At 33.0% G+C, this 144,179-nt stretch overlaps 7 protein-coding genes across 18 annotated transcripts in view; 3 read left to right on the forward strand and 4 right to left on the reverse strand.

Moving 5' to 3' along the window:
* Window positions 1-1,233: 1,233 nt before the first annotated feature.
* LOC143253548 (PI-PLC X domain-containing protein 3-like) lies at window positions 1,234-17,582 on the forward strand. The gene is made up of 2 exons (XM_076507606.1): window positions 1,234-1,848; window positions 8,892-17,582. Exons 1-2 carry the CDS (start codon window positions 1,689-1,691, stop codon window positions 9,785-9,787), a joined length of 1,056 nt encoding a protein of 351 aa, XP_076363721.1. The 5' UTR covers window positions 1,234-1,688; the 3' UTR covers window positions 9,788-17,582.
* Window positions 17,583-19,894: 2,312 nt separating this feature from the next.
* Window positions 19,895-27,033, forward strand: LOC143253544 (programmed cell death 6-interacting protein-like). The gene is made up of 2 exons (XM_076507595.1): window positions 19,895-20,173; window positions 20,400-27,033. The coding sequence occupies exon 2, from the start codon at window positions 20,570-20,572 to the stop codon at window positions 23,093-23,095; it is 2,526 nt and encodes an 841-aa protein (XP_076363710.1). The 5' UTR covers window positions 19,895-20,173; window positions 20,400-20,569; the 3' UTR covers window positions 23,096-27,033.
* Window positions 27,034-32,846: 5,813 nt separating this feature from the next.
* LOC143253542 (uncharacterized) lies at window positions 32,847-54,688 on the reverse strand. The gene is made up of 22 exons (XM_076507593.1): window positions 54,211-54,688; window positions 53,598-53,812; window positions 51,903-52,089; window positions 51,599-51,700; window positions 50,937-51,047; window positions 50,235-50,711; window positions 49,666-49,880; window positions 48,787-48,973; window positions 46,023-46,124; window positions 45,216-45,326; window positions 44,158-45,009; window positions 41,146-41,360; window positions 40,359-40,545; window positions 40,061-40,162; window positions 37,466-37,576; window positions 37,053-37,190; window positions 35,622-35,741; window positions 35,122-35,339; window positions 34,620-34,803; window positions 33,926-34,027; window positions 33,398-33,508; window positions 32,847-33,134 (listed from the first exon to the last, which is right to left on the reverse strand). The coding sequence occupies exons 1-22, from the start codon at window positions 54,302-54,304 to the stop codon at window positions 33,046-33,048; spliced, it is 4,230 nt and encodes a 1,409-aa protein (XP_076363708.1). The 5' UTR covers window positions 54,305-54,688; the 3' UTR covers window positions 32,847-33,045.
* LOC143251711 (periostin-like) lies at window positions 54,318-58,335 on the reverse strand. The gene is made up of 6 exons (XM_076502956.1): window positions 58,242-58,335; window positions 57,628-57,842; window positions 55,787-55,973; window positions 55,483-55,584; window positions 54,914-55,024; window positions 54,318-54,688 (listed from the first exon to the last, which is right to left on the reverse strand). Exons 1-6 carry the CDS (start codon window positions 58,333-58,335, stop codon window positions 54,318-54,320), a joined length of 1,080 nt encoding a protein of 359 aa, XP_076359071.1.
* Window positions 58,332-80,289, reverse strand: LOC143253543 (uncharacterized). The gene is made up of 18 exons (XM_076507594.1): window positions 80,001-80,289; window positions 78,195-78,292; window positions 76,248-76,413; window positions 74,658-74,866; window positions 71,304-71,487; window positions 70,099-70,200; window positions 66,741-66,851; window positions 66,076-66,450; window positions 65,462-65,676; window positions 63,967-64,153; window positions 63,663-63,764; window positions 63,001-63,111; window positions 62,299-62,775; window positions 61,685-61,899; window positions 59,906-60,092; window positions 59,602-59,703; window positions 58,941-59,050; window positions 58,332-58,715 (listed from the first exon to the last, which is right to left on the reverse strand). Exons 1-18 carry the CDS (start codon window positions 80,272-80,274, stop codon window positions 58,665-58,667), a joined length of 3,276 nt encoding a protein of 1,091 aa, XP_076363709.1. The 5' UTR covers window positions 80,275-80,289; the 3' UTR covers window positions 58,332-58,664.
* An 18,692-nt stretch (window positions 80,290-98,981) lies between these two features.
* On the reverse strand, window positions 98,982-118,401 carry LOC143253546 (uncharacterized). 6 transcript variants are annotated; one of them, XM_076507599.1, is made up of 8 exons: window positions 118,330-118,401; window positions 117,901-118,051; window positions 109,363-109,556; window positions 106,459-107,396; window positions 103,155-103,317; window positions 100,324-100,406; window positions 100,069-100,151; window positions 98,982-99,244 (listed from the first exon to the last, which is right to left on the reverse strand). In XM_076507599.1, the coding sequence occupies exons 3-8, from the start codon at window positions 109,513-109,515 to the stop codon at window positions 99,132-99,134; spliced, it is 1,533 nt and encodes a 510-aa protein (XP_076363714.1). In that variant the 5' UTR covers window positions 109,516-109,556; window positions 117,901-118,051; window positions 118,330-118,401; the 3' UTR covers window positions 98,982-99,131. The 6 variants fall into 6 exon arrangements, with proteins under 6 accessions (XP_076363714.1, XP_076363713.1, XP_076363719.1 ...); XM_076507598.1 differs by lacking the exons at window positions 117,901-118,051; window positions 118,330-118,401 and adding an exon at window positions 110,026-110,083; XM_076507604.1 differs by lacking the exons at window positions 117,901-118,051; window positions 118,330-118,401 and adding an exon at window positions 110,026-110,083 and having other exon boundaries at window positions 100,001-100,151.
* A 14,000-nt stretch (window positions 118,402-132,401) lies between these two features.
* LOC143253550 (zinc finger CCCH domain-containing protein 15 homolog) overlaps window positions 132,402-144,179 on the forward strand; it is a 19,452-nt gene continuing 7,674 nt past the window's right edge. Inside the window, exons 1-3 of one of the 7 annotated variants that reach the window (XM_076507615.1) lie at window positions 132,402-132,587; window positions 135,743-135,820; window positions 138,036-138,135. In XM_076507615.1, the coding sequence (XP_076363730.1) occupies window positions 138,130-138,135 (6 nt within the window). In that variant the 5' untranslated portion in view covers window positions 132,402-132,587; window positions 135,743-135,820; window positions 138,036-138,129. Of the gene's footprint in view, window positions 132,730-132,770; window positions 132,825-135,742; window positions 135,821-137,996; window positions 138,136-144,179 lie in introns of those variants that run through there. The other 6 variants (XM_076507613.1, XM_076507609.1, XM_076507612.1 and 3 more) reach the window with 6 other exon arrangements.

Consider the following 144,179-nt stretch of genomic DNA (forward strand, 5'->3'; position numbering starts at 1 on the left):
GCAAAATTACAATGGGTTTATGTATATCAGTTTGAGCTTTATCAAGTATAATGTATGTTGTTGATATTTACTAAGATAAAATTATAATGATTATATATCAGTTTGGGCTATATAAAGGAAAATGTATCCAGTTTATGTATACCATAACAGTAAGAATATAATTATCATATGTAATTTTGGGCTACATAAAGGATAATGTGTTCAGCTCATGTTGACCATAATAGTAAGAATATAATGATCATATATCAGTTTGGGCTATATCAAGGATAATGTAATTGGGTCATATAAACTTTATTAATAAAAATATAATAATAAAGTATCAGTTTGGTGTTCATCAGGTTAATGTACCTAGTTAATATTGACCTTAATACTAAAACTATAATCATAAAGTATCAGTTTGGTGTTCATCAGGACAGTGTACCTAGTTAATATTGACTTTAATGCTAAAAATATAATCATTAAATGTCAGTTGGTATTCATCAGGATAGTTTACCCAGTTAATACTGACCTTAATACTAAAAATATAATTATGAGTTAATAGTTTGGTGTTCATCAGGATAATGTACTCAGTTAATACTGACCTTAATACTAAAAATATAATTATGAGTTAATAGTTTGTTGTTCATCAGGATAATGTACCCAGTTAATGATATCGGTAACTTAATAGGATAGTGCAGTCTACTTTAGTTCAAACAAATTAAAGCGTATGGCTCCATTTAACCCCAATTATTGAATTTATAAACACTCCCTTCCCACGTTATTACGGGGCCATAATTTCAGTATCATTTTTGAAATCCGTTTTGTTACGTTATCTGTTAAAACAACATAACGTACAGGCCAGGTAATAACATTAATAGTAAAATCATTAGTTATATAATATCACTTAATATTTATACAGTTAAACTGCCTTGTACATAGCCGTAAGCACGTTATAAGTGTTGTTAAGTAACGTAAAATGAATTAACTTCCATTCTTGGTAATTCTTAAATGGTAGGTCGAAACGTTGTTCTCTCTTTATTAGTAAAAGCCTTTCCAGCCGTTCTGATGTATTTTCAACTTCTAGTCCAAAAAGTAACAGTGATAGGGTTATCAACTCTTGTAAATTTAAATTACGGTTTTATTGTAAGGGCTGTCAATGAAAGTTCACATGATTTCGGCCACTTTCTGAGTATCTGTTACATTTGACCGCATAGACGGCACCTAATGGAAGTAAATTAAGACTTTGACAAAGGTTGATAATAAAACAAATATATTTTGTTTTCCAAGTATGACAGTTTCAACAGACCCTTGATAACACTTATTCAGTTACTGGCTCATTCTGTCTTGAAAATAATCCCACCTATTGATCATATTTTAACTCGTTGTCTAACTAACCTAATGACGCTTTACTAAGTAGTAGTATATCGACGTTCGAATAAACTAGAAAACTTTCACGTCAATTCTTCAGATCTTTCGAGAAGGTCTTCCAGGTTTGTTGATCCTAGCATTAGTATTAAAACCGCAGCTCCCTCTAGCTAGCGTATAACATACAGCATAAAAAATCTAGTACACAAACGGTATATAAGGTTATATTCTTGTTTGCCTACAGCCAATGAAATTTAGTTGAATTCTTCGGTATCTTCTCGCATTCGATTGTGTGGTAAATATATAGAAGCGCCACCATTTAGATAGTTAGTATAAACAACAAAATGGCAGAAGGAAGTGTGTCTAATTTGGAAAGTTATGTAAAGCATGAACACCTAGAAGTAGAAAGAGCAAATCTGGAACACAAGATAAAACTTGACCATTGGATGGAAAATCTACCCGAAAATCTCCATCATGTTCCTCTGTACTGCTTGGCTATTCCCGGTAAGTTGATATGTAATTTAAAACTAAGACTGCGTAGTGTACAGGGCGGGTCTTCTTTATTGTATTTCCATCTAGTCTAGTACTCCAGTTGTACGAACCCAGAAATATTTAGTTTTACATAACAATTTATAATATTGTTAAATGTATCAAAGCGCTAGTCAAGTAGTGTCGGTAATACTACATATATGTGGTAAAGTAATATTATATACACTGCCATATCCACACCATTGTGATAAAATATATTAAAACCTCACTACAGAAACCAAAGTATAACACTGGTGATGCAATAATTTGTTTTGTTTTCAGTAGGGAGGAGAGCGCAGATCAATGTTTCTCACAAATGAGAAATGTTATTAAATAAAACATAAATATGCTGTTAAAACTTGTCACCATCACGGGAATACATCACAGTAATACTAAGTACCTGAAAAAAGGTTGTTACAGTATGTAACAATCATGGGAATACATTACAGTGTTAGTAAGTAGCTGTAGTAGGTTGTTACAGAATATAACCATCAAGAGAATAAAGTACAGTATTAATAAGTAGCTGAAATAGGCTGTTATAGTATGTAACCATCATGATAATATATTACAGTTTGTAACCATGATTTGTTACTGTATGTAACCATCATGGGAATACATTACAGTATTACTAAGTAGTTGAAATAGGCTGTTACAGTATGTAATGATCATGGGAATACATTGCAGCATTATGAAGCTGAAATAGGCTTTTATAGTATGTAACAATCATAGAAGTACATTACAGTATTACTAAGTAGCTGACATATGTTGTTATAGTATGTAACCATGATGAAAATGCATTACAGTATTACTAAGTAGCAGAAATAGCCTGTTATAGTATGTAACTATCATCAAAATACATTACAGTATTACTAAGTAGTTGATAGAGGCTCTTACAGTATGTAACCATCATGGGAATGCATTACCATATTATTATGTAGCTGAAATAGGTTGTTGTAGTATGTAACCACAATTGTATTCCATTACAGTGTTACTAAGTAGCAGAAATAGGTTGTTACACTATGTATTCATCGATGGGATTCATTTCACTATTACTAAGTAGCTGAAATTGGTTTTTTCAGTATGTACCCATTATAGGAATACTTTACTTTATTACTAACTAGCAGAAATAGGCTGTTACAGTATGTCATCATCATAGGAGTACATTGGAGTATTGTTACTAAGTAGCTGTAATAGGCTGTTATAATATGTAAACATCATGGAAATACATTACAGTATTACTAAATACCTGAAATAGGTTGTAACAGTATATACCATCATCAGAATACATTAGAGTATTACTAAGTAGCTGAAATAGGTTGTTACAGTATACAACCATCATGGGAATACATTAGAGTATTACTAATTAGTTGAAATAGGTTGTTACAGTATGTCAGCATCATGGGAATATGTTACAGTATTACCAAGTGGGAGAAATGGTCTTGTATAGTATGTAACCATCATAGAAATATGTTACAGTATAACTATATAACTTAAATAGTTTTTTACAGTATGTTACTATCATGGTAATACATTACAGTATTATTAATACATCTCGATATATTCTTAACAAACAATGTTTGATTAAGATATGTCTAAATATTTAGTATTTGGTTAAATAATAGGATTTTAAAGGTACAAGATTTGCAAGTGTTTACTTATATAGTTATATTCCAGTAGATAGTAGATATTTTCATTGGTGAGCTTGTTATTATTGTAGTTAGTTATTTTCCAGTTGTTCATTGATTTGTTTATTTTAAGGTTTTTAAATACACTTTCAACAAGTCAACTTCAATGAAATAAATATATCTTGTTATATTAATATATATATATATATATATATATTATGTTAACATATATTTAAATATAATATTGGCTTCTGAGTTGCCTTCCAATTGTCCTATAACAAACATACTCTGATATTGGGTTCTGCTATTGGGTAGCTTTGTATGAATTATTTGATAAAAATAATTATGCTTACAGTTCAGATAATATAATTAACCTGTTTATTTCTTTACTGTTTCATACAGGTAGTGTTCACTTTTATATTTTACTTATTAAGCAATGATTCAATAGAAAAGCTAACACTAAGGGATTCCTAACTTATCTATAATCTTAGTTGCAGAATTTTTTGTTTATCATTGAGTAAAAGATATGCAGTCTAACGCACTAATTAAACTGTGGATAAATATACGTCATGATTCTCACTACATAACTCACTGGCTAATTAAACTGTGGATAAATATACGTCATGATTCTCACTACATAACTTGCTGGCTAATTAAACTGTGGAAAAATATACGTCATGATTCTCACTACATAACTCGCTGGCTAATTAAACTGTGGATATATAGATGTAGTGATTCTTACTGATACAATTGAATAAATCAGTGATTTATTTATTAATACAGTGAATGCCCCTACTGATAATTTTACAAGAATTACCAAGTTCTGACGAAATGTATAAAAATTACAGGGTAAACCTTTAATTAATCTGTGCTTGATTTTTGTCATCATTTCTAATCAGTTTGACCATCTTTCCTCAGGTCCCTTGACCTTAAGCTCTTTACAGAACAGGGTGTGGCTAAGTTGTGATTAAGATCTTTGTTTTTAATTTTTTCCATAATTATTTGTTCTCATCCAAAAGGTTAACTCTAGAATAAGGCATTAATATCCATAATTACAGTACAGCCCTTTTTGTTCCTTTGATTACAACAATAATCTGACAAATTTCTGTTTTTGTTGACCCTCCTTAATAATGGAGTAAGAAACATAGAGATCTAACCCTTAAAGAAAAAGTTTCCATTGTAGAATGCCATGATAAGTTACTAAACATTGGGCAAGGTAATGCAGCAGTGTGTTTGACAATTGTTGTGTAAAATGTTAAGAGATTGAACTGATACTGAGAGGAGAGCTAAACAGAAAGGAAATCTAAACTGTAAGAGAAAATGCAGTAGAAAAGATGACCAGATACAGTCAGCATTAAAACTTTGGTTTACTAATGTTTTTGAACAAGATGTTCATGTAAATTGACCAATGATGTAGTAGAAAACAGGATAGCCAGTTATGAAAATGGGAAAAGACAATTTTGCTGTAATTTATGGGTAGTTTAATTGTTTGGAAAATGTATAAAAACTTAATTGTGATGAGCAAAAGAACTTGGATTTTTCACCAGAAGAAACTTGTATTGGAGAAGAATGGACTAAAATGATTGCTGAATATTAGCCTGATAATGTTTACAGATGAAACTGGACTTTATTACTGTTCCTTGCCCGAACATACTTATTTGTTCAAAATTAGAGTGTGAAAAGCTTTAAAACTTCTAAAGAATGTGTGACATCCTATGCTATGTTAGTATGTATGGTAACAAAAGACAGCTTTTGGTGATCAGAAACACAAGAATCAGTGGTATTCTAAATGTGTTGACTACTGCTTAAACTCAACTGGTTGGATAACAGTTCTGACCTTTAATGACTGGTTAATGAAATGAGTTGAAACAGAACATTGTCCTGCTTGTTGACAACTGTACTGTACACTTTGCTAATGTGTCATTCAAACACATTAAGGTTTTACCTTATCTGCAGATATGAGTCATTGATCCAACTATACGATCAAAGAATTATCTAAGCATTAAAAGCTCATTACCATTGAGAAATATGCACTAGAACCTTAGAAAATATAGAAGACATGCAACAACTGAGTGCAAATGATTAAAAAAAAACCCAACAAACTAATCTCCTCAAAGCCCTGCACATTTAACTATGTCATAGAATCAAGTGTTTGAAAAGATAATTCAGAATTGTTTTAATAATTGGAGATTCTGAAAAGAAAACAAAGAAATTGTAAATAGACCACTTGACATGACTACAAATGGTCTTAATGCTTGGATAACAGTTGATCAAATTATTCATGTACATGCTAAGCTGAAATAGTCAGATGTTTGTCAGACAGTTACTCAGACAGAACCAGAATTGACAGAAGTACGTAAAATACAAGAAGTGCTGAAATGCATAAGGCACTTTGAGTTTTACAGCTTGGTGTACAAACACATCAGGTTTTATTAATGAATTGCTTTTATAATATATTAGACAATCAACTTTAAATGAATTTTTCTAATTCTTGTTGAGTTTTTCTTTTCTTTAATTATTTATAAATATAAAAACCCAGCTTTCAAACTTTAACGTAATGTGTTCACTAGCCTATATCAGTTAATGTTACTGTAACTACTGAATTTGTATTTTATTAGTCAACAATATCATTTGGTTGTTGTTATCAGTGCAACTGTGTTCTGAACTGATCACAATAATCAACATACAGTGTATTTGAATGGCTACTGATTCACTGTTGCTGGCATTTATATGATTTTCATCTATTACTTACTACATACTTGTTTAGATTATTGTTATAATCAAGATTACTTTCATTTAGAAAACAAGGATTTAGATTAAAACAATAAAAATATAGCTTAGTACATTTTCTCTTTGTGAATTTGGAAGCCCTTGAACAGTCCTAATGCACAAATAGATCAGCAAACTGATCTGTATACACCTAGTCTTTTTTTGTAGTTTTTTTTTTTTTAAGTTATGGTATACAACTGGGATGACTTATTGTCATCCAGTGTCCTGCTATCAAGGGACTATTCTTTAAGTAGGTGGTTGAGGAAGTCCACTAGCAGCTCTATTTTGGTGATCCTTTAAAAGTTGTCTCAACAGAAGCTATAGGAGATTGACTTTCACCAGAGTGAATTCTTCTCTCAAGTTTACCTTGTTGGCTGCTTTCTTGCCAACAAACTTTCAAAGATGATCACAGTGAATGGCCTTTGACTTGTACTGCATGCCCATCTAGATTCTATAAACTGCATTATTGATTTTTTTCAGGACAACATGCTCCAACGCCTGCTTCATTTTGGAGTCTGTTCTCTGTTGCAGTTGTGATTAAATAACTATACCATGTTACCTGTGATGGAAACCAGTTTTATTAGTATTGAATTCATAATGACTGTTCATTTCACCATTAACTTATTTCAGTCATTCTTGGGTAAGTTGTGCATGACATTTGTGGTGTTTCTTAACCTTTTTGTATGTTTGTTGTAAGACTGCTTGGTGACTGTCTAGTGGATGGGATTACAGGATTTCCAGTGACACTTTATTTACTTTCTCAAACATTAGTGATGATGGTGTGTTGCTTTTAGCTTCATGTACTGGTGTTTTGTAACTCAAGTTGAAATGAAACATTTTGATCACATATTTTGTCAACTACATTAATTTCTAGTCATATGGTTGAATCTTGACCATGTTGATGAAGGGTTGGTTTTGGCCTAGTCTTTTTTTTTTTAATTACTAGAATCTGGCGTATTTCTATAAAGAAGGTTAATTCAGATGAATGTCTCTGATGTTAATGATGTTCCATACCTCAGATCTTGAAACAAGTTCAGTTATGAGCTTTATTGCTAGAGCTTTTGGCTCATCAGTGTTAACATCATATATGTTTCTGATAATTTCATGAAATATTCCATCAAAACCATGATGTATTTATTCCCACTGTTAAGAAGCAGAAGACAACAGCTACTCTCTCTGGTGGTACTTCATGCTATTTATACTGTGTTGTACTTCAGGTTGGTAGTTATTTTTACTATCATGTGCTTGTCTATTTTTAAAGTTTTTATATTCCTGTTAAACTTGTCTTTGGGTGCTGTTCCATCATAGTGTATTGGTTTATCAATTGAATAATGCTATTGAACTAGCCATCTTTATTTTGGCACTTGGTGTGGTCGTGTCCTGGTTGGATTAGGCCAGAAAGGTTTTACATTCTCAGATGGTGAAGTAGTTTTGGTAATAGGTGTAGACCAAGTAAGTTCTGTTTCATATTTAGTAGTAAATGGTGTAAGTTTTCTGTACAATGAAGATGTGTTTTTACACTTGTTTGATTTTGTCATTTCAGCCTTTCTGTATTACAATTGTTCTATTTAATCTCTCTACATCTCCAGTAGTTTCAAGAATCTTGTTTTTAGTCAGATTTAGTCTTTTTTTTAAAATTTGTCTTTAAATATTACATCTCTATCTTTCAACTTCTTTTCATGACCTTTTTCTAACTGTTTCATCATATCCAGTAAATAATTTATTTCTCTTTATGCTTTTGTCATTCAGAACTATAAATAATTTTATTTTATTTTCACCAAAACAATCCTACTTTTGTTATAACATCTATCATTGTGTAATGTCTGTTTTGCTCAAGAGGATATTACATTAATACATAACATTTGGATTGGAAAGATTAGCATTGAATATTCTTCTTGATCGAGTTTGTTCTAATAAAGAAAAGAAAAAAGGTCATGAGGTGACTTATAAATGGATAAAAGAAGCTAATTTATCTATTGAAATCAGGTGTAAGCACTCAGAGCAGTTCTATTAAGAAACCATTAAGTGAAGACTTAGGTTTTAAGTATTTAGTTTGATGGTAGCATATTCCAAGAGAAATAAAGATGCAGCAGTAAGCATCTTCAAACAGAAGCAGTCGTTTGAGCAAGTACTTGCATTGTGTTTTCTGTTCGTTCTCTTATATATATTTGTTACATTTAAAGAAACTAGTCAAATTATCAAATACATAACACCCCCTCGTTTCATGATTGAATCTGTTTTTATTTGTGGGTTTACTTGTATTTCTCAAGAACATTTATGTTACTTCAAAATACTTTCAAACTCACCTGCACACTTTCCTCAGTTACACACTACTTAAATTACTAATTGAATTGCAAACAGACACAATACCTTATTAACTGAATAACTCGGTGATTAGTGCAGTAAAACAGTGAATGTTTGAATGATTACTGATTCACTCACTCTATCATTCTCATCTTCTAAGTAGTGCATGAAACTTGTATATTATTACAGCATTTTTGTATCGAGTTTCCTTTACCAAACAAATGTCTAAATCAGAATATTAGAAATATAGCTTATGCTTATGTTATGGTTACAGTATGGTTTTGTGAGCTTCTTTATAACATAAATAATTTTTCTCTCTAGGTTCCCATGAATCTGGAAGTTATTCTATTGACCCACATTCTGAGTTTAGCCCAGAAGAACATGACCGAGGAAAGTCTAAAATGCTGCATCTGGTAGGAAATATGACCAGGAAAGTTATTTATAATTGGAGAAGAACACAAGACATAACTTGTCAGAAACAGCTTCTTCGTGGGATTCGCTATTTCAGTTTCTCAGTTGCACCAAAAGAAGGTTCTTCAGAAATCTTTATTGTCTGTGGGTTGTATGGAATCCCTGTTTCTTTTATCTTGGCAGACATTAAAGAATTTATGGACTCCCACCCAAAGGAAATTATTCTGATTGATTTTGAACATTTTTTTGAAATGACCAATGAACATCATGAAAAACTGATGAAACAGGTAACTGAAGCATTTGGTTCCAAGGTGTGTCCATACCCTGAAGATCTAGAACAGGCAACCTTAGCTTGGATGTGGCAACAGGAATACCAGGTTATTACCTTCTATCGCCATGAAGTAGCCAAGGATCACCCTTTCCTCTGGGTGGATTGTATTGAAGGGGCTTCTCCTGATGCTCTACATATTTCTGATCTCATCTTTTTTCTTTCTCAGAATTACTTGAGAGAAAGAAATGACAGAACCTTCTATGTTTCCAAGGGTCATTTGACTCCAACGGTGGCCTTCATCCTGAGACATCCTCGGAGCTGTCTAAAAGATATGCTTGTCAGTACAACCCATGCAGCTCTCTATCAATGGCTGAAGGAAAAAACTGCAGGAAAATACGGTTTGAATATTGTCACGTGTGATTTCGTAGAATCTCACAAGTTTCACTTCTGTTTCATGGTTGTTGAAGTGAATTATTATGAACTGATGATTGCAGAACATGATAAGAAAAAAAAAATACATGGCCGTAAAATATAAACTCTCATTGTTCCAGTTTCTTTGTTTGTTTTATACTTCTGTGATGGTTTTCTTGTTTTTACTACTGTGTGCTGAATGTGCTTACACATTAAACAAATAATGCAGTAAAAGAATCAGAAGTAAGATAAAATATAAGTTATTTATAAACAGTCAGAGTTTAGATATGTAAATTTTGTGAAACATTATAATCAATGGTCTAAAGTTTTTTGTCTAAGATAAAATATAAGTTATTTATAAACAGTCAGAGTTTAGATATGTAAATTTTGTGAAACATTATAATCAATGGTCTAAAGTTTGTGGCAAAGTGCAAGTGTATGTTGAATCATGTATACAGGTGTATGTGAACTGGATGGAATGTGTATACAGGTGTATGTGAACAGGATGGAATGTGTATACAGGTGTATGTGAACAGGATGGAATTGTGTATACAGGTGTGTGTTAACAGGATGGAATTGTGTATACAGGTGTGTGTTAATATGATTAAATATTTCTACATTTATAAGCTACAGATATTCATGAGTGGTAAAAATATTTCTGTTAATGTGATTTTTATCACAAATTTTCTTTTCTTTTAAATAACCAGTTATGTTATTATGTGATAACACTACAAAATAAAGAAATATATATGGTTTAAAATATTTTCTAATGTTATCTAAGAGCTGTCTATGTTTATTTAATTTTGTTTTATCATTAATAGCTTGTTCCTATAGTTACTGAGAAAATACAAAGCTTGCCTGTCAGAGCACAAAATGATTATGTTGAAGTATGTTTCTTGGGTATATGTTAACTATGTTATTTTGTTATTGAACACTATTTTATTTTGTAACCAGTGTTCTGAAACACATAATTTTCACAAATTAAAATTTATATATATTAATGCTTTCTTCAGTGAATGGAATATGTTAGTATTACATTTTAGTTTTTAGGATGTAAAGGTAACAGAATTTTTTACCTATGGCTACAAGATTCATATAGGGTATATTTTTAGGATATAAAAGTAATGTGTACTTGTTTTCCCAAAAGTTCTAGAAATAGACAAAACTTTATAATGAGTTTGTTGGTAATTAACAAACACTTCTACCTAATCGTGTAGACAATTCTACCAAAACTACGCACATGTTGATCTCTACCAAGATATGTTAAAATTAACTGAGCCAATAATGTGTTTTTTGTACTAGCTTTGTGTGTGTGTGTTTTCACTGAGATAGTAAAACTAGTTATCTTTTTATATTTGTGAACATAAAGTTTATTTTAAACTTAACATTTCATAAAAATAGAAGCTTTTCTCAAACTTGTAATTGTGTTTTAACTTTTTATTTATATATATTAAAGTTGATTTTTTTAAAACTATTTACTTATTTTTTATGTTTTTTAAAAATTTAGTATTTTGACAAAGTGTACTTTTAAATCATTCGAGTATTGCATAAATAATGCACTAATTGTCTTACCACCTCCACTGGTGGAACAATGGTTAACTTATACAAACTTCCTGTGATACATCTTTTTATATTTATTTATTTATTTGTTGTTAATATTATTAATTTAACTTAATACTAACTCAGGTTTACTTTCTATACTTATTATAAGTAGTAATGATAGTATTAATCTAGTGTATGCCAACCTTATTAATAGCTGTAATAGGGTTGATCTATTGTTTGTAAGAAAACTTCATTTGATGAACTCATTTTATTAGTTAACTTTCAGTATAAAGTTGTGGTTGGAGAAACACTGTAGATTCATATAAAGAAAAGTATAGAAAGAGGAAACAAATCAAATATTTATCTAAAACATTGACATCAGAAGATTTAGTCTTTGTCAGTTTTCTTCAACTATGATTAGTGCTAATTCAGGTTGTTGTATAAGAAATAGTGAAATCAACAGATTTCTTATTCTTCAACGATGATTAATGTTAATTCTGGTTGTTGTCAGTTTTTGATTGTTTATATCCATTATATATAGCTGTAAGCACTGAGTTTTGTAGTATCCATGTGGTCCAGCATGCTGGCACCCTAAATCCAGAAATGAAAGTTAGGACTTTGAAATAACTTCTTTAATCCAATATTGACATCACACATCAAAGAAAATCTCAAACAGCTCTGATGCTGTAACACTCAGTACTACACCATTAATCAAAGCTATGAAACTTAATAATAATACTACCTTTGTTGTTAGAAAATGCATTTAAAATTAGGCTTAAGTAGCAGTGAACTGTGTTATGTAGTGCTACACATACATATGTCTAAGTTCATTGTATTTTGCTATCAATCAGGATATTGGACATTTTGAAAGTTGTTTCTCATACAACATTTTTTACTATTTTGTCTAAGAAGTAGAAAAATAAAAATCATTCACCATGAGTTTTTGTATTTGTACAAAATAATGATTTAGAAATTGTCTTACGATACTTCCCATATTCTGTAATATTTCCCAGATATATTGATGTTATATCTTTTTGATGTGGTATTTCAAACTTCTCTGATTCAAGATGTAAAGTTTACTTAATTTATTACATTATTGATGCTATGCACTATTTGTGTAGTGAATTGAAATACTTTCTATTTTTTATTTATGCTTCATTTTTAATGAACTCATGGATATTCAATATAAATAAATCCCTTGGGATTTAACTTTAGCTAATATATTAAACAAAATGCTTCAATATTGAACTTCTCTTGTTAGATGTGCTTTCATTTTGTTGCATTTATTCATGTATATTGAAGTATTGTTATAAAAATAGAGATAATAAATAGCTCACTACTTGTCTCAAATACTCTGAATATGAGATTACTACATCCCAAGATATAATAACATACTGTGTGATTTAACCGTACTTATAAAAACATAATAATGTATTGTGTGATTTAACCATACTCATCAAATCATAATAATGTATTGTGTGATTTAACCATACTCATCAAATCATCATAATGTATTGTGTGAATTTAACCATACTCATCAAATCATCATAATGTACTGTGTGATTTAACCATACTCATCAAATCATAATAATGTACTGTGTGATTTAACCATACTCATCAAATCATAATAATGTACTGTGTGATTTAACCATACTCATCAAATCATAACAATGTACTGTGTGATTTAACCATACTCATCAAATCATAATAATGTACTGTGTGATTTAACCATACTCATCAAATCATAATAATGTACTGTGTGATTTAACCATACTCATCAAATCATAATAATGTACTGTGTGATTTAACCATACTCATCAAATCATAATAATGTACTGTGTGATTTAACCATACTCATCAAATCATAATAATGTACTGTGTGATTTAACCATACTCATCAAATCATAATAATGTACTGTGTGATTTAACCATACTCATCAAATCATCATAATGTACTGCGTGATTTAACCATGCTTATCAAACTATAAAAAAGTTCTGTGATTTAACCATACTTATCAAACCATTATAAGGTAGTGTAATGTATTTTACTCTCACTGCACAATACAAGACATTACCTTACCGTACCTTTCAAATACAAGACATTACCTTACCGTACCTTTCAAACACAAGACATTACCTTACCGTACCTTTCAAACACAAGACATTACCCTTACCTTACCTTTCAAACACAAGGCATTACCCTGCCATACTTGTCAAATACAAGATATTACCCTTCCATACTTGTAAAATACAAGACATTACCTTACCATACTAGTCAAATATGAGATATTACCTTTCCATACTTTTCAAACACATTACCTTGCCATAGTTGTCAGGTGCAGAATATTACCTTACCATACTACTCAGGGTGTAGTATTTTAGAGTTAGTGTGTCATTCTCTTCATAATGCAGGATTTTTTTGTGATTTCACTGTATTTTCAAAGATTATAATTAACACTTTGTTATATCTTGATTTAAATATTACAATTATCACTGGGATATATCATAAATAGTTGTCAATAAAACACCAGTACTAACTTAATGCTTTTACAAATGTTCAAAGATGTGCAATAAGTATGTGAATTAAATAGTTTACATCTCTCACACTGAATAATCACCACAGAAGTTATATAGTCACTCTGTATTCATGATACACTGAATAATCACCAAATAAGTTAAACAGTCGCCTTGTATTCGTGATATACTTAATAACAACAACAGAAGTTATAAAGTCACCCTGTATTCGTGATATATTTAATAACCTATGCAGAAGATAAATTGTTGAGTTGTGGTTAGAATATACCAACTAACTAACACAAAAGTTAAAAGAGTCGCCCTGTATTCGTGATATACTGAATAACCACCATTGAAGTTATACAGTTACACTGTATTTGAGACAAACTGATTAACAATCACAGAAGTTAAACAGTCAGCTTGTATTCCTGATACACTCAATAACAATAACAGCAGTTACAAATTAATTCTGTATTCATGATATATTTAAAACCACCACAGAAGATAAACAGTTACCCTGTATTCATGATGTACTGACTAACCACTACAGAAATTAAAAATTCACCCTTATTCATGATGTACTGAATAACCACCACATAAATTAAAAATCACCCTGTATTCATGTTATACTGAATAACAATCACTGAAGTTATACAGTCACCCTGTATTCAATATGTTCAGAATAACCACCACAAAAGTGAAACAGACACCCTTTATTCATAATATGCTGAATAACCACCATAGAAGTCATACATTTGCCTTGTTTGTATGATATACTGAATAATCACAACAGTAGTTAAAAAGTCACCATCTATTTGTGATATACTAAATAACCACCACAGAAGTTAAACAGCACCCTGTATTTGTGATATACTTAATAACCACCACATAATTGAAATAGACACATTGTATTCGTGATATACTGAAAACCATCACAAAAGTTAAACACTTACCCTGTATTTATGATATACTGGATAACCACCACTGCAGTCCCTTTTATTCACGATACACTTAATAACCACAACAGAAGTTAAACAGACACCATGTATTCGTGATATACTGAAAACCACCACAGAAGTAAACCATCACCCTGTGATAGTGATATATTAAATAACAACCACAGAAGTTAAACAGTCACAGTGTATTCATGATATACTAAATAACCATCAGAGAAGTTAAGCAGTCACCCTGTATTCAATATATACTGAATAACCACCACAGAAATGGAATAGTCACCCTCTATTTGTGATATACTATCTCAAGAGATGTTAAACAGTCACTCGCCTTTCATGATATACTAAATAATAACCATCACAAAAGTTAAACAGTCACCCTGTGATCATGAAATACTAGATAACAAACACAGAAGTTAATTAGTCACAGTGTATTCGTTATATACTAAATAACCATCAGAGAAGTTAGAGTCACCCCATATTCATGATATATAGAATAACCATCACAGAAGTCAAACAGTCACCCTGTAATCATGATATACTGATTAACAACCACAGAAGTTACACTGTCTCCCTGTGTTCAGTATAAACTGAATAACCACCAAGGAAGTGAAACAGTCACCCTGTATTTGTGATATAATAAATAACTACTACAGAAGTTATAGAGTCACCCTGTATTTGTGATATACTAAATAACCACCACAGAAGTTAAACAGCCACTTTGTGTTTAAGACATACCCAATAATCACCGAAGAAATTAAATGTTCACCCTGCATTTGTGATATTCTAAATAACCACCCTAAATAGTCACCCTGTATTCATGATGTGCTGAATAACTACCACAGAAGTTAAATAGTTACTCTGTATGCATGGTATACTGTATACCCACCACAGAATTTATACAGTCACCTTTTATTCATGGTATGCTGAACAACCACCACAGGAGTTAAACAGTTACCCTGTATTCATGATATACAGAATAACTACCACAGAAGTTAAACAGTCATCCTATATTTGTGATATACTAAATAACCACCTAGAAGTTAAATAATCACCCTGTATTCATGATATGCTGATTAACAACCACAGAAGTTAAACAGTAATTTTGTATTCATGATATACTAAATAACCACCACAGAAATTAAAAAGTCACCTTGTATTTACCATATAGTGAGTACTCACAACAGAAGGTAAACAGTTATCCTATATTGAATATATATTGAATAACCACCACAGAAGTTAAACAGTCACCCTCTCTTTATGATGTACTAAATAACCATCACAGAAATTATACAGTCCCCATTTTTTTTATATATATAGTGGATAACCACTGCAGAAGTTAAACATTCACTCTGTATCCATGATATATTGAATAAGCATGACAGAAGTTAAAGAGTTACTCTGTATTTGTGATATACCAAATAACCCTCATAGGAGTTATACAGTCACCCTGTATTCGTGATATACTGAATAACCAACATAGAAATTAAATAGTTGCCCTGTATTCGTGATATGCTGAATAACCACCTCAGAAGTTAAACGTCACCCTGTACTGGTGATACACTAAATAAATAGATGAAATATAACAAAATGGAAAGATATATACCAGCATCAACTGTGGTATATTTATTTACCAAATGTAATTAATTACACTAGCACCAACTGTGGTATATGTATTTACCAAATGTAATTAATTACACTAGCATCAACTGTGGTATATTTATTTACCAAAGTAATGAGTTATACCAGCACCAACTTTAGTATTTCTTTTCAAAATTCACTTAGACATCTAGTAGAAATTTAGAATTAAATACTCTGCTGTTAAATATATTGTAAAAATTGCATTCTGATAACTAAGAAGCTGACTGTAACAGATATATAGATAACAGTTTTTTCCTACGTTGTGTTTTTACATAAATATAACTCAAAGAAAATTCTTACTTCAAAAATTGTTAAGAGTGTTTGTTGGTTTTTTGTAGATTTTTGGTAGGTCTTGCAGAAGGATTGACTTTGTAGATCAGCAGAGAGATTCCATATCTTTTAAACTTTTAAATTTATCGTCTAAAATATCTTATTTACAAAGTTTCTGAGTGTACTTATCCAGCTTTAGAGAAATTTGAAAATCATATTAGAAATGTGATTATAAACTAAAACTATGTTCACTACTTTGTTTAGTTATTGAGTAAAAACTGATATGTTATAGGTCAAACCACCGAACTAAGCAGTGTGTGATATCCACAATGGTATATGTATATATATATGTGTGTGTGTGTGTGTAGTTTATATCTTATTGTCTTCAGTGGTTTGATCTACAACATAAGTCTTTCAACAACCAGTACGCATAATTTTCCACAGTTTTATATTAAAAAAGTGGTAAAGGGAAAGATAGAACGTAAGATATAAGATATTTCAGATACACTTCAAAACAGAAATTTTTCAGTGTGAAAATTTAGAACAACTTGAGATCTGAATTCCTTCGTGAGATGTATAGAGACCTGAGCTATGAGCAGACTTTCCTAAGATCCTGTGTTGATGAGAGACAAAATACTAAATCAAATACTGTGAACTGTAGTTTCAGAATGTGAACAGATTGATATGTTTATGTAGTGGAAGGTTGTTTCTGTTAGATTCTTCTAAATCTTCATAGACTCTAGTTTTTAATTGGTGTTTTATTTTACCAAAGATTAAAATGTTATTGTTTTCTCTTCTATCCACAGTCATTACTGTTGATGACTTCTAACAGCTGTGATTTATTTAACAAATACTTCAAATACTATAGATAAATGTTCAACCTGATTAAACGTATGTAGTAATTAAAGCATGTTTACAGTGTTCAACGTGATTAAGCGTATGCAGTAATTACAGCATGTTTATAGTGTTCAACTTGAATAAACGTATGTAGTAATTATGGCATGTTTATTGTGTTCAATCTGATTAAACATATGTAGTAATTAAAGCATGTTTATAGTGTTCAACACGATTAAGCGTATGTAGTAATTCGGGCATGTTTATCAACCTGAGTAAATGTATGTAGTAATTAAAGCGTGTTTATAGTGTTCAACCTGATTAAACGTACGTAGTAATTAAAACATGTTTATAGTGTTCAATCTGATTAAACATATGTAGTAATTAGGGTATGTTTATCTTTGTTTTTGAATGAAACTTTAACCATAATGACGTGAAACCTGTAACAGTTATTTCAAAATTCTACTCACGAAAACACGGAAATTGAAGAATCTCGCTTGTCTCTTTTGAGATTATCGGAATGACCACTGATAATACAAGTCTTTAGGTAATACACTTGAGATTATCGGAGTGACCACTGGCACTGCATGTCTTTAGGTGGGCCTGGCATGGCGTAGCGCGTTAAGGCGTACGCTTCGTAATCTGAGGGTCGCAGGTTCGCGCCCGAGTCGCGCCAAACATGCTCGCCCTCCCAGCCGTGGGGGCGTTATAATGTGACGGTCAATCCCACTTTTCGTTGGTAAAAGAGTAGCCCAAGAGTTAGCGGTGGGTGGTGATGACTAGCTGCCTTCCCTCTAGTCTTACACTGCTAAATTAGGGACGGTTAGCACAGATAGCCCTCGAGTAGCTTTGTGCGAAATTCCAAAACAAACAAACAAAACAATCTTTAGGTCATCCACTTTGAGATTAACGGAGTGACCACTGATAATACACATCTTTAGGTTATCTACTTGAGATTAATGGAATGACCACTGGTAATAAACACCCTCAGGTCATCTACAATAGTCACCTTTTTATCTCAATATTTTATATATTTATATTACACAATTACGTGGCCCTCGGTGATTCAGTGATAAGTGTCACGCTTACAATTCTGAAATTAGGGTTTTGATACCTGCGTTGGACAGAACACAAATAGTCCATTGTGCAGCTTTGTGCTGAATGAAAAACAAAGACATGGACTATATAAGGTCAAATATCAGACGAAGATCAACAATAAATCAGGATATAGATTCGACGTATGAGAAAGTCAAACAGACAAACAAAAATCAGATACAAAAAAACAAACGATATTATTGTTGTGAATTAACAAACTACATTGAAAGCTATTGATGAGATGTTTCTTTGAACTTAACTACAAACCTATACAATGGGCTATCTGCCCATTTGCTTACCAATTTTTATCGAAACCCGGTTTCTAGCGTTACAAGCCCGTAGACATATCGCTGTGCCAGTGGGAGGTAGGTCAACAGTGCTGGTAGAAAAGTGAGCACTTATAAAATACCTTTTTAATTAAATTCCCAACAGTGTGTACTAATATGCTTCGAAATAATGATAACGATAGTGATAAATCAGTTGATTTTAAAAGCCATCACCTTCAGGAATAACCAACTCTGAAAGTAACTTAGAATTAAAAAGAGCCAGGATTCTTCAGTGATTTTTTACCGCATCGTTTTGTTTAACTTAGTTTTAAATTGTCGTATTTGTATATATTGTTTTTTTCACACTTCATGGTAGAACAGAAACTTCTAACAAGTTAATAAACAAATCAACTAGAACCGTTTCTTGATGTTTTGTTATTAAGTTAGAGAATGAGATCTCTATTCTCTGTCCAGTTTTGACCATTATCAATCGTTATACGTAACATCGAAGGGCGTGAAATTAATAATGTTTTCTTAGTGGACAATTGTCCATCTGCACTCTGTACACCTTGGAAAGTAAAATCTCAAACTTTATGTTGTAAGCCCGTGGATGTGGCGCTAAGCCTCATGGGAACTTTAAATTTTAATCCTTTTTTAAATTGACATTTACGTATGAAAAGAAATATCATATATCCGTTTTAAGTTGGGTTTCTTAAAGTACAGTTTTTCTAGTGTCGTTATACCTGACACTTTTTGCCACACATATTTCACAACGGGAAGTAAGTAACAATTCAATCTCATCAAAACACTTGCATGACCATGACGTCACCTCACCTTTTGTCATACATATCTTAGTCATAGCCAGTTTTCATTTCTTATTTTTGTATCTCAGAAAAAGCATTACACCAAATATTTATCTTTCCACAAATCATAATTATGTTTTAAGCTTATACTGCTAACAAATCTTCAATAGGAATTTATTTCAAAATTAATGTATAACCTCATTCAACTTATAACTTTTTTTTTTTTTACAAATATCTAATTACGTATGCGTTTAAGCTTTTTATAGAGGGAAGCGAAGTGAAAAAAATAACATACCTTTAATCAGTTTGTTTGTTTAAATTTTGCGCAAAGCTTCTCAAGGGCTATCTGTGCTAGCCGTCCCTAATTAAGTAGTGTAAAACTAGAGGGGATGTAGTAGTAAAAAAACAGCAATAATGTGCCAACATTATTACACACCAAAGATTACAAGATTAACAAAATATAAAAGACGGTACTAGTTTCGACAGGCCAAACGTTTTATTCTCAGCGAGAAATAACTCAGATTTATGAAGAAGAAAGATCCATCTTTCGAAAGCGCTTCGGATATGGTGTTTTTGCTTCAACTCTTAATCAGTAAGTAAACTCAAAACAAAACTATTAAATTAATTAATTAATTGTTTTGATATTATAATACACATATGCTAAAAATAACACTTTTTGTTAACGTTTAAAACGATTAATTTGTGTTGATATTTAATGAGTAATTTTTGTTCTTGCGTACGATATTATTACTTTGTAAAAAAAAAAAAAAAAAGAAATAATATTATTAAAATACTTTATTTATTATAAACTCGTCTAGGTGGCCACGATATTGTTAAAGTTGACGTCACCTGACTCTCTCAAAGGAAGTATCACGGGCATTCTAATTAGATGAGTGTGTTAGACTAGTTGAGTGGGGTGTAGCTTAACAAAACAATAAAGTTCAGTTGTTTAATATAACTTAGGAAATATTATTTTCTGAGGTTTAAAATGGCAAATTTTATTGCTGTACCATTCAAGAAGACGTCAGAAGTTGACATAATCAAGCCTTTGAAAAATTTAATATCGTCCTATTGTACAGCTGATGAGCCAGTCGACTTCAAGGAATCTTTGAAAGAACTGAACAAGCTTCGAATAAACTCTACGTGGAGAACTCTCGACAAAAATGAAAATTCACTGCAAGTAATGTGTAGATATTATGATCAGATTACAGTACTTGAAGGAAAATGTCCACCTTCAGATGTCCAGATCCCTTTTCGATGGAAAGATGCCTTTGACAAGGGATCTTTTTTCAGTGGATCGACCAGTCTCACTCTTTCAAATTTATCATACGAAAGAATTTGTATCCTATTTAACATAGCAGCAATGGAAAGTCAGATCGCTGCAAGTCAGGGAAATGATTTGTCTAATGATGCTGCTCTCAAATTTGCAGCCAAGTATTTTCAACAAGCTTGTGGACTTTTCCAGTATCTGAAAATAACAGTTCTTTCAATTGTTCAGCAGGAGCCTACACCAGATATTCAGCCTGATACTCTTGGGGCTCTTCAAGCTTTGATGTTAGCCCAAGCACAAGAAAGTTTTTTTCATAAAGCAGCAGCTGATAATATGAAAGATGCCATAGTTGCCAAGGTGGCATCACAGTGTGAAGAGCTGTATGCTGACACCCTTAAACAGCTCCAGAAGGAATCTTTGAAACAACTTTGGGATAAAGAGTGGATTCCAAATGTTGCAGGAAAACAAGCAGCTTTCCATGCTGTATCAGAATACCATCAAGCCCTCGTGTGCAGAAGCAAGAAAGAAGTTGGTGAAGAATTGGCACGACTCCAACATGCTAATGAGCTGATGAAAGCGGCTGAGACACGAGGATCTACAACTTATAATTTCAGTGATTATGTGGGGAAGATCAATAGAGCTTACCAAGAAGCAAAAAAAGATAATGATTTCATTTACCATGCTCGCATCCCTGATGTTAAGTCATTGCCTCCTGTTGGTAAAGCTGCACTTGCAAAACCAACACCCATACCTGAGAAATTAAGCTTGAAATTCCAAGACTTGTTTAGTACATTAATGCCTGTCCCAATCACTCAAGCTATTCAAGCTTTTGATGTTCGAAAAACTGAGGTTGTGAATCAAGAAATTGGAAAAATGAGAGAACAAACACAGATGATGAATGGCATTCTTGCCTCTCTGAACCTTCCAGCTGCTATTGAAGATTCAACTGGAAGTGCATTGCCACAGTCACTCAAAGACAAAGCTAAGGCTGTTAGTGAAGCTGGTGGAATCCAGACAATTCAGAATCTAATAACTGAGCTTCCAGCCTTGTTACAGAGAAACCGGGAAATATTAGATGAAGCTGAACGAATGCTTAATGAGGAAGAAGCATCAGATAACCAGTTTCGAAACCAATTTAAAGAAAAGTGGACCAGAACCCCATCCGAAAAGCTAAATCAGCCATTAAAGGTTCAGACAACAAAGTATAGGGAGATAATTGAAAATGCTGTTAAAGCAGACAGTGTTGTTAAAGATAAGTTTAATATGCACAAGAATAGCATTGAGCTCTTGAGTCTTCCTGAAAGTGAAATTTGTGATAGACTTCCTTCTGCCAGTCCAGTTTCTTCACTAGGGAATAGCCCTAGTGTTCAGAAATTGAAAAAACTTATGCAGGAAGTAGAACAGATAAAGTCTGAGAGAGAGAATCTTGAAAACGAATTCCAAAATGCCACCATAGACATGAAAACTAAATTCATGGATGCTCTGGCTCAAGATGGTTCTATAAGTGAACAAGCAATTTCTGCTGAAACTTTGGGAGAAGTGTTTGGGCCATTACAAAAGAGAGTTCGGGAAAATCTTGAACACCAGGAGAAAACCATGGCAGAAATACAGCAAGTCAACACTGCATTCTGTCAGGAAAAACAAGACAATCAGAGTTCAGTAACTCGAGACACAATGATGAAAGATTTGGCTGCTGCCCATGATGCATACATGGAATTGAAGAACAACCTAAAAGAAGGCATCAAATTCTACAATGACTTAACACAATTATTGGTGAATTTTCAGAACAAGATTAATGACTTTTGTTTTGCACGTAAGACAGAGAGAGACGAGTTGTGTAAAGAACTGCAACAGAGTATTGCCAACCAACCAACAGGACCAACTCCATCTTTGCCATCTCATCATTCTGGTATGCCCAATAACAAACCTAAAGAAACCGAATCACCACAGACAGCACCCCAGAATGCATCAGCACCTGCTTCAGTCCCATACCCTATCCAGAATAACATGCCACAGCCACAAGGTGCATCTTTTGTGCCCTACTCACAGTTTCCAACTTACCCAACTTATGCAACAATTCCTCTGCCGAGGGGTTACAATCCTTATGGTTATACCCAACAACCTGGTATGCCTACTGTCTATCCACCAGCTCCCACTACTTATCTACCATATGGTCAGTATCCAAACTATCCTCCCAGTACTGGGGGTTACCCATATCCAAATCAGCCATGGAATCCACAGTGAATCAAGACACATCTTGACTGGAGGTTGAACATCTAACCTTCTGTTACTGTAGCAAGAATACTATTATTGTGGCCTTCAACATATGTAAATGTTTGGTGCTGAGCAATAGTAGTTGACCAATATGAGTCTGTTCTGTCATATTTAGTATAAGTTACTTCTTCCTAGCCCATGTAGATGAAACTGTTATCTTCAATTCAGTCTCTTTTGGTAACCAGTGAACCTGATAAATTAATTGGATTACTGGGAAATTTTCTTACATCAAAACTCAACCTTCTAATAATGGGCTGTTTTCATAAAAGTGATGTATTCTTGGTTGTGGTGCCAAATACACATTTCTTAGGAATTACATCCTGTCTGTTTTTGTTTAAGATAAAGTTTGTATTGGTAATGATTTCACTAAGTAAGGATGTTTGAATTCTTGTGATTTGATTTTGATTTCACTTGTTAAGGATGTACTAAACTGTAATGGTTTCTATCCCTAGTTATAGCATTAGATACTCTAGTCTCCAAATGTTTTAAAAACACATCTTGCTTTCTACCGAAACTGGTTTGGTTTTGGTTTTCATAGAAACCAAGAGTTCATAACAAGTGATTTTCTTAAAGAACATGGGAAAGATATTTTGACATGTTTTATTGATATGAATGTTTCATTAAGATAATCACTTGTGAATTGACTTTGAAATGGAAATTACTTTGTTTTCACATTTATTTACAGATGTTATGTCTAATGATTCAACATGAAATACACTTTGAGTTTTCACAATTATATTACTAACCTTCATTTATATATAAGACCTTTCTTAATTATCATAAATTATTCTTTAAAATAAAAAAAAAAATCCATATTTTTTCTTAGAGATATCTAGAAACTCAGAAGCCACAAAAACATTTTAGAAATTGTGTGGTCTTGTATTTGAAATGCAAACAGGTAATGTTAATGAATTACCAGCCACAGTTACATTAAGGAAATAAATATAAGAATATATTAAGTTAAAGTAGAGACTGTTTTAATTTTAAGGCAGAATTTAGGAACATTAGGGCTGCTAAACTTCATAAAAACCTGTGGAAGCAGAAAAGTTTTGGTTATATTCTAATGTTTACTTATGACAGATATTCACAGCTTGTTCTAATTAATAACTGCACATTATTATAAAACAACTGCTGACTGGATATCTAGGGATAGTTGTATGAATGCCTTTAATATAAAACAACTGTTGACTGGATGTCTAGGGTTAGTTATATGAATGTCATTAATTTAAAACAACTGTTGACTGAATATCTAGGGTTATATAAATGTTATTAATATAAAACTGTTGACTGGATATCTAGGGTTAGTTATATGAATGTCATTAATATAAAGCAACTGTTGACTATTTCTAGGGTTAGGATAGGAATGTAATTATATGTTCTACCTTAATAGATGAATGAAATATTTTAATGTTTATCAGTGAAATTGGTTTCATATTCTCTTATTTCTGATGTCAGTAAACCTTTTACTTTGTCTTCCACTTAAACAGCTGTTTATATATTATAAGTATAAACATTTAGATACATAGGTAAATTTGATATTTTTGTGTAGAATTATTACAAAAATGAGTTTTATTTTCTGTTCACAACTAAAATGAATAATTACTAGTAGTAGCAAATAGTGTGGAATTAAACTTTATACTGCTAAAGGTTTAGAACAAAACTTGCTATATTTGAAGAAGATGGGGGAAAGTAACTTATAAACAAAGTTTTTCAGTTCAAAATGTTCCATCTTTAGAGAAAAGGTAAATTTTGATACAAATGTTGATTGATGTGTAGTCATCAGTTTGGAAATTGTTGTTGTTAAATACTTTATTTACTTTAAATTGTTGATTTTAAATCAGGATAAATCTAATTAGTATGAAAATTGTATTTCTTAACAAGCTAAGACAGTAAATGTCTGTATACTGTAAGGTTAATGTGTAAATTGTGAAGTATTTACTTTTTGATAAATGTCAATCATAGCTCACTGTAGATAAGGTTAGTGGTTTATTATATGTTCATAATGCACTGTTTCATTACCAACATTGATGTTATGTATATTAGAAATTTCATTATTTGAATCAGTAATTGTAGAGTTATCTTTATAGATTGAATTAGATTCAAAAAGTCAGTAGCTATCAAGTCATAAACTAAGACATGTAACTTGAGAGATAATAAAGTATGTTAAAGAGATAATTGTAATGATTTAGTTTGTTGACATTATAAAATATCTTTGTCTCAGTTGCTTTCCTTTACAGATGTTTTCTACTATTTGGAATTCTTAATATCAGAATGTTACATGCATTTATTATATTATATGCCCAAACCTTTAAAATATTTGTTATGTACAACATCTACATTGTGAGGCATGGTGGTCTGTTGTACCTTGATCAGTTTACACTCCATCTGTAGCATGGTGTTACTTGTAGCATCACTTACAGACTGAATATATTTGTTAAGCTGTTTACATTTAATTGGTGGTATGGTCATATTTGTAGTATGAGCTGTGTCATGGGTTTACATCAAACAGATTACACTTGGTGTGTTGTTACTCGTAACACAAGGTATATAGTGAGCTTACGTCAAACAGCTTACACTTGGTGTGTTGGTACTCGTAACACAAGGTATATAGTGAGCTTACATCAAACAGCTTACACTTGGTGTGTTGTAGTATGAGCTGTGTCATGGGTTTACATCAAACAGATTACACTTGGTGTGTTGTTACTCGTAACACAAGGTATATAGTGAGCTTACATCAAACAGCTTACACTTGGTGTGTTGTTACTCGTAACACAAGGTATATAGTGAGCTTACATCAAACAGCTTACACTTGGTGTGTTGTTACTCGTAACACAAGGTATATAGTGAGCTTACATCAAACAGCTTACACTTGGTGTGTTGTTACTTGTAACACAAGGTATATAGTGAGCTTACATCAAACAGCTTACACTTGGTGTGTTGTTACCGTAACACAAGGTATATAGTGAGCTTACATCAAACAGCTTACACTTGGTGTGTTGTTACTCGTAACACAAGGTATATAGTGAGCTTACATCAAACAGCTTACACTTGGTGTGTTGTTACTCGTAACACAAGGTATATAGTGAGCTTACATCAAACAGCTTACACTTGGTGTGTTGTTACTCGTAACACAAGGTATATAGTGAGCTTACATCAAACAGCTTACACTTGGTGTGTTGTTACTCGTAACACAAGGTATATAGTGAGCTTACATCAAACAGATTACACACTTGTTCAGAGTAGTTACTTGTAACACAAGGTATGTTGTGGGTTTACACAACCTTAATTAATATTTGACTTTTGTACTTTACTAAACATGTCTGATTATAGATATTTAATTTTTCCTTATATACTGATATTATTTGTTTTGTGACAACTGATTAACTTTCATGGCTATATAGAAACTTTAAAATTCGCTTAATGTGATGAGTGTTAGAAACTGGTAGTTGGGAGTTGAAGATAACAGGTCCATATGTTGGTATAATGCACTTTATTTGCCACTTTACAGTTGAATATTTTAGGTGCTGCTGTGTAATAGAACACTGAGAATGACATTATGGTGGTAACGTGTACAGAGATCTTATTCCTGTACACTTGTTGCTTGTTTACTTTGTATGGCTGTTTGATAAGATGCTTCGACTAATAAAAATTTTCCATTCTTAGTTCTAACTACTAGATTAGGTCTCAGCAAATTTCTTTAATAAACATATTGAGGACCAAGTAAAATACGAGAATGTTTGAATGTTATGATTGTAAGAATTTATGGAGTTTTACCCAAACTCATACATTAAGGCCTGTTTAAGTAGTAATATTAAATACAATACAATTCTGTGTTGCTGTTTTTTAATGTATATTAAATTTTTTTATGTATATCCTGGCTCTGTTAAATAAAAAATTGAATAAAGTGTTATATTTGAAATGTGTTATATTTATGGGATATAAAGGTATATAAAATCAAGAGAGAGTGAGACAAGGAATTGTTAATGTTCTTGGAAAAATAAATGTTTAAACTTATTGTTTTTCAACATTACAGTTTCTTGAATTTATTTATATACATATTTCAGGCTAAAATCATTGAGAACACTAACAGGCTAAGCTGAAACTTTCTAATATTATGCATGATTTTTTTTAAAGATGAAAGTTAGTACTTTTTTAGATTGTTATGGTTTTGTTTTGGAAGGATGAAACTTTAAGCCTAACAGTGGAAAAATGAAATATATATATATATATATCAACAAGTTATGATTGGTTGTTTTTGGAGAAGGCTGTATTGACATTTAAGGTTTTTGTAAAGAAAATCTTTTGTATAAATTTCAAACAGGATAACATAGATATATCTATATATCTCAGAACGGCTGGTATGGGTATTAACTTTTATGTGAAGATGACCTAGGAAGGTCAAAACGCTGTTATCTCCTTATCAGTAAAAGTATTAATACCTATACCAGCTGTTCTGAGATGTATTTTATTTCAAGTGGGTTTCTCGTCATCAAGAATAGATATATCTCATTGACCAATATGTCTCAGCATGAATTTAAGCAGTGATTTTCAGGTGAGGTTCATTTTCTGTGATCATAGGTTTGTAAATGGACTTTAAGCAACATGATAGATATTTCTACATTTGTACTATAATTCATTATTTCATTCTTCAACTAAAATGTTTTCTGCTAGAGTTACAAGAACCTAGTGATATTGTACTTACATTGTTGCTCAGTTCTAAAGCCTTATTTTAGAATTGATAAATGAACATATATCTTAGGAAACATTTCTTGTAGTCTACAAAATGTTGAGGGAAATTCTTTTTGTATTTTCCTTAGAAAAAATACACAATGTTTACGTATATATATTTGATGCTATGCGTGATACTTGTAGAGATAGATACACACGGCACACTTGTATTACAATAGCACCATTTTGGATCTTGTTAAAAGAACTTAAAACAAACCAATTCTTCATTTAACGAACACTGTTCCAAACAGGTTAACGGTCATGGTATGTTTATTGTGAAGATGTTGATTAGTAAACATAACAATAAACAGTTCAATTAGAGAAAATAGATCTTCAACTCTGACAAGTTCAAAGAGAATGTTATCAAATTTATAAGAAACATGCATCTTGCAAGAATGTACCATAGATCATTTTTACAACAATAAAATTATGAATATTAGTGTAAACTGTGTTTCACATTTAATCTAACATCATAAATTGTTTATTTCTAGTACACTTGGTATTCAGTACCTTGTATTAAAAGAATGGAGCGATTAAAGTTACTCCCTCTCCTCCATGTTCCATTATAACTGTCTTTTCAAATGTATGGAAGGAGAATCTACATACAATATTTTAGTTGTGTATGTTGTTCTAGGCATTATACAACAAAAGGTAGAATGTTTTATCCCAGTGATATCTATTGATGTGACTAACATTATCAACTGGTTTCTTTGGATGAGAGAAAAATTTCAGACCACTTGTTTTCACCTAATGAACTTTCATATAATCAAAAATGTCTTAAAGCTACCAAACAAACCTTTGAAAAGAGCCCTAAGTAACATATTTTCTTACCTGATAAAAAGTTCATTTTATTAGTAGTTTTTAAAATTCCCTGAATAATTGTTAAAATGTTTCACCTTTTGTTCATTTCTTTCCTTGCAGGTTGAGATAAAATTTCGGAAGGTTTATTTTTTGTTTTTCTGAGTTCTTAGAATTCAAGATAACTATGAGAATAGATTTCTTAGCATCTGATTTGTTACAATCTGGTAAAATTCTGTATTGGAATTGGGTTGATATCTTGAGAAATAACATAATACAGAAAAAAAAATTTTCAGTAACTTTACATATAGTAATTATTTTATATCAACCTGCTTCAGGATTTAAAAGTATGAATATGAGGAGAAACATGAACCTTGATTTTAACATTAGAAGCATATTGGGTCTTTTAAAATATCTTAAATCGCATACATTTACAAAAATTACTTGTACCATATCACACGCCAAGCAGCTTACTAGTTACTAGTGAAAGGTGTGCATTTCTTGTTTCCAACCACTTGGGATATGTATAAATAATTGGTAAAACAGTAATTTACTTTAAGAAACATAACTTTCAGTGACTAAACTACCATGAACACAGATTTTGACAAACATGACATTAAGTAATTAAAGTACGTTAAACACAAACTTTGACAAACATAACATTCACTGATTAAAGTATGCTAATCATGAACAAAGACTTTGGTAACTGAATGTGTTTATGTTGAGCATACTTTAATCACTGAATGTTATGTTTGTTAAAGTATATGTTTATGTTTAACATACTTTAATCAATGAATTTTATATTTAAGTCTGTTTATTTTGAGCATACTTCAAACACTGAATGTTATGTTTGTTAAACTATGTGTTTATATTCAACATACTTTAATCACTGAATTTTTTGTTTGTTAAAGTATGTGTTTATGTTGAGCATACATTAATCAATGAATGTTACGTTCTTAAAGTTTATGCTGAGCATATTTAATCATTCAATGTTATGTTAAAGTTTGTGTTTATGTTGAACATTAATCACGGAATGTTATGTTTGTTAAAGTGTGTTTATATTCAACATACTTTAATCACTGAATGTTTTGTTTCTTAAAGTATGTGTTTATGTTTAGCATACATTAGTCAATGAATGTTACGTTTCTTAAGGTTTGCGTTTATGTTGGGCATACTTTAATCACTCAATGTGGCAGAGTAGCTTATATTGCATAGATACTGGTAAACCATGTGGCAGGGTAGTTTATATTGTAGAGAGACTGATAAACAGTGTGGCAGAATAGGATATATTGTACAGAGAATGCTAAAATGTGTGCAAGAGTAGTACATATTGCAAAGAGACTAGTAAACAGTGTGGCAATGAAGTTTATATTGTAGAGAGATTAGTAAACAGTGTGGCAGGGAAGTGTATATTGTATAGAGACTCATAAACAGTGTGTAAGAGTAGTTTATATTGTAGAGAGACTAGTAACTAGTGTGGAAGAGTAGTTTATATACAGAGAGATTAGAAAACAGTGTGGGAGTGTAGTTTATATTATAGAGAGAGACTAGTAAACAGTGTGGCAGGATAGTTTATATTGTATAGACACTGGTAAACAATGTGTCAGCATAGTTTATATTGTAGAGAGATTAGTAAACAGTATTTAAGAGTAGGTTATATTGTAGAAAGATTAGTAAACAGTATTTAAGAGTAGGTTATATTGTAGAAAGATTAGTAAACAGTGTGACAAAGTGGTTTATACTGTATAGAGAAGTAAACTGTGGAAGGGTAGATTATATTGCAAAGACACTAGTAAACAGTGTGGAAGAGTTGTGTATATATGTTGTAGAGAGATAGTAAACAGTGTGAAAGTGTAGTTTGTATTGTAGATAGACTAGTAGACAGGGTAGTTTATATTAATGAGAGACTAGTAAACAGTGAGGAAGGGTAGGTTAAAATGTAGAGAGATTAGAAAACAGTGGGTAATGGTAGTTTATACTGCAGAGAGACTAGTAAACAGTGTGACAGAAGAGTTTATACTGTAGAGAGATTAATAAAGAGTGTGTAATAATAGTTTATATTGCAGAGAGATTAGTGAACAGTGTGGCAGTATAGTTTATATTGTATACACTGATAAACAGTGTGGCAGTATAGTTTATATTGTATAGACACTGATAAACCATGTATGTAGTAGTTTATATTCTAGAGAGACTAGTAAACAGTGTGGTAGTTTAGTTTATATTGTATAGACAGTGGTAAACAGTGTAGCATTATAGTTTATTTTGTATAGACACTTGTATACCATGTGAAAGGGTAGTTTATATTGTGGAGACACTGGTAAACAGTGTGACAGTATAATTTATATTATAGAGAGACTAGTAAACAGTGTGTAAGAGTAGTGAACAGTGTGACAGAGTAGTTTATATTATAGGGAGACTAGTAAAGTGTGTAAGTGTAGTTTATATTGTAGAGAGACTATTAAACTAAACAGTGTGGAAGAATAGTTTATATTGTGGAGAGACTAGTAAACAGTGTGGCAGGATAGTATATATTGTAGAGAGATTAGTAAACTGTGTGACAGAGTGGTTTATACTGTATAGAGAAGTAAACAGTGTGGAAGAGTTGTGTATATATGTTGTAGAGAGATAGTAAACAGTGTGGAAGAGTTGCATATATATGTTGTAGAGAGATAGTAAACAGTGTGGAAGAGTTGCGTATATATGTTGTAGAGAGATAGTAAACAGTGTGGAAGAGTTCGCGTATATATAGAGATAGTAAACAGTGTGGAAGAGTGCATATATATGTTGTAGAGATAGTAAACAGTGTGGAAGAGTTGCGTATATATGTTGTAGAGAGATAGTAAACAGTGTGGAAGAGTTGCATATATATGTTGTAGAGAGATAGTAAACAGTGTGGAAGAGTTGCGTATATATGTTGTAGAGAGATAGTAAACAGTGTGGAAGAGTTGTGTATATATGTTGTAGAGAGATAGTAAACAGTGTGGAAGAGTTGTGTATATATGTTGTAGAGAGATAGTAATCAGTGTGAAAGAGTATATTGCAGAGAGACTAGTAAACAGTGTGGAACATTAGGTTATATTGTATAGACACTGGTAAATCATGTGTCAGGGTTTTTTGTGTTGTGGAGAGACTGGTAACCGGTGTTACAGTACAGTTTAAATTGTATAGACACTAATAAAAAGTGTACTAGTTTAGTTTACATTGTACAGACAGTGGTATACAGTATGGCAGTATAGTCTACTTTGTAATAGACACTGGTACACCATGTGGATGGGTAGTTTATATTGCAGACTAGTGAACAGTGTGGAAGAGTCGTTTATTTTGTAGAGAGACCAGTAAACAGTGTGACAGAATGGAATTATATTGTAGAGAGACTATTAAACAGTGTGGAAGAATAGTTTGTATTGTAGAGAAATTAGTAAAGAATGTGACAGGGTAGTTTATATTGTTGAGAGATTAGTAAATTGTGTGTAAGAGTAGTTTATGTTGCAGAGACTAGTAAAGAGTGTGGCAGTGTAGTTTTTATGTAGAGAGATTCGTAAAAAGTGGCAGAGTACTGTATATTGTAGAGAGACTAGTAAACAGTGTGATAGAGTGGCTTATATCGTAGAGAGGTAGTACACCATGTGGCAGTATAGTTTGTGTGTAGAGAGAGACTCTGGTTAACAGCGTTGAAGGGTAGCTTATGCTATAATAATATAGTTAACATTATAGGTGTTGCTATGGCAATGAACTGTACCGTTAGTTATACACACGTTTTGATATATACATTGTTTTTTTTTCATATTTTTGGTACAATAATCGAACACGTTGTTGTTAGTAAACTAGGTATGCTGGCGTAAGTAATTGAAACCACAGTAAACATAAACAGTTTGTTGTTAAAATTAAACATGTTGAAAGTACAAGTCAGTTTCGTGTTAAGTCCGTCAACTCAATAAATATTGGATACATTAGATATTTGTTTGCACATTGAGTTTCTACTTGTGAAACACAGTTGTTAAACTGTGATTGTATTTCTTGAATTAAACAGTCCATTATTGTTCATCCCAGTGTATTTTTATTTTTGAATTTATCATATCTCGAACTAAACCAGATATTTATACCAACAATTATATTTAACTTACGATTCAAAATTTACCAAGAAGTAGCTAAGCGGTAAGACGTGAAAATGGAAGATTCGATACCCACGTCGCTGAGATATATAGTTTATTAAGAGACTGGTGAATACAGTTGGTTCTTGGTACGAAGATTTATTGAGTTTTGGTTTAAAGGTTACAGGATGAAAAAAATCAGTTAACAAGATAATAACAAGGACGTCTTGACCGACTGGTTATCGTATAACAAAGCGAGTACAACCAAATGTAAAGTACACAGCCTCAATAGATCTGATGACGTCACAAGAAATGATCGATCACGTGAACAACACCATTGGATGCAGTGATATCTGAGTACTCGATATTAATGCCATCTACAGCAATACAGTCTGGAAAAAGAAATAAAGTAAATATAATATAAGTATGACCAAATTATTGATGAACGTTGTTAAAAGAAAAAACAGACGAGAATGTTAATTCTTCTGTCTGTATATACTCGTCTAACACACGCATGACACTTTTCTATAGCAACTATAACAGTCACACGTAAACCTCTGTCATCTTTAAAGCTATACAGTGATAAGGTAAACAAAATCCTTTGATATATATGTTTAAATGGGAAGGTTAAGGTAATGTTGCTACTGTCACTCACCTGGTTTAAACTTGATTGTTAGGTCATCACCGCTCTCTGCTGTTAAATGGAATCCGTGAGTTAATCCGCTGGTAAAAAAACTCCCTTTAACAAGATGACGGAGCAGCAGGGCTGTGAAATAAAACAACAAAACCATTCAGGTCGTTCAAGACAAAGACCTTCCTGAAGATATGTCTATCGTAAATGAACGGTTTATAAAATTAATTTTATACCATAAGCTTTAATGGTTTCTTTAGAATACACTGAACAAATGAATTAAGAAAAATCCTAGAAATTAAACATTTTCAAATATTATCGATTCTAAGAAAGTTAACTGTTATTTGAAAATACAGGCTATTCTATACAAATAAACCTGGTGATAGGGAGCAATACTTTAATTAGAATAACAATAACATCGTAGATTTTTAAATAAGAGTTCGTTGAATAAAGCGACATGAACATCAGCAAAGGAAAATAATTTTATATTTGGCCATATGGGTATTACAAATAACTATTAGCTTTCAATTAACTTCGTATAGCTAAACTTACATCTCAGTTTACGTGGATCATTCAGTAGCTGCTGGTATTCTTGTTCTGATAAATTAGCGATGGCTTCATTACTAGGAGCGAACAAAGTGTATGGTCCAGGCCCTAGAAACAACAAATTAGAATCATGCAGTTAGAATATAAACAGATATTTATAAAGAAATATAAGAACGGTGGCACTTATTATATTTATAAAGGAATTTCCATCCAGTACCCCTAAGAAGATAAGAACGGTAGCACTTATCTTATTTATATAAGGAGTTCCACCCAGTACCCCTAAGAATATAATAACGGTGACACTTATTATATATTATATTTATAGAGTTCCTGCCAGTACAACTAAGAATATAAGAAAAATGACACTTATTATATTTATGAAGGGAGTTCCACCCAGTACCCCTCAAAAGATAAGAACGGTGACACTTATTTTACATATTTATAAAGAGATTTCCACTCAGTACCACTAAGAATGTAAAAACCGTGACACGTATTTTATTTATATAGGGAATTCCACTCAGTACCACTAAGAATGTAAAAACCGTGACACTTATCATATTTATATAAGGAGTTCCACCCAGTACCTCTAAAAGAGATAAGAACGGTGATAGTTATTTTATTATAAAGAGAGTTCCACCCAGTACCACTAAGATTTACTGTAAACTCAATGGATCAGTAACTCTTCACGAGTGTGACTTACCTTTCAATAAGTCTTCAATCTCGCTCAGTTTAATAAAGCGGGTAAGATCTTTGAGGATGGGAGAGTTGGAGACAGTGGTGTACAAATCACCTTGTGGGCTGTATAGGACACGGTTCACCACGAACACAACAACATTTCCTGATTGGCGGAGGTTGCCAGTGGAAGCACCAGACACAGTCAGTAACTTTAAGAAGTTACAAAAAGTTACTTTGAACAACATTTGACAGATAATATGTTTTTGTACGACTAGACATATAAATAAATGCCAAGTATCAGACAAGAGTTACAGACTGGTCAACCTAAAATAGGTTTCGAATTTTAACATAAATATCTCTAGTTTCACTGTGTTGTATAAAAAATTACAACATTTACGTATCTTTTATTTTTCAGTTAAAGTTTTTGAAGTAAAATTTAAAATGTATGTTCGGTTTTCTATAGTACCAGTAGATGACATCATTAGCAGTAAATGTGAAAAATGATTTTGCAAATGTGATAAGCTTACACTTCCATTCTGATAATAATTGAATCGGATATTTTTGCCTTGAGCCAGTGATGGCACTGTTTGCTCGTTCTGGATATCTTGTGGCTGTAGCCGAACTGTGGATATGTGATATTTCACAAGCGGACGAAGTCGGTCAGGGTTATCCCGAATGGACGATTGTACAGTCTCAGGAAGCGAGGATATAGCTTCGTCAGTAGGCGCAAACACTGTGTATTGTCCTGTAAAGAAATCACAGAAACTAATTACTGTGTTCATGTAAAAACACAGTTGAAAATGGCTCTTTTCACTTAATTATTCAAAACAATTTAACTTCAGACAGGATACGATGAACATGCACGTCACTGGTTAAAACAGTTTTCAACTATTCACCACCAGGGTATTACAAAATATTTCATCTTAGCTATTACGATAAATAAGAAATGAATTATTTCTTTGCACGTTCCAGGGCTTCTCATAGTTAGCCATAAAAATGTATATTCATTTTTAAAGGGCAAACCCACCTCCATCTTGAATAACATTATCCAATCCAGTTTCTGTCAGCCAGCTGAAGAAAGTGTCCACTCCCATTCCTCGCGCCAGTTCTGCAATGTTTGGTTTAAGTTGTTGACCACTGGTAGGTCCTATGTAGCGAGATGTAAACCATTAGAACTTGAAGACGTTAAATATATATTGACGTATATAAATCTGATGTTCCAAACGATTTGTGTTTAAAGTTGATTTGATTTTCTAATCCTTTATTTTGTGTGAATGAGATTGAACTATGGTTACCCATCATTGAAAAATAAAATGAATAAAGTTTGAATTTAGAAATATGATTAAATACACCTTCAATTTACAGGCAGAGTTCTAACAGTTCTAGCAGATATAAACAATATGGATTGATCTTACACGGTTCTTGTTCTCTAATACGAACAATATGGACTGATCGCACATGGTTCTTTTTCTCTAATACGAACAATGTGGACTGATCGCACATGGTTCTTTTTCTCTAATACGAACAATGTGGACTGATCGCACATGGTTCTTTTTCTCTAATACGAACAATGTGGACTGATTCCACATTATTCTTGTTATCAAATACAATGTAGACTGATTCCACATTTTTCTTATTTTCCAATACAAACAATGTGGACTGATTCCACGTAGTTTTTGCTCTCCAATAAAAACAATATGGACTGTGAAGTGCTAACAGAAAGTTCAACAACAGTAACTTAATAACCACTTGCCTTGCGAAGTTTTAACGACAGTAACCATGTGGCTTGCGAAGTTTTATCAAGAGTAACTTAAAAACCACTTGCCTTGCGAAGTTTTAACGACAGTAACTTAGTAACCACGTGGATTGCGAAGTTCTACGCATTCTTTTGACATAAAAAATATGCTAAATTCAACAAATGTTCCAAAAAATTTGTAGGAAATTGTTGTAGTCTGAAATATTTGTCACATCATCGACACAGTGGTTGAAGATGGTGTAGCTGACCTAATGGCCTGGCATGGCCAGGTTGGTAAAGGCGTTTAACTCGTAATCTGAGGGTCGCAGGTTCGAATCCCCGTTGCACCAAACATACTCGCCCTTTCAGCCGTGTGGGCGTTATAATGTGACGGTCAATCCCACTATTAGTTATTAGAAGAGTAGCCCAAGAGTTGGCGGTGGGTAGTGATGACTAGCTGCCTTCCCTCTAGTCTTACTCTGCTAGAGCAGGTAGCCCTCGTGTAGCTCTGCGCGAAATTAAAAACAAACAAACAAGCTGACCTAACACCTCTTTGAAATTCAGAGTTTTATTTTAATTGTGAATGAAAACGTCACACATTAACGTGATATAACTTTATCGAATAATTGATTTCTCATTATTATAATTAAAAATCTTATATTGTTGAAAAGTTATGAATTTAATTCATAAATCAACAATATTGTCAGTTCTGGGATATTCTACCTCTTCCTGGAAACTGGTTTTTAAACACATCTACTTCTGATGACGTCACCAGAACACGATCAATCACGTGTATGACACCATTTCCTGTCAAAATATCCGATTCGATGACTCTAGCGTTATTAACGGTGATAGTCCCGTCTGGAAAAATAAAAGCAAAAAAGGCAGGATATGATAAACAGAAAAAAAAACAAACAAACAATAGTATGTAACAAAAATGTTTTATTATAAAATAATTAATTATCTCTAAAAAACGAATAGTGTCGAAAAGTTGTAACATAAATTTTAGTATACTAGTTGCGTTTTTTTGTATGAAAAAAGATGTTGAAGCTATAATAAGGCGTTAAGTCGTGCGAAATCTCAATTTATATATATATATATAATGTTAGTACTTATTCAAACTCGCAAGCACTAACCTGAAGCCACAACAAAACGAAGGTTCTGCCCCCTTGGCGTAGGAAGTACAAATCCACTGCTGAATTCTTTTTTGTAATGAACGCCCTCTACCACATGGTTTAGTATCACCTCTGGAACAAATTATTAAGTTGTATAGTGACAAATAAAACTATTATTTATGATATTAAAATAATTAAAAGAAAACAGTGATTTTGTTTTAATTCAATGAATACACAACATATGTTAACACTTACTGTATTTACACCGTGGTGAAATTTTTTTATTGCTTGTTTGCAAAATAGAGGGCGACAATATCAATGAAACGTTTCTACAACACAAAGTTAAAAGAAAGCGACAGAAAGTGACTAATTCCAACATTTATTGTAAATATATTAAAACTTACTTTGTGTAATTATTTAACATTTAAATGCATCGTCGTAACTTATTATTAACTGGAAGATAAACTATTGAAGGTCAGGCAATAAAAAATAATTGAAAAATGAAAACACGGTCTAGCCAACTAATGAATGGATATATGTTGTAAAATTATCATCATTGTTGCAAGTGTAGCTAACAGTTTAATTTCATTCCTTTAAGTTACATATTCGATATTTTTGACGCATCGTTTTTTCACACATAAGGTGTTATTGATTATACGAGTATTTGTACTCACTTTTTGCCAAAATCTGTAATGTTTCAAGCAAACACTTGATTATTTCCTCCAAATAAAATTACTGCAAATAATCTTATCATTTCTAAACAGGTAATGATCATTATAAAACCTCTAAAGGTTTATTAAAGTATGAAGGTATAAGTATTATTGAAGATTACAAAAAAAAAACACGTCGCTTCTTTAAAACATTGAGAAGCATTCAAGTTTCTACCTGAATATGTCTGCCTGCATCGTATACGGAAGATACTAAGCAGTTAAAATATTTTGAAAGTTACCTATTTCTAAATGAAAATGCATTTATAATAACACCTCCTCTGACACTTACAGCTATTCATTGACCTTCACTTTGTCTATGTAAGCATTGGTCTCACTTGTCTCAGCCTATAAAATCCCACTTAAATGCTTTTGACCATTTCTGATCTTGTGACACTATCCATCTGTGTGAAAGCACCCTCTACTGGAACTCTATATAAGTACCCAATACCAGTTCTTAGTGAGGAGGAAGGGTAAGAGAGTGTCAGAGTGTTCACATTTTCTCTATTAAATGCTAAAAAGGTTTTTTATTTTTATTTTCCGTTTTCTTATTTAAATCTTTGGAAGCTCTACTCAAATAAGTGGTTGAGTCTAACAAAGCAAAATGCATATTTTTTCTTTATGTTCATTGGCCTTAAGATTTTGGCCAGCAGTGTATAAACAACATTTTTAAAATTTAAGGCCACTAAACTTATCGCTGTTACTGCAGTAACCGAACAATTAAACACATAAAATGAGGAAATAGGACATTTTATACACCTAATAATCTCAAAGGGAACTTTTAAAACATCGCAAAATACTTAAAAAATATATAATGGTAATGTAGTAGGCATACCTTAGAAGGTATTGAGAGTGATAGTACAGTAAGATTAAAGTGCAGATGTGGTGTGGAATCATCTGGCCTAGGAACAAGTGCATAACATTGATCATGAAAGTAAAAATATAGATTCAATTTTAAACTTAAAACGTTTTAAATTAATCTATTTTCTGTTATATCACCAACATTAAAAAACAACTCTTTAATCATTGGATACTGAAAAGTATTTTTCCTGTTTATAGATTTAACTTTATACTTTCACTACATAGGCTGACAACTATATTAGGTGATACGTTTTTTGCTAAGTGCTGTGACTTACTGAACGTTGTGTTACAAACTGGCTTCCTGCATATTGGAAGTTGTTAATCTAACTGACTTACCAAAAATTATTATACGATTACACCACGAATTCCTTTCACGAGTTATCTTAATTTTGATTGGCTCACAAAGAAATTCGACGTTTGATTGCCTCAACTACACCTTTGAGCTTCTTTGTTGCTCGAGCTTGATTTAACAAAATTGATTTATTTCAGCTAGCTATGAACCGTAAGGATAGAGTATGGTATTGGATGGGGGTGGTACTACTTGTCCCGTTATTTTTCACGGGCTATGTACTACTTGACAGTAAAAACATGGTTCTTCAAACTGTCAAGTCAGTAAATCTATCGTGGTTGTTAACTTATAATAAAAAAGAAAGATATTTGTTATAACAGTAAACTTATCATGGGTATTATCTTATAAATAAGGTTCTTGAGATTGCTAGGCCAGCAAACCTTTGCAGTTAGTGCTAGGTAACAACCTAAACTGTTAAAGTAATTTATACGGACTATTACGCTGGCAAGAGAGAAATAATTTTAATGTGTTAAACTTCGAAAGCTAATGAAGAAATCAAACTTAAGACTTAACAGATAGGCCTTTATGACAAAAAAACTTATACTGACGACAGATTAAGCCAATACGTGCTTCAAATTGTATTATCAAAATAGTATTTTTCTACGTCTATATAAAAGTAACTTACGAGCCTTCTTGTTATATACTAACAACATTGTAACAAAATTAAGAAGTACTGAGTAACTATTATTCAACATTTACCTTTCAAGGCTTCGGGGTTTCTAAGTAACTGTCTAAGATCATTTTCTGGAAGAGCAGCGAATGCTTTGTCAGTTGGAGCGAAAACTGTGTACGGACCTTCTTCTAAAAACAAACAAAAACAAACTAATCAGATTTATAAATATTACACATCGAAAATTCTAGCGAATATGTTGTTTTATTTTCATACCTAATTGTAACCTTTCTCCCGATATATTTCTTTATACAAATGCAGCATCTTTGCCCATAAATACCCAAACTCAGACGCATTTGAAGTACTAACAAACAAATTAGGTCTTACCGCGTAAAGTTTGTTCCAGTCCTGCTGTAACCACTAAGGACGCTAGCTTAGCAAGGTTTTCATGGTTCTTAAGATCTGTAACTATGTCAACTGCTGGTAGACGATCGAGGAAACGGTTGATGATGTACACGTAACCATTTTTTGTTAATGTTGACGCAACTAGTTTTGGCCCTCCAATCAAAACTTTCTAAATCGAAAATCGATAACAAAGTTTTAAATTCCTATGTCATAAAAATGCATCATATGTTACAATTATTAAAATGATTGTAACACATAATATTACGATTTACATAAATTGTTATGAATATTATGGAGTTATAAGACCAGTTATGATCTAACACACACACACACATACATAAATTTCGTTTTATTATAATATAGTCCTCTCAGTGATACAGCGGTATATCTGGGCTCACACCACTAGAAACTGGATTTCGATATCCATGGTGGGCAGAGCACAGATAGCTCATTGGATAGTTTTGTGCTTAATTCCAAACAAACATAAGGCAAAAAATGTAGCTCAGAGGTTAGCGTGTTGACCTATTGTTCACAAGGTTATGATATGGCTTAGAGGTAACGTGATGACCTGTTGTTCATAAGGTTCATGGTTAACTTATTGCTGCAAGAAAGCATTCATTAGTGCTAGAGTGAAATCCCAACATTTGTTTAGAGTAGGCAAAGATTTGATGGTAGGTGTTTTTAACTAGTTCTCATTCTAAAATTCGGAATGACTAATGCAGATAACTCACGTGGAATATTCGAAAAAGAAAAATGAGTTGCTCCTTACCTGTCCACCATTTAGAACACTAACAAACAGTTTCAAACCACTGTTTGTTTCTATCACCATGTTATTCTGTAAATCTTGTGGGTTGAGAGAAATGCTGATAATATGGTTTAGAAGTACACGTTTTAGTAACTGAGGGTTATTCCTGAGTTCACTTAGAACTCTAGGTGGAAGATTGTAAAAGGCATCATCAGTAGGGACAAGGACTGTGAAGGGACCTGTTAGAAAATACAGTAATTAAAGTCTCTATTAACAATGTGAAAGGACCTGTTAGAAAATACAGTAATTAAAGTCTCTATTAACAATGTGAAAGGACCTGTTAGAAAATACAGTAATTAAAGTCTCTATTAACAATGTGAAAGGACCTGTTAGAAAATACAGTAATTAAAGACTCTATTAACAATGTGAAAGGACCTGTTAGAAAATACAGTAATTAAAGTCTCTATTAACAATGTGAAAGGACCTGTTAGAAAATACAGTAATTAAAGTCTCTATTAACAATGTGAAAGGACCTGTTAGAAAATACAGTAATTAAAGACTCTATTAACAATGTGAAAGGACCTGTTAGAAAATACAGTAATTAAAGTCTCTATTAACAATGTGAAAGGACCTGTTAGAAAATACAGTAATTAAAGTCTCTATTAACAATGTGAAAGGACCTGTTAGAAAATACAGTAATTAAAGACTCTATTAACAATGTGAAAGGACCTGTTAGAAAATACAGTAATTAAAGACTCTATTAACAACGTGAAAGGACCTGTTAGAAAATACAGTAATTAAAGTCTCTATTAACAATGTGAAAGGACCTGTTAGAAAATACAGTAATTAAAGTCTTTATTAACAATGTGAAAAAACCTGTTAGACAATACAGTAATTAAAGTCTCTATTAACAATGTGAAAGGACCTGTTAGACAATACAGTAATTAAAGACTCTATTAACAATGTGAAAGGACCTGTTAGACAATACAGTAATTAAAGACTCTATTAACAATGTGAAAGGACCTGTTAGAAAATACAGTAATTAAAGTCTCTATTAACAATGTGAAAGGACCTGTTAGAAAATACAGTAATTAAAGTCTCTATTAACAATGTGAAAGGACCTGTTAGAAAATACAGTAATTAAAGTCTCTATTAACTGTGAAAGGACCTGTTAGAAAATTAATTAAAGACAAACAATGTGAAAGGACCTGTTAGAAAATACAGTAATTAAAGTCTCTATTAACAATGTGAAAGGACCTGTTAGAAAATACAGTAATTAAAGTCTCTATTAACAATGTGAAAGGACCTGTTAGAAAATACAGTAATTAAAGACTCTATTAACAATGTGAAAGGACCTGTTAGAAAATACAGTAATTAAAGACTCTATTAACAATGTGAAAGGACCTGTTAGAAAATACAGTAATTAAAGACTCTATTAACAATGTGAAAGGACCTGTTAGAAAATACAGTAATTAAAGTCTCTATTAACAATGTGAAAGGACCTGTTAGAAAATACAGTAATTAAAGTCTCTATTAACAATGTGAAAGGACCTGTTAGAAAATACAGTAATTAAAGACTCTATTAACAATGTGAAAGGACCTGTTAGAAAATACAGTAATTAAAGTCTCTATTAACAATGTGAAAGGACCTGTTAGAAAATACAGTAATTAAAGTCTCTATTAACAATGTGAAAGGACCTGTTAGAAAATACAGTAATTAAAGTCTCTATTAACAATGTGAAAGGACCTGTTAGAAAATACAGTAATTAAAGACTCTATTAACTGTTGTTAGAAAATACAGTAATTAAAGTCTCTATTAACAATGTGAAAGGACCTGTTAGAAAATACAGTAATTAAAGAATTAACAATGTGAAAGGACCTGTTAGACAATACAGTAATTAAAGTCTCTATTAACAATGTGAAAGGACCTGTTAGACAATACAGTAATTAAAGACTCTATTAACAATGTGAAAGGACCTGTTAGAAAATACAGTAATTAAAGACTCTATTAACAATGTGAAAGGACCTGTTAGAAAATACAGTAATTAAAGTCTCTATTAACAATGTGAAAGGACCTGTTAGAAAATACAGTAATTAAAGTCTCTATTAACAATGTGAAAGGACCTGTTAGAAAATACAGTAATTAAAGTCTCTATTAACAATGTGAAAGGACCTGTTAGAAAATACAGTAATTAAAGTCTCTATTAACAATGTGAAAGGACCTGTTAGAAAATACAGTAATTAAAGTCTATTAACAATGTGATTAACAATGTGAAAGGACCTGTTAGAAAATACAGTAATTAAAGACTCTATTAACAATGTGAAAGGACCTGTTAGAAAATACAGTAATTAAAGTCTCTATTAACAATGTGAAAGGACCTGTTAGAAAATACAGTAATTAAAGACTCTATTAACAATGTGAAAGGACCTGTTAGAAAATACAGTAATTAAAGACTCTATTAACAATGTGAAAGGACCTGTAAAAATACAATTAAAGTGAAAGGACCTGTTAGAAAATACAGTAATTAAAGTCTCTATTAACAATGTGAAAGGACCTGTTAGAAAATACAGTAATTAAAGACTCTATTAACAATGTGAAAGGACCTGTTAGAAAATACAGTAATTAAAGTCTCTATTAACAATGTGAAAGGACCTGTTAGAAAATCAATGTAAAATAATCAGTTATTTTAACATAATATATTGTTTCAACATTTTTTGTTTTAACAATGTGAAAGGACCTGTTAGAAAATACAGTAATTAAAGTCTCTATTAACAATGTGAAAGGACCTGTTAGAAAATACAGTAATTAAAGTACATAACTTTAATGATGAAGTATTAGTAATATAATTCAATGGAAGAGATTAAATCACTTACATTTGGTCTAAAATCTTTTTTATATAATGGACCAATTCCCTATGTAATTAATCAAAAATATAATTAATATGATGTGTCCCAACTGCAAATTTATTTTTTCTTGTAGACATTTTTTTCAATTTTATATTTATTGAATATGTTTTTGAAAATTTAAGCATTTACCTTGTTTGGTCAGTGTATCTGTCAAGTCTGAAGTTTTAAGCAAGTCATAAAAGACGGTGAGACCAACTGGTTGCCCTTGGATATTGAGACCAGGCATTTCGATAATCTGAAGAATATTATTTCCTGTTGGAGGAGGAGCACCATCGCCAGCCACCAGCCCTGGTGGAGGAGATAAAATTGGCTCCTGGCCATCAGGTTGTGGAGTTGTAATTGGGGGTGGATGATAGGGAGGTCTGATAGAACCATTTCCTCTTGAGATACTCGTAGGTTGGCCAGGACGAGTGGAGATTGATGGACGTTGTGGTTGACCACCAGTAAATGGGCCTCGACCACCATGCGTAAACGGACGTTGTGGTTGACCACCAGTAGATGGACCTGGACCACCATGCGTAAACGGACGTTGTGGTTGACCACCAGTAGATGGACCTGGACCACCATGAGTAAACGGACGTTGTGGTTGACCACCAGTAGATGGACCTGGACCACCATGCGTAAACGGACGTTGTGGTTGACCACCAGTAGATGGACCTGGACCACCATGCGTAAACGGACGTTGTGGTTGACCACCAGTAGATGGACCTGGACCACCATGAGTAAACGGACGTTGTGGTTGACCACCAGTAGATGGACCTCGACCACCATGCGTAAACGGACGTTGTGGTTGACCACCAGTAGATGGACCTGGACCACCATGAGTAAACGGACGTTGTGGTTGACTTGAAGTGGGTGTTTGACCGCTAGGTTGATTTGATTCTGGTGTAAATATAACGCGGTCAATTATATGTACGATGCCATTTTCGGTTAAGATGTCGTACTCCACGATATTGGCATCATTTACTTTAACAGATCCATCTAGAAAAACGAAGCATGCGAAATAATTACAGACATTTAGTAAGTAACTCTGCAACGGGTTATATTTTCTATTAACTGGAAATATAAGACATGATAACGATACATTTGTAAAATACATATCTGCTTATATACTAAGAAATACCTATATATACAAATAATCGTGTGTCGCCTCAACAATTTTATTTCAAATTTCATATCGCACTGACCTGGTGCTAGAGAGAACTGCAGCTGTTGTCCTTTAGGGGTTGAAAGGGTTAAGCCATTGGTGAACTCTCTCACGAAGTGTACACCCTCAAGCACGTGGTTCAGTATAAACTCTTCAAATAAAGAAAATACATTCAAGTTCTGAGACTGTAAATAGATACAATGTAAGTAGAATTACACATACAGAGTTATAGTACATGCAGAGATACAATATACTAAGACTGACAGTACATATAGAACTATACATATAGAGTTGCAATACATCTAGAACTATACACATAGTTACAGTACATATAGGATTATACATGTAGAGTTACAGTACATGTAGAACCATATATATGGAGTTACAGTTCATGCAGAACTAACATTTCTAGTTGATGTTGGAAGTTCTACATGTAGAACTAATATGTAGAGTTACAATACATGTAGAGCTATACATGTAGAGTTACAGTACATGTAGAACTACACATGTAGAGTTACAGTACATGTAGAGTCACAGTAATTATAGAAGTATACTTGTAGTGTTACAGTACATTTAGGACTATACATGTAGATTTACAGTACATATAGGATTATACATGTAGAGTTACAGTACATGTAGAACTATACATGTAGAGTTACAGTACATTAAAGTTTTAATACTCATACCAGACGTCTTGAGAATGCATTTTTACTTCAACACGAGATAGGTGACTTCTGTCCCATGTGTGGTACTCCAAACAACTTTAAACGACATAGAGAAACTTGAAATCACATATTAAATGTCACACAAGCTACTAGCTTGTGATAATGATAAGAGAAAAAGTTACCTTGTAAAAGAGTTGGATTGGATATCAACTGTTGTAACACGTTTTCTGGAATTGCACTAAAAGCTTTGTCTGTTGGTGCAAAGAGTGAGTAAGGTTCTTTTCCTAGATGTATGTAAAAAACAACTGAAGATCAGAGGTATATCAAATCTATATAAATAGTTATGACTGATATGTTATAACTAACGTTGAACGTGACTAGTCATATGACATCAATAAAATCAGTTTAAAACAGAGAATGATGAATGGAAGTTTGTCACTTTTTCAGTAATACTGGAAGTGACAGTTCTTTGTTTTGTCAGTAATATTAAAATTGGAAGTGTTAGTCTTTTTTTTTTGTTAGCAATTTTCAAATTGGAAGTGTCAGTACTTTGTTTTGTCACTAATATTCAAGTTGGAAGTGACAGTTCTATGTTTTGTCACTAATATTCAAGTTGGAAGTGACAGTACTTTGTTTTGTCACTAATATTCAACTTGGAAGTGACAGTACTTTGTTTTGTCACTAATATTCAACTTGGAAGTGACAGTACTTTGTTTTGTCACTAATATTCAAGTTGGAAGTGACAGTACTTTGTTTTGTCACTAATATTCAACTTGGAAGTGACAGTTCTATGTTTTGTCACTAATATTCAAGTTGGAAGTGACAGTACTTTGTTTTGTCACTAATATTCAAGTTGGAAGTGACAGTACTTTGTTTTGTCACTAATATTCAAGTTGGAAGTGTCAGTACTTTGTTTTGTCACTAATATTCAAGTTGGAAGTGACAGTTCTATGTTTTGTCACTAATATTCAAGTTGGAAGTGACAGTACTTTGTTTTGTCACTAATATTCAAGTTGGAAGTGACAGTTCTATGTTTTGTCACTAATATTCAAGTTGGAAGTGACAGTACTTTGTTTTGTCACTAATATTCAAGTTGGAAGTGACAGTTCTATGTTTTGTCACTAATATTCAAGTTGGAAGTGACAGTACTTTGTTTTGTCACTAATATTCAAGTTGGAAGTGACAGTTCTATGTTTTGTCACTAATATTCAAGTTGGAAGTGACAGTACTTTGTTTTGTCACTAATATTCAAGTTGGAAGTGACAGTTCTATGTTTTGTCACTAATATTCAAGTTGGAAGTGACAGTACTTTGTTTTGTCACTAATATTCAAGTTGGAAGTGACAGTTCTATGTTTTGTCACTAATATTCAAGTTGGAAGTGACAGTACTTTGTTTTGTCACTAATATTCAAGTTGGAAGTGACAGTTCTATGTTTTGTCACTAATATTCAAGTTGGAAGTGACAGTACTTTGTTTTGTCACTAATATTCAAGTTGGAAGTGACAGTTCTATGTTTTGTCACTAATATTCAAGTTGGAAGTGACAGTACTTTGTTTTGTCACTAATATTCAAGTTGGAAGTGACAGTTCTATGTTTTGTCTAATATTCAAGTTGGAAGTGACAGTTCTATGTTTTGTCTAATATTCAAGTTGGAAGTGACAGTTCTATGTTTTGTCACTAATATTCAAAGTTGAAGTGTAGAACATTAGTGTGTCGAAATCTTTAATTATTTATATTTATTTAGTGTCAGGTTTTATGTATGGATGAGTTGGATTATTTACGGTTGATGATTGTGAGTTGTTGGCGATATATTTTTTTGTCATTAATATTCAAATTGGAAGTGTTAGTCTTTTATTTTGTCAGTAATATTCAAAGTTGAAGTGTCAGTCCTTTGTTTTGTCAGTAATTATCAAAGTTAAAGTTTCAGTCCTTTGTTTTGTCAGTAATTATCAAAGTTGAAGTTTCAGTCCTTTGTTTTGTCACTAGATTTCAAATTGGAAGTGTCAGTCCTTTGTTTTGTCAATAATATTTAAAATGGTACTAAAGGGATAAAGCAAGTGCCAATACTAACAACATACAGATCCAGGAAGTGTGTAAAGAATTAATGTGGCATCACTGAATGTTTCTACTGAAACTAAAAATATTTTATCTTCCCATTGAATGTTTGTGAGTTTTTCTTATATTAAAGTCACATCAGCCTATCTGTTGTATCCACTGAGTGGAATCTAACACCTGATTTTAGCATCTTAAATCCAAAGACTTTCTTCTGTCACACTGAATAGAGATTTAAGTGGTTTGTTTTGAATTTCGTGCACAGTTACACGAGGGTTGTCTGCATTAGCCGTCCCTAATTTAGCAATGAAAGACGAGAGCGAAGGCAGGTAGTCATCACTATTCACCGACAACTCTTGGGTTACTCTTTTACAAACGAGTAGTGAGAAAGTCCCTGCCATTATAACGTCCCCACGGCTGAAAGAATAAGCATATTTGATGGGACAAAAATTTGAACTCGTGATCTTCAGATTACGAGTTAATCGCCCTGACCTCCTGGCCATGCCAGACCCATTTTAAAGTTATGTCGGAAAGAAATCTTAAATGAGTATGAAGGAAATTGATTACACTATTTTTAATCTTCAGTTTACATAACTGTTCTTATCATAACATTTTGTTCTGGCAAGCAAGAAACAAGAAGCAGGAGTATTAGTGTCAAACCCGTAAATTTAACAGTTCTAACTGGATCGCTTTTCTTGGAATCGAAGTGTGTACACAAGTGTGTTTATCTGTGCTTCCAGTTGGAGGAAGTAGAACTTATTTCGCCATTCTCCCAGTATTTTATTGAAGATATTGAGTTTTATTACCTTGACACTAGAGTGAGATTTGTTTTATACTGACACGGAATATTGATTTATTTCTAACCAGAAGTGGTTCTCAACGTAACACGAGTACCTTGAAGAGTGGATTCCAGGCCAGACTCCTCGATTAAAGACACCAACTGTTTCAGGTTAGGACGACTTCTTACAACAGCAACGACACTTTTCACTGGCAGGGGATATATAACTTGATTGATGACGTATACATATCCATTTTGAGCTGTTGTTGAGGCCAGCACCTTGGAGCCTCCAAATAGGATTTTCTGAAATTATACAGGGGCGCTATGTTTTGTAGCATTGCAGCACTTCAAGCGAAAATATATTAATATTTAAACAAAAGTAATTGGTAAACAAATGGAAGAAAAATACCTGTCATATACATTTATATTAAATTGTGTAATTGGTTCATAGGCTATATATATTTTTTGTTATAGAAAAACTGAACACAATTTACAAGTAAAAACACCCAACTTTCTGATTTTTCCTCAAACATCCTTTTATCATGTGGAACGAAACATGAAAGGGAAGAACTTTCTAAACACCAAAAAGTTCAACTACTCAGTAGAGAAGTCAACTGTGTGTTTCAAAATACCAAAAAGTCCATGTACGAATGGAGGGGTTCATCTATGAGTTTCAATAAAACAAAGAGTTCAAGTACTTAGAGGAGGGGTAATCTATATGTTTCAATATGACGAAAAGCTTAACTACACAGTGGCAGGGATCGTCTGTGTGTTTCAAAAAAAGAGTTCGATTTCAGTCAGTCACTACTTGTTGTAACAAGTCTAACTAAAAGGTCGCAAAATATGACACAGCATGTGAGACTCACCGATCTAAACACGATATGAAAGTTGATGATAAAATATGTAAAAATTAACTAATGCAAACAAATATTAAATTAGACAAAACAAAATAGAGACGAATATTCTCGAATTGCTAGAGTTCTAAATCTCCTCACCTGTCCACCATTTAGAACACTAACAAACAGTTTCAGACCACTGTTTGTTTCTATCACCATGTTATTCTGTAAATCCTGTGGGTTGAGAGAAATGCTGATAATATGGTTTAGAAGTACACGTTTTAGTAACTGAGGGTTGTTCCTGAGTTCATTTAGAACTCCAGACGGAAGATTGGAAAAGGCATCATCAGTAGGGACTAGGACTGTGAATGGACCTGTTAGAAAATACAGTAATTAAAGATACCTACTAATAACTTGAAGGGACCTGTTAGAAAACAGAGTAATTAAAGATATCTATTAATACCGAACAACTGTTAATTATTATTAAATTATAAAAATGAATATAGTAGATTAAACCACTAAAACCATTGTTTAACCATATTATTGGTTACTACGTTGAACAGCTAAAACCATTGTTTAACAGTATTGTTAGTTACCACGTTAAACCACTAAAAATTATAAATATCGTTTTAACGTATTGTTTATTTCAGAAAAAACACGTTTATGTTTCAAGTTTACAATGTTTTTAGTTGTTTATACCAACACTTTAAATAAAATTATTATTGTACCTCGTTGTTTGAGGATATCTACACCAGATTGTTGAAGTAAATCTTGAAAGATGGTAAGACCCACTGGCTGTCCTTGGACATTGAGACCAGGCATTTTAATAATCTGATTAATCGTATTTCCTGTAGGAGGAGGAGAACCACCTCCAGTCACCAGACGTGGTGGAGAAGAACTTGCTCCACCGTGCTGGTTTACAGGGAATGTTGATATTGGCGGTTGACCGAGAATAGGTGTGCCTGGACGAGTATGAGAGGACGGACGTTGAGGCTGACCTCGGGGGGGTGTTCCTGGACGAAAATGAGTGGATGGATGTTGTGGCTGACCTATAGGAGGTGTTCCTGGACGAAATGAAGTTGTACCAGCACCTAGCTGAGATGATGGTTGTGTAAAAAGAACTCGATCAATCGAATGTATGACTCCATTTTCTGTTAAGATATCGAACTCGACGATGTTGGCATTGTTGACTTTAACAGATCCATCTGGTGATTCAAACAAGAAACAAATAAAGTTTTAGATACACGAATTTAAACAGATCTGCATTATTATTACACTGTTATTTATGTTAAATAATCATGTTGAATCGTACAAATGTTAAAAAATTTGGTTGGATCATACAGTTGTTATACAGTCTATTTCAATCGGAGGTTTCTTTTCTTATGGAGCGGTTAGTGACGACAGAACAGTATAACTACCACTACACTTACCTGACGTAACAAAAAACCGGAGCTGCTGCCCTCTAGAGGTTGGAAGAATCAAACCACTTGTGAATTCTTTCTTATAATGAACGCTGTCTACAACGTGGTTCAGTATCAACTCTGTATAGAAGAAAATAATGCACAGCTCAATTACAAAGAACCCAAAACACGCATCACTACATTTATAATATCTTGGCGTATGGTTATCAGTGACACGGAACAACATATATAACTACATTAGTAATAACTTGGATGTTAATAAGAGTTTGGTGTTTCAATGAAAGATACGTACACCTCTCATAAGGAACAAGATTTATTACTGCTTTAAAATAACTTATCATAAAAAGAAAGGTTTTCATTAAACCTTGCTGTTAATAAACCACACTACATGTGATTTTTAGTTTCTTCACATTGTATAAAACGAAAACATCACTCTCTAACTTGCTACTATTTAGACAATTAAGTGAATCACGAAAAACTTGTATCTTTTAGTGCACCTGAATTAGACAACAACTTCTATAAAACATTGTCTGAAACTGTTTAGTTAGACAGTAAAATGATCCATGAATAACTTGTACCTTTTAGTGCACCTGGATTAGACAACAATTTCTATAAAACATTGTCTGAAACTGTTTAGTTAGACAGTAAAATGAACCATGAATAACTTGTACCTTTTAGTGCACCTGGATTAGACAACAATTTCTCTAAAACGTTCTCTGGAAGTGCTGCAAATGCTTCATCTGTTGGAGCAAACACTGTATAAGGACCGGCACCTGAAAAATATATTACAGGATATGGATATTTACACCCTACAATATAGTAAATTAGAAGTTTCTGCCTACCGAGTTACTATAAATATTTGTTAAATTATACTTATAAAGTAAAGTTTTAGATATGTTAAATAAACTGTATAATTGATATCATTTTAAAGATAGGGTAGTTTATCTACAGCTATGGTGATAAAGAGTTTATTACCTCGAAGAGTGTTCTCTAACCCAGATTTTATAACTAAAGACAACAGCTGGCTGAGGTTAGGGCGATCTTTTAGTGCCACAGATATGTCTCGTTTTGGCAAAGGATATAGCACTCGATTAATGACGAAGACATATCCATTTTGAGCCAAAGTTGAAGCAATTACACTCGGTCCCCCTATCAATATTTTCTGAAATAATATTAAAAGAAATTCCACTTAGACGCTGATTCTATGTATTATCAACTTATTATTGTAAACCTGAAAACCAGTACGTTAAAATAGTCTTTTTTGTGGCTACGTCAGAAAGAAATGTCATGTCATAAGAATGTGTATATGTTTGGAAGAATGTACACATGTTTAAGAGAGATAGGAGAAAAGTGGTAATGGTATGGAAAGGGATGGCTGAATGATTTTGGATATATGCGGATTAATGGGGAAGAAAGTGGATGTTTGGGGAGGAAAGGAAGTAGAATAAATAGAAGTTTGTGAACAATTGACAAAAAAGTTGAATATGTCTTAGAGTGATAGTAAAAAACGGGATATACTTTATAGGGTTAACAGAAAAATTGATATGTTGGTGAGGAATGACAGAACAATATGAATATGTTGTAGGAGAATGACTAATTGGATATGTTGAAGAAGGATGGCTCAGTGGATGTGATGTAGAAGGATAACTGATTGGATATGCTTGACTGATTGGATATGTTATAGAAGGATGACTGATTGGATATGCTTCAGAAGGATGACTGATTGGATATGTTATAGAAGAATGACTGATTGGATATGTTATAGAAGGATGACTGATTGGATATGCTTTAGAAGGATGACTGGTTGGACATGTTGTAGAAGGATTACTGAAGAATGTGAGTATGTCATTGAAAATTGTTTGAAAACTACATATGTTTTAAGTCACGAATGTTCAGTAATACCTATTTATCACCATAACATCCAATGGTGAGTGTGTTTTTACCAGAACATCTAGATATGGGTGTATTTATTTCCCAAACATACATTTATGTGTATATTTATTCCCATAACCTCCAGTGGTAGGTGTATTTATTTCTAGAACATCAATTAGTGGGTATATTTTGCACAATAACATCAAGTAGTCGGTGTATTTAATTCTAGTTTGTGTATTTATTTCCAGAACGCCCAATAACGTGATTGATAGGGAGAGCGAAGTAAAGATGTTGAAATATTTTCATTTAGTCGTTTGGAGAAATGTGAAATATTTTCTAAATCACTATGGTAACAAAAGAGTAAAATATCATGTTTTCTGCATTAGACAGTAAGTTTTATGTCTTGTGTATTATATTTTGATTGTCTTGAGTCAGGTACCAGACAGTGAGTGTCATGTTGTAATTATGGTTCTGCAATCTTGTCTGAAACTGTAAATACATTAATTGTTTTTAATTAGTCCAGAAAAGTTCCCATTATTAAATTTATAAAGGTATCAATGATCCAAAAGTAAGTGTTAGTAAGTTGAACATAAATTTCGTGGTTACAAAACTGTTGAATAAAAATACAAACTGGATCAAATACAAAAAGAAAGACTCAGAAACAGAGTTTTATATTTGGTTGAATATAAAAGAAAGACTCAGACACAGAGTTTTATATTTGGTTGAATATAAAACAAACTGTCAAGATCAAAATAGAGACGAATATTCTCGTAATGCTATAGCTCTAAATTTCCTTACCTGTCCACCATTTAGAACACTAACAAACAGTTTGAGACCACTATTTGTTTCTACCACCATGTTGTTCTGTAGATCTTGTGGGTTGAGAGAAAGGCTGATAATATGGTTTAGAAGTACATGTCTTAGTAACTGAGGGTTATTCCTGAGCTCATTTAGAACTCCAGACGGAAGATTGTAAAAGGCATCGTCAGTAGGGACGAGGACTGTGAATGGACCTGTTAGAAAATACAGTAATTAAAGATATCTATTAATAACTTGAAGAGACCTGTTAGAAAACAGAGTAATAAAGATATCTATTAATATCGAACAACTGTTAATTATTATTAAATTAGAAAAATGAATATAGTAGATTAAACCACTACAATATTTGTTTGATCATATTATTGGTTACAACGTTAAACTACTAAAACAATTGTTTAACCATATTGTTGGTTACTACGTTGAACAACTAAAACCATTGTTTAACAGTATTGTTAGTTACCACGTTAAACCACTAAAAATTATAAATATCGTTTTAACGTATTGTTTATTTCAGAAAAAACACGTTTATGTTTCAAGTTTACAATGTTTTTAGTTGTTTATACCAACACTTTAAATAAAATTATTATTTTACCTCGTTGTTTGAGGATATCTACACCAGATTGTTGAAGTAAATCTTGAAAGATGGTAAGACCCACTGGCTGTCCTTGGACATTGAGACCAGGCATTTTAATAATCTGATTAATCGTATTTCCTGTAGGAGGAGGAGAACCACCTCCAGTCACCAGACGTGGTGGAGAAGAACTTGCTCCACCGTGCTGGTTTACAGGGAATGTTGATATTGGCGGTTGACCGAGAATAGGTGTGCCTGGACGAGTATGAGAGGACGGACGTTGAGGCTGACCTCGGGGGGGGTGTTCCTGGACGAAAATGAGTGGATGGATGTTGTGGCTGACCTATAGGAGGTGTTCCTGGACGAAATGAAGTTGTACCAGCACCTAGCTGAGATGATGGTTGTGTAAAAAGAACTCGATCAATCGAATGTATGACTCCATTTTCTGTTAAGATATCGAACTCGACGATGTTGGCATTGTTGACTTTAACAGATCCATCTGGTGATTCAAACAAGAAACAAATAAAGTTTTAGATACACGAATTTAAACAGATCTGCATTATTATTACACTGTTATTCATGTTAAATAATCATGTTGAATCGTACAAATGTTAAAAAATTTGGTTGGATCATACAGTTGTTATACAGTCTATTTCAATCGGAGGTTTCTTTTCTTATGGAGCGGTTAGTGACGACAGAACAGTATAACTACCACTACACTTACCTGACGTAACAAAAAACCGGAGCTGCTGCCCTCTAGAGGTTGGAAGAATCAAACCACTTGTGAATTCTTTCTTATAATGAACGCTGTCTACAACGTGGTTCAGTATCAACTCTGTATAGAAGAAAATAATGCACAGCTCAATTACAAAGAACCCAAAACACGCATCACTACATTTATAATATCTTGGCGTATGGTTATCAGTGACACGGAACAACATATATAACTACATTAGTAATAACTTGGATGTTAATAAGAGTTTGGTGTTTCAATGAAAGATACGTACACCTCTCATAAGGAACAAGATTTATTACTGCTTTAAAATAACTTATCATAAAAAGAAAGGTTTTCATTAAACCTTGCTGTTAATAAACTACACTACATGTGATTTTTAGTTTCTTCACATTGTATAGAACTAAAACATCACTCTCTAAGTTGCAACTACTTAGACAATTAAGTGAATCACGAAAACCTTGTATCTTTTAGTGCACCTGAATTAGACAACAACTTCTATAAAACATTGTCTGAAACTGTTTAGTTAGACAGTAAAATGATCCATGAATAACTTGTACCTTTTAGTGCACCTGGATTAGACAACAATTTCTCTAAAACGTTCTCTGGAAGTGCTGCAAATGCTTCATCTGTTGGAGCAAACACTGTATAAGGACCGGCACCTGAAAAATATATTACAGGATATGGATATTTACACCCTACAATATAGTAAATTAGAAGTTTCTGCCTACCGAGTTACTATAAATATTTGTTAAATTATACTTATAAAGTAAAGTTTTAGATATGTTAAATAAACTGTATAATTGATATCATTTTAAAGATAGGGTAGTTTATCTACAGCTATGGTGATAAAGAGTTTATTACCTCGAAGAGTGTTCTCTAACCCAGATTTTATAACTAAAGACAACAGCTGGCTGAGGTTAGGGCGATCTTTTAGTGCCACAGATATGTCTCGTTTTGGCAAAGGATATAGCACTCGATTAATGACGAAGACATATCCATTTTGAGCCAAAGTTGAAGCAATTACACTCGGTCCCCCTATCAATATTTTCTGAAATAATATTAAAAGAAATTCCACTTAGACGCTGATTCTATGTATTATCAACTTATTATTGTAAACCTGAAAACCAGTACGTTAAAATAGTCTTTTTTGTGGCTACGTCAGAAAGAAATGTCATGTCATAAGAATGTGTATATGTTTGGAAGAATGTACACATGTTTAAGAGAGATAGGAGAAAAGTGGTAATGGTATGGAAAGGGATGGCTGAATGATTTTGGATATATGCGGATTAATGGGGAAGAAAGTGGATGTTTGGGGAGGAAAGGAAGTAGAATAAATAGAAGTTTGTGAACAATTGACAAAAAAGTTGAATATGTCTTAGAGTGATAGTAAAAAACGGGATATACTTTATAGGGTTAACAGAAAAATTGATATGTTGGTGAGGAATGACAGAACAATATGAATATGTTGTAGGAGAATGACTAATTGGATATGTTGAAGAAGGATGGCTCAGTGGATGTGATGTAGAAGGATAACTGATTGGATATGCTTCAGAAGGATGACTGATTGGATATGTTATAGAAGGATGACTGATTGGATATGCTTTAGAAGGATGACTGATTGGACATGTTGTAGAAGGATGACTGATTGGATGTGTTGTAGAAGGATGACTGATTGGATATGTTATAGAAGGATTACTGATTGGATATGCTTTAGAAGGATGACTGGTTGGACATGTTGTAGAAGGATTACTGAAGAATGTGAGTATGTCATTGAAAACTGTTTGAAAACTACATATGTTTTAAGTCACGAATGTTCAGTAATACCTATTTATCACCATAACATCCAATGGTGAGTGTGTTTTTACCAGAAAATCTAGATGTGGGTGTATTTATTTCCCAAACATACATTTATGTGTATATTTATTCCCATAACCTCCAGTGGTAGGTGTATTTATTTCTAGAACATCAATTAGTGGGTATATTTATCACCATAACATCCAATGGTGAGTGTGTTTTTACCAGAACATCTAGATGTGGGTGAATTTATTTCCAAAACATACATTTATGTGTATATTTATTCCCATAACCTCCAGTGGTAGGTGTATTTATTTCTAGAACATCAATTAGTGGGTATATTTTGCACAATAACATCAAGTAGTCGGTGTATTTAATTCTAGTTTGTGTATTTATTTCCAGAACGCCCAATAACGTGATTGATAGGGAGAGCGAAGTAAAGATGTTGAAATATTTTCATTTAGTCGTTTGGAGAAATGTGAAATATTTTCTAAATCACTATGGTAACAAAAGAGTAAAATATCATGTTTTCTGTATTAGACAGTAAGTTTTATGTTTTGTGTATTATATTTTGACTGTCTTGAGTCAGGTACCAGACAGTGAGTTCATGTTGTAATTATGGTTCTGCAATCTTGTCTGAAACTGTAAATACATTAATTGTTTTTAATTAGTCCAGAAAAGTTCCCATTATTAAATTTATAAAGGTATCAATGATCCAAAAGTAAGTGTTAGTAAGTTGAACATAAATCTCTTGGTTACAAAACTGTTGAATAAAAATACAAACTGGATCAAATACAAAAAGAAAGACTCAGTAACAGAGTTTTATATTTGGTTGAATATAAAACAAACTGTCAAGATCAAAATAGAGACGAATATTCTCGTAATGCTATAGTTCTAAATTTCCTTACCTGTCCACCATTTAGAACACTAACAAACAGTTTGAGACCACTATTTGTTTCTACCACCATGTTGTTCTGTAGATCTTGTGGGTTGAGAGAAAGGCTGATAATATGGTTTAGAAGTACATGTCTTAGTAACTGAGGGTTATTCCTGAGCTCATTTAGAACTCCAGACGGAAGATTGGAAAAGGCATCGTCAGTAGGGACGAGGACTGTGAATGGACCTGTTAGAAAATACAGTAATTAAAGATATCTATTAATAACTTGAAGAGACCTGTTAGAAAACAGAGTAATTAAAAATATCTATTAATATCGAACAACTGTTAATTATTATCAAATTAGAAAAATGAATATAGTAGATTAAACCACTACAATATTTGTTTAATCATATTATTGGTTACAACGTTAAACTACTAAAACAATTGTTTAACCATATTGTTGGTTACTACGTTGAACAACTAAAACCATTGTTTAACAGTATTGTTAGTTACCACGTTAAACCACTAAAAATTATAAATATCGTTTTAACGTATTGTTTATTTCAGAAAAAACACGTTTATGTTTCAAGTTTACAATGTTTTTAGTTGTTTATACCAACACTTTAAATAAAATTATTATTTTACCTCGTTGTTTGAGGATATCTACACCAGATTGTTGAAGTAAATCTTGAAAGATGGTAAGACCCACTGGCTGTCCTTGGACATTGAGACCAGGCATTTTAATAATCTGATTAATCGTATTTCCTGTAGGAGGAGGAGAACCACCTCCAGTCACCAGACGTGGTGGAGAAGAACTTGCTCCACCGTGCTGGTTTACAGGGAATGTTGATATTGGCGGTTGACCGAGAATAGGTGTGCCTGGACGAGTATGAGAGGACGGACGTTGAGGCTGACCTCGGGGGTGTTCCTGGACGAAAATGAGTGGATGGATGTTGTGGCTGACCTATAGGAGGTGTTCCTGGACGAAATGAAGTTGTACCAGCACCTAGCTGAGATGATGGTTGTGTAAAAGAACTCGATCAATCGAATGTATGACTCCATTTTCTGTTAAGATATCGAACTCGACGATGTTGGCATTGTTGACTTTAACAGATCCATCTGGTGATTCAAACAAGAAACAAATAAAGTTTTAGATACACGAATTTAAACAGATCTGCATTATTATTACACTGTTATTTATGTTAAATAATCATGTTGAATCGTACAAATGTTAAAAAATTTGGTTGGATCATACAGTTGTTATACAGTCTATTTCAATCGGAGGTTTCTTTTCTTATGGAGCGGTTAGTGACGACAGAACAGTATAACTACCACTACACTTACCTGACGTAACAAAAACCGGAGCTGCTGCCCTCTAGAGGTTGGAAGAATCAAACCACTTGTGAATTCTTTCTTATAATGAACGCTGTCTACAACGTGGTTCAGTATCAACTCTGTATAGAAGAAAATAATGCACAGCTCAATTACAAAGAACCCAAAACACGCATCACTACATTTATAATATCTTGGCGTATGGTTATCAGTGACACGGAACAACATATATAACTACATTAGTAATAACTTGGATGTTAATAAGAGTTTGGTGTTTCAATGAAAGATACGTACACCTCTCATAAGGAACAAGATTTATTACTGCTTTAAAATAACTTATCATAAAAAGAAAGGTTTTCATTAAACCTTGCTGTTAATAAACTACACTACATGTGATTTTTAGTTTCTTCACATTGTATAGAACTAAAACATCACTCTCTAAGTTGCAACTACTTAGACAATTAAGTGAATCACGAAAACCTTGTATCTTTTAGTGCACCTGAATTAGACAACAACTTCTATAAAACATTGTCTGAAACTGTTTAGTTAGACAGTAAAATGATCCATGAATAACTTGTACCTTTTAGTGCACCTGGATTAGACAACAATTTCTATAAAACATTGTCTGAAACTGTTTAGTTAGACAGTAAAATGAACCATGAATAACTTGTACCTTTTAGTGCACCTGGATTAGACAACAATTTCTCTAAAACGTTCTCTGGAAGTGCTGCAAATGCTTCATCTGTTGGAGCAAACACTGTATAAGGACCGGCACCTGAAAAATATATTACAGGATATGGATATTTACACCCTACAATATAGTAAATTAGAAGTTTCTGCCTACCGAGTTACTATAAATATTTGTTAAATTATACTTATAAAGTAAAGTTTTAGATATGTTAAATAAACTGTATAATTGATATCATTTTAAAGATAGGGTAGTTTATCTACAGCTATGGTGATAAAGAGTTTATTACCTCGAAGAGTGTTCTCTAACCCAGATTTTATAACTAAAGACAACAGCTGGCTGAGGTTAGGGCGATCTTTTAGTGCCACAGATATGTCTCGTTTTGGCAAAGGATATAGCACTCGATTAATGACGAAGACATATCCATTTTGAGCCAAAGTTGAAGCAATTACACTCGGTCCCCCTATCAATATTTTCTGAAATAATATTAAAAGAAATTCCACTTAGACGCTGATTCTATGTATTATCAACTTATTATTGTAAACCTGAAAACCAGTACGTTAAAATAGTCTTTTTTGTGGCTACGTCAGAAAGAAATGTCATGTCATAAGAATGTGTATATGTTTGGAAGAATGTACACATGTTTAAGAGAGATAGGAGAAAAGTGGTAATGGTATGGAAAGGGATGGCTGAATGATTTTGGATATATGCGGATTAATGGGGAAGAAAGTGGATGTTTGGGGAGGAAAGGAAGTAGAATAAATAGAAGTTTGTGAACAATTGACAAAAAAGTTGAATATGTCTTAGAGTGATAGTAAAAAACGGGATATACTTTATAGGGTTAACAGAAAAATTGATATGTTGGTGAGGAATGACAGAACAATATGAATATGTTGTAGGAGAATGACTAATTGGATATGTTGAAGAAGGATGGCTCAGTGGATGTGATGTAGAAGGATAACTGATTGGATATGCTTCAGAAGGATGACTGATTGGATATGTTATAGAAGGATGACTGATTGGATATGCTTTAGAAGGATGACTGATTGGACATGTTGTAGAAGGATGACTGATTGGATGTGTTGTAGAAGGATGACTGATTGGATATGTTATAGAAGGATTACTGATTGGATATGCTTTAGAAGGATGACTGGTTGGACATGTTGTAGAAGGATTACTGAAGAATGTGAGTATGTCATTGAAAACTGTTTGAAAACTACATATGTTTTAAGTCACGAATGTTCAGTAATATCTATTTATCACCATAACATCCAATGGTGAGTGTGTTTTTACCAGAAAATCTAGATGTGGGTGTATTTATTTCTAGAACATCAATTAGTGGGTATATTTATCACCATAACATCCAATGGTGAGTGTGTTTTTACCAGAACATCTAGATGTGGGTGAATTTATTTCCAAAACATACATTTATGTGTATATTTATTCCCATAACCTCCAGTGGTAGGTGTATTTATTTCTAGAACATCAATTAGTGGGTATATTTTGCACAATAACATCAAGTAGTCGGTGTATTTAATTCTAGTTTGTGTATTTATTTCCAGAACGCCCAATAACGTGATTGATAGGGAGAGCGAAGTAAAGATGTTGAAATATTTTCATTTAGTCGTTTGGAGAAATGTGAAATATTTTCTAAATCACTATGGTAACAAAAGAGTAAAATATCATGTTTTCTGTATTAGACGGTAAGTTTTATGTTTTGTGTATTATATTTTGACTGTCTTGAGTCAGGTACCAGACAGTGAGTTCATGTTGTAATTATGGTTCTGCAATCTTGTCTGAAACTGTAAATACATTAATTGTTTTTAATTAGTCCAGAAAAGTTCCCATTATTAAATTTATAAAGGTATCAATGATCCAAAAGTAAGTGTTAGTAAGTTGAACATAAATCTCTTGGTTACAAAACTGTTGAATAAAAATACAAACTGGATCAAATACAAAAAGAAAGACTCAGTAACAGAGTTTTATATTTGGTTGAATATAAAACAAACTGTCAAGATCAAAATTGAGACGAATATTCTCGTAATGCTATAGTTCTAAATTTCCTTACCTGTCCACCATTTAGAACACTAACAAACAGTTTGAGACCACTATTTGTTTCTACCACCATGTTGTTCTGTAGATCTTGTGGGTTGAGAGAAAGGCTGATAATATGGTTTAGAAGTACATGTCTTAGTAACTGAGGGTTATTCCTGAGCTCATTTAGAACTCCAGACGGAAGATTGGAAAAGGCATCGTCAGTAGGGACGAGGACTGTGAATGGACCTGTTAGAAAATACAGTAATTAAAGATATCTATTAATAACTTGAAGAGACCTGTTAGAAAACAGAGTAATTAAAAATATCTATTAATATCGAACAACTGTTAATAATTATCAAATTAGAAAAATGAATATAGTAGATTAAACCACTACAATATTTGTTTAATCATATTATTGGTTACAACGTTAAACTACTAAAACAATTGTTTAACCATATTGTTGGTTACTACGTTGAACAACTAAAACCATTGTTTAACAGTATTGTTAGTTACCACGTTAAACCACTAAAAATTATAAATATCGTTTTAACGTATTGTTTATTTCAGAAAAAACACGTTTATGTTTCAAGTTTACAATGTTTTTAGTTGTTTATACCAACACTTTAAATAAAATTATTATTTTACCTCGTTGTTTGAGGATATCTACACCAGATTGTTGAAGTAAATCTTGAAAGATGGTAAGACCCACTGGCTGTCCTTGGACATTGAGACCAGGCATTTTAATAATCTGATTAATCGTATTTCCTGTAGGAGGAGGAGAACCACCTCCAGTCACCAGACGTGGTGGAGAAGAACTTGCTCCACCGTGCTGGTTTACAGGGAATGTTGATATTGGCGGTTGACCGAGAATAGGTGTGCCTGGACGAGTATGAGAGGACGGACGTTGAGGCTGACCTCGGGGGGGTGTTCCTGGACGAAAATGAGTGGATGGATGTTGTGGCTGACCTATAGGAGGTGTTCCTGGACGAAATGAAGTTGTACCAGCACCTAGCTGAGATGATGGTTGTGTAAAAAGAACTCGATCAATCGAATGTATGACTCCATTTTCTGTTAAGATATCGAACTCGACGATGTTGGCATTGTTGACTTTAACAGATCTATCTGGTGATTCAAACAAGAAACAAATAAAGTTTTAGATACACGAATTTAAACAGATCTGCATTATTATTACACTGTTATTTATGTTAAATAATCATGTTGAATCGTACAAATGTTAAAAAATTTGGTTGGATCATACAGTTGTTATACAGTCTATTTCAATCGGAGGTTTCTTTTCTTATGGAGCGGTTAGTGACGACAGAACAGTATAACTACCACTACACTTACCTGACGTAACAAAAAACCGGAGCTGCTGCCCTCTAGAGGTTGGAAGAATCAAACCACTTGTGAATTCTTTCTTATAATGAACGCTGTCTACAACGTGGTTCAGTATCAACTCTGTATAGAAGAAAATAATGCACAGCTCAATTACAAAGAACCCAAAACACGCATCACTACATTTATAATATCTTGGCGTATGGTTATCAGTGACACGGAACAACATATATAACTACATTAGTAATAACTTGGATGTTAATAAGAGTTTGGTGTTTCAATGAAAGATACGTACACCTCTCATAAGGAACAAGATTTATTACTGCTTTAAAATAACTTATCATAAAAAGAAAGGTTTTCATTAAACCTTGCTGTTAATAAACTACACTACATGTGATTTTTAGTTTCTTCACATTGTATAGAACTAAAACATCACTCTCTAAGTTGCAACTACTTAGACAATTAAGTGAATCACGAAAACCTTGTATCTTTTAGTGCACCTGAATTAGACAACAACTTCTATAAAACATTGTCTGAAACTGTTTAGTTAGACAGTAAAATGATCCATGAATAACTTGTACCTTTTAGTGCACCTGGATTAGACAACAATTTCTATAAAACATTGTCTGAAACTGTTTAGTTAGACAGTAAAATGAACCATGAATAACTTGTACCTTTTAGTGCACCTGGATTAGACAACAATTTCTCTAAAACGTTCTCTGGAAGTGCTGCAAATGCTTCATCTGTTGGAGCAAACACTGTATAAGGACCGGCACCTGAAAAATATATTACAGGATATGGATATTTACACCCTACAATATAGTAAATTAGAAGTTTCTGCCTACCGAGTTACTATAAATATTTGTTAAATTATACTTATAAAGTAAAGTTTTAGATATGTTAAATAAACTGTATAATTGATATCATTTTAAAGATAGGGTAGTTTATCTACAGCTATGGTGATAAAGAGTTTATTACCTCGAAGAGTGTTCTCTAACCCAGATTTTATAACTAAAGACAACAGCTGGCTGAGGTTAGGGCGATCTTTTAGTGCCACAGATATGTCTCGTTTTGGCAAAGGATATAGCACTCGATTAATGACGAAGACATATCCATTTTGAGCCAAAGTTGAAGCAATTACACTCGGTCCCCCTATCAATATTTTCTGAAATAATATTAAAAGAAATTCCACTTAGACGCTGATTCTATGTATTATCAACTTATTATTGTAAACCTGAAAACCAGTACGTTAAAATAGTCTTTTTTGTGGCTACGTCAGAAAGAAATGTCATGTCATAAGAATGTGTATATGTTTGGAAGAATGTACACATGTTTAAGAGAGATAGGAGAAAAGTGGTAATGGTATGGAAAGGGATGGCTGAATGATTTTGGATATATGCGGATTAATGGGGAAGAAAGTGGATGTTTAGGGAGGAAAGGAAGTAGAATAAATAGAAGTTTGTGAACAATTGACAAAAAAGTTGAATATGTCTTAGAGTGATAGTAAAAAACGGGATATACTTTATAGGGTTAACAGGAAAATTGATATGTTGGTGAGGAATGACAGAACAATATGAATATGTTGTAGGAGGATGACTGATTCCATATGTTGTAGAAGATGACAGATTAAACATGTTAAAGAAAGACGACTAATTGGATATGTTGAAGCAGAATGACTGAGTGGATATGTTGAAGCAGAATGACTGAGTGGATGTGTTGTAGAAGGATTATTGAAAAATGTGAATGTGTCATTGTCAATTGTCTGAAAACTACATATATTTTAAGCCAAAAATGTTCAGTAATATGTATTTATCATATAGCATCGAGGTTTGTGTGTATTTTTACCAGACACATTGGTTTGGTGTATTTATTTCTAGAACATCAATTAGTAAATATATTCTTCACCATAACATCCAGTGCATTTAATTCTAGAAGACTCACCAGTTTGTGTATTTATCTCCAGAACGCCCAATAACGCGATTGGTAGGGAGAGCGAAGTAAAGATGTTGAATTATTTTCATTTAGTCGTTTGGAGAAATGTGAAATATTTTCTAAATCACTATGGTAACAAAAGAGTAAAATATCATGTTTTCTGTATTAGACACTAAGTTTTATGTCTTGTGTATTATATTTTGACTGTCTTGAGTCAGGTACCAGACAGTGAGTGTCATGTTGTAATTATGGTGCTGCAATTTTGTCTGAAACTGTAAATGCATTAATTGTTTTTAATTAGTTCAGAAAAGTTCTCATTATTAAAGTTATAAAGGTATCAATGATCCGAAAGTATGTGTTAGTAAGTTGAACATAACAAATCTTGTGGTTACAAAACTGTTGAATAAAAATACAAACTGGATCAAATACAAAAATAAAGACTCAGAAACAGAGTTTTAGGTTTGGGTGAATATAAAACAAAAAGTCAAGAACAAAAGAGAAACGAATGTTGTTATAATACTAAAGTTATAAAACTTTGTACCTGTCCACCAGTTGGAACACTAACAAATAGTTTCAGACCACTGTTTGTTTCTATCACCATGTTGTTCTGTAGATGTTGTGGGTTGAGAGAAAGGCTGATAATATGGTTTAGAAGTACACGTCTTAGTAACTGAGGGTTGTTCCTGAGTTCATTTAGAACTTCAGACGGAAGATTAGAAAAGGCATCATCAGTAGGGACGAGGACTGTGAAGGGACCTGTTAGACAATACAGTAATTAAAGACTCTATTAACAATGTGAAAGGACCTGTTAGAAAATACAGTCGTTAAGGGATCAATGTAAAATAATCAGTTACTTTAACATAATACATTGTTTCAACATTTTTGTTTTATGTTTTTATAAATTTAGGTATAAAATACATAACTTGAACTTGGATTCTTTAATGATGAAGTATTAGTAATATAATTCAATGGAAGAGATTAAATCACTTACATTTGGTCTAAGATCTTTTTTGTGTAATGGACCAATGTCCTATGTAATTAATCAAAAATATAATTAATATGATGTGTCCCAACTGAAAATTTGTTTTTTCTTGTAGACATTTTTTTTTCAATTTTATATTTATTGAATATGTTTTTGAAAATTTAAGCATTTACCTTGTTTGGTCAGTGTATCTGTCAAGTCTGAAGTTTTAAGCAAGTCATAAAAGATGGTGAGACCAACTGGTTGCCCTTGGATATTGAGACCAGGCATTTCAATAATCTGAAGAATATTATTTCCTGTTGGAGGAGGAGCACCACCTCCAGTCACCAGCCCTGGTGGAGAGGTACCTTGTGGAGGAAAGCTGGGTTGTCTGATTCCTCCTACTAAACTTGATGGAGGTTTTCCTAATTGTTGAGTTACTTCTGGAAGGCATTGGCAATCCTTTAGGACTTGCTCGGGTAATAAAACACGATTAATGACATGAATGACACCATTCAAAACCATAAAATTTGGCTCAACCACTGGTATTCCATTGACCAACAAGAGTCCTGGTAAATAAATAAACAATATATTAATAGTCTTGAACTCTTAAGATATTTACTATAAATCCATGTTGAGCTTACTTACTGAAATATCCTGTTGAAAGTTAACTTTAAAGTATTTCTTATTTTCCTTCATGATTTTAGCAATAGATCATGGGAATAATTGACTGTAAGATTATACATTTGCTTGATTTAAAGAGAAGCCACCTGAGGATTGTAAGTCCAAAAATATATTTATATATACACATATAAATAACTTTCACAACTTTTAAAATAAATGTTGTCAAGATTATTACCTCTACGATCACTGAAGGTCAAAGGAGCGCCACCTACTGATGTCAGTGTTAGTCCATTCTTCAATGCTGCACTATAATATGTTCCTTTAAGAACATGATTCAAAAGAACCTCTGAAATAAAGAGAATTAAAACATTTGTCACTCACAAGCTTAAAGGTTGACTAACTCAGAAGCTTATTAAGAAACAATAGTATAAGAAGTACCTTTGATTTGAATCTGACAAAACAATGTGCCTGTTATTCTTGATGGCGAGAAAACCACTTGAAATAAAAATGAATCTCAGAACGGCTGATATGGGTATTAACACTTTATTAATAAGGGGAGAACAACGTTTCGACCTTCCCAGGTCATCTTCAGGTTGACAAAGACAGTTTGCAACCGACCGTTGCCGAACACATGTCTTAGGGATGAGAGTATAAACGGATACGGGATTGTAGGGGGCGTTGCAGTTAGATGTTAGGTTATTGATTAGTATAGATATGAAGGTGTTCGCATACATTCGTTTAAATTTGGTTATAGTTGCTGTATAAGTATGGTTTCTTTGATTTTGCTTTTGTTTATATTTGTTTCCCTTCTTAGTATCTCGGTGTTTTCTATGGTTGTGTTGTGTTTATTTGATTTGCTGTGTTTAAAAACGTGTGAAGGTGTTATTTGCGTTTTTTGAATCTAGTTTCCATTTTTCTGCTTGTTTCTCTAATATAGAAATCGTGGCAATTGATGCATTGTATTTTATAAATTATGTTGGTGTTGTGTTTGTTAGTGTAGTTTTTACATAGTATTGACTTTAGTTTTGTATCTGGTTTTTTGAAAAAAAATTGGTGTTTACTGGAATGTTGTGTTTTGTTATAAGTTTTTTTTTCCAAATGATGGTTATTTTTTCGTTGATGTCGGGAATATATGATATGTACCAGAGTAAGGTTTTGCAGTTTGTTGTTGATTGTGTTGTTAGTCTAGGTGAGTGCGTATAATATTTTTCGCGGCTATTTTTTGAGAAAATTTGTCAATGTTGATGAAGTGTGTGTTTTTATTGTTGATTTCATCGTTAATTTAAACACAGCCACAAAACTATGTTCATCCGATAAAATTAACAATGAAATCAACCAAATAAAACAACACTTCATCAACATCGACAAATTTTCTCAAAAAAAAAACCGCGGAAAATATTACACGCACTCACCTAGAGTAACAACACAATCAACAACAAACTACAAAACCTTACTCTGGTACATATAATTTATTCTCGATATCAGCGAAAAAATAACCATCATTTGGAAAAAAACTTATAACAAAACACAACATTCCAGTAAACACCAAATTTATTCAAAAAACCAGGTACAAAACTGAAGTCAATACTATGTAAAAACTACATTGACAAACACAACACCAACATAATTTATAAAATACAATGCGTCAATTACCACGACTTCTATATTAGAGAAACAAGCAGGAAAATGGAAACTAGATTCAAAGAACAAAAAAAACAACAAAAAACATCTTTACATGTTTTTGAACACTGCAAATCAAATAAACACAACATAACCATAGAAAACACCCAGATACTAAGTAGGGAAACAAAACAAACGCAAAATCAAAGAAGCACAACTTATACAGCAACTAAAACCAAAATTAAACCAATGTAAACGAACACCTTTATACCTATACTAATTAATAACCTATCATCTAACTGCATCGCCCCCTACAATCCCGTACCCGTTTATACTCAATCTGAAGATGACCTAGGAAGGTCAAAACGTTGTTCTCTGGTTATCAATAAAAGTGGTAATACCCATACCAGCGGTTCTGAGTTACAATGCTCCTGTTATTTAGTGAGTGTTGTATCCAATACCACATGATGTAGACCAGGCATGGCCATGTGGGTTCAGGCGTGCGACTCGTAATCTGAGGGTCGCGGGTTCGCATCGCCGTCGCACCAAGCATGCTCGCCTTTTCAGCTGTTGGAACGTTATAATGTGACGGTCAATCCCAATATTCATTGGTAAAAGAATAGCCCAAGAGTTCGCGGTGAGTGGTGATGACTAGCTGCCTTCCCTCTAGTTTTACACTGCTAAATTAGGGACGGCTAGCGCAGTGAGCCCTCGAGTAGCTTTGGGCGAAATTCAAAAAAACAAACAAACCACGTGACATATATAAAACCTATAACCAAACTACAGCAGAAGGCCATGTAGTTATTGTTACCTCGTGACTACTGTATCCAACATGACAAAACCGCTAACTAGTCTACAACAGAAGGACATGTAGTTATTGTTACCTATTCTGTATTGTATCCAATACCACATGTTATATATAAAACCTATAACCAGCTACAACATAAGGACATGTAGGTATTCTTACGTAGCATCATATTCAACACTGCATGATATATGTAGAATCTAAAATCATAAGGTAACAAAAGGACAACAATAAAACACTGCTTGATTACACTGGGTTTCAAACAATTGTCGTGGAGAGCAATAAAACAATTATTGATTACATTAGGTTTTACACAATTGTCGTATAGTACAATAAAACAATTTTTGATTACATTAGGTTTTACACAACTGTCGTATTGCACAATAAAACAATTTTTGATTACACTAGGTTATAAACAACTGTCGTATAGAGCAATATAACAATTACTGACTACACTGGATATTAAACAACTGTCGTACTACAGAACAATAAAACAATAGCTGATTACACTCGGTTTTAAACAATTGTCGTATAGAGCAATAAAACAATTATTGACTACACTAGGTTTTAAACACTATCGTATAGAACAATAAAATATCTATTGATTACACTAGGTTTTCAATAACTAACAATTGATTTGCTCTAGAAGTATGCACATGATATCCATTTGAATTTTTCTAACAATTATTGTTCTAGGTGGATTTGAAAAGGATTGAAAGTTGAAATATCTTTTCCACACTTACTATTACGATGATTATTTAGTTCATGCATTATGACAAATCAAATCATTCTCTTCGATAAAGTTTCATTATAACATTTACTGCTTGAAAATAACATCCTACTAAAAACCCTAAAAATCAAACAATTGTCTTCACTCAGAATAACACTTTCCTGAGAAAGCTCAGATCGAACAACTCGCTGTTTAGAATAATTCCACAGTCTTGAATTCAATTACTTCAATAACACGTTTACAGTTATCGTCAAATCAGAAAAGTCGAAATAACATCCTCTAACAGAGTTGTTACGACTATTCAGAAAAAGACAGTTCTAACTTTATTGTTTCTACGAAACAACTATCCCTTCATTAGTGACAGGATATCTTACTATTGTCTAAGAAATACTACTAACGTTTCTATTAGTGGGATGGGCAATGATTTTCAACACTTACGTCTTAATAAAGTAACGTTTGACTTCAAGATGTCACTCACTACTGGAGGAAGATTCTGAAAAGCCTCATCTGCAGGGGCAAATATGGTGTAACTGTTTCCATCTGGCGAATGAACACAAAATACCTTAACACGAGGAAATATGAAGTAAAAAATGATACATGAATTAACAATGGCTTAGATAAGAATAGAATTAAACAAGAGAAGACAGTACATTATCGGATTAGAAGAGAGGGAGAAGACATAAAACAAGACAATACATTAATGGGATAGATGAGACAAGACAGACATAAAACAAGACAATACATTATTGGATTGGATGAGATAAGACGGACATAAAACAAGACAATACATTATTAGGTTGGATGAGATAAAACAGACATAAAACAAGATAATACATTATTGGATTGGATGAGACAAGACAGACATAAAACTAGACAATACATTATTGGGTTGGATGAGATAAGACAGACATAAAACAAGACAATACATTATTGGATTGGATGAGATAAGACGGACATAAAACAAGACAATACATTATTAGGTTGAATGAGATAAGACAGACATAAAACAAGATAATACATTAATGGGATAGATGAGACAAGACAGACATAAAACAAGACAATACATTATTGGATTGGATGAGATAAGACGGACATAAAACAAGACAATACATTATTGGGTTGGATGAGATAAGACAGACATAAAACAAGACAATACATTATTGGGTTGGATGAGACAAGACAGACATAAAACTAGACAATACATTATTGGGTTGGATGAGATAAGACAGACATAAAACAAGACAATACATTATTGGGTTGGATGAGATAAGACAGACATAAAACAAGACAATACATTATTGGATTGGATGAGATAAGACAGACATAAAACAAGACAATACATTATTGGGTTGGATGAGATAAGACAGACATAAAACAAGACAATACATTATTGGATTGGATGAGATAAGACAGACATAAAACAAGACAATACATTATTAGGTTGGATGAGATAAGACGGACATAAAACAAGACAATACATTATTAGGTTGGATGAGATAAGACAGACATAAAACAAGATAATACATTAATGGGATAGATGAGATAAGACAGACATAAAACAAGACAATACATTATTGGGTTGGATGAGATAAGACAGATGTGATTTTGTTTAAGATTATTTGGTTGATGTCGTGTTTTCTTACCTGAAAGTCGTTTGTCAAGGCCAGCCAACACCAGCAGGCCGTATAATTCCACTTGTGTCCACTTTGTCTGTCCAACAAGATCCATGGAAGGAACTGGATAAAGTACTCGATCAATAACATGAACAGTGTCCCTGTTGTAATGTCCATTCGGATCCGCTATTTGTGCGCCGTTAACAGTTATCTCCTAGAACGAGTCATATCATCAAACTTCAACATATGTATATATATCATTCAACTTCAACAGATGTATATATATCATTCAACTTCAACACATGTCTATATCATTCAACTTCAACACGTGTCTATATCATATAACTTCAACACGTATATGTATCATTTAACTTCAACACATGTATACATCATTCAACTTCAACACGTATATATCATTCAACTTCAACACGTGTCTATATCATTCAACTTCAACACATGTATATATCATTCAACTTCAACATGTGTCTATATCATATAACTTCAACACGTATATATCATTTAACTTCAACACGTGTCTATATCATTCAACTTCAACACGTATATATCATTCAACTTCAACACATGTATATATCATACAACTTCTGAATACCATTACGTATACAGAAAAGACATCGATTCGGTTTAGTCCTTAGAACACTATTGACGTGTTTCACGAGTTCATCACATGTGTGTAGTGTGTCTCATTAAGTTTCGTCAGACTGTAGTCCAGAAATCTTGTCACGTCTCTAATTCTGAGTCAATCATTAATATGAAACAATTTTATTTACTTTATGTATGTTTATTATCATATATCATGTTCTATTGTTCATCACTACGTAATTTTAACTCCAATTAAATAAAACCATTTTAAATGTTTCTACTGTTATACTTTATTTTCTCTCAAGTAGTAGTTCCCAGTTCAGTTTGATTTAAGTAGCACCAGTCGAACTTATTATATGATCTTTAATGAGATACTACAGTGACAACCCGTTAAGGACAGCATTTTCAACAATATTTATATTATTTATAATAACAGTTATACTTTTTATATTATTTTGATAAGGTAACACAATTCTCAACAAAAAGTGTTTCTCTAAACACGTATTACAGCAATTTAACATAGACTGTAACAACTAATGTTTTTTCTAAACACCTGCTCCATCAAAGAAGCAGAGCTCTTGAGAACTAGTGTGTTGTCGTCCTCAAACACGTGTTCCAACAAGTTAGTACAGCCCTTAACAACTAGTGTCATTTTCCAAGAAGTTAACACAATCCACCACAACTGGTGTGTTACATAAACACACGTATCAACAAACTGATACAGTCCACCACAACTATTGCATGTTTTAAGAACATAGTCCAATAAGTTAACAGAGATCTTAACATTTAACGTATCTTTAAAAAACGAGTTCCAACAATGTAAGAGCCCATAAAAACTGATACATTTCTAAAACTTGTTATAACAAGCTAACACAGTTCTCAACACCTAGTGTTGTTACTAAATACTCAAACGCAAACTAACGTGGCAGGGGTTAGTTTAGAGAGAGAGAAATCAGAAGAATTCTCTCTCCAACTGGGATGTTCAGGAACGTTGTGGTTCCTCTTCGTCCCCTTTCGTGGAAGGTTATTAGGTTTAGTTTTATTATTTATTTATTAAATAATTTTTGACTCTTTTTTGGGTGAATGAGGTCATTCTTAATGTTATCCTAGACCGAGGCAAAGGCAGCACCGGAGAGAACGGCCAGGTCCCGTCCCGAAAGGCAGATGTCAAAGTAAATATGAACATGAAATCAAACGACCCGACTCAGGGTCTGGCAAAAAAGTTGCCTGGGCTGGGATCTAAAAACCCAATGCCTAAGTTTTTGCTGTGAGGGGAAACGGGAGTGCCCCGAGAAAACCCACTTTCACAGGACAGGCGCCGAAAGTTTTGCCTGTCCTGTGCCCGATATCTGAAAAAGAGAATACATATTATTAACATGAGTTTAATTCTTTAGATACTTTGTTGTGTAATTTGTGATTCTTGAAATATGTTGTAAGGTGAAATGTATTTTGTTGGTGCACTAGTTAATTTGTATAGTGATGCCGTTAGTTTGTTTATGTTTTCTGCTTTTAGATAATAGTTGTGTGATATTTCCGTTAGTCTATTTCTTAATGTTGGTAAGTTACTGATTTGATGTATATAATTTACTGGCGTGAATGACGGTAGACTGAATGCAGATCTTAGTATTCTGTTCTGTTGAACTTGGATTTTCTGGAGTGTGTTATTTGACATATTGTATGTTACTTGACATCCATACTCTATTAGTGGACGGATGTAAGCCTTGTATATTTAGATAATGGTGTTTGGTGAACATTTCGATTGTCTACTGGTTAGAGTCATTAGGTGTGAAATCCGTTTTCTAATTGATGAGTGTATATTGTTAACATGTTTTTTCCATGTTAGTTTTGTGTCGAAAGTGATGCCAAGGAATGTGATGTTTTTGCTCATGTTAATGGGCGTATTTCCGAGTGATAATTTTATTTTTCTAGATTTTTTCTTTGTTTTTTAATTTCCTGTAGAAGGTGATTGCTTGTGTTTTAGTTGGATTTAACACTACTCTCCACTTGTTACTCCATGTTGAGACGTTGTTCAGTGATTCTTGTACGCGAGACATGATTATCACTGGGTTTCTGGAGATGCTCCAGATAGCGATGTCGTCTGCGTATTGTGAATTATGCGTGTATGTTAGATTTGGGAAAGGTATGTCACTGACGAAAATAATGTATAAAAGTGGTGAGAGGACTGATCCTTGGGGCACTCCTGCGGTTATATTAAATGATTTAGATATAGTTTTATTGACTTTTACTTGTGCTGTTCTATCTGTTAAGAAATTTGAAATCCATTTAACTATAGTGGGATTTATTTTCAGGTGTTTTAGTTTGTATTTGATGGCATTGTGCCATACGCTGTCGAATGCTTTTTTGACATCTAGGAATACCCCAATGGTTACTTGGTTGTTGTTGAAAGCTTTATAGATTGATTCGGTTAGTCGCGTGAGGTGATCTGTTGTTTGCCTGTTTTTCCTGGAGGCATTTTGGGATTCTGGAAGGATGTTATTTGATTCACAAAAATGGAGAAGACGGTTGGAGATAACTCTCTCCATCAGTTTGCCAAGGCAGCTTAACAGATTGATGGGACGGAAATTATCTGGATTAGTTCTGTTGGTTTGTTTCTTTAGGATCGTGGTTATAATGGCTTTTTTCCAAGTGTCAGGGTAATATCCAGTTGCTAGTGAAATGTTCATGATGTTTGTGAGGTGTTGTAATATTACTAAATACTTGTTCCAACAAATCAACACAGTTCTATTTTTATAATTAGTGCTACCCTTTTTTTTTTTTTTTTACCTGTCCGTAAACGTTGAATCTGATTGGTGTTCCTTGCACTGTGTTTTGGGTGACGTCATTACGTATCGACGACGAACTGACCGACCCTGGTACAATATGGTAGAGAATAAATTCTCTGAGTTTCTTGTGGTCATTTGCTATCTGTTCAAGTGTTCCACCGGGTATCAAGGTAAAGGCTTTATCATTTGGTGCGAAAACCGTGAACGTTCCTAAATAAATTAATTACAAAGTTAGAGAGTCACATATCTGTGGAAAACCAAACTTCCTGCATTTAGTTGAAACTTTCTGAAACAAAGAACCTGATTTTCTCTTCAAGCTACAAGTTTTAAATTAACCAGTCTGGTGTATGATATAAAAGCAGTCACACTAAATACAAGTAACATTCGGTGTTTTAATGCATTTTTTAAAACCAATTATTATCTTACTTGTATTAGTTTACGATCTATAAAATAATGTATTTACCATATCACATAGGAAGTTAATTAAAAGATGTCTAACTATCTTGGACAGATAAATCATGTCCTTTGTTGTACAAATATGGAATGTATCATATAACTTACTTTTACTTTGCTGTACAAACAGAATATTTCACATAACTTACTTTAGCTTTGTTCTGTAAACGTAAAATATTCCAGATACCAAACTCTCATCTAGTTTACTGTACAAACATATGATATGCCAAACACAGAACTCATTTTAACTTTTCTGTACAAACATAGAATATTCCAGATAACCATATCATGCTCACTTTACTACCGTGTTTCTCCGATAATAAGACCTACCCATAAAATAAGACCTAGTGTGATTTTTGGGGATAGTTTTAATATAAGCCCTACCCTTAAAATAAGTCCTAGTTAAGAGTGGCAGGAAGAGGAAAGAAATAAAAAAAAATAATTTATTAATTAGTTTAATAGTTAGTTAATTAGTTTGTTTAAGTATTAATCAGTTAGTTTAATAGTTTAATAATAGTTTATTTTAAATGGTTAGTTTAATAGTTTTACTTTGTAACTTCATTTTTTTAATATATCAAAATAAGACATCCCCCGAAAATAAGCCCTGGTGTCATATTTTGGAGTGAAAATTAATATAAGCCCTGTCTTATTTTCGGAGAAACACGGTATACGAGTAATAGAATATTAATTATAAGAATATTTTAAGAGGATTAATTTTATATTTAATTAATCGTTGATTAATTTCTTGTTTAGTGATAGATTAGTTTTTTGTTTCTAAGTGGATTAATTTTTTGTTTAACCATGAATTAGTTTCTTATTTCTAAGTAGATTAATTTCTGTTTTGAATAGATTAATTTCTTTGTAAGTGGACAAGTTTTCTGTCTTTAAGTAAACTGATTTTCCGTTTTTAAGTAAGACCATTTCCTGTTAATTCGTACATTAGTTCCCAGTTTCTAAGTGACTTAATACCCTATTTAATATCGGATAAATTCTTTGTTTTAAAATGAATAAACTTCTTGTTCAATCTCGGAATAACCCTTGTTTCTAAATGGATTAATTTACCGTTTTTTATTAGATTAATTTCTTGTTTAATCGTGGATTAGGTCCCTATTTTTAATCAATAACATCTTGTTTTCACCTGTGGATGATAAGATATCCTCTGGCCTGACGAGTCGAAGGTATTTACAAAATTTATTTAGGCCCTTTCCTATTAGAAATTCATAAAATTTCTCATATTGTCCTGGTGCGTTTCTTGCTTGTCGGGATAAAATTGGTGACCATAAACGGTAGTCCTTCTCAAGACTCTAAAAAAAGAAAAAGATACATTAAGAAAAATCCGTTAACTATAATATGTCGTGATTATTGAAAGTTTAAAATGTAGCCAATTTGCTTATTAGGTTTAGAAAACATTAAGAACAAACATCATCTACAACATATCGTGATTATTGGAAGTTGAAAATGTAACTAATTCGCTAATTAGGTTTAGAAAACATTAAAACAAACTTTATCTACAATATATCATGATTATTGGAAGTTTAAAATTACATTAATTTGTTAATTAGTTTTAGAAAACAGTTTTCTTGAGCCCACAACACGATGTACTTTACATAACGGGTTGCCACTTACACCACATGACGTATGCGACAAAACACGATATACGTTTCTTTGTAGTTATGAAGCCTGTATGACGTAATAACATTTTTCACGATACCATTACATTAAGTCACTTGGTCTAGCTTACAGGATATCGGTACATAAAATCATAGGATATAGAGCACAAGATACTGCTATGTCAAGTCACGTAGTCTGAAGTACACATTGTAAAGAGCAATAGATATATTTACATCATGTTACATGGTTTAGGACACAGGATTTAGTTACATTATGTTACATGGTTTATTACACAGGATTTAGTTACATTATGTTACATGGTTTATTACACAGGATTTAGTTACATCATGTTACATGGTTTAGGACGCAGGATTTAGTTACATTATGTTACATGGTTTATTACACAGGATTTAGTTACATTATGTTACATGGTTTAGGACGCAGGATTTAGTTACATCATGTTACATGGTTTATTACACAGGATTTAGTTACATCATGTTACATGGTTTAGGACACAGGATTTAGTTACATTATGTTACATGGTTTATTACACAGGATTTAGTTACATCATGTTACATGGTTTAGGACGCAGGATTTAGTTACATCATGTTACATGGTTTATTACACAGGATTTAGTTACATCATGTTACATGGTTTAGGACACAGGATTTAGTTACATTATGTTACATGGTTTAGGCCACAGGATTTAGTTACATTATGTTACATGGTGTCAACATTTTATATAAAGTTATTTTAATTTTGATACTCCTAAAGTAAAGATTCCTTGTCCTATTGATGTTCTTACAGTAATGAATCTTTGTTCTACTGATGTTCCTAAAGTATAGAACCTTTGTCTTACTGATATTACTAAAGTATAGAACCTTTGTCTTACTGATATTAATAAAGTATAGAATCTTTGTCCTACTGATATTACTAAAGTAAAGAATCTTTGTCCTACTGATTTTCTTAAAGAAAGAATTTTTGTTCTACTAATATTCTGGGGATAAAGAACCTTCGTTCTGCAGATACTCTAAAGGTAAAGAACCTTTATCTAGTTGGTACTTTAGAGGTTAAGATTATTTCTTTCATTGTTATTCTGCAGGTAAAGAACTTTTATCCCTCTGATGTTCCAAATAGTAAAGAATCTTTGTCTCTCTGGTACTTTTAATGTAAGAATGTTTGTGTAACTGATGAAATGAGTTTTTCATTCTTTAATAAAACTGATGACAATGTGGTATCTCTCAAGTAACAGACCGTGAAATAGTTTTTACTTCGTTAAATATTTCCAAAATGTAAAAAATTTCCAATTTCCTTTTAAGTTATCACAGATGTTCCCAAGAGGTCTCTGTGTTGTAGATGGTGCTAGTAACAGGATGTTTCTTTGTTGTGGATAATACTAATATCCTAGCTGAGTTTCGCTAGACATGGTTGAGATTTATTCAAATGTTTACAATGTTCTCTCTTAAGGCCTTACCTTCCCATCCTGTTTGCCTTCTTCACTACTAACAAGAAGATTACGCCACACTTGGCTTCTTGTAGTCTGCTTGGGATCTTCATTGCCATAAGATAGTCCTGAATTAAATCACCGAAATAAAAAAGAGACTACAAATAAGAAAAACACTTTCTTCAAACAAAATAAGACTAATAAAAACGTAGCTATTGACCGACTAGGCACCATACATCTAGGATGTATATAGAAACTACCATCAACTGGAAACAGTTCAGAACAAACGCTAGCGTGTTATAGTTTACAAAAATTTGTTTTAATCTCAGCTTTCGTTTTCATAAATTCGTGTTTTCAATACTTGAAATCTTAAAAGCGATACAGTTTTAGACGTATTAATATATAAATATAGCATTTATGTTCGACGTATAACAACACAAGATACACGGTATATAGTTTGAGAATCGTAGCGCTAAAAAAGATAGTGAGATTTATAACTAAACAAACCACAAGGAATTACAGTGCTAGATACATAATACTCCACAGGTAGCAATTATAGTGTTAGATACATAATACTCAACAAATAACAAGTATAGTGTTAGATACATAATACTCCACAAATAACAAGTATAGTGTTAGAAGTTTAACTCTCCAAAATGTGAGAAATATACTGTTAGAAGTATAATATTTAAAAACAATTATATACGAGTACATCAGATCACATTATTCCAAACATTAACTTTATGTAAATTATGTCAAATTATCCAAAAAATTAGTTTTTAATAAATCAGGTCACACTACTGTAAAAAATAAATGTCAGTAAATCAATCACAATATCCAAACCATTAGACGTCAATAAATCAGGTCACATAATCGTAAACAATAAATGTCAGTTAATCACGTCACACTATCCTGAACATGAGTTTTAATAAATCAGGTCACACTATCCTAAACAATATGTGTCAGTAAATCAGGTCACGCTATCCTGAACATAAGTTTTAAATAAATCAGATCAAACTATCCTAAACAATAAATGTCAGTAAATCAGGTCACACTATCCTAAACAATACAGTAAATGAGGTCGCACTATCATGCACATGATTTTTTAACATATCAGGTCACATTATTCTAATAATTAGATTTTAATAAACCAGGTCACACTATTCTAAAAATTAGATAACAGTAAATCCTAAACAATAATTGTTAGTAAATGCGATCAAACTAACCTAAACATTAGTTCCTAGCAGTTTGGATAACACTAGCCTTAGAGGTATTTATACAAGTCACGATGGTTAGGTAGTTTATAGGTGTTTATATACAAGTCAAGATGTTTAGGTAGTTTATAGGATTTTATATACAAGTCAAGAAGAAATAGGTAGTTTATAGGTGTTTGTATACAAGTCAAGATGTTTAGGTAGTTTATAGGTGTTTATATACAAGTCAAGATGGTTAGGTAGTTTATAGGTGTTTATATACAAGTCAAGATGGTTATGTAGTTTATAGGATTTTATATACAAGTCAAGAAGAAATAGGTAGTTTATAGGTGTTTGTATACAAGTCAAGATGTTTAGGTAGTTTATAGGTGTTTATATACAAGTGAAGATGGTTAGGTAGTTTATAGGTGTTTAAATACAAGTGAAGATGATTAGGTAGTTTGTAGGAGTTTATATGCAAGTCAAGATAGACTAGGTAGTGGACAATCACTATTAGTAGTATTATACACCTGTAAACTTTTACAATGACAACTTATATATATACAAGTCAATGTATAGTAGGTGGGTTACAGGTATTTATATACTTATATGGTAAAGGAGAAGTCTTTTATATCCTACATACCATTTGTTGACAACTTTCCTAAGTTTTCCGGTATCTGGCTAAAAACGATACTGTACAACAGTGTTGTCACAGTAACGCTGAAGAGGATCCAGGTAGACATACCGTAACTCCTCTTCAGGCAAACAATGTAACTGGTGTCAACTCTTAGAGCAGAATGTTTAACTTCTATTTCTAAAGCGTCTTGGTTACAGACACGCAGAGACGGTGAGGCACAGACTACCCTCTTAAATATGGTCTGGGAACTTAAGGGTGTCCTTGATAGGTGAGTAGGCATGTCGACCTGAAGCGTAGGGAGGTGGGGCGAGCACGTTTAACAGGGCAGAGGTTACACATGGCGAATAATAGTTCTCAAGTGGGTTTTGGGCGTAGACCAATTACGAAGAAGAAATGGTAAGAGTAGACCTATAAAAACAAGTGATTCTCAGAAATGTCAGACTTTCTCTTGTCGTTAAGTCATCCAAAGACGCGTCATTTCAGTCGTGTTGAAAATGTGGTTTTAAAATGATTTGTTGAAAACTGCGCGATGTATGAAAACGAGTTTCAACATCCAAAATAAATTCATATTTCACACAAAATACCACTGAAGTAAACATAAAAATACCATTTCAGTTAAATTGTTAACTGTAATAATAACTATAACATTACATTGTGATAGTTCAGGTGATAATAACAACAACAGTAACACTACACTGTAATGGTACAGGTGATAATAAAAACAACTATAACACTACATTGTAATAGTAGAGATGATAATAATAACTGTAACACCACAACGTAATAGAATAGATGATAGTAACATCTGTAACTGTAACACTACAGGTGATAATAATGGCAACTGTAACACTACACTGTTTATGTCCACGTGATAATAACAAGAGCAACACTACACAGTATTTGTTCACGTGATAATAATAAGACTACAAGTATTGACGAGGTAATATTGTGATAATATAACCAATGATGACGTCATGTTTTCCTTCTAATACTTAAGTTGGGGTTTGTTTTACTCGTTCTTGTACCTCTAATAGTTGAAGTCTTTTTGTAGTACAGATTATTATAGAAGTAAGGACTTGGTTAAGGTCTATTTGTATCATAGAACAAAGGATTTGGTTGAAGTCTTTTTGTAATACAGGTTATCATTGAACAAAGGATTTGGTTGAAGTCTGTTAGTAATACCAATTATCTTAGAAGTAAGAATTTCGTTGAAGTCTATTTCTAACATAGATTATCTTAGAACAAAGGATTTGGTTGAAGTTTTTTGCAATACAGATTATCATAGAACTAAGGATTTGGTTGAAGTCTTTTTGTAACACAGATTATCTTAGAACTAAGAATTTGGTTGAAGGTTTTTGGTAGCAGAAGTTATTTTAGAACTAAAGATTTGGTTGAAGTCTACTTCTAATAAAATTTATCTTACAAATAAGGATTCGGTTAAAATCTTTTCGTAATACAGGCTATCTTAAAATTAAGGACTTAGTTAATTTTTTTTTATAATAAAGGTTATATTACAACAAAAAATTTGGTTGAAGTCTATGGTAATATAAATTGTTTTAGAACTAAAAATATGATAAATGTCGTTTTGTGATACAGATTATTTTAGAACTAAGGATTTGGTTGAGGTCTATTTGTACTACAGATTATCATAGAACAAAGGATTTGGTTGAAGCATTTTCGTAATACAGATTATCATAGAACTAAGGATTTGGTTGAAGTCTTTTTATAATACAGATTATCATAGAACTAAGGATTGGGTTGAAGTCTTTTTGTAATACATATTATCTTCGAACTTTGTATTTGGTTGAAGTCTTTTTGTAGTACAGATTATCTTAGAACTAAGGATTTAGTTAAAATCTTTTTGTAATACAGGTTATATTACAAATAAGGATTTTGTTAAAGTCTATTTGTAATACAAATTATCTAAGAACTAAGGATAAGACTGAAGTCTGTTGGTAATACCAATTATCTTAGAAGTAAGAATTTCGTTGAAGTCTATTTCTAACATAGATTATCTTAGAATAAAGGATTTGGTTGAAGTCTATTGGTAATACAGATTACCTTAGAATTAAGGATGTGGTTGAAGTCTTTTTGTAATGCAGATTATCTTAGAACTAAGAATTTGGTTGAAGTTTTTTGGTAGCAGAAGTTATTTTAGAACTAAAGATTTGCTGAAGTCTACTTCTAATACAATTTATCTTACAAATAAGGATTCGGTTAAAATCTTTTCGTAATACAGGCTATCTTAAAATTAAGGACTTAGTTAAAAAGTTTGTTTGTGATAAAGGTTATATTACAACAAAAGATTTGGTTGAAGTCTATTGGTAATATAGATTGTTTTAGAGCTAAAAATATGGTAGATGTCGTTTTGTAATACAGATTATTTTAGAACTAAGGATTTGGTAGAACTATTTTTGTAATACAGATTATCTTAGAACTAAAAATTTGGTAGAAGTCGTTTTGTAACAGTGATTACTTAAAACTAAGGATTTCGTTGAAGTCTATTTGTAACACAGATGATCATAGAACGAAGTATTTGGTTGCAGTCTTTTTTGTTACACAGATTATCTTAGAACCAGGAATTTGGTTAAAGTCTTTTTGTAATACAGATTATATTACAAATGAGGATTTTGTTAAAGTCTATTTGTAATACAGATTATCTTAGAACCAAGAATTTTGTTGAAGTCTATTTGTAATACAAATTATTTTAAAACTAAGGATTTGGTTGAAGTCTATTTGTAATACAGATTATTTTAGAATCAAGAATTTGGTTGAAGTATTTTTATCTTAGAACTAAGAATTTGGTTGAAGTTTTTGATAGTAAAAGTTATTTTAGAACTAAAGATTTGGTTGAAATCTATTTGTTACACAGTTTATCTTAGAACTAAGGATTTGGTTGGGTCTATTGGTGACACATATTTTCTTAAACTAGGGATTTGGTTGAAGTCTATTTCTAATATAGATTATATTAGAACTAAGGATTTGGTTGAGATCTATTTGTAATACAGATTATCTTCGAACTAAGAATTTGGTTGAAGTCTATCTGTAATACAGATTATCATAGAACTAAAGATTTGGTTATTGTCCTTTTGTAACAGTGATTATCTTAAAACTAAGAATTTGGTTGAAGTCTATTTGTAATACAGGTTATCTTAGAAGTAAGGATTTGGTTAAAATCGTTTTGGAATAAAGGTTATCTTACAACTAAGGATTTTGTTGAAGTCTTTTGATAATACAGATTATTTTAGAATTAAAATTTTGGGAGAAGTCTTTTTGTAATACAGACTGTTTTAGATCTAAGGATTTGGTTGAAGTCTATTGGTAATACAGATTATGTAACATGTAAGGACGCCCGGCATGGCCAAGCGTGTTAAGGCATGCCACTCGTAATCTGAGGGTCGCGGGCTTGCATTCCCTTCGCGCCAAACATGCTCGCACTTTCAGCCGTGGGGGCGTTATAATATTACGGTCAATCTCACTATTCGTTGGTAAAAGAGTAGCCCAAGAATTGGCGGTGGGTGGTGATGACTAGCTGCTTTCCCTCTAGTCTTACACTGCTAAATTAAGGAAGGCTAGCATAGATAGCCCTCGTGTAGCTTTGTGCGAAATTCAAAAACAAACAAACAAACATATAAGGATTTGGTTGAAGTCTTTTCGTAATACAAATTATATTAGAACTAAGAATTTGGTTGAGGTCTATTTCTGATACAAATTACATTAGAACTAAGAATTTGGTTAAAATCTATCTGTAATACAGATTATGTTATACCCCAAAGATTTGTTGAAGTCTTTCTGTAAACCAATTATCTTAGAACTAAGGATTTGGGTGAAGTATATTGGTAATACAGATTCTCTTTCAACTATGGATTTGGTTATTGTATTTTTGTAACAGTGACTGTCTTAAAACTAACGATTTGGTTGAAGACTATTTATAATACATTATTTTAGAACCAAGAATTTGGTTGAAGTATTTTTGTATCACAGATTATCTTAGAACTAAGGATTTAGATTAAGTCCATTGGTAATACAGATTATCTTAGAACACTAGATTTGGTTGAAGTCTATTGTGATACAGTTTATCTTAGAAATAAGGATTTGGTTAAAATCTTTTAGTAATACAGGTTATTTTAAAACTAAGAAATGTTAAAAATATTTTTGTAATGAAGGTTACCTTACAATTAAGGATTTGGTTGAAGTCTATTGGTAATACAGATTATTTTAGAACTAAACATTTGGTAGAAGTCTCTTATTAATACAGATTAGTTTAGAACTGAGAATTTGGTTGAAGTCTATTGGTAATACAAATTATGTTACAAGTAAGGTTTTGGTTGAAGTATTTTAGTAATACAGGCTATGTTAGAACTAAGGATTTGGTTGAAATCTAGTTTTAATACAGATTATCTTAGAACTAACGATTTGGTTAAAGAATTTTTTGTAACATAGATTATCTCAGTACTAAGGATTTGGCTGAAGTCTATTTGTACTACAGATTATATTAGAATTAAGGATTTGGTTAAGTGAATTTCTAATACAGGTTTTCATAGAACTTAGAATATGGTAGAATTCTATTTGTAATAGAAATTATGTTAGGAATAAGGATTTGGTAGAAGTCTATTATAGGTTATTGTAGAACATAAAAATTTTGTAGAAGTCATTTTATAATACAGAGTATTTTAGAACTAAGGATTTGGTCAAAATCTTTTCGTAAAAATGATTTTCTTAAACCTAAGGATTTGGTTGAAGCCTATTTGTAATAATATTATCTCAGAATTATTGATTTGGTTGAAGTTTTTGTAATGCAGATTATCTTATAACTAAGGATTTCAGTGAAGTCTATTTGTAATACAGATTATCTTAGAACTAAGGATTTGGTTGAAGTTTTTGTAATACATATTATTTTAGAACTAAGATAATATGTATTACAAATGGTTGAAATTTTTGGTAATACAGTTTATTTTAGAACTAAATATTTTGCTGAAGTATATTTTTGATACAGATTATCTTAGAACTAAGGTCTTTGTTGAAGTATATTTGTAATACAGATTATCTCAGAATTATTGATTTGGTTGAAATTCGTTTTTTTAGCGCAGATTATCTTAGAACTAAGGTTTTGCTTGAAGTCTATTTGTAATACAGTTTATCTTAGAAATAAGGATTAGGTTAAATTTTTTGTAATACAGGTTATCTTAATACTAATGATTTAGTTGAGTCTATTTGTAATACAGATAATGTTAGAAGTAAGAACTTGGTTGAAGTCTCTTAGTAATACAGATTATCTTCCAATTAGGAGTTTTTGAAGTCTGTTGGTAAAAGAGATTATTGTAGAACTACCGATCTGGTTGAAGTGTATTTGTAATACAGGTTTTCTTAAAACTAAGGATTTGGTTGACTTTATTTGTAATACAGATTATCTGAGAAGGAAGGATTTGGTTGAGGTCTATTTGTAATATAGATTATCTCAGAAATAAGGATTTTCTTTAAATCTATTTGTAATACAAAATATTTTAAAAATAAGACTTTGGTTGACGTCAGTTGCAAACAAAGATTATTTTAGAATTGACGATTTGGTTGAAGTCTATTTGTAATACAGATTATCTTAGAACTAAGGATACGGTGATAGTCCATTTTTAGTATATATTATGTTTGGACTAATTATTTGATAGAAGTCTATTTGTAATAGAGATTATGTGAGAACCAAGGATTTGTTTGAAGTCTACTTGTGATATAAATTATTTTAGAAATACAGTAATACACGTTATCTTAAAACTGAGGATTTGGATGAAGTCTGTTTCTAGTACTGAGTATCTTGAAACAAAGGATTTGATAGCAGTGTTTTTGTAATAAAATTATCCTGGAACTAAGATTAGTTCAATGAAAGCTAATTTTACTTTGAATTCTTTATTAAGCGACATATATTTATTTCTTAACCACTGCCCATTATTAGTCCCTGACTTTTGTTTTTTTTCTTTTCAAAGACTGACTGCGCTATTCATTTCTGTTTTTAAACTAGGAAGAACACGGACGACTTGTGAAGAACATGCCTTACCATATTCTAGACTAATCGAATAATGGTATCTAATTTTTATAACACAAACATGAATAGACACAAAGGAAAGATCACAATTTTATGGCAATGGACGCCAACTCAATCCGTAGATCAGTAGCTGAAAAAAAAAACTAAGCCTAGGCCACCTTGTATTTACATGGGTCGGTTAAATTTTCAAACCATTCTTTGGAACTAGTTATTTGAAATCAGTAATTATAAAATATATTTAAATATTTCAAAAAGAAATCCACTCTTGACCAGACCATGCGCGAAAACATTGTTGTAAGAAAGTACAAGTAACTGACATTATGATGAGATATAAAATTTGTATTTCTTGACATTATGTTAAGATATAGTTTGTCCTTCCTGACATTATGTTGAGATATAAATTTGTTTTTTTTAGCATTATGTTGAGACATAAAGTTTGACTTTCTTGATATTATGTTGAGATATAAATTTTGTCCTTCCTGACATTATGTTGAGATATAAATTTTGTCCTTCCTGACATTATGTTGAGATATAAAGTTTGACTTTCTTGACATTATGTTGAGATATAAATTTTGTCCTTCCCTGACATTATGTTGAGATATAAATTTTGTTCTTCCTGACATTATGTTGAGATATAAAGTTTGTCCTTACTGAAATTATATTGAAATATAAAGTTTATCTTTCCTGACGGGCCCGGCATGGCCAGGTGGGTTAAGGCGTGCGACTCGTAATCTGACGGTCGCGGGTTCGAATCCAGGCCGCACCAAACATGCTCACCTTTTCAGCCGTGGGGGAGTATAATGTAACGGTCAATCCCACTATTCGTTGGTAAAAGAGTAGCTCAAGAGTTGGCGGTAATGACTAGCTGCCTTTCCTTTAGGACTGGTAAATTAGGACGGCTAGCGCAGATAACCCTCGAGTAGCTTTGTGCGAAATTAAAAAAAACAAACTTTCCTGACGTTATGTTGAGATATAAATTTTGTCTTTCCTGACATTATGTTGAGCTGTAAAGTACGTACTTCCCGACATTATGTTGAAATATAAAGTTTGTCTTCCCTGACACCATGTTGAGATATGAATTTTGTCCTTTTTGACATTATGTTGAGATATAAAATTTGTTTTTCTTGACATTATGTTTAGATATAAAGTTTGTCTTTCCTGATATTATGTTGAGATGTAAAGTTTGTCTTTCCTGATATTATGTTGAGATGTAAAGTATGTACTTCCTGACAATATGTTGAGATATAAAGTTTACTCTTTCTATTGTGTTTTGTTCGGGTGAGTGAATATATCTCTACAGACATGAGACCTTATAAATTTCCTAAAGTTTGTAGATGGTTGACAATGGAGATGGAGACTGCACGTTTTCGTGATACAAAAGGTGTTGATGTCAGCCAGTCTCACGATTTTACCTAATCATAAACAATGGGAAACCCCACCTCAGATTTGAAATATCAAGCATTAGTTAATGTAACTGTTCCAGGAAACTAAAGACTACATTATAATATTATTCTCATTAAAGACGTAACACTGAAGATGTTCAAAGAACAATGAAACAGAGAAGACGTAACGTTGAAGTTGGCCTCAGGAACAGTAAAACGAAGGAATTGTAATATTGAAGATAGACTCAGCAACATTAAAGCAAAAGAGATTTATCTCAGAAGGGCTGGTATGGGTATTAATACTGTTACCAATAAGGCAGAAAACAACGTTTCAACCTTCAAAAAGATGACCTTGGACGGTCGAAATGTTTTTGTCTGCTTTACTAGTAAAAGTGTTAATAATCATACCAGCCCTTCAGAGTTACATTTTTATTTCAAGTGGTTTCTCATAGTAAGAAAGCAAAGGAGACGTAACATTGAAGATTGTTTCAGCTACAGTCAAAGAAAAAAGATGTAACATTGAAGATGGATTCAGTAACAGTAAAACAAAGGAGACGTAACATTGAAGATGGACTGAAAAACAGTGTAGTAGAAGAGACGTAACATTGTTTGGTTGTTTTTGAAGGGCCCGGCATGGCCACGCGTATCAAGGCGTTCGACTCGTAATCCGAGGGTCGCGGGTTCGAATCCCGGTTGCACCAAATATGCTCGCTTTTCCAGCTGTGGGGGCAGTATAATGTTACAGTCAATCCCACTATTCGTTGGTAAAAAGAGTAGCCCAAGAGTTGGCGGTGGGTGGTGATGAGTAGCTGCCTTCCCTCTAGTCTTACACTGCTAAATTAGGAACAGCTAGCGCAGATAGCCCTCGAGTAGCTTTGCGCGAAATTCAAAAACAAACAATTGTTTTGAGGGCTATCTGCATCACAAATTCTATTTCTCGCCTTATTGTTTCACCACATGACCTTCATCTGAATGTTGTGAACTTTACTTTTAACCGCTTTTTAGGAAATCCCCAGAGATTTCCGGGAAGTATTGAATTAATTATCCTTTCTCAAGTTTCTTTGGGTGGGAGGAAACATGTTAACTTTTGTATTCGAAATATCGTATTTGGCCGTGACTTTAGCCCCGTGTTATTTTTCTTTTTTGTTTTAAGAAAATAATTCTCTTGTTGAGCAAGAAAAGTTTTGAATATAAAGTTTTGTTCAACATCAGAACAATATATGTATAAACATAGTTAGTTTTATATTTTTTTCAGAGTTTAGAGCTAAAGTTTAAGAACGAGTTAGTAAACCACCAATCTTTCATCATACCTTCAATTACATTTGAAAGAAAACGTCTTGAATATGACAAAACTAACGTAATTTTGATTCGTTATTATTTTAAGAAAGGTTCCTAACTCCGGCTTTTATTCTTGTTTTATTGTATGTCCAGAAATAACGGACGGTATTGATTTTGTTTTATCATTGTAAGAATATGGTAGAAAAACACTATTTTAATTTTATTGTTGCAAGGATAGTTAACAATAAGGGTATTGTTTTAGTTTTATTGTTGTAATAATGTGGAAGAACTACATTATTTGTTATTGTTTTAAGGGCAATTAGGAATAACAGCATTGTTCTAGTTTTATTGTTGTTAGGATAGTGAAGAAGAGCTCTGTTTCTTTGTTGTATGAATGTTGAAGAACAGCGCTGTGTTGTAATACTGTAAGGGATAAAGTTGGAACTGGTTTCACTCGTCCTCTACAGTCTAACACCCTGCTTTTAAGAAGTATATTCCTAGAAATCCAGAGTGAACTACCAATTGAATGCTATAAGCCTAATATAAGTTAGCAAAAAACGAGTTATAAGGCACAATGATGTAATTCATTATGGGGGTGGGGAACATACTACGTGTCTTGAGAGGATATTGTTCTACTTTCTTCTCTAAACCTAGTTGTTATTCACAGCATGTAGATGATATGGCCTCCGGTTATGTAAAACAGTAACCAGAGGGTGTTAGTTTTGCTTTGTCAAATTTAATAAAAAATAACCTACTTTCTGTTTCCTTTGATAATAAATATATCTAATTACCTGGTCAATATACTGAAAATAAGTTTAATTCCATTAAAGCAGAATTTTTATAAAATGGTAAGGCAGTAATATAGTTTCCTGTATATGCAGGAAATTTGAACTTTTGATAAACAATATAATAATTTGTTTGTTTTTTTTTAATTTCGTATAAAGCTACTCGAGGGCTATCTGTACTAGCCGTCCCTAGTTTAGCAGTGTAAGACTAGAGGGAAGGCAGCAAGCCATCACCACCCACCGCCAATTCTTGGGATACTTTTTACCAACGAATGGTGGGATTGACCGTCAAATTATAACGCCCCCACGGCTGAAAAGGCGAGCATGTTTGGTGCGACCGGATGCAAACCCGCGACCCTCAGATTACGAGTCGAACGCCTTAACCCACCTGGCCATGCCGGGCCACAATACAATAATTTTAATACCATGTTTGCCATTTTATTAGCAAAATGCGGATTTAATCTCAGTATCCATTGTTTTCATAAACTTAAAATATCCGAGTACATCAGTAGTAGTTCAACCAGCCACATATCTGCAAACATAGTTCTATCGTACATTTTTGTAGCGTTGCTAAAAGAAAGTCTAAGAAGGGACTGATGATTGTTACTAATATTTTTGTTATAATTAATTCCACCAACGTTTTCCAATGTTTAATATCAATAATCAAAACATTTGTAGGTTCCTTTCCTCTGATACATGCGTTGTCAGTTCTTAATACTAACACTAGAGACATTTGTAGGTTTAGTTAACCTTTATCCAGTTTTTGAATGAAATAAAGAACGTTTAGTTTTGATTCTTTATCACAAAGTTTGGTAATGTAGGTTTGAAGTTCCAAAGTTTTACGAAAGGATGAAATGTTACTTATTGTTAGAGATCCCTTGGTTACGATCTCTTCGCCCCAGGAGGTCAGAAGTAACTGGGACAACGTTCTACCCTCGGTGAAGTAGGTTATGGACGTGGTATTTACTGAATGGTTCATAATGCGTCATCTTTTGTGCAGTGAAAATAAAAACTTGATACTTTTAATATATGTATTATCAAACAACTACAAACCTTTTTCTAACGACATAACGTTAAATCAGACAATGTTCCTTTTAAAGTCCTTTGTTTAAAGAATTACTACATAATAATTATCTCGTATCAAACCTAATAAGAAGACAGCGTAGGCCTATTTGTATAAAATAGAGAACAAGTCGCTTCGTGTGGTTTTCTTAACCTCATATTTCTTGTCTTTTTTTTAACACGAATGTTGTAAAAATGACCAACACGATAAAAAATATCTGATAATATAGGTAATAAATAAATAGTGATGTAATAACATACATTTGAAGATACAAATTGAACTTTTGTATGGATCTTGTGTGTTTACATATAGCAAAGCCACATCGGGCCATCTGTTGAGTCCACTGATGGGAATCGAATCCCTGATTTTAGCGTTGTAGTCATAAGGGAAAACGTTTATTGTGCTTATGACGAGACTACACGATAAAAAATCATTTCTTTGTTTGCCAAGATCAGCGAAATGTTCAAATCATGACACTTCCAATAAGACGGACTTTGTTGGTAAAGGCCTGTTTGTAAGGCGTTTTCGGTTCAGTTACAGGTTTGAAGTACACATTTGATTAGTTCATGAAATGAATTTAATTTTGTGTTTACAGTTGTCTTTTTAAAAATATATCCTTAAAATAAATATTTGATAAACTGTTGTTTCTGTTTCCGTACTATATACAAATTAATTTTTATATAAATTGAATATAGAAGGAATCCACGTATCTGCTATAACCTTATTAATATCACATCCTGCATGCTGGACATACTCTTTGTTTCTATTCTAATTTGACGGTCACGATAAATTAGCTTTAGAAACACTAACGTCTACAAACGTTTCTAACACTGAATGTCACTTGAAACCTAATGAAGCAAGTTAGCAAGGACGACAACTTATGAGGTGACTAGGTTATCAGCTGCATTCAACATATCCGGAAACTCGTGGCCTATTCTTTACTTTTTATATAGCACGTTTAAAGACGGGTTTCCTCTCCCGTTTGGAACCAACCACAGTAGTTAGAAAAAACATCAGAAATTAGTTAGTAACACCTACAGTTAATCCTGGTGAAAACACGTACTGTTAAAATTACATAGTGGAAGCCGTTTCTTCACTACAAGATAACATATGACAGAAAGTATGGTTTCACAACTGTAGTTTAAAACGCAGATAATCTTGTAACTCATGTTTTGTAAACAATATATGATTGTATATTAAAGCCTTAGTTTAGTAAACAATATATGCTGCTAACCTTAGAACCCTAGTTTCACAAACAGTATATGATGCTAATCTTAGAACCATAGTATCGTAAAGAATACTTGTAGATGATGCCAAGTCTAGAGGCCCAGTTTCTAAAATCATAGAACTAGCGAGAACGTTCATATACTATAGAAAATATTAGAAACACTTTCAACAGACAATACTTTCCGAGTAAATATTTTAGTACTGTAAAAAATTACATCTTGTTACAAGAAAAAAAACTTACTACCACGTTGCTAAGGTCATCTAGAAAATGGATGAATCATATAAACTATGTAAACATCATGTACGATTCTTTTGTGTTCGAATTTTTAGGTAAAAAGATAATAAAACAACATCATGATAACATCTAACGTAAAAAAATGTATATCCCACGAGCATCACATTATTTATAACTGTTTTAGCATACACTTTCATCTTACATGAACAACACAATAACTAGAAGTGTGGTAGTCTACAGAATAATCGCATACTTTTATAAATCGTGTTTGATGTTTCTTTCGAACCAACATTTTATGACTTCATCTCATCTTAAACCATTACAGTTAAGGCACGAAGAAGTCGTATCTACCAGAGTCGTATTATCACTGATCGTTATCAAGGTGTGTAACCTACTTAACAAACAAAGACAGCTTTATGTGTTCCGTTAAACACATTATTGTAGTAAACGTTATTTAAACAAACTGTCACCATCACTACACCTATTACAATCATCAGACAAGACGATCATACCTTGTCTTGTAATAAAAATAACTAGAGCGATACGAATGACATGCATAAGTAATAACAATAAAGTAAAAAGATATTAAACACGCCCACGAGCAATAACACTAACATAACAAGATATTAAACACACCCACGAGTAACAACAGTAAAGTAACAAGATATTAAACACACCCAAGAGTAACAACAGTAAAATAACAAGATATTAAACACACCCACGAGTAACAACAGTAAAGTAACAAGACATTAAACACACACACGAGTAACAACAGTAAAATAACTAGATATTAAACACATCCACGAGTAATAACAGTAACATAACAAGATATTAAACACACATATGAGTAACAACAGTAAAATTACAAGATATTCAACACACCTACAAGTAACAACAGTAAAGTAACAAGATATTAAACACATCCATGAGTAATAACAGTAACATAACAAGATATTAAACACACCCACGAGTAACAACAGTAAAATTACAAGATATTCAACACACCTAGAAGTAACAACAGTAAAGCAACAAGGCATTATACATACACACGAGTAACAACAGTAAAGTAACAAGATATTAAACACACCCACGTATAACAACAGTAAAGTAACAAGATATTAATCACACCCACGAGTAACTACAGTAAAATAACAAGACATTAAACACACCCACGAGTAACAACAGTAACATAACAAGATATTAAACACACTCATGAGTAACAACAGTAAAATTAGAAGATATTCAACACACCTACAAGTAACAACAGTAAAGCAACAAGACATTAAACACACACACGAGTAACAACAGTAAAGTAACAAGATATTAAACACACCCACGAGTAACAACAGTAAAATAACAAGATATTAAACACACCCACGAGTAACAACAGTAAAGTAACAAGACATTAAACACACCCACGAGTAACAACAGTAAAACAACAAGATATTAAACACACCCACGAGTAACAACAGTAAAGTAACAAGACATTAAACACACCCACGAGTAACAACAGTAACATAACAAGATATTAAACACACTCATGAGTAACAACAGTAAAATTAGAAGATATTCAACACACCTACAAGTAACAACAGTAAAGCAACAACATTAAACACACACACAACGAAAGTAACAACAGTAAAGTAACAAGATATTAAACACACCCACGAGTAACAACAGTAAAATAACAAGATATTAAACACACCCACGAGTAACAACAGTAAAGTAACAAGACATTAAACACACCCACGAGTAACAACAGTAAAACAACAAGATATTAAACACACCCACGAGTAACAACAGTAAAGTAACAAGACATTAAACACACCCACGAGTAACAACAGTAACATAACAAGATATTAAACACACTCATGAGTAACAACAGTAAAATTAGAAGATATTCAACACACCTACAAGTAACAACAGTAAAGCAACAAGACATTAAACACACACACGAGTAACAACAGTAAAGTAACAAGATATTAAACACACCCACGAGTAACAACAGTAAAGTAACAAGATATTAATCACACCCACGAGTAACAACAGTAAAATAACAAGATATTAAACACACCCACGAGTAACAACAGTAAAGTAACAAGACATTAAACACACCCACGAGTAACAACAGTAAAATAACAAGATATTAAACACACCCACGAGTAACAACAGTAAAGTCACAAGACATTAAACACACACACGAGTAACAACAGTACAATAACTAGATATTAAACACATCCACGAGTAATAACAATAAAAGTAAAAAGATATTAAACATGCCCACGAGCAATAACACTAACATAACAAGATATTAAACACACTCATGAGTAACAACAGTAAAATTACAAGATATTCAACACACCTACAAGTAACAACAGTAAAGTAACAAGATATTAAACACACCCATGAGTAACAACAGTAAAATAACAAGATATTAAACACACCCATAAGTAATAACAATAAAAGTAAAAAGATATTAAACATGCCCACGAGCAATAACACTAACATAACAAGATATTAAACACACTCATGAGTAACAACAGTAAAATTACAAGATATTCAACACACCTACAAGTAACAACAGTAAAGTAACAAGATATTAAACACATCCTTGAGTAATAACAGTAACATAACAAGATATTAAACACACCCACGAGTAACAACAGTAAAATTACAAGATATTCAACACACCTAGAAGTAACAACAGTAAAGCAACAAGGCATTATACATACACACGGTAACAACAGTAAAGTAACAAGATATTAAACACACCCACGTGTAACAACAGTAAAGTAACAAGATATTAATCACACCCACGAGTAACTACAGTAAAATAACAAGACATTAAACACACCCACGAGTAACAACAGTAACATAACAAGATATTAAACACACTTATGAGTAACAACAGTAAAATTAGAAGATATTCAACACACCTACAAGTAACAACAGTAAAGCAACAAGACATTAAACACACACACGAGTAACAACAGTAAAGTAACAAGATATTAAACACACCCACGAGTAACAACAGTAAAATAACAAGATATTAAACACACCCACGAGTAACAACAGTAAAGTAACAAGACATTAAACACACCCACGAGTAACAACAGTAAAACAACAAGATATTAAACACACCCACGAGTAACAACAGTAAAGTAACAAGACATTAAACACACCCACGAGTAACAACAGTAACATAACAAGATATTAAACACACTCATGAGTAACAACAGTAAAATTAGAAGATATTCAACACACCTACAAGTAACAACAGTAAAGCAACAACATTAAACACACACACGAGTAACAACAGTAAAGTAACAAGATATTAAACACACCTACAAGTAACAACAGTAAAGCAACAAGACATTAAACACACACACGAGTAACAACAGTAAAGTAACAAGATATTAAACACACCCACGAGTAACAACAGTAAAATAACAAGATATTAAACACACCCACGAGTAACAACAGTAAAGTAACAAGACATTAAACACACCCACGAGTAACAACAGTAAAACAACAAGATATTAAACACACCCACGAGTAACAACAGTAAAGTAACAAGACATTAAACACACCCACGAGTAACAACAGTAACATAACAAGATATTAAACACACTCATGAGTAACAACAGTAAAATTAGAAGATATTCAACACACCTACAAGTAACAACAGTAAAGCAACAACATTAAACACACACACGAGTAACAACAGTAAAGTAACAAGATATTAAACACACCCACGAGTAACAACAGTAAAATAACAAGATATTAAACACACCCACGAGTAACAACAGTAAAGTAACAAGACATTAAACACACCCACGAGTAACAACAGTAAAACAACAAGATATTAAACACACCCACGAGTAACAACAGTAAAGTAACAAGACATTAAACACACCCACGAGTAACAACAGTAACATAACAAGATATTAAACACACTCATGAGTAACAACAGTAAAATTAGAAGATATTCAACACACCTACAAGTAACAACAGTAAAGCAACAAGACATTAAACACACACACGAGTAACAACAGTAAAGTAACAAGATATTAAACACACCCACGAAAGTAACAACAGTAAAGTAACAAGATATTAATCACACCCACGAGTAACAACAGTAAAATAACAAGATATTAAACACACCCACGAGTAACAACAGTAAAGTAACAAGACATTAAACACACCCACGAGTAACAACAGTAAAATAACAAGATATTAAACACACCCACGAGTAACAACAGTAAAGTCACAAGACATTAAACACACACACGAGTAACAACAGTACAATAACTAGATATTAAACACATCCACGAGTAATAACAATAAAAGTAAAAAGATATTAAACATGCCCACGAGCAATAACACTAACATAACAAGATATTAAACACACTCATGAGTAACAACAGTAAAATTACAAGATATTCAACACACCTACAAGTAACAACAGTAAAGTAACAAGATATTAAACACACCCATGAGTAACAACAGTAAAATAACAAGATATTAAACACACCCATAAGTAATAACAATAAAAGTAAAAAGATATTAAACATGCCCACGAGCAATAACACTAACATAACAAGATATTAAACACACTCATGAGTAACAACAGTAAAATTACAAGATATTCAACACACCTACAAGTAACAACAGTAAAGTAACAAGATATTAAACACATCCTTGAGTAATAACAGTAACATAACAAGATATTAAACACACCCACGAGTAACAACAGTAAAATTACAAGATATTCAACACACCTAGAAGTAACAACAGTAAAGCAACAAGGCATTATACATACACACGAGTAACAACAGTAAAGTAACAAGATATTAAACACACCCACGTGTAACAACAGTAAAGTAACAAGATATTAATCACACCCACGAGTAACTACAGTAAAATAACAAGACATTAAACACACCCACGAGTAACAACAGTAACATAACAAGATATTAAACACACTTATGAGTAACAACAGTAAAATTAGAAGATATTCAACACACCTACAAGTAACAACAGTAAAGCAACAAGACATTAAACACACACACGAGTAACAACAGTAAAGTAACAAGATATTAAACACACCCACGAGTAACAACAGTAAAATAACAAGATATTAAACACACCCACGAGTAACAACAGTAAAGTAACAAGACATTAAACACACCCACGAGTAACAACAGTAAAACAACAAGATATTAAACACACCCACGAGTAACAACAGTAAAGTAACAAGACATTAAACACACCCACGAGTAACAACAGTAACATAACAAGATATTAAACACACTCATGAGTAACAACAGTAAAATTAGAAGATATTCAACACACCTACAAGTAACAACAGTAAAGCAACAACATTAAACACACACACGAGTAACAACAGTAAAGTAACAAGATATTAAACACACCTACAAGTAACAACAGTAAAGCAACAAGACATTAAACACACACACGAAAGTAACAACAGTAAAGTAACAAGATATTAAACACACCCACGAAAGTAACAACAGTAAAATAACAAGATATTAAACACACCCACGAGTAACAACAGTAAAGTAACAAGACATTAAACACACCCACGAGTAACAACAGTAAAACAACAAGATATTAAACACACCCACGAGTAACAACAGTAAAGTAACAAGACATTAAACACACCCACGAGTAACAACAGTAACATAACAAGATATTAAACACACTCATGAGTAACAACAGTAAAATTAGAAGATATTCAACACACCTACAAGTAACAACAGTAAAGCAACAAGACATTAAACACACACACGAGTAACAACAGTAAAGTAACAAGATATTAAACACACCCACGAGTAACAACAGTAAAGTAACAAGATATTAATCACACCCACGAGTAACAACAGTAAAGTAACAAGATATTAAACACACCCACGGTAACAACAGTAAAATAACAAGATATTAAACACACCCACGAGTAACAACAGTAAAGTAACAAGACATTAAACACACACACGAGTAACAACAGTAAAATAACTAGATATTAAACACATCCACGAGTAATAACAGTAACATAACAAGATATTAAACACACTCATGAGTAACAACAGTAAAATTACAAGATATTCAACACACCTACAAGTAACAACAGTAAAGTAACAAGATATTAAACACATCCTTGAGTAATAACAGTAACATAACAAGATATTAAACACACCCACGAGTAACAACAGTAAAATTACAAGATATTCAACACACCTAGAAGTAACAACAGTAAAGCAACAAGGCATTATACATACACACGAGTAACAACAGTAAAGTAACAAGATATTAAACACACCCACGAGTAACAACAGTAACATAACAAGATATTAAACACACCCATAAGTAATAACAGTAAAATAACAAGATATTAAACACACCCACGAGTAACAACAGTAAAATATGGAAGACATGCATGAAAGATAGCAAACACAGTAAACCTTGTACAGAAGTCAGTGAGAAACACAGTAAGTGTAACACAGGAGCCAGTAAACTGATAAGACACACTTTAAATTTAACACAGGAGTCAGTAGACTGAAAAGACATACAGTAAACAATATCTATGCTGGGAAAATAACTATTTTTTTAAACTGTCATATATAAATAAATGATATTTTTTATCTTCATGGCTGTATAGACAAAAGAAATGGAATTTCTGATTGTTATTATATACTTTGTGCATGTATTAAATATTTTATAAGTTTTGAGATTATGCAGTGAAAAGACAAGAATGTGATGGTTGTACTATAACAGTATAATACAGCCAGTCTAATGTTGACTATAAGAATAATAAGATATGTCTTTCCTTTTAAAGACTATTGAACAGGGTGAAAACCTCAGATCTTATATTACACTTACAGAAAAGCATTTTTTAAATTACATATATAAACTTACAGGTTTATATATTCCTTATATGAATTAACTTGTAGATGAAACAAATATTTCTGCTGAATGTTTTTATTCAGTAACAGGGATATAAACATGTGTTAAAAATCTTCAACAACCATACATATATTTTTAAAAATTAAACTATCTATATGTATTTTTGAAATAAATTATTAATTTTTAACATAAAACAAATGACTAGGGTATTACAAAAACTCATAATATTTCCCAGTTCTTGGGTCATAATAGCAGTCAAGTTCAGGGTCAAACAAAACCTTCAGGTATTCACTGGTGTCTTTCTCACCTGATTTTAGCTGATCTAAAAGAGAAAGTAATAAAATAAATAATTTCCTTCCAATTCATTTGTATGAAAAATAGAAGTTGTATTAACTGAAATTAAGGTTTCAATAACTCTTCTATAAAGATAATGAATTTCATTTTTAATCTACACTGACTAGAAACTTTGTTGAGACCCCTTCACTCTCTATAACACATACAAAAACTGAACAAGACATCTACTGACAGTTCTGGATATTTCAACACATAAAGTCCAGTTTATTATTGGGTGGTGGGATGTGATAAAAATAGTTCAACTCGATATACTGTGTTACAACCCTACATCCCAGAAGGGTAACATATTGACACAGTTGTCAGTCAGACCATGTCTTACATCAATAAATACTGTAGATATTAAAAACACAACAAGTAAAGGTAAAAATGTACCAATTTACAACATCATTTTAGAAAAGTGATTCTACTATCATTTTAATCATTGTTTTTAAAACAAGGCAGCTTAAAAGAAAAAAAAAACAACAACAACAAAAATCCAGCTTCAAAATGTGAATATATTCATTATAACATATTACACCTTACTGTTTTGTACCAATATTTAGGGTACATATATGAATAGATTATTTTATGAATTTCCATTTCACATTTACCATATTGTACTAGTATCTACGGTATAGATGTAAATAGATTCTTTTATGAACTTTCATCACACTTACCATTCTGTTACAATATTTAGGGTACAGATACAAACAAATTCCTTTTTAAACTTTCATCTTACACTTACTCTTCTGTTCCAATATTCAGGATACAGATATGAAGAGATTCCTTTTTGAAATTCCATCTCACACTTACTGTTTTGTAATGTCTTTCTAGCTTCAAGATGTGAACATGTCCTTCCTCTTGCTTCCAATAAACTGCAGGCTTCGACCCAGTCCCTAGAGAGAAGTTATAATCTACAGTTAAATGTAACTTCAATAACAACTCATCATAAGCAATTCAGAACCACTTTACACAAACACAGCTAATTAGCCCTCTTACAGATAAATACATGTAACAACAGTTCATTTGTGATGATAAATAGAATACAGGAGTCAAATTTTCACTTACTGGGGATCTGTTGAATTAAGAGGGTCTGACAGACGAGGAAGTCTAGTTTTCTTCATTTCTTCCTGTGCTTCACAAGTGTAGGCCTATGTACAAAAATAGTATTTCTATAAAGTTAAAAATTTAACACAATAAACCATTTCTGTGTGGAAAATCAAGACCCAAAATAATTACCATGGATTCCATTTCAGATGGATTTAGTTTGTCTCTGAAAAAGCATTACAAAAAGCATAAAGAAGATAGCTACAGTGACAGTCTCACATCACTTCAGTGAGATTCTAAGGTCTTCAATACCAGGACAGTCTACACCTAGTCTAACAACAGAATAGTTTCTCAGAAATACAGTGAAATCCTAAGATGGTTTCCTATATACAAAGGGCACTATTTGAAAAGAGAAGGCACTAATAAGCAAAGTTCTTGTAATATTGTGTATTTATGAATGTTATTTGTTTTTATTATTTTTATATTTAAAAATCAGAGTTGAATAACAAAAAAATAACTAGACTTAGTAAGATTGGGAACTAAAATACTAGGTATTAGCTTTTAATTTAAATTTTAGTAGTGTAATGCGTAGTACAATATTATATTAGCTTAGTAAGTGCACCAGTTCTTTAGGCTTAGTTATAATTCAACTTGCAGTTAGATTGTAAAAGGAATTAAATATATATTGTTGTATTTAATAAATATAATGTAAAAACTAGTTAACTGTCAAACTTAGGCTTAACAGACTTAACAACACGCTACTACTATTTAGTCATAGTACCAAGTTTTTATTTTAATTTTACAAGTAATAAAATGGTCAACTAGTTCAGGGGTTAAACATTCCCAGTTTATTAGGTGTGATAAGTGCATCTAATGGGTTCTATTTAGGAACTCTGGACTACAATACACTTTAAGGAAGCTAGTATTGAGGGTATTCAATTTATGTGGCAGTTGGATGCTGATGACTAGAGTTGGCAGTGGATGGTGATGACTAGCTGCCTTTCTTCTAGTCTTACACTGCTAAATTATGGATGGCTAGCGCAGATAGCCCTCGTGTACCTTTGCATGAAATTCAAAACAAACCACAAAAACTAAATGATAGGCTGAAACCAATATGAACAGGTTAGATGGTTGGATTTGTGGAATCAGTTCAGTGGAGGAGGGAACATTCTGGAATGGATGGTTTACACTTATGTAGGAAAAGGTCTGGCAAGTTTATAAGGACCATCAAGTCAGCTGTAATAGAACTTTTAAACCAGGACTAGTGGTGAGGACAAAGATAAACTAAATGAAATAAAACTGAGATGTAAAGGAAAGTTTAGTACAGGAAATGAGTAGAAATTGTGTAACACGTAGGGGCAATTGATCATTGCTGGATTAGCTTTGGTTCCGAATTCCAAAAAAGCAAACTCTGAAGGGATGCAACAATAATTATCTGTTGTGAATTTGACAGCTGAGTTATCTAGAGACACTGATCAAATGTGGAAAAGTTTTAAAGAAAATGTTTCAATATTCAAAACGAATATATTCCATACTGAAAGAAACTGGTAGCTGCAAGTAAAAAACCAAATTGTCTCATGAAGAGCATGGGAGATAAAACTAAAGAAAAGCACCACAAATTTAAGAAATTTAAATTGACTAGTATTATAGAAGATAAAGAATGTTTATCAAACAGTAAATTAGGACACCAAAAGGATGTATGAAAAATATTTAGCTGAAAACACAGAAATTCTCCATAAGGATTTTTTAAGTATATTATGGGTAAACAATATGTTAGAATGGGAATAAGACCCTTGAAGGATGACAAAGGAAGACTTGTATCTGATGATTATGAAATAGCATGGTTATTAAATTCTGCCCTTTCTTTAGTTTTTACTAAAAACTTAAGTAGTATTCCTCATCTTGAACAATTAATAGATGAAAATAGAGTTGAACAAGACAGTTTCTTAAATTTTGAGTCTGTTAAAATAAAATTGGAAGTTTAAACATAAGACTCCTGGACAAAATAACATTTCCCAAAGGGTTTTAAAGGAAGTAAATAATTGGATATATGTGCCACTTGCTAATACTTTTTGTAAATTCTTGAATAGTGGACAAGTACCAACAGGTTGGAAACTAGCTATGTCACCCCTATCTTCATTAGAGGTAACAGAAGTCGTTCCAGTAATTGTAGGCTTATTAGTCTTATATCAATTGTGGGAAAGGTTTTGGAAAGTCTGATAAAACATACATTGTAAAGTCATTTAACAAAATTTAGAATTTTATCAAATAATCAACACAGTTTCACAAAGGGGAAATCTTGCCTTACAAATTTTTTTATATGGTTTGAAAATGTTACTGCATACATAAGGGTGTAGCTTCAGAAAGCATATGGCAAAGTGTCACATAAGATGGAGAGATTAATATCCTTATAATTGTTTTCTCTTGAGAAAAGGATAGTTGGGGGTGGATCTGACTGAAGTGTTTAAGATTGTAAAAAATTGATAATGCTAATGCACAACACTTTTCATACTTAACAGTGAGAATTATAGAAGTAGGAACATAATACAGATTTAGACAAGGTAGAAACTGTCTTCACTGTTACTAAACCAAGAATGTCTGATATTAAGAAGCTAATAATTAGATGGTTTAACATAAATTATGTCACTAAACCAAGAATGCCCAAGATAGTGACTTGTTAACAAGATATAATATAAACCTTATTACCAAAGTATTACTGATGCACTGGGGTGTTGAGGCATGACATGAAATTAACCATGAATGATTGACACACTAGGATGTTAACACTTGACATTGATTAAGAGAATACTTGGAGCAGCTCTTGAGTACTAATGTTGAGATCTGGAACTTACCAAATCAGCAAAACTGGCCGAGTGTGTGGTTGACTCTTCATCTGAGATTTGTCTTTCAAAGAGCACCTTCTGCTGATTACCTCCATACGATAGATGAATTTGGTCCTCTTGGTCCTGGTCTTCTTTCTGTATTGCTGCTAACAGTTGAGCCTCAAAGGATTCACTGGAAGGAAACTTTCCACAATTACACAATTTCTCTGTTTTTTTTTGGCCCATTTAGTGAGTTAACAAATACTGGACACATGTATTGTTAGGTGAACTTCTTACTGAGTATAATAATTCTATTTATACTCACTTTTTGCCAAAATCTGTAATGTTTCAAGCAAACACTTGATTATTTCCTCCAAATAAAATTACTGCACATAATCTTATCATTTCTAAACAGGTAATGATCATTATAAAACCTCTAAAGGTTTATTAAAGTATGAAGGTATAAGTATTATTGAAGATTACAAAAAAAAACACGTTACTTCTTTAAAACATTGAGAAGCATCCAAGTTTCTACCTGAATATGTCTGCCTGCATCATATACGGAAGATACTAAGCAGAGTTAAAATATTTTGAAAGTTACATATTTCTAAATGAAAATGCATTTATAATAACACCTCCTCTGACACTTACAGCTATTCATTGACCTTCACTTTGTCTATGTAAGCATTGGTCTCACTTGTTTCAGCCTATAAAATCCCACTTAAATGCTTTTTACCATTTCTGACCTTGTGACACTATCCATCTGTGTGAAAGCACCCTCTACTGGTACTCTATATAAGTACCCAATACCAGTTCTTAGTGAGGAGGAAGGGTAAGAGAGTGTCAGAGTGTAGCCATAAGATGATATATTCTGAAAGACTGGAATGATGACAAGAAAGTAAGCAACACTGAAGTAGAGAAACTTTCTTTCTTTCTCCTTCATCTAAAAAGCAACAAACACCTCAGGCTCATAATGATTAGATCATGTAAACTGTACTCAACCAAAGGAACAGAACTCATCTGGTCTGAAATTATGAATGTTCATCCTCACTTCCCAACCAAGTGGACAAGAAGAAAGCATTTCACTTGCTCCTGTAATTATTGAGAGAATGTGGAACATTGTGTTGAACCAAGAACCTAGGATGGACTACTCTGTGTTTGGAATTACAAGGAGGTCCACTATGGAAGAAGAGGGTGAAGTTGGAGGCCCTCCTACCCATGTCCTTGGATGTTTTCCCAGATGTCAGTAGGAGAGGCACTAACATTCACAGAAGCCTACTTGTGATACTGGTTTAGGTTTGACACTAACACTTTGAAGAAAAAGCCTCTGTCCACCTCCCCAGTGACTAGAAACTTGGTGTGGTAAGGAGTCTCCAGATCCACTAGTAGAATCTGGGAGTGTGGTGAGGGGTAATGTGCAGTGGGGAGTCCTGAAGCACAGTTCTCTAACTTTTTAAGAACTAACTGACCCCAATTTATTCTATCTGATAATTGGCAGGATCTCCTTTAGCTTTACTCATGATAGTCCATGAGTAGCAGTCCAGCAGAATATGGTAACAGAATCTGGTAAGCACCTAGATGGTGTTATGGAACACCTCATTTCTACAGAGCCTGCTGCAATTGGTAGGAAGTATGGTTAAATTTGGTGCTGGTGTGGAATTAAATGGATAAAAGCACACCTGTGAAAAAAGGTAAGGAACCCTAGAAAAGAAAGAGACAAGAGGATGAAAACATTCACTCCTCTGTATAATCTAGCAGATGTTAAACCAGCCCTGGGGGTAGGTAAAAACCCACAAAAGAAGAAACTGTCAGATTGTGAAAATGAATGTGAGAGAAAAGTATTGACCATATACCAGTCCTTCTCATGTCCTCCAGCAGGTAATTGAAATGGGTGGTAAAAGACATCTGATGAGATGCGACTTGGAAGTTTTTATGCCCATAACAAAAGTCCACAATATGCAACACAGCTATTTGGAAATCTACTTCATTAAAGTATATTTGGGACAAGTTTCAGAAAACTGGAGAATTCCAATGAATATATAGTCGAGTACCATCACCTCAAAAATTTTAGAGCAAACCATCAACTACCTTAGGACTTTGATGGGACATAACAGATTAACAGTGTTTGACTGGTAGCAAAGGTTAGAAACAGTTGACAAGAGAACTGATGATAAGGATGCATCCCTTTTCCTGTCTGCAAGAGTCTTAGGAAAAAAAGGGCTTATCAGGACCAAAGGGGAGAGAAAAAGAGTCTTGTTCACATATAAGGCAAACATCTTTGGGCTATAACATTCACATGTCAGCAGCCAGAGTTCTGAAGGATTGGAGAATGCTGGACATCACAGAAGAGTGAAAATCTTGGTGGTGTTTAAAATAACATACAATTATTTATAAACCTACCTCGGATAGCAAGATATATACTCAATAAACATACATGATATCAACTCAATAAACATACAAGATATCTATTCTATAAACACACAAGTTTTGGTGTGAAGAAAAATATCTCAAAGTAAAAGAGAGGAACAAACAAATGCATGAAATTGTTACCTGTTAAAAGCAATCACATGGACTAGTCTGGTACCTTGCATATCTAAAACAGATCTAGTATGAGGAATCAAAATAAATATTTGCCTGGCAATGGTAAGCCAAAGCTTGCAAAGAGACAAACAAGGATATAACATATAGCTATCCTGTCATGTAACAAAATAGTAAATCCTCCAGCTTGAATAATATCAGTAAAAATTAAGTAGTCTTCCCTCAATCTTTCTGTCATCAAGGAAAAAGTATCCTGAAAAATAACCAAGAAAAGCCCTAAATATCCACAAATTCAAGTGACTTATTGATGAAAAGGAACAGTAGGTGGTTCATCCAAATTGGCCATTGTGAGAAGCTGACACAGAAAAAAAATAACTGAAAAATCCCTCCTACATACACACACACACACACACACGAGAAAATATGTCCTGGATTACCATGTAAAGCAGCCTCAGAATCCCCAGGAGAGACTCTTTTGGGTCTCAATATATACTTCCATCTCACAGTAAATCAAGTCATGAATAGCATCAAATGAGAACACTTTTACTTTTATACCTTTCTTAGTTGATACAAGATATTTTACAATACAATGACTGTTATCTTTAAACAAAATCATGTATAAATCTTACAGTTGAAATAAGGTTCTCACAGAACAAAAACTGTGTCATGAGTCATATTCTTCTAAAGAAATGTTGACTTTATGATGATGTAAGCCTATGGTAAGATAATTTGTATTGTACAAACACAAGTTCTGATCAGTTTAATCAAGAGTGAAGCCACGTGTTGTGTAACTAACCTAAGCTGTAGATGAGCACTAAAACAATTATATATGTTTGGTGAGGAAACTTGAAGACTATCTTCTGACATTCCTGATGGACACTTGCACTTGAATTCTTGGTTAATAACATGACTGCCAGTAGTATGAGTTGCTGATAATGAAGTACTAATCTTGTTATCAGGTGAGACAACATGATGTGTAAAGGCACTTCCTTTGGCAGTAGTGTCACTATTACTACAAGTAGTTTGAACATGTGATGACAATATGTTGACTTTGTCATTGGGTAAGACAACATGATGTGTAAAGGCACTTCCTTTGGCTGCAGTGTCACTATTACTACAAGCAGTTTGAAGATGTGATGACAATATGTTGACTTTGTCATTGGATAAGACAACATGATGTGTAAAGGCACTTCCTTTGGCAGTAGTGTCACTATTACTACAAGTAGTTTGAACATGTGATGGTAGCGTGTTGACTTTGTCATCGGGTAAGAGAACATGATGTGTAAAGGTACTTTCTTTGGCAGTAGTGTCACTATTACTACAAGTAGTTTGAACATGTGGTGGCAGCGTGTTGACTTTGTCATCGGGTAAGAGAACATGATGTGTAAAGGTACTTTCTTTTGCTGTAGCATCACTATTAATACAGATTGTTTGAAGATTCATAGTTTTGATATTACTAATGTGTTTCTCATATTCAGAAATTTGGTTAGAAAGAGTGAGGTGTTTATATTGTTTTTCCTTTTCTTCTATTTGAAGTTCTTGTACATCTCTCTTAGATGAGTTCTTTGTACTGAAGACTGCTGCATCAGGTGACAACTTTGTCTCTGAGCGAGCAACCTGAAGTGTTCTACATTGTATCTCATTAACTACTTTGTCCAATGGGTTCTTCTGGTGGTAAAAATCAGTATACAAACCCAGTCCTCTTGGTTTAACTCTTCTAGTTTCTTTCTTGTTCTGCAAATTGATAATAAAATATATGAATATTTTACTTAGTTATTTCAACATTGGAACTATTACATTATCTTACATTACCATTTTGACACTATACTTTTACATAAGTCTACTTAAATCAAACTAATATTCTGATTAAAAGTTTTCACAATCTTTACACACATTAATAGTGAAATCTTTTGTTCACACTAAGCAAGTTCTAATTGAAAGTTAATATTAATACATGAGGCTAAAGATATTGTTTTACTAAATCATTATTCAAAATTAAACGAGTTTTAATTTCACTTTAGTCAAAGTCTTAAAGGTATGACTGTCATTCACATAAGAGAAAACAAGTTAACCAATACACATGTAGTATTATAAACTGGTAAGTGTTCCCAACCAAAGATAAACAACACATATCAAGTAATAAAGAACAAATGATAAGTTGTTCCTACTAGAAGACAATCAACATGTGTTGTGTAGAAGAAAACCAACTAATAAGGTATTCTTGACAATTGAAATTGAAGAGAAGATGTGAAACTCATGAAGAAAAACTACAAGGTGGGGGAAAAAATTCTAAAAGATCAAATATTTCAAACTCTGAACAATACTAGTGCCAGCTCCTTTAATTATTAATGTTACCATATATAAAAATCTTAATTGTCAGTAAAATGTAGCTCTTCCCTCTATATTGATATATTTCTACATAACTACTGACTGTCAGTAAAACATATCTCTTCCCTCTATACTAATAGTGAATATTACCAATATTTCTACATAACTACTGACTGTTAGTAAAACATATCTCTTCCCTCTATACTGATAGTGAATATTACCTGTATCTCTACATAACTACTAACTGCCAGTAAAACATAACTCTTCCCTCTATACTGATAGTGAATATTACCAATATTTCTACACAATTACTGTTAGTAAAACATATCTCTTCCCTCTATACTGATAATGAATATTACCTGTATCTCTACATAACTACTAACTGTCAGTAAAACATAACTCTTCCGTCTATACTAATAGTCAATATTACCAATATTTCTACATAACTACTGACTGTTAGTAAAACATATCTCTTCCCTCTATACTGATAGTGAATATTACCTGTATCTCTACATAACTACTAACTGTCAGTAAAACATAACTCTTCCCTCTATACTGATAGTGAATATTACCAATATTTCTACACAATTACTGTTAGTAAAACATATCTCTTCCCTCTATACTGATAGTGAATATTACCAATACTTCTACACAATTACTGTTAGTAAAACATATCTCTTCCCTCTATACTGATAATGAATATTACCTGTATCTCTACATAACTACTAACTGTCAGTAAAACATAACTCTTCCCTCTATACTAATAGTGAATATTACCAATATTTCTACATAACTACTAACTGTTAGTAAAACATATCTCTTCCCTCTATACTGATAATAAATATTACCTGTATTTCTACACAATTACTGTTAGTAAAACATATCTCTTCCCTCTATACTGATAGTAAATATTATCAATATATCTTCACAACTACTGACTGTCAGTAAAACATATCTCTTCCCTCTATACTAATAGTGAATATTACCAATATTTCTACATAACTACTGACTGTTAGTAAAACATATCTCTTCCCTCTATACTGATAATAAATATTACCTGTATTTCTACATAACTACTAACTGTTAGTAAAACATAACTCTCCCCTCTATATTGATAGTGAATATTACCAATATATCTACACAACTACTGACTATCACTGAAACATATCTCTTCCCTCTATACTGATAGTGTCTGATTTGTTTTGAATTTGGCGCAAAGCTACATGAGAGCTATTTGCGCTTACTGATAGTAAATATTACCAATATATCTACACAACTACTGACTGTTGTCAGTAAAACATCTCTTCCCTCTATACTAATAGTGAATATTACCAATATATCTACACAATTACTGACTGTCAGTAAAACATACCTCTTCCTTAATGTAAGATGAACCCACACAGTGGTCTGCAGGAATGTGTCTTGGTAAAGAACTAAACCTGTAAAAGACACCCTGTGTCTTGCTGTTGTTAATATTAGCTGATTCATCAATACCTATCTTCCACATTCCATCACCTGTTGACATGACAATGAGTGGACAGTCAGTTTCAAATACGGATGGCAATTCTATGTAAGATAAGATAAAGTTTTTGCTCATTGCATATTCTGTAAAATGTCAAATTTAAAACAAAATCTTAACACTTCTGACACCGATAATAATCATGTTTTCTTTTCTGACCAAAACGTGAACATTGTTTTTAAAAGGCAGTTTTAAGTTATAAAAATGACATGGTTTCAAAACAGTTATTTACATGACAGACACTGACATAAAATTAGAGGTTTTCTCAGCTTTACAATAAGCAAGTTAAATGTTGTCACCGTGTCAAAACAAACATGAAGTGATAATAAACAAATCCCTAAACATTTATCTCTAAATGCAAAAAGAAGCGTTATTTTTCTAATTACAGATTTCTTGTTTTAATGCATTATCTAATTAAAAATTAAGATTTTAAATGTGTTATGGTAAAGAATACCGAAAACATTCTACATGAATTTATATAAATTATTATTAAATACTACCATAAATAATTACAACCTCAAGGGTATACAGTTACCGCTATAACTACACCATTGATGTTAAAACCCAGCGCCATCTATATGTCAATAAAACTTGAATGTTAAAAATAAAAATATATATCAGAGCAAAATATTTCTATAAACAAGATAAATATAACCAGTTAACTACAACAACAACAAAATTACTGTACAATGATAAGTCTTAAAGTATTACAGATGAATTAATAAAATGAAAATGTTTACAATAATTTTTTATTACGCTTGTTTATTTTGAATTTCGCGCAAAACTACACGAGGGTTATCTGCGCTAGCCGTCCCTAATTTAGCAGTGTAAGACTAGAGGGAAGGCAGCTATACATCACCACCCACCGCCAACTCTTGGGCTACTATTTTACCAATGAATAGTGGTACTGACCGTCACATTATAACGCTTCCACGGCTGAAAGGGCATGTTTGGTGCGACGGGGATTCGAACGCGCGACCCTCGGATTACGAGTCGAACGCCTTAACCCACATGGCCACGCCGGGTCTTTTGTTAAGCACAAACCTAAATGGAGCATCTATTATGTGCTTAACACAGGTATCAAAACTCAGATTTTAACACTATGAGCCTTCAGAGGTATTGATGAGCTAGTAGTTTTGATACAGTCACTAGAATCCTTTGAACAACAACGTATCATTCAATCATTCTTAATTCTTAGTGAAAAATACTTCTAAACAGATAAACATTGAACATTATCTCCCAGTATCAAACTATAAATAATTAAAAATACTTTGACGGAAGCGTGTTAAATTTGTTTTTTAAAAAGTGATTTTCTGGTAGATTAAAAATTAAATTATCTTCAATTTTTTCTTGATAGAATACCAACCGGTACTTTCAATTTCATATTTTTGAAATACAGTAATATGCACATAAGAGTTTTTATTAATTCCATTAGTGATTCTTATCTATACCTTTAAAATGTATTGTAACTTTTATTAAGTGGACCTGCACAACTACTAATCATTAATTGGTTGGTTGGTTGTTTAGCGTTTACTGGGGCAAAGTAAGTAGGCTATCTGCGCTAAACAACCAGTAAAAAAGGTTTAAAAGGTAAAATCATTAAAATATGTAAAAATGAATCATGCTAAAACAAAATATAGTCCAATTTCCATATAAAAACCTTAAATAGAATTTAAAAGACCAATGCCCTTTAAAAATCTAAAAACACAATTGAGGTAGACAGTATCAACATCGCCAATAACACTGTTCAATGTCAAGGGTAAACCTATGGTAAGAATATGTAACGATGGCATGACAGTAAAATGTGAGCTATTGTGACCTGAGTGTCACACAGATCACATATTGGTGCATCAGTCCCAGATAAAAGAAAGGGGTGAGTTAAAAACGTGTAACCAATGTGTAGCCTAGGCAGAACAACTTCCTCTTTCCAATCTTTATGGAAACAAGACGACCAAAGAGCAATAGAAGGTTTGATTTGGAAAAGTTTATTATTATGTTGCTCATTCCAAGTTGATTGCCAACTGACACGGAGCCGAGCCTTGAATATAGGACTGTAGTCCATGTATGGAGCAGGCACGGCGGTGATAGTACCAGAGCAGACTGACTTAGCTGTGATGTCAGTGAGCTCGTTCCCACAAATATCGACGTGGCCTAGTAGCCAGAAAAACTGGATAAAAGTAGATGATAGAGACAAATAGGCCAGTTGGTTTTAAATATCGGTTAGAACAGGGTAAGAACTAACGTGAAGCGATTCCAGGGCCAATAGAGAGTCAAGCGAGTCAGTACAAACAGTACAGTTCGTGTACGGCATAGCTTCTACGTGATCCATGGCAAGATAAATGGCATACAATTTGGCAGTGAACGCAGAAACTGTAAAGGGGATTCTGTATGCACTAACCAAATCACAACATACCATGGAAGAGCCCATAGAGTCACGTGATTTCGAACCATTCGTATAAATTGAAATGGACGTCTTGGAGGTCCTTTCCAGGTTTAGGAAAAGGGACTACAACAGAATGGTGCCAAGCATCGGGAAAAACATTCTCCTGTCAGATCTGGTTAAAAATAATCAGAAAAATAGCAACAGAGATATGAGAGAGATGGCGCACCATCTCGTACTGAATATCATCAGATACAACTGATGTACTGCCAGACTAATGAAGAGCAAGTTTAAATTCCACCAGTGTAAGAGGTGATTATAGTCATAGAGATAATCAGCCTGAAAGGAAAGAAGTGATTGTTCTGTCCATGTTTTGATGGCTAAGAATATGAGGGATGAAGAACTGCTAGATACATGAGAACAACTTTTGCCGAAAGTATTGGCGATGCTCTGGGTATCAACAACTTCCTGGCCATTAGAGAACAAGATTGAAAGGGAGGCAGAAGGATACTGGACACTAACCTTTCGAAATTTGTCCCATATGACTTTGGAACTGGTGTAAGAAATGCTATGGGTGTATTTAATCCAAAATTCCTTCTGGCTTTGACGTCTGATCTGTCGAGCATGTGCACAGGCCTGCTGAAATGCAATGCAGTTTCAAAGTATGGAATACCTATGAAAGATATCTCAAACCTGTTTTTGAACTTTTCTTCTCATGTGGCAGGCAGGATTTCACGAAGGACGAGGATACTGTGGGAAACGTGTCGAAGTTTTATGAATACACTAAGTAGCTGCCTGGACAATACAGTCAGTTACTGCTGCCACAGAGTCATCTATCGATGGCTTACACACAATGATAGGATTAAGTTCTGAGAGAGTGGTGAAAAAAGGCCAGCTAGCCTGGTCCAACATCCATCGAGACACGTGGGTCGGATGGCACCGACCACGGCCAGTCTCTCTCAAAATGATAGGAAAATGATCACTGCCCCGTGGATAACCGTCGACTCTTCAAAAAAGTAAGTGAAAAATTAAGGGGAGCAGATAGAAAGATCTATAGCAGTAAAAGATTGACTAGATGCATGAAAATAAGTATAAGAACCAGTACTGAAGAAAGACAGGTTGTGGTCCAAGAATATATGCTCTATACACGCCCCCTCCCATCAATACTTGCGCCACCCCAGAGGGGATTATGTCTATTAAAATCCCTCAGTAATAAAAAGAGGGATGGTAACTGCTCAATGAGGGCAGCAAGGTCTGACTTATTACAGATCTCTTTAGGAGGCAGGTAGAAAGAACAAATAGTAATGGCACGACCCAAGGAAACACGGATGGCTACAGCCTCCATGAGTGTATCAAGTGACAAGGACAGGGTGAACACACGCTGATCAACCAGCAATGCCACCCCACCCTGCACTCGTCCATCACATGACCTGCCGTTTCTATAGAAGGAAAAATTCCTAAGGGTGACTGTATAGGCAGGTTTCAAAAACATTTCCTGTAAGGAGAAACACACGGGATGATAAGAAACAATGAAGTCCTTACCGTCATCTAAATTTGATCAAAAACCTAGATAGTTCCACTGGATCAGAGTGGACATTGTTATTTATATGGAGAATGTGGTGAGAAGATCTTCTGTTTGCGACCATGTTTCTCTTTTTTACTGGACGAACATCTATCAACCTCCATGGATCCTGCCCTAGGTCAGGTAGACAGGTCTCTGTTTGTGAAAAAGATTCCAATGACTGAGGGCATGAACGAATGATCGATTTACTTTTCGGGGCTGCAGAAGAGGATAGACCCGAGGAAACATTTGAACCTGAGAATGTGACTCTGGGCAGTCACTGGAAGGAGTGGTAGGGACAGAGATGGAAGTAGACATAGATGCATCATCTTTTTTAATTATGGAGGGCACAAGCTTCTTAAGATGTTTAGCAAACAACTCTGTTGGAGGCACAGAAAGATCTGTCTGCATTCCCACTGTAGTAGTGGAATGGAGTGCAGCAGCATGCATCCAAAATGGAGTTGGGGACAATAATTTCCGAGCCTCTGAATAGATGATATTATTAACAGTATTTAAGCATTGCACCTCTTTCTCTTCTACCCATTAAGGGCAAGAAACATAGTAACAGAGGTGTCAATCACTACAGTTAACACAATATAATTCCAGATTGCACTTGTAAGCGTCCTGGCTTTTACCACCACAACGAGCACATACCAATGACCCATGACATGATGTTTTTGAGTGACCAAACCACGGACACTGGAAACATCTAAGAAGGTTAGGAATGTAAGACCGTACGTTGCAGTTCAGATAGCCTGCTTTGACTGTGGCAGGAGAACGAGTTGATGAAAACGTTAATATCGGAACATTGGTAAGTCCATAATTCCGTCTTTACGAGTGAAGATTCGGCGTATAGTAGTAACGCCTTGGCTAAAGAAACCAGCGTAGATTTCCGACGCGAAAATGTTATCTAAATCCCTCTCAACTATATCTCCTCTGGAAAAATTCAAAGTCGTATGGGGAATAACCTCAATGGGTATATCTCCAATAGCTTTTGATTTCAAGAGGAGTTTGCTATGTTGTGGTGAAGATGTTTTCACCAAAATGTTTCCAGAGCACAACTTTTTTACTGACTTTGGCGAATCAGCAAGTCCCTCTAATTCCTTCAGAATGAAAAGCCATCTGCCACAAGGATTTCTCAGACAAGGAATGGATAATGACAAGTCGAGTTATAGAATGCAGCTGTAATGTTGACTGTACAACAGAGTCATCATTGCGTGGTCGTTTCAAATAATCTGTTTTTCAATTTTTTCATTTTTATTTATTTTGTCAGAAAGTGGGGTATCCATAATAGAGAAGCTACATTTTAGAGCCCACTGACCCCACCCACCATGGAGTTATACGAGGGGAAGGACTACGGTGACAAACAAAAACAAAACAGCAACGCCAGGGTTTTATTAGCACTAATCACAAAAACCAGCATCAAATAAAATGTCCAGAACACCTGATGACAACATCCAACACCTGTACTTGGTTGACTCTAGCCCAAATGGACCAGCCGGATGACCCTAGGGATTCCATTACTATATAATATACTACTTTATGATATAGATAAGATACATATAATAGCCAATATATATAGTACATTAGTTGATGTAGACAAGGTACACATAATAACCAATGTATAAAGTAGTACATTACTTGATAGTTGATGTAGATAAAGTACATGTAATAACCAATGTATAAAGTAGCACATTAGTTGATGAAGGTAAGGTATGTATGATAACCAATGTATAAAGTAGTACACTAGTTGATGTAGGCAAGCTACATATTGTAACCAATATACAAAGTAGTACATTAGTTGATGTAGAAAAAGTACATATAATAACCAATCTATAAAGTAGTACATTAGTTGATGTATATAAGGTACATATGGTAACCAATGTGTAAAGTAGTACATTAGTTGATGCAGGCAAGGTACATATGGTAAACAGTGTATAAAGTAGTACATTAGTTGATGCAGGTAAGGTACATATGGTAACCAAACTACAATGTAAAACATCAATCGAGGTAGGTAAGGTAGATATGATAACCAGTGTATAAAGTAGTACACTAGTTGATGTAGGTAAGGTACATATAATAAATGATGTATAAAGTAGAACATTAATTGAAGTAGGTAAGGTACATATGGTAATCAGTATATAAAGTAGTACATTTGTTGATGCAGGTAAGGTACATATGGTAACCAATGTATAAATTAGTACATTAGTTGATGTAGATAAGGAACATATAATAACCAATGTATAAATTAGTGCATTAGTTGATGTAGGTAAGGTACATAGGGTAACCAATGTATAAAGTAGTACACCAGTTGATGATGTTAAGGAACATAAAATAAGAAATGTATAAAGTAGTAGATTAGTTGATGCAGGCAAGGCACATATGGTAACCAGTGTATAAAGTAGTACATTAGGTGATGTAGGTAAGTTACATATTGTAACTAGTATATAAAGTAGTACATTAGTTGATGTAGATAAAGTACATAAAATAACCAATGTGTAAAGTAGTACATTAGTTGATGTATGTAATGTACATATGGTAAACAATGTGTAAAGTAGTACATTAGTTGATGTAAATAAGCAACATATAATAACAAATGTATAAAGTAGTACATTAGTTGATGTAGATAATGTATAAACAAGTACATTAATTGATGTAGGTAAGGTACATATTTTAACCAATGTATAAATTAGTATCTTAGTTGATATTGATAAGGTACATATGGTGACCAATGTATAAAGTTGTATATTAGTTGATGTAGATAAAGTACATATAATAACCAATGCATTAAGTAGTACATTATTTGATGGAGGTAAGGTACATACTTTAACCAATGTAAAAAGCAGGACATTAGTTGATGTAGGTAAGTTACGTATGGTAACCAATGTATAAAGTAGAACATCAAGTGATGTAGGTGAGATACATAGGGTAACCAATGTATAAATTAGTACATTAGATGATGTAGATAAGGAACATATAATAACCAATGTATAAAGTAGTGCATTAGTTGATGCAGGTAAGATACATATGGTAACCAGTGTATAAAAAAAAAAGTACATTAGTTGATGAAGTTAAGGAACATATAATATCCAGTGTATAAAGTAGTACCTTAGTTGATGTAGGTAAGGTACATACGGTTCCCATAGTATAAAGCAGTACATTAGTTGATGTAGATAGGGTACATATGGTAACCAATGAATGAGGTTGTACAATAGTTGATGTAGATAAGGAGCATATAATAACTCATGTATAAAGTAGTACATTAGTTGATGTAGATGAGGTACATATGGTAAACAATGTATAAAGTTGTACATTAGTTGATATAGATAAGATACATATGTTAACCAATATGTAAAGTAGTAAATTAGTTGATGTAGATAAGGAACATATAATAACAAATGTAAAAAGTAGTACATTAGTTGATGAAGTAAAGGAACATATAATAACCAATGTACAATGTAGTACACTAGTTGATGTAGGTAAGTTACATATTGTAACTAATATATAAAGTAGTACATTAGTTGGTGTAGATGAAGTACGTTTAATAACCAATGTATAAGGTAGTAAATTAGTTGATATAGATGTGGTACATATAATAACTAATGTATGAAGTAGTACATTAGTTGATTAAGTTAAGGAACATATAATAACCAATGTGAAAAGCAGTACATTTGTTGATGTAAATAAGGTACATATAATAACCAGTGTATAAAGTAGTACTCTAGTTGATGTTGGTAAGTTACATATGGTAACCAATGCATAAAGTAGTACATTAGTTGATGTAGATAAGGTACATATGGTAACCAAAGTACAAAGTAGTACATTAGTTGATAGTTGATGTAGATAAGGAAAATATAATAACCAGTGTATAAATTAGTGTATTATTTGAGGTAGGTTAGGTACATATAATAACCAATGTATAAAGGAGTACATTACTTGATGAAGTTAAGTAACATATAGTAACCAGTGAATAAAGTAGTACATTAGTTGATGTGGGTAAGGTACTTATGGTAACCAATGTATAAAGTAGTATATTAGTTGGTGTAGGTGAGGTACATATGGTAACCAATGTATAAAGTAATACATTAGTTGATGTAAGTAAGGTACATATGGTAACCAATGTATAAAGTAGAACATCAATTGATGTAGGTAAGATACATATTGTAACCACTGTATAATGTAGTACATTATTAAATATTCAATTGTTGTAATAGTTAAGAAGTGAAAACTCCCTTCAGATAAACAATAACACAAAAGCGTAAATTGAAAAAAATATTGTCAACAAAAGTATTTTGAGCTCTGAAATTTTTCCCATTTTTAAAAGAATATTTATGTCATTAAATGAAAATCAGAATATAAAATGTGTACCTCGCTGTCAAATAACACACATCAACATATTGTATGCTCACCTGGCTGTCAATTAACACACATCAATATATTATATGCTCACCTGGCTATCAAATAACACACATCAACATATATGCTCACGTGGCTGTCAATTCCAAGAATTAAAAGCATGAGGAAGAACACAATTGACCATAAAGGGAGAGGTGGCAACTGTGGAACAACTTCTGGCTAAACAAGGAAAGCTAACCCTGGACCTGAAGAAAATATACCATGTTAGATTATATCTAAACAAAGACCGTGTTTGTACTCTGAAAATAACACAACAGGTCACTGTCTGATAAAACTTAGTGTATATTAAGATGTTGATACACTGTAACTTACGAATAGACGTTTCATTTTAAATGTTTTAGAACCAAGAAAATATTAATAAAGTTTGTTCTGAAATATTTTGTTACACGTTGATTTTGTATAGAAACAGAACTTTTAGCGTTTATATAAACAACTGAAGCACTAGAAAACTGAATTATCTTACCAGACTTTACAACGTCGGCAACTCCAGTCCCCTCGCCTTTCAAGTAGGCCATGTGACCGAGGACGGAAAATATCACAGTACCAGCAAATATACTGGTAGCAGGGTTAACAATACATAGAATATATCCGTCAATAGAAATAAAGTTATAGAAACAATAATGAATGTGTGCAAAGTGTACAATAATATCCATGGAAACAGAAACACTGAAAGAATAACGAATACAGAGTATAGAGAATTATTACATTGAACAATTTTGTGCAAATCATTGTTAAATAATTAAATTAAAACATAAGAAAACATTTCTTAAGAGTTTGTTTGTTGTTTTTTTGCTAAACTTGTTGTAACTTCCAAGAGTTACGACGGAAACGAAACCAATACCAAAGGTGAAAAACACTTGGGTTCCTGCTGTCACCCAGACTTAATAACATTAATATAATAAATTAATACTGATTACAAAGAATTCACTTCTTTAAATTTAACACTAATGTAGTTTCGTTGCGTTTTGATTAAAGAATTATTAACTAGTATTAAAGCTTGATAGCAAATAAACGAAAAAAAAAAAAAGTCGCTTGACAGTTACTGATTAACAATGACACTATTTTCACTAAAGACGTAAACTATAGCTTCATTAGATGGGAAGTTTTATTTGTTGCCCAGCCTGGTTGTTAGTGTTTGTCTTCAGCGTCAGTGGCCTTAAAATTTGTTTGTTTGTTTTGGAATTTCGCACAAAGTTACTCGAGGGCTATCGGTGCTAGCTGTCCCTAATTTAGCAGTGTAAGACTAGAGGGAAGGCAGCTAGTTATCACCACCCACCGCCAACTCTTGGACTACTCTTCTACCAACGAAAAGTGGGATTGACCGTAACTTTATAACGACCCCACGGCTGGGAGGGCGAGCATGTTTGGCGCGACTCGGGCGCGAACCCGCGATCCTCAGATTACGAAGCGCACGCCTTAACGCGCTAGGCCATGCCAGGCCTCTGGGCCTTAAAATGTACGGTTAATCCCAATATTCGTTGGTAAAAGAATATGTGATGGGTTCTGTCCAACGACTACCTTTTGTCTTTTCAACAGATTAAAATCACTTACCATGGGTATATATAAACAAAAGCAGTTGTTCACCTCACGCAGAGATAGGTCAGGAAAAACTGAAGATATGTGAAAAGTATTCAGGAAACATAATTGTTGTGTTCAAAGTTATCAAAACATTGCTGTAGTATAGTGTAATGCATAATTAGTAATTATGTAATAACCGGATATGTAAAGTACTATGGGCACATTAACCACAAGGCCAGTCTCGGCCATATGTAAAGTTCTGAGAGCACATTAACCACAAGGCCACTCTCGGCCATATGTAAAGTACTAAAGGCACATTAACCACAAAGCCACTCTCGGCCATATGTAAAGTACTAAGGGCACATTAACCACAAGGCCACTCTCGGCCATATGTAAAGTACTATGGGCACATTAACCACAAGGTCACTCTGGGCCATATGTAAAGTACTAAGGGCACATTAACCGCAAGGCCACTCGCGGCCATATGTAAAGTACTATGGGCAGATTAACCACAAGGCCACTCTCGGCCATATGTAAAGTACTATGGGCAGATTAACCACAAGGCCACTCTCAGCCATATGTAAAGTACTAAGGGCACATTAACCACAAGGCCACTCTCGGCCATATGTAAAGTACTATCAGGTTAAATTGTTCTTAATTTACTTCAGTGTCCCCCAGTGTCTGGATGCTTATAATAGTTAATCCTAAAAAAAGTGAGTAATTAAAACAGTTGACCAGGATCAGAGAAATACATTTAACATAAACGAATCTTGGGATCTAAACATTTGTCGAATTGTGGAGTAATGTAAAAAAGTAGTCCGTCTTCAGCGCCCTCTAACGTCATTCCACGAGAAAAAAGAATGATAAGGATGACGTACGGAAAGGTTGCTGAAACCCAAATAATCTGTAAATAATCAAGTCAAGCTAGAAATATTAGATATTATTAGATAAAACAAAGCATATCAGAGGTGCTGGAAAACAATAAGTCACTATGTGATCTGCTCATGTAATTACTATAATGGTGTTTCATGTCATTAGGTGAAGTTTCCTTATGGTTACTGTAATGGTTTTTTATGTCATTAGGTGATCTTTCCTTGTGATTACTGTAACACTGTTTTATGCAATCTTTCCTTTTCCTTTTGTTTCCCAGTTTAATTTTAGTTTAAATCTCACCTTGCCACGACTATGTAGTCCTTTCCAGATGACCAAATAAACCAGGAACCAGGCAAGTAACAAATACAAACTTAGTTGCTAGGGGCATTTCCCCCACTGCTAACCCCGGTTGATAGGGATATTTCCCACACTGCTTACCTTTGTTGCTAGGGACATTTCCACTACTGTTTATCCCTGTTGCTAGGGGCATTTCGGACACTGCTTACCCGCCTTTTTGAGGGAAATTTCCCACATAGCTTACACCCCGTTGCAAGGGAAGTTTCCTTCACTGAATACCTCCCCGTTTCTAAGGACATTTCCCCACTACTAACCCCCCGTTGCTAGAGACATTTCGGACACTGCCTACTTTGCGTTGCTAGAGATATTTCCCCCACTGCTTACCCCCATTGGTAGGGACATATCCCTCTCTACTTATCGCCCCCCGTTGCTAGGGACATTTCCCACATGGCTAACACCGTTGATAGGGACATTTCACCCCCTGCTTACCCCTCGTTGCTAGGGACATTTCACCCACTGCTTACCCCATTGCTGAGGACATTTCCCACTCTGCTTACCCCCTGTTGCTGGGGAGATTTCCCATATGGCTTACGCCCGTTGGTCGGGACATTTCATTCACTGCAAACCCCCCGTTGCTAGGTACATTTTCCCCACTGCTTACCCCCCGTTGCTAGGAACATTTCCCCCATTGCTTATCCCCCGTTGCTAAGGGCATTTCGGACATTGCTTACCCGCCTTTGTTAGGGAAATTTCCCACATAGCTTACACCCGTTGCGTGGGACATTTCCCCAACTGAATAACCACTGTTGCTAGGGAAAATTCCCCCACTACTAACTCCCTGTTGCTAGGGACATTTTCGACACTGCCTACGCCATGATGCTAGAGACATTTCCCCCACTGCTTATCCCCCGTTGCTAGGGAAAACTCCCACATTGCCTACCCATGCGATGCTGGAGAGATGTACCACATCACTTACCCCCGTTGCTAGGGACAGTTCCCCCACTGCTTACACCCCGTTGCTAGGGACATTTTCCCCACTGCTTACACCCCGTTTTCAGGGACATTTCCCCCACTGCTTATACCCCGTTGCTAGGGACATTTCCCCCACTGCTTAACACCCGTTGCTACGGACATTTCCCCCACTGCTTACGACCCCGTTGCTAGAGACATTTCCAACAATGATTACCCCCGTTGCTAGGGTCATTTCCCCCACTTTTTACACCCCATTGCTAGGGACATTTCCCTCTCTACTTATCCCCCTTTGCAAGGGACATTTCTCACACTACTTACTCCCGTTGGTAGGGACATTTCCTTCTATGCTTAGCCCCCCGTTGCTAGGGACATTTCACCCACTGCTTACTCCCGTTGCAGTAGACATTTCCCCCACTACTTACCCCTATTGCTAGGGTAATTTCTTCCACTGCTTACACCCCGTTGCTAGGGACATTTCCCCCAATGCTTACCTCCCGTTGCAAGTGACATTTCCCGTACTGCTGATCCCCATTGCTATGGAAATTTCCCCCACTGCTTACCCCACTTTGCTAGAAACATTTCCCCCACTGCTTAACCCCCATTGCTATGGAAATTTCCCCACTGCTTACCCCCGTTGCTTGAGAAATTTCCCCCACTTCTTACACCCCATTGCTAAAGACATTTCCCTTACTGCTTCCCAGATTGCTTACCCCAGTTGCTAGGGACATTTCCCCCACTGCTTACACCTGTTGCTAGGGTCATTTCCCCTACTGCTTACCACCCGTTGCTAGAGACATTTCCCACACTACTTACTACCGTAGTTAGGGACATTTCCCTCTCTGCTTTCCCCCATTGCTAGGGACATTTCCCACATTGTTTAGCCCCTGTTGCTGGGGACATTTCCCAAATGGCTTACCCCATTGCTATGGACAATTCCCCAACTTATTACATCGTTGCTACGTACATTTCCCCAACTGCTTAACCCCCATTGCTATGGAAATTTCCCACACTGCTTATCTCCCGTTCCTTGGGAAATTTCCCCCACTTCTTACACCACGATGCAAGCGAAATTTTCCCCACTGCTTAACCCCGTTGCTAGGGACATTTCCCCACTGCTTATCCCCCGTTGCTAAGGACATTTCCCTTTCTGCTTACCACCCGTATCTTGGGACACTTCCCACTCTGCTTACCCCCTGTTGCTGGGGAGATTTCCCATATGGCTTTCGCCCGTTGGTCGGGACATTTCATTCACTGCAAACCCTCCGTTGCTAGGTACATTTCCCCACTGCTTACCCCCGTTGCTAAGGGCATTTCGGACATTGCTTACCCGCCTTTGTTAGGGAAATTTCCCACATAGCTTACACTCCGTTGCGTGGGATATTTCCGCAACTGAATAACCACTGTTGCTAGGGAAAATTCCCCCACTGCTTAACCCCCATTGCAAGGGAAATTTCCTTCTCTGAATACCTTCCCTTTCTGGGGACATTTCCCCACTACTAACCCCCTGTTGCTAGGGACATTTTCGACACTGCCTACGCCATGATGCTAGGGACATTTCCCCCACTGCTTATCCCCCGTTGCTAGGGAAAACTCCCACATTGCCTACCCATGCGATGCTGGAGAGATTTACCACATCACTTACCCCCGTTGCTCGGGACATTTCCCCCACTGCTTACACCCCGTTGCTAGGGACATTTCCCCCACTGCTTAACACTCGTTGCTACGGACATTTCCCCCACTGCTTACGGCCCCGTTGCTAGAGACATTTCCAACAATGATTACCCCCGTTGCTAGGGTCATTTGTCCTACTGCTTATACCCCCGTTACTGAAGACTTTTCCCCCACTGCTCACCCCCGTTGTAAGGAACATTTCCCCCACTTTCTACACCCCATTGCTAGGGACATTTCCCTCTCTACTTATCCCCCTTTGCAAGGGACATTTTCCACACTACTTACTCCCGTTGGTAGGGGCATTTCCTTCTCTGCTTAGCCCCCCGTTGCTATGGACATTTCACCCACTGCTTAGTCCCGTTGCTATAGACATTTCTCCCACTACTTACCCCCGTTGCTAGGGTTATTTCTTCCACTGCTTACACCCCGTTGCTAGGGACATTTCCCCCAATGCTTATCCCACTTTGCTAGAAACATTTTCCCCACTGCTTAACCCCCATTGCTATGGAAATTTCCCCACTGCTTACCCCCGTTGAAAGAAATGTCTTTAGCAACGTGGTGTAAGCGGTATGAGAAATCTCCCTTGCAACAGGAGGTAAGCAGTGGGGAAATGTACCTAGCAACAGGGGGTAAGCAGTGGGGGAAATGTCCTTGCATCGGGGGTAAGCAGTGGGGGAAATGTCCGTAGCAACGATGTAATAAGTTGGGAAATTGTCCATAGCAATGGGGTAAGCCATTTGGGAAATGTCCCCAGCAACAGGGTGGTAAGCAGTGGGGGAAATGTTTCTTACAACGAAGGTAAGCAGTGTGGGAAATGTACCTAGCAACAGGGGGTAAGCAGTGGGGGAAATGTCCTTGCATCGGGGGTAAGCAGTGGGGGAAATGTCCGTAGCAACGATGTAATAAGTTGGGGAATTGTCCATAGCAATGGGGTAAGCCATTTGGGAAATGTCCCCAGCAACAGGGGGTAAACAATGTGGGAAATGTCCCTAGCAATGGGGGAAAGCAGAGAGGGAAATGTCCTTAACTACGGTGGTAAGTAGTGTGAAAAATGTCTCTAGCAACGGGTGGTTAACAGTAGAGGAAATGACCCTAGCAACAGGTGTAAGCAGTGTGGGAAATGTCCCTAGCAACTGGGGTAAGCAATCTGGAAAGCAGTAAGGGAAATGTGTTTAGCAATGGGGTGTAAGAAGTGGGGGAAATTTCTCAAGCAACGGGGGTAAGCAGTGGCAATGAATTTATTATTATATATTTATTTTAGGTAAATGGATCAGGATTTAAAACTGAAAATAATTCAATTAAGTTTTAAAAGAGAAATAGTAAAAAGGAGTTTCTATTCCAATTCCTTTATTATATAAAACATACAAACATTATATAACATAAGCTTATAAGCTGAAATTAGATAGAACAACTACGATATTCTCAATGTATTCAGGCACCAAACTGTTTCTTTGGGGACTAAAGATCACTAAATATATAAAATAACCTTTCTACACTGTCTTGTATCACTGGAGCAGCATGCACAACTATAATCAGTTTGTACAAGTCTTCACATTTTATCTTCATTGAGTTACACCATAAAGTTAGATGCTGTCTGCTGGAATTATTTCAGTATTCCTAAAGTTCTTCAAAGCCGAAGCAATGCCCTTTTTTGAAGTACTCGTGTTTTTCTTGCTTTTTACAGCCACGCTAAGCATCTTTTCCAACTCATCCCCTGATGTACTGGATGCCATCTGCTCTTCAAATTCCGAAGTTACTTGAACTTCAAGTTTAGGATTCATTGCATATAATCCGCCATTAAGTTTGATCAAATGTTTTATGGCTTGTTCCTGTTCTGTTTCACATAGCAAAGCACTAAATCTATAATCTAGATATAACGATGCTCGTATTACAACATTTTAAAATTCTTTTTCTCTCGCATTCACTGGTTCTATGATGTTATGAGTCAGCAGACGTTTCATTTTCGATATTTTACATTTACAAACAAACCACACTTCATAGAAGTCTCAAGGAGTTAAATTATCTTCTTGTAACTGTACTGTAGCTTTTTAGCCGGTTCTAGTAGGAGTATAATTTTTTTATAATTTCTCTCAAGATTGAAGAAAATGTTTTAAATCCACGCCGATTATTTCAATAATTTCTTTAATAAATGGTGGAAGCTCCACTAAACGGGAGATCATATCGTATGTTAATCACCATGTCTTTGATAGGCATATCATATTTCTTTGTCTTTAAAATATTTATTACAATATTAAAAATATTGTAAAGCCCTAAAGATATTTAACTAAAACAGTATATGTCCCAAAACGTAACTTAAATCTCTGTTTAATATGCTTATATTGTATACATAACCTCATTTTTGAAACAAAATAAAAGTAATTTATCAAAATACAAAACAAATATTTTAATACAGGATTATAGTAACATTGGATAATCAAAACGTTAGCACCGTCTCATGAGTTCTGAATAAAACTATTAAAAAGAATTGTTATAAAATGAGCGAAAAACTTCGTAAACAGTGACGTACGACGTTCAGTGTTTGTGGTCGAAATACTATCGTTCTTTATGTAGGAAATTCACAGGAAAGAAAAATTTGTAAAAAATTATAATAGTGTTGTAATAACGCAAAAACTACCATTCAGTGAATACGATTCGATAGCAAAATATAATTATGTACCAAATTAAGTGAAGAAGTTAATTGGGGCCTGGCATGGCCTAGAACGTTAAGGCGTGCGACTCGTAATCTGAGGGTCGCAGGTTCGCATCCCGGTCGCGCCAAACATGCTCGCCGTTTCAGCCGTGGGGGCGTTATAATGTGTCGGTCAATCCCACTATTCGTTGGTAAAAGAGTAGCCCAAGAGTTGGCGGTGGGTGGTGATGACTAGCTGCCTTCCCTCTAGTCTTACACTACTAAATTAGGGACGGCTAGCACAGATAGCCCTCGAGTAGCTTTGTGCGAAATTCCAAAACAAACAAACAAAACAAACGAAGAAGTTAATTATCAAACTTAACTGAAGTAGGGTTGGATATTCTGTTATAGCGCTCCCACATTTGAAAATGTCAAGGGTGTTCAGTGCCCCTTTGGTAGTTAATTTGTGAAAACACTAACATGAACCTAGTAAAGTTGAATGTGTTTAATTAGCCTTATAAATAAGGTCAAAATAAGTTTTCAGTTATGGTTAACACTTCTTACCAAACTTATATATGGTGATTTTTCAAATATTTTTGTAGATCTGTTTGCTTATGAAAAAAACAACAAAAAATACAACTATTTAGGTTAATCGTTATTAATATTGTTTATATAGAAAACTGAAAGAAAAAAACATCGTGTTTTTATTTCTCATTTTATTGTATAAGATTATTATTTATGTTATTTCTTAAATGTGTCTGTACGCAAACTGCTGTTATAAACATCTGACCTCATGTGATGAACTATATTCATGTATTTGCCTTCATACGAGATTCTACGTTGATACATCTGATTTCAGGCAAGGTATTAATTTGAGATCTTCACCTTCATATGAGATATTATGTTGATACAACTGCTTTCACGTGTCGTACTATGTTTAATTGTTCGAAACATCATGACTGAACACGCTTGCTTACAGAATCAATGCAATCACTTGTTGCTTAAGCACAACAGTGCTTTTTTAAATATCTTTAGCAACATTAAGTTTATAAATAAATAAATAACCCATTATCCCGAGCTTATTTAATAATAGTGTATATTTTAGTGTTCTTGAAACACGCAATTTTATTATTTATTATTATTATTTTATGATTGTTTAACGTTCTTTGTTGTTTATGTGACGGCAGTGAAAAAGCCCGGTGGGCGAATGGAAAGTCCTGAAAAACCGCGTCCTCGGGTCTTGTGGTGTTTTTGCCGTTACAAAGTGAGAAGACCAGGCGCTTGTAACTGAGAAGATCGCCCCTAGTGAATTAGATATTTTGGAAGCTATTTCAATGATCCCTGAATGTGAGAAGGTCTTGACAAATAAGTTTGATAAAAGAGAAACTAATATGCAGTTAAAGCAAAAACAGACACAACCAACCATCTTGTAGACGATAACTGAAAATTACTGAGTAGAAAAGAATATAGAAAGAGCGGAAAACGTGAGCAAACCTGCTTCAGGTTCTGATAAAACTAAATCAAAGAAACGCGTAAGGACAATCGTGAATGATGACAAACCTGAAGAAACATTAAAATCTGATTTACTGACAACGGTTCGTATACGTTTAAAGTTCTTTTACTCTATAGTACTCAGTATTATACAGCATCAGTATATAACCATTAATAACAAGGATGTACTCTTAATATTAAACTTTCACTTCATACAAGATTATTTATACCTACATATAAATATATATTGCAAGAAGCAACTAAAATATAATGGAATTAATAGTACATTATTAATGTTAATGTAAAATTACGTTTATAAAATAATTACAACTATTCTCATATTTAATTTCTGTGAATATCTGACATGATTTTCTGTATCTGGTTCAAAATTCAATTAGCTTCTCATTCATCTTACATTTACAATTAATATTTGAGAGAAGTTAATTCATATTTTTAGAGTTAAAGACATTTCACTTTAATGTAATGTATACTATGTCAAACTGTGTAACCAATATCATATCGATGTTGCATGTTTAAAATGGTAAAGAGCCCGAGGCATCCACAACTACTGAAAAGTATTTTATTTTGGAATTTCGCACAAAGCTACTCGACGGCTATCTGTGCAAGCCGTCCCTAATTTAGTAGTGTAAGAATAGAGGGAAGGCAGATAGTCTTCACCACCCACCGCCAACTCTTGGGCTACTCTTTTACCAACGAATAGTGGGATTGATCGTCACATTATAACGCCCTCACGACTGGAAGGGTGAGCATGTTTGGCGCAACCGGGATGCGTACCCGCGACCCTCAGATTACGAGTCGCACGCCTTAACACGCTTGGCCATGCCGGGCCAACTACTGAAAAAGATGCGTTCAGAGAATCCTTAATGTTCAGAGTCATTTGAATACATGTAATTCTTCTTCCAAAAGAGACCAATACATGTTCGATACTACTGAGGTCTGATAAGTCTGTACCCTAGTTAAGCTGGTCAATTACCTCTTCTTCAATATTATTACATGTGGGAAGACAATTATCATCCATTTAGCTAAAGCCAGAACCAAATATTACAATATATGATAGTGTAAAAGGTACTTCCATTGCTATTATGTATGGCCTTAATGACATCTGAAAAACATAAAGGTCGGAGTGTCTATTCATGATTTTTCATTACCACACATACTTCCACTACTGATATTAAAGTGAGTTATTTTGTGTCTTAGTGTAACTATAATATACCTTTTGTTGTTAATATTGCTAAGTTTCTTGTGTTTTTAACTGTATGTACACTGAAATAACGATCTGGTCAGATCACGGTAACTTACTTAAAATGTGGATTTTATTATTCTTAGTTTAGTACCAGTGTATTTGTACCATTTTGTTACAAGTGATTCCACCATATCTTATTAAAAACACCTTGATACATTTTACAACAGTGTTTGTTTTTTATAGTCAGCCAACCTTCATTGGTCTGACAGACATTTAGTGAAATATCCAATTGTCTTCTTTTGGACTTTACTAAGATTATTGAATATTTTAATGTACTTTAAACCCCGTGATTTACTACAGTGTTACAACTATGATAAGACTGTTTGAAAACTCTTTCTCTTTATAATCATTTGCAGTTCAGATTACATAACTTTTCATGCTTAATGAAATGAGGAGAACAATTAACATTTATTGATAACAGTAGTTTTATCTTGTTTAGCAAGTCAGTATTTGTGAACGTACAAAACATAAATGTTAAACATTATTTAAAGCTATTGCCTGCTCTATGTTACCTTCCTCACTATTTGGGACAATGCTTTAGATATATTTCGTAGTTTCGAGAAAACGTTTATCAGATATTTGAAAACAATTTCATAATTTACAATTTTCTTATAAACATTTATTTAATTTTATTCATATTATAATAAAATTATTGCTACATAAAGAATAAATTGTATATTTTTAAAATGTTTATTAACTGATTATTGTTATTAAAACATTTTTTTCGATTGATGAGTGTTGCCTCACTAATTATGATTTACATCTTTAGACAGAAACACCAGCTTCAAAAGAAGTAAAAGACGATGATTGTATCCAGAGGGAGGTGCCAAGCAACATCAGGCCTCCGTCTACTAGACTTGTTTACAATGTTGATAAAATTATTACTGTAAGACTTGGCAGTAAATCAGAACATTACCAGAGACATGTTTTTATTGCTATTGAAAATGCTGAAAACCGAAACAAATGTATTATTGGTAGAGCTCCGAAAAAAACACACCCACGTGTGAGTTAAATCGTTGCAAAAACAAACATAATTTTATTGGACATGAAACTAAAAATAACAATCAAGTTAAATATGTTGACACCCCTCACAAGATTGTTTTTATAGAAGCTCCGAGACAAACCGAAACCAAAACCCAAATATTATATAAAACATGAGCTCCTCACAAGCATACCATATTAAGAAGAATTTAGTTAGTTAATTTAGAAGAATTAAGTTAAATTTTAATGTAATCAAGATACTAATATCTGAATGTATTTTATTACTCACACTATCCCCAACTGTTACAGATTAGAAGTTTGGGAACAATGTATTTAAGACTATAGAGTGATATACGAACACCTGTAACTATTTATTGTAAGAAAACGTAATTTGAGCATATTTCTAATCAGGCAAGTGCTAAGGATCGTAACACACAACAGTATCTATCCAGGAAAATACTAGCGATCAGAACATAGATGATTGTTTATATAAGCAAATACTAGAGATATGAACATTGGTTACTATTTATCCAGATGAGTACTAGAAATCAGTAAAACGTGCGCATGCCATGAATCACGAGTAGAATTATGCACTCTCTTGGCTAGAACACAACATGACATATGAACTATAAAAGCAAGAAATGAAAATACTTGTTTCTTTTAATTTCAGTTTGGAAGTACATCTAGTTCACATGGTGTCATTCGTTACTAAGGTATAGTTAGTTCTTTACCTGTTTTTTTTTCTTTAATTTTTGGCTTACTGTGTTTCTCCAAAGAATATTATAAGATGTAGCTTTCAGTAAGTCCCGGGAACTATGAGGAAGACAGCACCAATAAAGTTATTGAATGGTGAAAAAGGAAACATTACCGTGTTTTGTAGAAAGATCACAAGACAACCTTTAGAATCTTGACCGAAATATTTTTTTTTCTGTTGCTGTCATTAGTTAAAATGTACAATCTCTTACCTTACTGGACCTGTTCATTTTCAGGTCACCACTTTAGTTTCATTGGTCAATGGACTTTCAGAATGACCAGTACGTTGAAATGATCATATGGAGGTAGTGAGAAGATTTGGCACCAAACTAATGACTAACACACTTCTGGTTTCGGTTCATGACACAACAGTTTATCTGTTTACACGTTTTAAGAGCCAAACTAAAAGAAGAACAGTCTGAGCTGGTTAACTTGGTTACAGAGAGTTAGCCATTAACATTATGACGAGTTGTATGTGTGACTGCAATGCATCCAAGAGAAAGGAACCTAAAACTTTGCACACATAGTAAGGGGATAGTGTGGGTGTGTACTGAGGTACTATGTGTTAGATTTGACTCAAAAATGTTCTTTATCCTAATTATTCTGCTTTGTAAAGGTCTATAGAAAAGTGTCATTTTTCTCTCTCTTACTTAATACACTATTTTCAACATAAACTTGGGAACTCTAAACATTTGAAGTAAACTAAGTTTTGGAAACAGAAACAGAGAATACGGTAGAATTCGAAGACTGAAAAAGATTCAGATAAAATCACAGTTATAAAATAATCGAATCTGATAAACTTAAGATAATTTTAGATAACTCAACTGATAAAAATATTATTCTTAAAATATTTTTAAAAATTATTTCATAAACTGCTATAGTTTATGACTGTATATATACATATATAAAGTATATTCAGTATATACGTATTTTTTATCAAATTAACACTGAAATGGTGAAAATGTTTTTATATTAAATTTCTATAAAATGTGCAAATATTTGAAATTTAAGTAATAACATTTTATTGTGAAAATTATTTGTATTTTATCTAAAAAAATCACAAGCATAAGCAAAATAAGTAACTGAACAATTTAAAAAATGTTTTCATCTTCATTAATATCAGACCCTTTGGCTTCCAATAAATAGCCAGTGATCCCACAAGAATATATACATGTGTGTGTTTGAAATTTCCAAGAATGCTTCAAATGAATATCCTTAATGAATTGTGTTATATGCCACAACAGCAGTTTCTTTGGTACTACATTATCAATCAAAGACAAAACCTTTAAGAATTAATATTTTTTACTTAATCTGCTAAATGTATTATGTCTATTATTAATACTCTTAAGGTAACACTTGAGGACTTAACTGACACCTAATAAAATACAATTTAGATGTTAGAAAAGTGCTCATACTGATGTCCAAGCCCCTAATGGCACAGCGGTATGTCTGCAGACTCACACCACTAAAATGTGGGTTTTGATGCCCATTGTGGGCAGAGCACAGATAGCCCATTGTGCAGCTTTGTGCTTAATTCTAAACAAACAAACTGATGTCCAACAAATATTTGAAAAGTTTATTACTAAACTATATTATAATCTAAAATTAAAATATACTGCTTTGAAATTTTGAATAACTTACAAGTCATTCTGTCACAAAATATTATGAACTCAAATTATAAATGAGCTATTTATCCCAATCTCATACACACTTTGAAGAACTTTAATTTATAATTTGTAATTGCAATAATTAACTTACAACTACCGCTACTATCAGCTTTGAGTTTGATTAGCATCCGACATAGAATTTTAGCTTTACACATTTCGTGGGTATGAGCGTGAGTTCCAGCACAAATGCAATATATCAAAAATTACAGATTAAAATCACATTAATTACTTCTCTTATGATCTGGAGACAACTATTATGATATCAGTCAAGTCCTATTTCTCACCTTTTAACCTAATAATACAAAATATTCCATTCTACTAACAATGATAAGAATACAAATATACGTATGCTTTTTTATTTTCTTAATATGACGAGAACTTTCTTGCAGATTCGGTTGACACTTTGTTCGAAACTGTAGAGGTTGCTTGAGCTTACTACTGAGGAAACTGACAATTTGCAAGCGAAGTGTTGTATTCAGTACGTAGGGATTGAAAAGTGTGATATGTTAAAATTTTTATAGTTTTATTTTACTGAAGTGATGTCCCCAAAGAAAAAGCCAAACGAACCAGGAAAGAAAGTTGATCAGAAGAAAAAATATATCAAAGTACAACAATTTTAAATTTTACTGTTGTATACATAGGCATTGAAATTCTGAATTGTGTGAATTGTAACCAGTGCAATATTTGTACTTGCAGGAATGTACTGTAACTTGAATTTACCGTAGCGGCTGAGGCTAATGCCAGTCTGTGAGTGTTAATACAAAATTGAGTTAGCCACTTAATAATTGTTCATGCTAATTATGAGAAGTATCTGTAATTTTATCACAAATGTTATGTTCAATGTAAGTAGATTTGGACAACATTTTAAAATGAAATTATGAGTATATAACTCATAAGTAGGGACAACATAAATTGTAAATATATGGTTTTAAACTTTATAGGCAATGGTGAAATAAGTGCATGTCCTATCACTTTGAATTGTGGCTCTGTCGTAATCAGAAAAAAAAAAGGCTTTTCCAGTTGTTGAGTGAGTCCTACAAATCATTATGGTTTTATTCTTACTGTCACTTGTCCATGTGAAGCAGCTAGTAATTCATGAAGAGTATTTAATAGGACCGGTACTTTTCCTTATAACTTAATTGCTTTAGTGATTATTTATGTGAAAGTTTTAAACCATGAAAAACTATTTTTTATAATATTAGATAGTTTTTCATTAAATCAAATTCAGATACAAGACCAGAAACAACATGGGTAGATAATTGCACTTTGTAGTCAATCTGGATATTTTGTTTATTGGCTAATGTCTTTACCAAAACCTCATTGGCCAGAAAACAGGCAACTGTTGGACTGTTTGTGAAAACTGGATCTACAGCTTGCCACAAAACAGATATCAACATGCTACAACATTCAGTGATTAAGTGTACTGGTCCTCTATTGAAAAAGTAACATAAATACAGGAAAAGAAGAAAGTGGCTTGTAAGTTCAAAGTGACAGAGTAGATGCAATGGTTCAGACTCAGAGGTCAAAATGGCACAAAAGCAGGTGTGAAAGAGCTGCAATGTAAATTAAAAGTATGAAGAAAGAGAAAAGGAAGGACTGATTCATCTATTCCACTGGAGAGTGATGAAGATGAAATGCCTAGCAGTACTTCTGAGGATCCGTGGAGCTTGTGACACTGAATGAATGATGCAGATAATCCAAGAATTGAAGTGTAAAAGCAAGACATTGTTGTGGTATTTCAACATGGCACAGGAGCAATGCCGATTCAATTTGGTATTGAATCCACAACAACATTAAACTTTCCAAATCAAGAAGCTCAATGAAAAGCATCAAGTTTCAGTTTCAGTTGATTTCTTGCATTCTGCATGGCAGGATTAAGGATAATTTGTACTACGTTACGTCCAGGAGATCCAGATGATCGTATGAACATGACTGGAAATACAATTAAATCTGATGATACAAACCTATTCTCATATGCTAATAATATGCAACAAGTTTTGCCAGAGAAAGTTATACTTGCACTGATATGTTAGTCAATGATGTTTAAAGAAATGAAAGATAGATTGAAGAACAAACTTTTGAAGTAGCTAGATGAGAATTATCCTACTGATATGAAGGTCAAAGCCTTTGTATCTTCTCTGAAAATAAAAAAGCAAGAATGAGAACAAATAGTCAATAACACAACATACACATCTTCCAAGTTTACTGCTGTGTACTATGGGAGTCAAAAACTTGCAATAGCATTACTAAATTTGCATATTTTTTTCATAAAACTTTGTGGGAGATTTTGGTTCAACCTGAAAACTCAAAGTGAGTTTTAGCTCATTTCAGAAGGATGTTATTTATTAAGGGCAGCCATACAGCACAACTCCTGGGTGCCTGGCTTGTGGAAGCAATGTTAAAAATTTGCAAACAGTCTAAGAAAAGTTGATTTATTTATATCAACCAATTGTAATTTTAATGTCTTTGACCAGAAACTAAAATAAATGGGTATTTATTGATGGTGGCACTATTTTTCTCTCACTTTGACCATGTGAATTAGATTTACATTGCTTAGCTTTAGGCCAGATCAAAAAACTTATTGTTGTAAGATTCATGGTTAAATTTCAAAATTTCTTAATCAGAATGAAATACAATTGTATACCTATGAGAATTGATTATATCAGTTAGTTTCATGCAAAGTATTCAATTAATTTTATGAAAATAATCAACTTGTGTGTCCAATTATTGCTATCTTCAATATTCAGTAATCAAAAATTAATCTTTTTTAGAGGCAGTTCACATCTTTCACAGAAAGCTGTCTTTATGTCTGCCTTAGAAATTTCCATGCTACTTGTGAAATTCTGCTGATTGTGTGAGTGACTAATTTCCTCACACAGGTTGTGTAGTAATGATGGATTATAGTCATGTTGACTAATTGTTTTTTCAATTATATTGTGATGCTTCTTGTTTGGTGATATTGTTTTGTCTGGTGCACATGAGATGATGTGTAAGGCAAAGGTGAGACTGTTTCTGTTTTTTTATAGTATTCTTTGGCTAATGTATCAAATCTGTTTTTGAAATAACCAAATACTTTGTTGAGGTCAGAAAATGACTGATTTGGGGTGCGTTCAGTGGTGATGCACACCAACACACACACACACACACACACACAACACACACATCCTAAATAGATCAGATGTATTTAAGTTGGGTCTGGTAAAGACAAATTCTGGGTGTTATTTATCTCATTTTACTGCTTTAATATCTTGCTGAATAGGTGTGGTCAGTTCTTATAAATTTCATGAGAAGACAGTGCATTAGCATTCAAAATATTAATCTAACAAGGTATCCAAGGCTACCTTAACTTTTACCAGTGTTTGAAACTGCAAAATTTTCTGATGGCCTTTTAACATGTCTTTAACACTTTGTAATTTCGTAATTATTATCAACATTGTTTGTAGGAACATAGAAAGAAAAACAGTATGAAAGGCTTTGTAAAATCATACTTCCATGTAGTAATCTTATAAGTACTGCATTAAAGTCAAATTCATAAAGTGTAGTTTTCATCTTAACAGCTGTCACATTTTCTTTATTTTTAATGAACATATATCAGATAATATGTTTTGAATATTTTAAAACTCTAATTATCTTTGTAATGCATAATTTGTTTACTTAATCAATGAAATAGTATGCCATGTTTATTAAAGTTATTGATACAAAGGTTCAAACAAATTGTTGGTAGTAGAAGAGTAATCACACTCTATTCACATTACCTCAGGTAGATCAACAAGTAGGAAGAAACAGTAGGAAATTGAGGACCTGAACTTGATATTCAAATCTGTAACAACACAGAAAGGTAAAATACTACTCTTTATATTATGAAATAGGTTTTTCTGTCACCTTTCCTTGCTTGTGGAGAATGAAGTTAATGTTAGATAACACTGCACAACAAAGTTTTTGCTTCTTGAACACTGTTGGGTGTTCCTTATAGATTTTTGGCTGCTGATCATGAAAATCACATCCACATTTGCCCATTACATACAGTTTCATTAAAATCTTCAATTTTGCTGCAATGGAAAAACAATATCAGGGCAACTGGAATCCATCAATGCTTGCAATATTGGACACTGCAATGTGATGCACTGGACATTGAATATAAATGAAAATCAGGAGCAAAACACTTTAAATTATATTGAACTTAATAGCATATTAGAAACATAAACTCAATTAAATATGTTATTGCCAGTAAACAGTTAATTGTCTATTCCTCAAAGTTCCTAGGTGATGAAGCAAAACCAAAACTATATTTGTGCATACCCACCAGGTACCTGTCACAATCAGCAAAACCTTTTCAGGAAGCAAAACATTTAAAAAAAAATTGTTTGTGCAGTGTAATTTGTGTATGGAGTAAAAGGTTTATTATTTTAATTTTACCTGTTACAAATGTTAGATTAGACTAGCTTTCTCATAAATTATTTCTATGTAATTCAATAGAGAGTGTGAGCAAGAAATTCTGTAATTTGTATATTCCCATTGTTGTATGACTTTCCAGTAACATAACAAGTACGTGATATGTATCTCAGGACAGCTGGTTATACCAAAATAAAACAGAACAATGTTTTGACCTTCTTAGGTCATCTTCAGATTAACAAAGGAGTTTGCAACAGTTGTCCTGAGATACATTTTTACTTCAAGTTGGTTTCTCGTCATCATGAAATATGTGATGTATTGTTAATCACTTAACCTCCCCCTACATGTTGATATGGCATGTTTTTGTAAACATATAAATACAAAAATCTTGATTTTTTTTCTTTTTTTCCATTATTGCTTTTGCTTGTTTTGAAGTGGTGTAAAATGAGCAGGAACATATGTCAATGTGAGGTTTAATAGTATTAAAAAACATAGGATTTTATAGTTAACTGAAGACTTTTAAGAATTACAACAGAAGTGTTATTAATACAAATTATCTTTGCATACGTTAATTATCTGGCTGTCTAAGTAGGTCATAAAGGTTTTTAAGATTTTATTTCTTAGAAATAGCAAATAACATAAGTTGAATCTTTCAAACTGAGTTATTCAAGAAAAAGTTAAAATACTTTCTAGAATTATTATGGTTTTTATCCCTTATGTATTATATAGAAACTGAAATACATCATGATGTATTCTACCATATTAATATTGCTCTTGATATGTAGTCTTAAATGTGATTAAAGATGGAACCTCTTTGCTTTCTACTTTTAGAGGTACATTTCCCTGACATTGAAATCCTGACATAAGTAAGGAATTTTTTTGCATTAGTCATATGTAAAAGAATTTCTAAAGTGTGGAAGATCACATTTACAATTTCACCCATTCAAGGTTCTAAATATTTATTTTTCAGTATTTTTTTTAAGGTCCTGCACTAAAATTGTACTAATGTATAACTTGTAATTATAAATATTTATTCTTTATCAGTGAGAGTTAAATATTTTCTTTTGGAGTGGTTGGAAAGAAACAGTTTTATTACATATGAGTTCTGCAGTTATAACACTTAGACATAAATCAGGTAGATAATTGTGATTAACTAACAATAATTGGCTTTATAAGTACAATGAAATTATTTACATAGCTAAAACTCATTCAAAACAAAAAGCATAAGTTATTATATTACTGTAACTTTATTGAATGTTATTTTTATACATTTTAAAAATGTATGTTGGTACATTTTATCTGTTTTTATAACTTTAAAAAATTAAAACAACTTATGTAACAAGTGTATGGTACAAGTGTTGTGTACATATTAACTGAAAGCATGAATTCTTATACTGTACATAGCTATCTTTAATATTAAATTAGTTTTCTTAATTTTTGTGTATTTTTCAATAGTTAGGTCACTAATATTCTTAGGGTGAATAAAAACAAGTGATAAAAGTCTGCTTAATGTAAATCACACACTACAGCATTGAAGTGTTTTATCTTGTTACTCTCAACATGGCTACAGTTCAGTTACATTCATCTCTTGCAAAAAGGTGATATAACTATTTTAATTTCAGGAACTGATCCTAAATCTGTACTGTGTTTTTTTTTATAAGTAAGGACAGTGTAAGAAAGGTGACAAATGCAAGATTTCCCACAATGATGTTGAAAGTAAGAGTGAAAAGAAGAATATTTACATAGACTTGAGAGATGAAGGTAATGTAGTTTATTTTTTTATCTATGCATCTTTTATCTTCTAACAACGTAAAGTATAAAGGTCTTTTAAATCAACTGTACGGTTTTCTGTGTTTGCATTATTAGTGTTAAACTCCTGAAGTGTTTTAAGAGTTTAAATGGCAATCTTCAGTTGTACCTTTTAGAAAATTAATGTAGATAAATCTGATTCTGTTAATGGTTTATATCTTTCTTTTCAAATATAAAAAGTTTAAATTCTATATTTTTTGGACAAGATGAATTTTTATCTAATAAATAATTTGGATTTCAATCAATTATTGCACACTGCACTTGATAAACCAGAATAAACGTATGATGTCATAGAAGAATATTTCTGCAGCTTTGAAACAGTCAGAAATATTTTCAGAAATAAAACCAAAACAACAAAAGAAACAATAAAAATTCCTATCTTCAGTATTTTTCTTCTTTTCCCTGAGCCTTACATTAAGATCATTTGTTCACATATATGAGAGCTCTGGGTATCTAATATGTTGACAAACCAAATTACTGCTGCAGTAATATATGATCAGTGTATTGACTATAGAAATTCCCATTATAGCTGAACATGCTACTGGTAAGATTTCCCAGGAATTTAGTTCAAAGTTATATACAGACATTAATTCTCAGGAAACTAGATTTGTGGGTTTGGTCAATGATTTCTTCTTCTTTTCAGTAAAACAATGTTTCTTCATCAGAATGTTATCAATAAGAAGACATTTGGACTCTGTTTTTTTTTCTTTATTTTAACACTTTTTATTTTAGTCTGTCATATTCCACACCATTTCAAGAGTTTTAGTTTTCCACTACTTTTCATGCTTCCAAGTTGTTTGCTTTGGGAGAGAATTGCTCTTCTCATACTTTTGTTTCTGTTGATACCAGTTCTACCAGGGGACTGGTACATGTTGATAAACTTTACCATACTTCAAATCTGGTTGATATACCTGTGGTAGTTGTGACTCAGATGTCATTTGTGTGGCTTCACTCTTATTTACACATGGAAGAATTGAGTATTTCATGTCATTAATGTATGGATTTTGGTAAGTTAGATATTTATATGTCCTTTATCGTCTAAGTTATTTTAAATGAATTATAAATGAGATGTTGATTATTACTTATGTTATTACTAGATAAATTTAATCATTTTGCAAGTACATTAATCTTATATACTTTGGTCTCAACAAATTTCATGGCTTTGTTAGTTCATTATTAGTAATTTAACTAGGTGTGTTTAGGCCGAGATTGTTTGAAAGTTGCATATTATTACTACTAGTAACATATAATTATTTTATTTTTCAAAATTGTTAATTATGTGCTTAACCATTTTCTCTTCATAATCCATAATTTAAAATTTTTCCCCACAGTGTCCACTTCATTGCTCTAAGTCATGTTTTCTATTTCAGGACTTTCCTGTTTGTTTGGACAAACCTCAGTTCTTCTTTTACTCTATGAGAATTTGTGCTCTTCTCTCTATGAATAACGAGATAATGTTTGCTTCTATTCATTCACAGACCATACACCACACTTCACTGATTCTACAAGATACAACAGAGGGAGGATTCCTAATGACAGTGGGGGAAATTCATTCTTAACTCCTCTCAATAACCCATTTGTTTGGGGTAGTTTTCTTCTTTTCAACCTCATTTGGACCTAGCCTTCTCCTTTTCAGGTTTGGAGCAAGCAGTTCACATGTTCTTCACCTCATATTTCTTGCAGTTAAATGTATTCTATCTTTGTGGGGATGTGAACTATGGATCAAACTTGTATGTATTCACTTTAGTGGGAACTGTGAGATCAGTGAAATTTTTCACCCATACACACTGCCTGCATCCATATACTAGTAACAACATTTACTAGTTCATGTCTTGCCTTACGTATTGTATGTTATAAAATGTTTTTCATTTTAAGTTAAATTTTCTTCATTGGTAAAACTTGTGATTTCTTTGCTGATGTGATGTTAACGTGCATCTGCTTACAGAAGAACTGAGTCATTTAACCAATCAAAATAAATGTTTGTGATAATTATTTTAGCAATCAATCAAAATTATGATTAAATCAGTTGTCATGAAAATAATAACCTAATTAAAATTAATGTTTCTAGTTATTCCAAATGTCCATATGATCAAAATATTTTTTAGGTACAAACTTACATAAGAGGCAGGTGTGGGGATGCTTTATGACTTCCATTGCCATTAATTTTACTATTCCTGTCATTGTTATTGCAAAGCTACAGAAGCTATCTACCACTGCACCAATTTTGAACTATTGACTGTCAACTCTCTGGCTATTTAAATAATTAGGTGTAAATTTATTGTATTTTGATTTTTTTCTCACACTGTGTGATGCTTTTACTTTACAATTGTATCACTATTATTTAAAGTTGTACAAGTATGAGCACATCTAGAGCAGGAGCCCAAGTGGTCCAGTCATTCATATTTTTAGTATTTAATAACTGTATTCTTCAGTTTTGTATGAGAGAATGCAGGTGAAGTAAAGGGATCCATAGGGGTAAACTTCATACACATTTTTCAGAGATTAATAATAATATTGTTTAATATTATATTTGAATAGACATGAATTTAAGGTAGAGATCAAGGGAGTTGAAACCCCATCCCTTCTAGCTTTTCTTTTTTTCTTTTTTGAAAAGTAATACATGTATCATTTAATGTTTTTATCTGTGGGGGTCTTCACTCCTCCCTCCATTTCCCCCCCTTAATTTGATTAGGAAAACAGTCAATAGTATTGAAAATAAATATTAGGTTTCAATATCTGTTTGATTGGTGTATTAATTACCTTTATTATTATTTATTTGAATTTAGTTTATTTTGAATCTATAGCAGTCAGGTGTAGCTTCAGCCATTAACTTATGAATACAATAATATGAACATCAACTGAATGTTTCCCTGGTAAATTATCAGGCCTTGGCTTTTTTCCAGAAATTAACAGTGTGCATGCATTCTAGACTTTATGGAGATTTGTTTTCGTTAAAGTAAGCGTTATTTTTCAGAATTTATAATGCACAATAGAGGGGTATAGACATTTTCATTGTTGGTTAGTTAGCTTGACATTTTATGGTGCAAAGTAACTAGGCTATCTGTACCAGACATTTTGGTAATGAAGTTATAAAAAATTTACCTTTTTTTTTTCTCTATATGGTAATAAAAAAACTTTATTTCAACTCAAATTTTGAAATAACTATTTATGGTTATTATTTCTTACATTATTTGTAGCCCTAATATTTATGACACCTGTAGCTCTTTTAACATATGCCTACTTTAAAATCTGTTTTTCATTGTTTGAAAGTTATAATGCTCCTGACAAAAATGTTTTGTCCAAAATAAGTAAAAATGCAAGTGACAAAAAAGATTTGAAAACCGACTGATGTTTGCAAATACTAAAATGTGAATATAGGTGTAGACATGGTTTTCCTTTCAAAATATATTAATTTATTTCAATTAAAGTTTTCAAATGTTTGTCTGACTGTTTTTATTTTCTAATTGATCACATTAGTAGAAATAAAGTTAGATTTTAAATTGTTCATTGCAACCTATATGAACTAAGAATAATAGACTTTCTAATTAATTTTATCACTAATTACTTGTAACACCTGGGTTTTATAAATAAAAAAAAACATTGAATGTGATGTTCACTTATTAATTAAACTACTAGAAGTCTAATTAGACCACCTCTTCATAAAAGAAAGAAAGAGAAACTATTCTTGCTATGAGAACAGTTGTTAAGAAAGTTTAAATATGCTTGGATATAGCACATAGACTATCATGTGTTGATAAAGTTAAAATATAGGTTGTTTTTTATAGCTTTGTAAAGTTTCTTTTCTGTTCCCTTTGTTGTAAATTCTGAATGTATTTGTGTATAAAATTATATTTTAAAGCTATAGAAATTTTCTTCAAAGAGAAAATATATGATAACTTTACATAAGGTAAGTAAGCTTATACAGTTTAAAGATGGGTTGAATTGATAACAAATCTTATTAAAAGTTTAACATGATAATGAATGTATAGTGTTTGGAAAAGGTTTTGTCATCTTCAGGTTTAATAATATACCTATACACTGATAGGTATGTTGCATAAAGCAAAGAGGTTGCATAACTTGAGATTGCTTAAAGCATAATAAAGTTATTTTGTTGATGCTCTGTTTATAATTACTGTTTTTACTTTTTAATAAACACATTATGATTTTATTAAGTTACAGTGTTTGTAAACATATTTCTTAATATGTTCACCAAATAAAAAACAGTCATCAAATTGTACAAGCTTACTATTTAGTGAATATGGTAGAAAATTGCAAAATATTGTGATGTTGCAAATATTTATTAAATAATGTTTTAGTATGTTTATTTTGTTCAAATAATGAAGATAAATAAATTGTTTAACTAAAATTGACAACTGTTAAAAAGATGAAGGCTATCATGTGAAATTAAGGGTAATTTGAAAATTAGTGAAAAAAAACAACCCAGAGTGAAAGAAAAAATTAAAAATGATACTACGTTAGAATAATGCAGTGGTTGAAAAAAATGTTAAGAAGTAAGCATGTGTCTTTTTTGTATGGGTTGTAAAAGGTGTGGTACTAATGGGTTGAGTGTAATTGATCAGTTCAAGGAATCAGTTGTTATTTTCCACAAAGTAGGGTACACAATTATTATCTAATGAGATTATTAGGGATTTAGTAACAAAAAAGGGAAGAGGAACATTATTTAATGTTGTCCTTTGTATAATGTTTGCTTCTTTGACAAGTACTCTCAACTGGTGGTAATAAATACAAACTGTTGATGTTTAAATCCTGATTTGTGCTTAAACAGAACTAATTTACAAAAATTGTAAACTTGTTAAGCATTTTTAAGAAAAAAAACAACCCACTAATATAGTAAATACAGAAAATTAAGATTTTCTAATTTGTTTACTATACCACTTGGATGGAAAGTACCTAAGTTATAAAAGACTTCTATTTAATGTTGTTTTTATGCATTAAACACACAGAAAATACATTTTTGTCATTTAAAAATTTTAACAGTCCCTTAAATAAACTTGACAGTCAGACATGTATAGATCATATATAAATTTGTTATTGTAAAAGGTGATGCATTTGGTTTGTTCTTTCAAAACATCTCAGTGATGGTATACTTAACATGTGGTGACACTTGTGGTTACCATGAAACACATTCATCTATTTAAAAAACTGATACTGACACTCGTAATGTATAAATATTAAAAACAGACTTATTTGTGAGCTTTCTGATATTTTAGTTGTTAAACTTTCTATATTCCAGTTGGTAACAAAACATTTTGTTGTATCATAAATTTAATACCTGTTTAGTTTAATAACTGACTGTATTCAAGAAGTATTATCTTCAAAATTGACTTACCAAAAAAGTATCTTATCGTAAAAGACTACTAACTATTATGGTATTATTTTTGAAATAGAAATCCTGTAACCCAAGCACTTTTGAAAGGTTGACCTTTCTTCCTCAGGTACAAAATGGGTGTGGTGGTATAAACGAAGAGTGATATGTATATTTGGTTTTCCAGGAAACATTTATTTTTCTATGAACTATTGTAAGCATTTTATTTCTGGTACAATGTAGCCTTTGGCAAGAGTGTATGTGAAAAGGTGTTATGGATATTTTAGTTTAGAAATGGCTAAATATGTGAATATATATAAAATTGTGCTTAGGTGTTTAAGTAAAATAAATATGGCATCTGGGGATTGACTGATAAAAATATACTAATCAGTTGTTCACAGAAAAGTGAATAACATCCTACTCAAAAATGAGTGTTGTCCATGCAATAAAGCCTTTTGTCAAACCTGCAAGTTCATAAAAACCACTAACACATTTTCTGACATGCACAAACAAAGAAACTTTATATAAAGAAATCAGTTAGTAAACAAAAAACACCATTTTTATTACACAGTGTAACAAAATGCAGTCATCAATATGTAGGACATAAACAACCTTTAGAGAACATTTCAACAACCATAAATCTTCTATTGACACTGAAAATGATCTCCCA

Source organism: Tachypleus tridentatus, chromosome 6, assembly GCF_004210375.1.
Source record: "Tachypleus tridentatus isolate NWPU-2018 chromosome 6, ASM421037v1, whole genome shotgun sequence".
In the NCBI taxonomy this organism is placed as follows: Eukaryota; Metazoa; Arthropoda; class Merostomata; order Xiphosura; family Limulidae; genus Tachypleus; species Tachypleus tridentatus.

Excerpts from the sequence above, each read along its gene's own strand:
- LOC143253546 (XM_076507599.1), bottom strand. The coding sequence starts at position 109,515 with ATGTCAACAGGTGATGGAATGTGGAAGATAGGTATTGATGAATCAGCT. Across the intron at positions 107,397-109,362 it reads CATCTTACATTAAGGAAGAG|AACAAGAAAGAAACTAGAAG; the intron begins GTATGTTTTACT and ends ATCAATTTGCAG. Across the intron at positions 99,245-100,068 it reads TAGAAAGACATTACAAAACA|ATCAGCTAAAATCAGGTGAG; the intron begins GTAAGTGTGAGA and ends TTTCTCTTTTAG.
- LOC143251711 (XM_076502956.1), bottom strand. The coding sequence starts at position 58,335 with ATGCCTGGTCTCAATGTCCAAGGACAGCCAGTGGGTCTTACCATCTTT. Across the intron at positions 57,843-58,241 it reads AGATATCCTCAAACAACGAG|GTCCATTCACAGTCCTCGTC; the intron begins GTAAAATAATAA and ends ATTTTCTAACAG. Across the intron at positions 55,585-55,786 it reads GTTAGAGAACACTCTTCGAG|GTGCCGGTCCTTATACAGTG; the intron begins GTAATAAACTCT and ends TATATTTTTCAG.
- LOC143253543 (XM_076507594.1), bottom strand. The coding sequence starts at position 80,274 with ATGCCTACTCACCTATCAAGGACACCCTTAAGTTCCCAGACCATATTT. Across the intron at positions 66,852-70,098 it reads AAACGTTACTTTATTAAGAC|AGGTTCTTTTGAATCATGTT; the intron begins GTAAGTGTTGAA and ends TCTTTATTTCAG. Across the intron at positions 59,704-59,905 it reads GTTAGAGAACACTCTTCGAG|GTGCCGGTCCTTATACAGTG; the intron begins GTAATAAACTCT and ends TATATTTTTCAG.
- LOC143253548 (XM_076507606.1), top strand. The coding sequence starts at position 1,689 with ATGGCAGAAGGAAGTGTGTCTAATTTGGAAAGTTATGTAAAGCATGAA. Across the intron at positions 1,849-8,891 it reads GTACTGCTTGGCTATTCCCG|GTTCCCATGAATCTGGAAGT; the intron begins GTAAGTTGATAT and ends TTTTCTCTCTAG.
- LOC143253544 (XM_076507595.1), top strand. The coding sequence starts at position 20,570 with ATGGCAAATTTTATTGCTGTACCATTCAAGAAGACGTCAGAAGTTGAC.
- LOC143253542 (XM_076507593.1), bottom strand. The coding sequence starts at position 54,304 with ATGCCTGGTCTCAATGTCCAAGGACAGCCAGTGGGTCTTACCATCTTT. Across the intron at positions 48,974-49,665 it reads GTGTTCTAAATGGTGGACAG|AAAATCCTATTTGGAGGCTC; the intron begins GTGAGGAGATTT and ends GTATAATTTCAG. Across the intron at positions 37,577-40,060 it reads AAACCCCGAAGCCTTGAAAG|AGGTGATACTAAACCATGTG; the intron begins GTAAATGTTGAA and ends AATTTGTTCCAG.